Raw genomic sequence first — 142688 nt, 5'->3', positions numbered from 1 at the left:
CACATGTAGAAATTGCATCTTGATAGCTGTTTGAAGTTGCCATGTCATTTGTTTAAGTGCTAATGTTGCCCCCAACAGAAGAAATCGAATAACTTGGTGCTTAGCACTTTCTAGCATAAATTTTTATAGCCACTTGATAATTAGGTATAACTCGACCTCCATATCCATCCATTCCCCTCCCTCCCAGGTGGTGCCACTATCAAGCTGTTGCAGTGCTCACTTTCAATCTGGAAGGGGCATTTGGAAATAAATGGGGTGAAATGAACGCCACACAGTATGACACACCTCTGTGACAGCCCAGCGGCCCAGCCCCGTGTGTGTAAGTAGGTCAGTACGTGTGGTTTTGGCCTGTAGAGAATAGCATAATGTTGTTCCGGACAACTTTGGGTAACTTTTGAGATCCTTGATCCAGTTGCATCCATCTCATATGTTCTTGTATCTATGGTGCAATTTACTACAATAAAAACTATAAGTTCTTTGACCTCCACCTCCACACAACCATAAGATTGATTTTCCTCATCAATTATGGAAACATAAAAGGATAGCCATTTCTATGCTCTTAATCTTTCATGCCTACGACCCTTTAGCGTTTTAGTAGCATCTAGTTCCTATACTAACAGAAAAAATAACTCCAGAATAGCAGAATGAGAATGTGATATAAACAAGGGGGAGTAAAGTAAACCCGCGTGTGGAGGGAAATGCATTAATAATAAAAAGAATTGACCTGAAATTCCTTGATGAGATCCATATTCAGCATATCCATCATTGCAAGATGGCCTTTCCGTCCTCCTACTAGCATGTAGCGGCCATTTGATGTGTATTCTATAGTATAAGGACCAAGTACTGCACAACACAAGAGCCAGTCAGACCCCATAATCCTCAGTTATCATAATCAGAAAAGTTAATATCAAGGAAGGCAGCCAACATATAATATGCAGATTTCTGGATCAAGCAAAATTGACACTGGATATGCATGTAGTATTTGGTACAGTATCATGTCCAAGTATCAGCAAACTGAAAGACAATTTTACAAGATTTTTTTTTACTCTATGGGATCATATAGGGTCAACAAGGTGATCTGGTCAAACAGTTAGCAAACTAGTTTTGATAAGAGCAGCAGACAAGTTATGTTGACAGAAGTACATAGAACACTAAAATTGGTTAATAGATTTACCAGGTAAGATCATATCAAATGGTTTTCTTGAACTCAAAAGATCCACCTCCTTCAGAATCAATTCTTGTTGAACTCTATATGTCTTCTCCAAGTCTTCATCAGGCTCTAAGAAACCCTCCTCGGTAGGCATAAGCCACTGCCAAAGGAGTAACACAAATCAGAAAGGACAAATCTTCAAAATTAACAACGGCTAATTAGTATAACCATCAAGAATGAAGATTACAAGCATAGCAATCCAAACAAAGGAATTCAAAATAAAGTGCTTTATAATAAACATATTTTAAGTTATGCAAGAGAGTCCCTAAGAATGACTTCAAAAAGGGAGGCCATTGCCATGTTGCAATCGGTTAAGAGTTAGGAGGTGATCTAAGACAACAAAAATTCTGCTCCAAAGCAAGTATGTTTAAACTTAGCAACAGTACTTTCAGCAAGCCAATGCACAAAACACTACAGATCTTCCGGAGGCTTTGTCCTTTTTGCCAGTACTGTTTCAGCTACTCAAATAATACTTAGAATGCTAACCCTATATGTGCAACTACTCACTTCATCAGTTCATCCAAACTGGATTCCCTCGAAGCCTTGAAACAGCTAAACTTTGGGTGGTACAAAAACAAACTATAACAAGTCACATGTTTTCAATATGATATTCAATTGTCTCATCTACTAATATCATATTCAATTGTCTCATCCACCTAATGTTCATAATTACTCGTAGCAACTTGCATATTTTGCAATCCAAGTACAATGTGGACATTTTGCAGAAAATCCACAAGAATGCAATGGAAGAAAAAGGGGGACCTGTTCAGCCTTTGCAGCAGCTTTCGCAGACTGGCCATAGAGCTTCTCTTTTACAGCGAGCTGGCCTTTCAACTTCTTGTCCCTCAACGCCTACAGAGCCATTCCAATATCAGAACAAGTCAATCCGCAGTTTCAAGAGGAAGAACAGCAGCATAGCTGGCCAGCAAATTCATGCTAAAGTAGCATGATTAGCACTTGTAACTTGAGCATAATAACGGATTACCTTCAAGTCAGCACCCTTCCCCCGCGAATACTTCTCCACCTTCATCTCCAGCTCGTCCTCAGCGTCCTGCTAGCGCCATCGATGCCGCCGATGATAGAGAAGTATAATAAGATGACCGGAGAAAAAACAAGCGAATCCCTGGACAGGTTAAGAAAGAGGAAGCGAATATCTTAGAACAAGCGAAATTACCTTGTCGGCATTCACCCGCGCCGGCGCCATGGCGAGGCCGCAGTGCAGAGGACGGCGGCAGGGCGACAGGGGGTGGAGCGAACGCGCCCCGGCGTGGCAAGGGCCTAGGGGCCGGGAGACGAAGGCGGAAGGGAATGGGGACTGCCGGACTGGGTCTCACAGGAGAGGCGGGACGGGGGCGGCGGCCGGACTCGCAGCGACGGCCGACGTGGGGAGGGAGGGAGCCGCCAAGCGTGGCGACGGCGGGCCTTCGGGGTTCTTACTTAACGGGCTGCCCAGGTTGGGCTTGCTGTTTGGATGCTAGAGCCCAGCCTGCCCAGACGACGGAGCGTAAGGAGTTGGGCTGTTACTGTGGACTGGTGACCGTGGGCTCGCCGACTTGGACGTTGGAGCGCCAAATATAGCTTCCGGTAAGCCCGTCAGGGTTTCCAATATGGCTTCAATTATTTAAGATTCGTGCATACAATACGATTCGTTGGATGCATCTCATGCTCTCTCAACCCTAGCTTCCTCCTAACCTCCTGCATGCCGCCGCCGCTCCTGTTGGTGTGGCCGCCGCACCGCGCTGCGCCCACCGGCTACGCCACGTGTGCTACCCCGCCGCTGCGGCAGCCACGGCTGCTGCCGGTCCCATCGTGCCCGCTGTCGATCCGCCATCATCAAAGAAGATGAAATAGTGGACATATTTTTTTTAGAAAAAATATTGATGTAGGTTTAGAAAAAATGTTGAACATGTTGATGTTGAATCCAAGTTTTCAAAATGTTGAAATGGAATGTGAAAAAATGTTGAAAATGGTATACATTTTTCATTGAATGAAATCTCCACATAATATTAAATTGTGGTTATTTCTTCCAACCGTCGTGGTTGTTTTGCAAAAAGTCCCTCAATTTTTTCGTAATCAACACGCAGTCCTTAGAATAGTTCTTGATGATTTTGCAAAAAGTCCCCAAACTTTACTGCAATTGACCCGAGGTCCAGTCTTTCCTTCACGAGTTCTACCCTTTAATTCTTTGGTTTTTGGTTCGTCCGTCTGTTTTTCTATTTCCTCTTTTTCTGACCATCGTCTCTGTCCGAGTTCATCACGATTCCGCTCGATAGGTCTCCGTCTCAGCTTCTACGTGCTATTGCCATCCTTGATCCTCCATTTGACCAAGCCGGCAAAGGTCGGCGTTGCCTAATGCCTATAGCCTAGCGGCTCCTGCCAAGCGTCTCTACTCTGCCATGACGAGCCTGCTGAGCCGCCTAGCTGCACCGCTCGCCTCCTCCACTGTCATTGTTTCTCTCCACGAAAGCATGGCTCCATCGATCTCCTTCTCAAAGCACCAATCAATCAAGGTTAGGCCCTAGCAAGCTTCTCCTCCACCAACTCCCTCTTCCCAGCCACTTCATCTTTCCTCTACACTACGCCATGTCCTCACGAGCTTGAGAACAACAACAATCATGGTCATTCTTGGTCGGCTTTCCTCTACACTTTAATAGTCATCGTCCGAAACCACCAAAATGAAATCCACATAATCTCCTCTCTCCAGCAAGGAACCACCGCAATGCGTTGCCCAGCTGGTGAGGTCAAGTTACCGGTCTTGTTTATTTTCTCTTTGGATTGGATCCGTATATGCAACTAAATTTGGGCTTTAGGGTTTAACAACCCAAATAACAAATAGACCACGTCTGTTCCCTGATGCTATATAGCAAGGCATGTAATATATATATATATCCTCATGCTATATAGCAAGGCATGTAATATATATATTTTTCATTTATGCTAATCACATGAATTTTAGATCAATATATTTTTTACATCGGAACAAATTCTCCCGTTGCAACGCACGGGTATAATTGCTAGTATTTCTAAATGTTGATCTATTCCTCAAGAAATGTTGAATGTAATCTTCCGAAATGTTGAATTTTTACATATATATATATATAAGTTGGACCTAATGAGCTTTAAAGCCATGTTACTTATCCAACACACGGACGCTACATAGGAGCCCCCAGAGTGGGTGGGTTTTTTTTCTGATTAGAAGTGACTTAATCTGAGCCATCTCCTTTTAACTTAATTCTGACTTTCATCACAAATGTGTAGGTAACTAGGTACAGTAACTGGAAAATGACATGCTTAGGTATAATAACTGGCAAAATAATTTTGTTTTGGAAAAGTAAAGTCTACAAGATGTTTGGAGGCAACAAACTTATGAGCGTCAAAAGCATGGTGTAGTCATTTTGGAGTTATATATAGAAACTCCACTTCAGACTTTTTTGGTTTTGCGCGTAGTTCCTAAAACTATAGGTTCTTGAAACCACAGTTTCTCAAACACGACGACGTCCAAACAGGCTCTACCGTATTTTGCATAGTTACTTTTTTTTTTCTTTTTTTTTCAACTCTCTCCGTTCCAAATTATAGATCGTTTTGATTTTTTAGATACTCCCTCCATTCTAAATTGTGGGTCGCAATTATGGGTTGTTTTAGTTTTTCTATGTTTAGATATGTATGTAGGCTCATAAGTATGGACAAGGAGCCGGTGCAGTCCACTGCAACTTAAGCAGTCGTTGGCGTGAGACGAATCACTGTGGAGCACTGTGCAGCACAGTAGATACCCTGTTCACCATCTACTGTTTGCCTACTGTAGCAATGAATCTCATTCGCTCATCGGGCAAATGGACGCTCCATGTTGCGTGGAGTCCTTCCAGTGCAGTCGTAGTTACGACAGCGCCGGATCTCCGTTGCCTATAAATTTAGAAAAGTCAAAATAACCTACAATTTGGAATGGAGGGAATACATATGTTTTGCTATGTCTGTACATGTAGGTTAACAAAATATGTATATTTAGAAAAGCCAAAACGACTTAATTTGAAACGGGTGGAGCAGTGGGGGTCACATGATTTGCGGCACTCCTAGATATGGGAAAATCCAGTGATTATTGTTTACTCCATCCCTTCATCCCTTCCAAATTATAGTTTGTTTTGATTTTATCCTAATTCAAATTTGTCTACTTTGTTTAAATTTATAGAAAAATATAACATTCACCATACCAATAAAATGCACTATCAATTTAGTGGTGAATTTCAAGGAAACTAATTTGATATTGTAGATGTTGATACTTTTATTATAAACTTAGTTACGGTTAGATAAATTTGAGTTGGTCCAGTATGCATATCGACTGGATAGACTGCCCAAACATACATGAGACGATCATCCTCACCAGGCAAGCCCAAGACCTAAGTCTTTTCATGGAAATTTTCATAATGGCCTCCCAGGAATTATGGAAAATGAGAAACACTATAATCTTTGATATGGCTCGGTCCAACCATGGACTTTGGATCTTGAGATTCAAGAGCAGGCACTCCTCCAGACAAATCGCTTTAGGGAGGATCGCAAACTTCTTTTTGTTCAGTGGCTAGATAGTGTGTTGTACTGTAATCTCCCTCCTCCCCCTTCCCTTCTAACCCCCTCTATATAAGTATACCTCTGTACATAACCCATACCGCCTGTACATCTTTATTTTTATGAAAATGGAGTGCTGTGACCCCACAGTTTTGCCTTCAAAAAATAATAGATAAATTTAACTTAGGATAAACTTAAAATAAACTATAGTTTAGAATGAATGGAGGAGCCATATTTTGCTAAATGGAATGTTTTCACCCACTTTTATTTCTGGTCTTGAAAAATGAGATGCATGACGTGTCAGTTCTTTATTACAAAAAAAATTGCCTGAGCATGAGATAAAATTACTCGGTTGTTTAGTGGACACTTCCATCTATAGAACCTATAGATAAAGAAGGTTTATCATATAACCTAGGGATTTGTAAATTCATAGCCATTTTTGGATTGTCGATCCATCATTTTTTTTCTGCTTTTATAAGGCTCGCTTTTGAAATACATACACTCTCTGTAGGTATTCATGATTTCAGTAAGTTGGTTTTTAGATCTTTGCTCTATATGGACAGCTTTTTCTCCTTTTGAACTCTGTTATTAATTGCAGTGTTTTGTACTGAAAGATAAATAATCGTTCTGAAAATCCTGAATATTGACACTTCGTCTTCATCACATCCTTCCCCACAAGCACAAGTTCAACCACTCGATGCTATGGCACGCTGGCAACCTTCTTGAAAGTATATTGCTCATACAAATTATCAGCTACACATTATCATTTAACTCAAACAGCTCGTTACTGCGTTACAGATACTACAACTCGAGACTCCTTTCTGGGGTCCTAACACTTGTCAGATTGTTTGTCAGACCTCACTCCACCCCCTGCCCTCCCTACATTGATCAAATCCTCAATCCTCCCAGCAAAAGTAATAACTGAACCAGGACAAGTTTCAGGACAGACGTATCAACCTACATAAACATATACCCTGCACAAGGGCTTCTTTTCTTGTATGCAGATCACTACATCAGTAATACATTAGATAATTCAAGATAGACATCTGGAAGGAAGGCATTATTGGACAAGCTCAGGGATAAGCCTCAGCAGGAATGAGATCTCGCGTTGCGAGAAATTTGGTGTTGCAGTGCCTTTAGCAGCCTGGTTGTTGCTCAAGCTCTCCACTTCCGGGTCAGGCTCCGGCAGGGCGATGAGCTCGGAGACGGCCTCAGTGATCTCTGGCACCAGGTCGACGATCACCCCGTTCACCCCCATCAGGTGCTGCATGTACACCGCTTCTGGCACGTTACTACAAAAAGGATGATAAATTTTAGCATAGACATTCGATGGTATGTTAGTACGACGATGCTACAAAATTTATATGTGAACTGCCTTACTTCAATGTTCCGTAGGTCAGCAGGGAGAGGTTAGCCTCTTTGATCTTTGGTATGGCAGCAGGGTGCCTGAATATTCCACGGGCCTCAGAAACTATCCCTTGCAGGCCACTGCTAAGGCATAGCTTGATGGCCTCCTCCAACGAGTTCCTCCTCACGTCAATGTAAATCTCTGTCCCTCCGTTCGTCAAAAAGTAGACCTGATTGAAGAGCATAAAAGAGATGATCAGTGCTGTACTACTGTTCATAAACATGAAAACGAATGCTTGCGCTGTGTTCAGCATACTTACAGGGTATTTGCTCTGCAATTTTCGCATGAGCAGCGCAGCATCGGGCTGGAAGCTAGAGAAAAGTATAGGCCTATCTTTGGCGTGCTCAAAGATCACCTGCACACCAAATGTGTGGCACTGTTAGACAGGAACTTCTCAACAAACTTTTAGAAAGAAGCATAAACAGTTTGTTGTGTTACACATGCCTTCAGGATGGCCTGGAGGATGCGAGTTAGCTCTTCCTCCTGGTATTCAAGATTGTCATCGAATTTCAGCTCAACGTTGAAGCCCAATCTAGTGTTGACCTTCTCGAATGCTTCTTGAAGCGTGCAAAGAGCATCCTCTGACTGCACATTCCAGTTGATGATTCTACCGTCCTTCATTTTGCGAAGCAGGGGCTTCCCAATCTGCATTCATAAGCAAGAAAGATATAATCAGATGCTACTTAATCCAAATTGCTTATATCACCTAAGGTCGAGATGGTGCTCTGCTTTTACCTTCCCCTTCTCATTTTGTGGTCCATACTGGACGAAGTCTTCCAACTGAAGATCAGTGACACGCTTCTGTGAAATTTTACCCTGGAAAAAGATGGGTGTAAGACCTACATTTAGTGCATAGTTGGCCGATAAACAATGTGACATGTACGGTAGCAAGAAGCATGAGCTTACATCTTCTTCAGTGTAGATGAAGTTGTCATGGAAGATGATTGGGCACCCATCCTTGGTGACCTGCAAAACCGATATTCACGGTTCTCTTCTCAACATCTATGCACACCGAATTATTGAAGAGACGAGGAGGGAAGGATAAGAAGCAGAGTAAAACGAATCAGTATGTTTCTTGCAACATTTAAGCTTAAGCAGACTACAAGTGGAAGGAAACATTAATTCACTTTCAGCACTCAAGTACCAGAGACACGGCAGAAAGGAAAAAGATAGCAAACACACTCGGCTACATGACTTGGCTTCTGTCAGTGATATGGTTTCGAGCAAACGGGACCCCTACCATCGATCTATCTATTGTCTCCCACAAGTTTGGCCACCATGTCCTTGGTCCATATTCACGTTACAGCTCAAAGATTGGACGACCTTTTGGCTCTAGCACAATGCAAGGTGGGGTGTAAACGACGAAAGCCCCCGATCTAGATGTCACGGTGACTAGGATCAATCAGATTGGGGAACAGATTCCGCCTCACAAATATATCAAGCTAGTACGTTAAACCCTCGAATGTACAGCATCGTCAATTTAGCACTGAATCATGAGGCAAAGGTAGACATGGTGGGCCCAGCAATCCATAATAGAGGATCGCTACTTATGGGCATGCGTGCGCTCAAAGGATACAAACAGGGATTCGCAAACAAAAAGAAAATTCATAGTCATAGGTTAGGTCGCAACAATACTAATTCCTTTTATTCCAAGACGAAATGGAGATTTCTTGCCTAAAGAGACGGGATCCACTCCACCAACTATAGGTTGTTGAGAATCCACCGAAGAAAGTCCCTCCTGCTGTGCGCCAACAATCTATCAATTGGGCCAAATTAAACCGATTTTTTCTTAGAAAAAATTAATAGACAAAGAGGGTCCATGTCCATTTAGTTTTTTTTTTGCGGGTAGTCCATGTCCATTTAGTTGAATTTGTGGAATTTTAACTAGTACAATACCTCGTACGCAGAAGAGTAATCGCGAGTGACCTCGCCATCTATTTCTTTGTTTTGACCGTGTGTTGGCTAATCTTTGGCCACACAACCCCGGGCGCGTTCGCTTGCGAGCTGACACGAGCAGCAACTACGGCACACGGGGGCGATAACATGGTGCAGCTGGCGACGGCTCATTGCCGGGACGCGGCACATGGAGCGAGTGGAGCCGACCAGGCGACCACCCGCCCGGGACCACAGCTAGCGTGATCGATGGGGTTCGGATCAGGATTCAGAGTCAGAGCTGAGGCGGGCAAAGCTGTTCGATTTCGATCTCGTTCGCACCACGCTCTCCGTCACCGTCACCCTTCTCCTTTCAGTTTTCACCTGTCGGCAGCGCGTCACGGGCGGGCCCCCACATCGGCGGATCTGCCGTCCCCGTCACGCAGGAGCAGGCCGGAACCAGCCCGCCGCCGCGGCGCCTGCAAACAACACCAGCAGCGTCGCGAGTTCCTAGCGCCCAGTAATGCTATTCCGACCGCTGATTGCCTCGATAATCGCGACCCCTAAAACTAATTAACGTGACGGACTGACGGGAGGGCAATCCGCATCCGCAAGTGCTTCTCTCTCTCGTTTTGGGTGTGCGAGGAAGAAAAGCAATTCAATGGGGGAAGCGGGCGTCTTTACCTGGACGTCGAACTCGACGTAGTCGACGGGGAAGCGCGCGGCGTCGTTGAAGGAGCGGACGGTGTTCTCGCGGACCTCCTGCAGCCGCCGGTCCGCGGACGCCAGCGCGTTCATCCCCTTCCCGCGGTGCCCGATCACGGAGAACCGGCCGCCGCCGCCGCCCGCCGGGCCGCGCTTCCCCGCCGCCGCGATCGCGGCGGCGTCCGACTCGCCGGCCGCGACCACCAGGCCGGGGGCCACCACGTCCAGGTTGGGCACGTCGGCGACGCGCGCGGCCTTGAGCTGGGCCATTGTATTCTGTTCGATCGGCGGGGTTGGTAGGAGGGGGATTTGGGCGGCTGCGCTGCCTGGATCGGCGAGCGAGCGAGGAGGCGTTGAATCGAATTGAATTGGGTGGCGAGGTCCCGACGGGGAAGGAAACGGGAAGGTGTCTTTTATAAGGCAGGCGACGGTGGAAATCGAAGCAGCCGCGGAATGGCGGGAATATTCCGGGTGCCATCTTGGTCTCCCATGGGTTTATCCTCCAGGATATTCGGATAGGTTTCCGTTTCCCTGTCCTTTTTATTACCAAACTCCACCTCAAATATTTTTTTACATTTTTTCCTCTCTAATAACGGTGGTAAAAACAGCACTTCTTCAGTTTCCACTTTCAATGGTTAGCCTTTGTCCTGCAGCCTCCTCTAAGCCGGAAATCAAATAAATTTCATTTAAGGCAACCCTTTGTGCCTCTAGTCCGTTAACTTATATGGAGATTAAGGAGTTAACTATTTTAGATACAAATTCAGAGGTTTATTTTAGATTTTTCATAATAGAATATATGGGTAACTTTTTTTTTCAAAATACGCACTAGGGCAACTATACCTCTAACTTAAAAGGAAAACATGAACCAATAAAGTATAGACCATGCTGAAAAACTGAAATTACAATCAAATTCAAAAATGTTGCCCTCTATGTGGTGTCCCTATCACTAGAGAAGTTTCCTATCACCAGGGACAAGTATAGAACCAAACAAAGCAAATCCTAGTTGTACAATGTCGTATAGTAATTTTTTCCTGGGGTTAGGGTTTACTTGATCCTATTTTTAATAATGGCATAGGTAACTTAGATATAAATTCAATGAAATAATTTAGACTAAGTTTTCATAGTGGTAGAGGTAGATATTTTTTCGAAATCAAAATAAATCTAACACTATTACTGAGGAGCAAATCTCGGCGGCGTGGATCCGAACAAGCCCCTTGGAGATTCGGAGGGGAAAAACCTTTGAGCGATTTACCGCAACGAAAGTGGATGGTACGGAGATTTAGATAGGTTCAAGATGCCCGGGAATGTAAGACCCTACACCCTATGTGGTGGTGTTTTACCTTAGGCCCAAGAGGGCAAGAACATGGATATAGAGATCTTCTTTCTAGGTAAGGCTATGAATTTCGTGCATGTGTCCATGTTTGAAAGCGGTATCTTGCTCCGGCTTTAGGCTTCCCCTTTTATATCCGAGGGGTCACCACACCGGTCGAAGGGAAAAGCGTGAGCTACACGTGATAGATCTACAATACAGGGATATCCGCAGCGTCGATTGAACACCCCCCTCCCCCCCGCGCGCTCTATCCTAACGCATCCTCTGGTCATATAGGTAGATGTTGTGTCGTCCCTTCGTGGTGTGCGGCACACGATGAGCACCTACAACGTGTCGTCCCAGACTCACCCTTCTGGAGTGGGCGAAATCACGGCTATGGCCTTACCCTGGCGTGGGCCATCTCTTGGCCCCATCTAATAGTACTTGAAGAATGGGGGTCGCCCTGGGTCTCACGAGTAGGCAGGTCACCACACGTTTCTCCACCTGATAGGTGACGTGATAGGGTTATACCCCATCATGATAGGGTAATGATGTAGAAACACGTGCGGAATAGAGACACGCCTCCCTTCCCTGGCTAGGCACCCTGAGCCCTTCATGGCTCGAAGAAGGAGGGATCGGGATGACAAGGCTCACCCATGTCGTGCCCTAGGGGTACCACATATGAGGGTTGTGAGGGCACCCCAAGCCCCTCTTGGTCAGGTAAGTGCGTGGGTCGGTTGGGGGACACACTCTTCTCAATGGGTGTGTCCACATCGTAATTCCCTTATCGTGATACTGCCCCACATGGCTCAACAGGCGGCGGGGAAACCCCTGTTCCTATGCCATCAGTAGCTATTATTGTTAATAATGATTAGAATATATCAATTAATGGTGGGATGTTTCTGATGTTACGAGAATTTCTAGAATTTATATATTTCTCTTTTCTAGGGTCTTGTGAGGATTAATGCGAAGAATCCAAAAGAAGCTTCTTGTTAGTAGTAATAAGATAAAATATACTGCAAAATATATGCTATAATAGATGATCTACAGATGAGAATCGTAAATAATCTCTTGCATTAGCAAACAAAGTTTTAGACGTGAACTATCTGCACTCTTGAACCACATCTGAAGTAAATGGTGAAAGGTAGTAGGCAAATTGTACATCCACTAAAACATGTCGGAGATCTTCAGAAAGAGAACATAGCTGCCATTTTGTGAGGTGACTCGGATGCTCAAACAAAGTTTTATTTTCTGTAGAGTCGTCTCCTTGCTGCTAGTGGGAATCGATTCCGGTGCACTTACTCAAAGGAACAACTCATAGCACATAATGTACAAAATAACAGGCTATAGTGGCACTATAGCGGTTGATGCTAGCTGCCGCTAATTAGTGGGCTGTAGCAAAGTTGTAGCGATTGAGCACAGCTCTACGCTGAATCTGATAGCCTGCTATTTTATATAGCACATGTACAATACCTCTTTATTGTACTGTACTAGCTAAAGACAAACCCTTGTGGGATCCCATGAGATTTTTCAGTGTGCGCCCATCGCAAATTGCAAAACCAGATCTCTCTCGCACCGTCTGCAAATTCCAAACTGAGATGGAAAAGTACGCAGACAAATGTCCATCTTGCGTAGCATGCACTTTCCAGCTCCTGTTTGGAATAAAGGGTGTACTATACATACTTCTAGCTAGACGCTGCTCTGTCACCACTTCACGCGAGCTTCACATGATTCTCTCTCTGTGTTTCTCTCCAGATTGTCGCGGACAGAGCAGGAACGATGCTCTTTCTGCGGTAGAGGTCGATCGGTTCCAACAGTGGCATCGAGTTCCCGGCCAGTGGCGGCGACATCTAGCCCGCCAAGCGGGCGGGTATCTCACCATCTCCTCTCGTCCTGGCTCCACTCCAGATGCGTCCGAGGCCGACCGGCGACCGCCCAGCCTCCCGCGGGCTCTTACGCATCACTGATCGCAGGGCCATTGGCCGCGTGTGTCATCGACGTCACTTTGGTTGTTCGGATTTTGTCAGCTCGCGTTGGGGAGGGATGGCAGATTCGTTGCTGGAGAGTGGAGACGCACAAGGTTCACGAGCAGGAAGGGGCTACATGAGTGATAGGTGGCTAGTCCTCGTACGCGTACAGCTCCAGCCGTCCAGGTTATTAGGCTGGCTCATCCTAGACTTCTAGGCATATTGATTAACATTGCCGTAGTATTTCACAATCTTTTTTGGTTGCTGGATCGTTTTCTTTTCTGGAAAAGAGATTATCAGAAGCTTATTTCCTCCTCCTCCCTTTTATCTTTCTCTTCTTCTTTCTTCTCCTTTTTTTTTTCTTTCTCCTCTCTTCAACCATAACTGTTTTTTTTTTTTGCTCCTATATCAGGTAACTGGGTTGTTGGGTGTTGAAAGACTTGCTATGCAATACAAACCATTTGTTGCACCGTCTAGGGAAAAAAGTTAGTGCAACTTAAATTGTATAGCGCCGGTGTTGATGCCATATGCAACTTAAGTTGCTAAGGGAATTCCCCTTTATCTTTGCAATCAAATAACGCAAACTGTGCCTTTGAAAAAACTTCCTCCATTCTAAATTAATGGTTACTTCAACTTTGTCCTAAATCAATCATGTTTTTATTTTAATCAAATTTGTAGAAAACTATGTAATTTCCACAACACCAAAAAATACACTATCAATACATATTGCGTGGTGGATTAAATGAAACTAATTTGGTGTTGTAGACGTAGGTACTCTTTTCCTATAATTTTAGACAAAGTTAAGCAGGTGTAGTTTAGAATAAAACTAAAGTGATCAATAATTTGGAACGGAGCAAGTATTGCATAGTGCTAATTGCTTCATTGTAACTTCAAAGACATCTGGGTTGCTTGGTCTTTGAGAGACCTGCTATGCGTCAGTGCAACTTGGACTATATAACTCAGTTGTTGATGCTATATGTCGTGTCAAGCATAGCAAGTCACGAAACGAAACCAAGAAAGACGCGAGCAAGTTGCTAAGGACATTCCCTTTCTGTTTGGAAACCGCACAGCGTTAATTACTGCAAGTTGATGTGGTGGTACCATTGATTGATTTTGCCACTAGATACGTTGCTCTAGTTGTGTCTGAATATATGCTAGCGAAATGTCATCGAGAAATAAACCATGTCCAATCATTGTGTAGCTAGCTAAAGTTACTTTCAAAAAAAAAAGAAAAGAGAGAGGTTGAGCGGTAGAGTTTTTCCTGAAACTTATTGTAGGACTTGGTAATAAGAGGAAAAGATAAAGAGTAACATAATTTTGTTTGATGGTTCTAATGAAGTCGTAGAAGCCGCGAAAAGATATAGAGTCTAGTAAATTGGTGTTTACCAACCGGTTGAAAAGCATGGGAAGGGTAAAGACTAATAATTCAAGCGTTAAGCTGGAAATATTCTTGGATAAAACGCACAAAACGTGAATATTCTTGGAGATAGCTACTTCTAGCTCTCTGCAAAACAAGGACCAAAGCAGTAGGACGACGGCTACCAAAAGCACAGGCCACCAAACGTCATTTCTCTCGATGCTTTCCAATTCCAAGTCCCACTGGGCCTTTGATTTCTCCCTTGGCTAGCAAATGTAATCGAGGACGTATCGAATTCCATGATTGAGCCACTGACCACGCGGTTTTTGGGGTGTTTGATACTAGATGCTAAACTTTAGCCGTGTCACATCGGATGTTCGGATGCTAATTAGGAGGACTAAATATGAGCTAATTATAAAACTAATTGCAAAACCCTAGGCTAATTCGCAAGACGAATCTATTAAGGCTAATTAATCCATCAAGCAAATGGTTATTGTAGCACCACATTGTCAAATTATGGACTAATTAGGCTTAATAGATTTGTCTCGTGAATTAGACTCCATCTGTGCAGTTAGTTTTATAATTAGCCTATATTTAATACTTCTAATTAGTATTCAAACATCTGATAGGTGCTAAACACGTTGGAGTCAAACAGAACCTTAGTTTGTTTAATCGATCCCGTGCATGATTGCTAGCTGGGGCGATCAGATGATATCAGCGTCTGAGCAAGTGGAGTCACATGGCAAGGTCCATGTAGACCGCGATGCAAGGAAACACAAGTCAGGCTGAGGTGCACGCCTTATCCTTGCTTTGGTTTGGTAGCTTGTTTAGCCTCTGATGATGCACTGACTCAGCAACCATGAATAATGGACCTGCAGATATTTCAGCCGTACGTGCAGGCTTGGTGCTTTCCTTGACGCTGCGCCAGCCGCCAGGTCCGTCTGATGCGATCATGGCGTGGCTGTGTCGCCCCACGGGTCTCACCTGGTGGTCGTGGCGTGAGACGTCCGGTACTCTGGCTGCAGGCGTTTGACTGGACAAGGGATACGAGGAAATGATGTAGCGTCGTGTGCTTTTCTAAAAGAGAAGCTAATTGAAAACACATAACCACAGACATTAATTTGAGCAGGTTTGCTGCTCGATCGCATTGGCACGTATTGGATGGGAACCTCACGGTGGACAGGTATGTCTGTCTTCTTTGTACAAAAATGAGATAAAATTTTTTTTCTATGACATTCTTTCCTAGTCCTACTAACCATGACTTAAACACTTTAGATCACTAATAAAAGGTTCTAAGTCAAAAAAAAATCTGCAGTATTTTTCAAATAAAATTAGTAAAATTACAATAAAAGCAAGTATTGCAAGCATATATAGTCATGTTGTATGCTGTTTTAGACCTAATTATGGGAGGGATTTCCTATCCATCTTCCACAAAGAGGGTTAAGCTGTCATCTCTAAGCTAGCCCACTAGATCCATATAACTTAACTAAACTTGTCAACCTCTCACTGTGGATTTCTTTTAACATTTGATTCAACAATATGCAAACTCTGTGTTAATATTTTATTAGGGATCAAATCGTGTGCATCATCTTACCAAGGTTACTCCCTGGCTCATACATACTTTTAATATTTTCTTACAATCAATTCAACAATAAGTCAATCCTGAGATAGGCTAATTCAATATTTTATAGGGAGTGTCAAAAAAATATGCATGTTTGCTCCTACTCTAAATGACCCAGGATGAGCCCCCCACCCCACCACCACCACCACCAAACTGATTGAACAATCAGCGAAACGTAACTTATAACATCTTAGGTAGACTAATTTAATATTTTATACAAGGATCATGTAGTAGTTATGGTTGGCTTGCCCATCCCCGACTCCCAAATCTCACCTTAGCCATCTATACTATGCTCATCTGAAACAAATAGAGTGTGTCTAAGCTAACTTCTAATAGAAGATAAAAGATGAATACGAAATTCGATCGAAAATGTGTCACTCGACTAACCCGATTGGACCTGGTCAAAAACGGAATTCCTAAATAACATTCGAGTGTTTTTTTACCCTGCCATCAGTCGATTTTTGTTGTCCGTCAGTTATACATTTTGGGTTGTATTTTTGTTATTGTTTCTGTTTGTATAGAGCACGACCCATCATCAACTGCTTTTTGTCTTATCTCTGTCACTCGAATGTGTTTGTTATTGTTTTGTATGTGGGCTGTATTTGTTGATTGTTTTTTTTCTGTTGCAGCCTGGACCATCATCGGACGATTCTTTACACACCTGCATTTGAACCGGCCAATCCGTCTCATCCATCACCGACCTGACCTTGGGCTCGACCGACACCTGAACACCTCAACCGCCAAACTCGTGATCATCGTTTTCTAAAAAAAAAAAGAACTCGAGATCATCATCGTTCATGTCATGTCCGGCGTCGGCTCGAGCGATTCCCATCCAAGTTAGTCGTCCATGTCCTGCTCTCTCCTGCTGCTCGGGCGCCCCGTGAGTTGCTGCTCCTCACCCAGGCATGCTCCAACCACTGCCGTGCGCTCAGCCAAGCAACACCGGCCACCGCTGCCGCGCTGCCGTCCACCATGCGCCACCACGTCTCGGTCCACCTTCGTGAATCTGCTAATCTTGCGCACCGCCTAGCAAGCAAGTCCACTTTCTAGTCGGTTTTTACGCATCTCACATTTTCTATTCAAAATCGACTGGAATTTGGTTTGGTTGGCACTCGAATTTTCCCCTCCTAACACAGCTACGTGGCATCATTCGACTGGTTGAAAAAATCGATTGATATGTAGTCACTCCCGGTCAAAAATAACCCAGCAGCCTGGTTGGGGTTGGCCGGCACGCCGGACGAGCTTGGGCTGCAAATTTTGACCCGGTGCAAATTTCGACCTAATTTTTTGGCTGGTGACCCAGCCCAACATAAACAAGAAGCTATCCCTGTGCGGCCCAGGCATCTAGCCAACCCAGCAAGGAAGATTCCGGATGGAGATATCTCATCGCATGAAATTTGGACCTTCCGTCCTGCCAAAAGCCCAAAACAGACACAGGCTCGGTCAAACTTAGAGCCACATGCTTCGCAGGAAGGAGAGTTGCCAAAATTAGGAGTGCCAAAATTACTGTGTGGCACTGTAGCACACTGTAGTATTTCGTTTGTACTTGTGAATTATTATCCAAACATTGACTAATTAGGCTTAAAAGATTCGTCTCGCAGAGTACAACAAAACTGTGCAATTAGTTTTTAATTTCATCTACATTTAGTACTCCAGGCATGTACCGCAAGTTTGATATGATGGTGAATCTTCTTTTTGCATAGTGTCAAAGTTAGGAGTTGGGAGTGAAGTAAACAAGGGCCAATTTGATATGTACCAGTTGACCGTTTACAGTTATTAGACTACTCTTTATCATTTTGATCCTCAAAGTTTCATTAACTGTATACTTTATCAATCCTTGACTTCCTTCCTTGTCCAAAGCAGTCCTCGTGATAACATGGAGACTGCGTAGCATACTATCACTAACCAAGTAACCAGTGACCGGGGGGGTTTGTGATATCCGTATCCTGTAGTCGGAGGGAAAACAAAGACACAATTTTTCGTCTAGGGCCCAGTGAGCCACACGCAGTATATCAATCATGTCCGAGCCAATTTTTAGCATGCTTAGGGCAGTCCCAATGGAACATTGATGATAGTTTCTATCCCTCTTAATTATCATGCCAACTAAACAATTTGCTGATGTGGCAGTAGATTTATTATGGAGAGAGAAACCATTTCTTAGAGAGGAAACTAAATCCTCACGCGCACCAATGAGCCAAGAAACCAGCGAATCTGCATTGGGGAGACCCAAGTAGTTTCTTCTTACTTACTGCTGGATCCTTTGCGCTTGCACCGCTGCTATCCATCACTCGAGCTCCTTTACATGATGCACAGAGGATCTGGTACTAGAAGGGAGAATGATTGGTTGGATTTTTGTTTAGACTCTAGATAAAAAAGTTGCATTGTGAAGGATGATTTCTTGATACAATATCCTAAACTATGGAAACTAGGTTGGTTTTTCCCATTGGGACAGCTCTTGCATAATGAGTAAACTGCACAGTCTCGCGAGCCGAATAGGGCGATGCTAGAAAACTGGTGCGGCCTTTGCCGCGCGCCGTGGAGCGGCCAGCCAAATTAGCGGAGCTTATTAGACCAATTGAAATGAAATCTCATGGGTGCGCCACGTGTATGCATCGATTATGTGTAGACTTAAAAGTAAGTGGTTATTTAAAGTGTTGAATGAAGATAGCACGTGGCATCTAAGTGCGAAGTGATTTTCGCATGTAAAAATTAAACCTACACACTCGCATTTTCTAGAAAGACATGTTATCTAAGTTCGAAGTGATTTTTGCATGTAAAAATTAAACCTACAGACTCGCATTTTCTAGAAAGACCTGTTAATGGTCAGGAAGATTTATTGGGTAGTGGGACTTTCAAAATAAAGGACCGGTTGTAAATCAGATTTTGGAAGTACACTTGGGGTAGGCGCTCTAAACAAGAAAAGAGCAATTCCCTAACCTGCTGCTATTGCCGGGTCGTTGCACACGATCTTTGGCCCATTTCACGAAGCTGCTGCCAGTAGAATTGATTTGTGCATGGGCTATTGCCACAGTAGAGTTGATTGTGGCCTATGTTTACACAAAAGACCCAAATTACTGCATGGGCTATTGGGCTTAGTGTTCGTTGTCTGGGCCGTACCACTCAAATTTTATTGGCGGCCCACTTTTTGGTTGCACGCTAGGACTTGCTAGCACAGTGATGATGATGTGTGCAGATGGCAATGTTCTGGGTTTTTTTTTTCGCCAACAAATCAATCTACGCTTATAGCTCGAAGTAAACACCATGGTAGCCACCAAGGGATGATGAGCGGAGCGCACGAGGCCACCTGGCAAAATCTAATTCCAAGGTGAGCACAACCGCCTAGTCGGCGGGAAAGATCTGGTCCGGGACGTGGCATAGGGGCACCCGTCGTCGAACTGCGCAAATCATTTGCCATTTATGAGCCCTTGTGTTCCAAATCATGCGCTGCGTATTTAGTGTAGGAGGATACTGCCGGATCGATCGGCAGGTACGTGTTTTTGCTGCTCGCAATAAAACAGTGGGCCGGGCTCGCGCTCGCTCGGCCGATGGATCGTGCGTGCGGGCGCGCGTGTCTTCGCCGGCGGGCGTCCACGTAACTGGCCGGGCATGCGTGCTAGCTACCAGCCCAGCACGCACATCGTCGTCGATCATCGGTCGACGGTTGCGTGGACGCTGTCATGTGCAATCAATTTTGGGCCGACCGGACGGAGCGCCCTCCGCCGTTGGTTCGCACTCGTTCCAAGGAACCGGGAGGACCAGCGTGCGGCCACACACGCACCCACCCACACACACACATGGGGATCGATCCACCACTGCCGAGCCTGCAGCTGCAGTGCAGCGAACGTGCCCCTAGGCCTAGTTTATGATTGTGATAATTAATACGATAATACGGTCATTAAGACTAATAAAGCGTTGAGATGAAGTATTCTAGATCCTAAGGAAGTAACCACAACCAAAGACAAGAAAAGAAACGGAAAAATCACGCACCAACGCATGGAACTGACACATTCTGTGAGGTCCCACCAAATCAGCCGATGCCTGCAGTGGCTTATGGTCACCGACACATTCGATGAAGCCTAAGACCAAGCCATTGAATCAATCGGTGCAGAGAAGAATGGGACCATCAGATGTTCCGATGGTCAAGTTAAAGGCGTCGGAGGAAGTATCAGAGCATTTGGTACACTGCTATGAAGACCAAGTCAACTGGAACCATCGGATGATCCGATGGCCAAATTTCTAGAAGCATCAGATGAATTGCTGGGAAGTAAGAGAAGAAGAAGTTGGCACTGGAGGTTCCGATGCTATGCGTCGGTGAGGCATCGGAGCAAGAATATTTACTTCAAAGAGCTCCAAAGAGGTTTTGGACGCAAAATCATCAGCACCGGATGGTCCAACGTCGCATCGGAGGAACCATCGGATGAAGTGGTGCCTCAGCGATTTGGTCGGTGCATTACGTCGGTGAAGAATCTTGACGCGGGGAGGCAACAGGCTAGTAGCACCGGATGTTCCGATGCTACCCAAAAGCAACGGCTCTTTGATGCCTTGCGCTATTTATACCCCCTCCACTCGCCTATTTGGAGTTGCTAGATGAAGTTGAATTGTGCAGAAGTCTATTGAAGAGCAAGACACATCAAGAACACATCCAAGCCACCAAAAGTGCTTAAGTGATCCCCAAAGGCTTAGCACAAGTTTAGGAGAGTGATTAGTACTATGATAGGCCTAGAGAAAAGAGAGTGCAAGGTGTGCCTACCTTGTGATCAAGTTCTAGAGTGAACCACCGTTGTACAAGGTGTGCCGGCGCCTTCGAGCCTTAGTGGCTCGTCGGCAAGTTTTCGACTCTTGGAGCGGCGTCGACAACCGTGCGGGGGCCGTGGAGATCCCTTTCCTTCGTGGAAAAGCTCCTTAGTGGAGACGGCATCAAGGTGATTGGGAACTTTGCGTGAGCCTTAGTGGCAAGTCAAGGGGTGTCCTAGAAGAGACTTGGTGACCGAGAAGCAATATTCTTGCGTGAGTACTTCAACAACGTGGACTAGTGGTGGTTTAGTGCCTACCGATACCACGAGATAAATCTTCATGTCAAGAGTTTGCTTCCCCTCATCCTCACTTCTTACGTTTCCACACTTCATACTTGCAACTTGTGTGCCTTTACTTTCTTAGTATAGTATCTTGCTAGGATTGGCTCTAGGTTGCAAAACTTGTTTTGGGATGAGAGTTTCACACTAGATCAACCTTTGTTGCACATCTTGATAGCATGATCTAATTTATGTTTTATGCAAAACTAGTGGAAGCCATAGATTAAGGTTTTAAGTTTGCCTAATTCACCGTTCCTTCTCTTATGCTACGAGCACCGATTCCTTTCATGCAGCTAGGTCGTCCTCTGCGACGTGCAATATATGGTAGCTTGCACTACTCCATCCGATTCGGGTCCCGTCACTGCCTCTTCTTTTTCACGAGAGAGAATGCTACGCGCTACGATACCCAGCATTATATATACTCCCTCTGATCCGGGGTCCGGTCACGGTGCGCCTCTATTCTAACCACTCACTATCATCTATACATCTATAGGCCCACCAGAAGGTTTGGACAGTCCTACATACATAGCTATACACCGAGACGTATCAAACATGGAGGCTACAATGTAGGATGGCGTGGTATGTGTGGAGGACAAGTACTAGTCGAAAATTAGGAAACTACTTGTAGCAATTAGAGTAGGACTCTCTAGTCAAATCCGACAAATATTCTTGTAAACACCCAACATATAACCCTGCCCTGTCAATATAAGGCGAGGCAGAGACCCCCTCCAAACAAGTTTAATAAATACAACACAACCAACACACATGACGTAGGGTATTACACGACAAGCGGTCCGAACCTGTCTCAATCGTGTTTTCGAGTTCCTGATCTCGACGAGATTCACGCATAAAACACTACCTCAGGTATCCCCTCGGCAGGTTGTCAAGCCTAAACACCACCGACACTCACCTATAGCGAGCTGAACTTGCACGGAGCAACTCGGGTACGTGTGCCGTGTGCGCACTTTCAAACGGAGTAATGTTGCAGGGCACCGGCGCCCGACACGTTACCGAGCCAAAAAGCCCCAGGCACCCCGTACTGCCTTGATCGGCTTGGCACTATTCCGGTTTGGCCTCAGGTCACAGACAAAACGCTGCCCTATAAACGACATTGACGTGGCTTCCAGCTCGGTAGTTGTGAATTTTGTAAGTTAGAATAGATTAATCTTATTAGATTTTAAGAATCTATAGGGCAGATGGTTACAATCCAACAGTTTGCTTTTTCTCGAAATCTCAATGCAGTTTGTAAGATCTCAAGTCTAATCAAATTGTAAAGGTCGGTCGGAATTAGCAAGTGATGCGAAGAGGAGGAGGAGGAGGATAGGAGCTCGTGCGAGTGGAAAATATAATATATCTGTTTTAGTTCTATTTTAGCTATGGCTTTAATTAAAGCGAAATTTTAGATAACGTTTCTTGAGTACCCTGAAATAAAGTTTCATTCTTTCCTGAATGCCAAATAGGAGAATGCGACTGAGCGTTCGAGTCAAAAAAAGAAAAAGACAATTTTAGAGTTTTATCAACAGTTTGCTTGCGTAGAGGAGGAGAAATCGTGGTCGTGGAGTCGTATGGACGAAGTCTTATCCACGATTTGTTTAAAAAGAAAGGAACGACAGTAGACCTTTTCCGTGAACCGGAGATTGATGCACATCTAACCAGGGAAGCATTTGTTATCACGTCGGCACACAACGCATACGGAGCAGCAAGCCAGCAACACGACCCGGGTACCTTGACGAGAGCTCCTCTCGCCTCCTCGCGCGGGTCCCGATCAAGCAAACACGCACAGGGACGGGCAACAAATCGCGGTGCGCGCATTCATTCCCTCGGGCATGCATCGCTCGTCGTCGTCGTCCGGCCCCAAAAAACACGACGCGACGTGCCACTGCCCCGTGCGCGGGTACGCTATGCGCGCGCCTGCTGGCACGTGTCCACGCTTAGGCCAAAAGCTAGTAGCTATGCTTGGACATATGCATATGCAGGGGACTGCCCCTTTTTAAGAGCCTTTTTCCCGCTGAGGGGACCGGAAAATTAAAGCAGCTCGTACGAAGGTTGGCCACCTCCATTTGTTAATTTGATACTACTACGATCCGTTCCCTCCAAAAATATATGCCGCTTAAACATGCTCTCGGTTTACCAAACAACTTTTAGGAAAGTATGTAATTGATGGCTAAAATGGGAACAAAATTGACTCTGAAATGACGTGTTGTCTACATTGAATTTCGGGGATTAGATAGATCTTTCGTGATTCTTCAAGCCATGCAACGGTGTTTAAAGGTTTTGATTTTTTTAATTTACTTTGCTTGGAGATGATGAATTCGCACCAACCATTTGTTAAATTAAGGTTGTAGTGAATGAAATGCACGCCATTTCAAACATTGGCATGGGGTGGTTTCCGAAAAGCAAACTCCAGACTCCAGCAGTTCCCGTTTGTGTACTCCCTCAAATTAAAGTTTTTTTTTAAAAAGCAACATTAAAGATTAAGGTTGGAGCAATAATATGCTTGAGGAAAATACGCTTCACGCCCTGAAATAAACGTAAGTAGCAGAATTTCAGTAAACTGCATCTCAGAATAGCCGCATTGTATAATTTGTGGGATTTTCTCATTTGCACACCTCTTGTTTTTCCTGAATTATGGTTACCTCTGCTGGTGCATTGAACCATGCATGGAAACATCTTTTTCACATACGTCCACCGATATCTGATGAGTTTCACACTAGAAATAACTAGTTAACACGAAGATAGTAACAAGTTGGGAGCGATAAGGTCACTCCTGGCCTAAGAATCTGTTAGGTTTTCCCTCCAACAAGTCAAGAACAGCAGCTAGCCTATTCCTACTAGCTAAGCCCTGACTGTGAGGCTGTGATGCGAACCACCAATGCAACCTTATCAGCAGTTGTTACTTTCACAAGTATCTGTGGTGTACCAGAAAAGCCTGTCAGTACAGTACTGACTACAGTCCATGAGAGAGCAAACCTTTCAGCGCATCTGGTGACTCAAGGGTTAAACCAGAGAGCAGCGCGTGGCGATGCGTTGGTGGCGGCCGCAGCATCAACACGGAAAAGGGTTGTTGATCAATAAATGGACGGTGCGCGATCGATCTATCGACTGACCTGGTCCGGTATACACAATCATCAATGAGTGATGATACGATACCTAATAAGGTTGGCGAAATTGATTTTTCCAGTTCTCCCGCTCGATCGATCGATCGACGCGGACTGTTCATCCGCCGCATCCCCGTTTGCGTGATTTCCTGATTTGTGATCGATCGATGCCATCGCGTGTGCTTGGATCGATCGATCGAGCCTCTTCTCTAGCTACCAGTAGATGTAGATCCTCTTTTCCTTGAGAGATCTAGCAGCAGCTATAGTAGTTGTGACTTGTGACGCGTGACAAGAACTGAATATCAAATTGCATCCGGTCGAAAGTAACAGGCACAGCTACTTCAATCCGGTCACTGTGAAAAAACCATCCCGTCAAGTGACGCTGATGCATATCCATATGAACCTGACACGGCCCGGCCGGGCCTCGATCATGTGCTGTCAGAATCCTAGCAGAGATTGTTGTCCGCGCTCACCCCTGGTGCTTTTCACCGCCCGGCCGCTCCGGAACACACCGTCGTGGGATGGGCGTGCCCGTGCCATGCCGACGAGGAACACCGGGTGAGTTCGCCAGATTTCCTCCCGACCTCTCGATCGGCTTGGAAAATCGAAGCTCCGAGGCGGACGGATCGGACAACCACTACTCGCTCGTCGTCCACCTGTAGCCACGCTGATGATCTTGACAGTAGCGGCGCGATCGCGCGCGGGCAATATATAATACAAAAGTTAACCGTCAGATGACCCTTCATGAGTATCTTGTTTACTGTATCTGGTCTTTCCCTGACGGCGACTAGTGAATCATGTCACCACGTACGATTTATTGACAGTAGCGGTTTAACATGGCATGCAGATTCATTTGTTCTATATGATGATCTCTTTGATAATAAACACGTTCGGGACTGCTACTACATGTATGAAGGAGGTAACATGCATATGTACTCTCTTCGTTTTTATTTATAAGGCGTACACGCATACCAAGATTCAAACTTTACAATTTTTTTATAAACAATTTGATTATTAATTTTTATTTTTATAATGTAGACTTTATATAGTTGGATTCGTAATGAAATATACTCTACTATGATATGATTATAAGTTTATAACCATAAACAATATACTATAAGATAAATGAGTAGTCAAAATGTTATTTGGAAGAACGTGTCAAATCATACCATGCCTTATAAAAATAGATGGAGGGAGTATATTGAACCAATTATTGCAGGGGGATTGCTAAATTCGTTGTGGTCAACCTGTACAATACAGCTAGATTGAATCCTGAGATACGGTTCATTGTTATTTGTTTTGCTCATGGGCATGTCATTGTGTGCGAGACATGACTCTGGAGATATAGGATCATACCAGCCGTATGCACGTACGTACGTAAAACTATTATTCCTCTTCATTGCGCTTTCGGCCGTTCGAAGAAGACCGTTTGCACTGTGCTGGACGAGGAAGCCAGCATATGGACCTCGCTCTAATATATCATAATTATGTGTTGCATATCAGATTGATCGACCGGCACATGGACGAAATCTTGGAACCAGTACGATCCCAGAAAGCTAAGCTAGCCAACAACAATGCAGCAACAAAACATGCCATGCTGACTGCTTTTCCTCCTTTCTGCGCGCGATGTGTCATTTGAGTGAAGTGATGATGAGCCAGCTTAACCAGACGCATGCAGTCACAACTCACACCGGCCGGCCGGATGAGCTAGGCACCTAGCTTTCAGTGTACATGCGCCACGTTCGAGCCCGGGACGTGGTCTCACATGCCGTGTCCTTGACTGATATCCAATTCCCAGTTGGCCGGCGTGTGCCTGCCCCCCCGAGCACCGCCTTTAAGCCCCCGCCCCCAGCCCGGCCGGAGCCCCGTTGCTGTCTCCCAGGTGACGCACCCTACTACGCGTGCTGTGTTGTGGTGCCAGCGTCTATCGCGCCGAACCTGGATCGGGTTCGATCGAGATGGACGTCGAATCTATCGCCGCCTCGCGCTGTGCGGCGAGAGGCCGCTCGACTCGGCGGGTCAGGCGCTCCTATGATCGTGTCGCCGGCGCCGGCCCTCGGTCCATCTAGTGCACCGACTTGAAAGGCCCCCCCGCTCGCATCAACCAGATCTGATATGATCTAATGACGACGGAGCTGACCGTGGCCATGATACTCGGATCGATCGGATTGTTCCACTCACGCAGCCTGTTCGCTTCAGCTTATTCAACCGGCTTATCAGCCACCCAACAGTGTTTTCCTCTCACAACAAATCAGCCGTTTCAGCTTTTCAGCCGGCTTATAAGCTGAAGCGAACAGGCCCACGGTCACGGCCCCACGGGGATCGGGAAATGCATGCGCGCTACACCGCTACGGACGTAGCACAGGTGTCGTGCATAGGTACCAACGGCCACCTGGCCTGAACGCGCAGTGGTGGTATTCATTCATTATTAGGCGCGCAATGCAGCTGCACGTACGTACAAGTTCACATGCACGCATGCAACGAGCCGGCCAGGTGTGCACTGTTCGCCGCAGCGTGTGTACTGTGCCCGCATGCGTACGTCCACCCCGCTTTTGCGCTTTTGCAGGCTCCCAGCACGTACTTTTGCAGTAGTTGGTCAGGCCAGGATATCCAAGGCCGTGTTTAGTTGGGGAATTTGGGAGGTGCCAAATTACTGTTACAGCACTGTAGCACACTGTAGTGTTTCGTTTGTATTTGTGAATTATTGTCCAAATATTGACTAATTAGGCTCAAAAGATTCGTCTCGCAAAGTACAACAAAACTGTGCAATTAGTTTTTAATTTTATCTACATTTAGTACTCCATGCATGTACCGCAAGTTTGATGTGATGGGGAATCTTCTTTTTGCATAGTGTCAAAGTTGGGAGTTGGGAGTAACTAAACATGGCCCAAGTGTAGTAGGCTGCATGTTTCGCCCCGCCGACCTGTCCTCCGGAGAGACGGGAGAGAAGAGAGAGAGGGGGCGCGACGACGGACGGAGCTGCGGCTGGACACGTATAGGCGGTGCTGCAGCTCTGTCAGCCTCGATCACACTAGCTCATCACTACAGCAAGCTGGCTTGGGGCTGTCCGCTTTCTGCTTTCTCGCAACGGCAACCGCGGGTAACCGTCCGTGAGTAGGAGCGCGCCCCTAGGGTTTCGGGGGCGTCTGCGCCGTCCGCTCCTAACTTTTGCAGCTACAAATAGCTATTTATAGAAACGGGTAAAAAGCTCATCCCTGTAAAGCCATTTCCAGGAAGGGTGACGCTATCATCCATTCCTAGAAATGTCATTCCCGTTAAAAAAATCAGCGATTGAAATTTGAATATGCCGAAACTATTGCCCGCCAGTTTTTAAAACTTTTGGTTCCCGCTAATTTCACTCTAACAGTCTAGTATGCGACCGAATTGAAGAAGCTATAGTGATCGACATAAAATATATGTTACATAAATTCAATTTAAGCATATGAAATAATAATAAGGAAATAGAACTATATATATACATCATTAGAGTGTGCATTGACAATATGTTTTTCTGCCACTAACGAAGGCTAACCTTGGCGGTACTCTTGATTCTCCTACTCACAAAGGCTAATGTATTTATCTTCTTGTGCTAATTCGTGTTCTGGGTGATAATAGGTACCCATCGGGTTTATCACTTCACGCAAAATGAAACGACATAAATCAGCGCCTATATTTAGAAGTTGTTGGTCATGGAGACGCGAATTGTGTAGTTGAGGCCTAATCTGCAATTAAAATCCACGGAAAAATTAAGTAAGTGTTAGATAGGTGGAAAAGAATACAATGTACATATATATACATCCCTGTATATATGAAAGGTAGCCCCTTACACGTTCGGGATCAGTGATGTGCTCACACACGTAATACCCGTAGTATACAGAACCAGATGGTTGCTTGTGGCATGGAAAGTTTGTACGTACAACCATTTCTTTCGGTCTCTCGGGGTTATGAATCCCTCCATTGGTAATGTAGTGCTGGTAAGCTCTATTTTGAAAAAAAAATGAGAAGTTAGTTTATATGTAATCTTTTGGGGAACAATTTGCACAATGTAAGTGTACACAACAAGAAATTCACTAACTTTTGTAGGGTGAATATGAATTCTTTTTAGGTGCTCTGGTCATAATCCAATGAGTCAAATACGATCACAACTCCGTATTTGGTTGTATCATAAAAGTAATCCAGTGACTCCTGCAAAAATATTATATAAGGTTTTTTCAGGCATGAAGAAGCAAGTGTATATATTATAACAAATGGTAGAAATTTAGACTCACTAGAAGTTGTAGGGTGCCCATATGTAATGCCTATCTTGCCACTTAAGCATCATATACGCTATGTAGGCTGAAACCCTCCTCATAGCTTTTTTATATTATCGTACTCGTTTCGCCCTTTTGTCCTTCTTTGTTTTGTACTTAGCTAGCTCGTCATGGTTGTCTCCCCACTGGCTCGGGAAGTTAGGCACCCACTGGCTCGGGAAGTTGTGCCTAACTTGGCACTAGATATCTGGCCTTCTCCTTTACAACATGCACGTCATTTTCTTGCATCTCGTACAATGTATCATAATTAATTAGTTATGCATAGTACATGTGTAGGCTATAGCATATATACAAGATATTAGCATCGATGAAGCACTTACATGCACCACAATCAGACGAGTTGTAACTCTAGCTCTGAGAGGCGGAACACATCATGGATGTCTCAAAAATCGAAGAAGATTTTGCTGGAATCCTCATTGAATGGAGGTCCGAACACATCCGGTGAGTACCGTGTCCATATGGTTCTAAGCCCAAGTCTACATGCCTTCGTGTACCAACTGTGCATCCTTTGCATTTCACCTGTAATCCCAGCGATTGCCCAGTCAGGTAGTAACGGTTTTCCATACTTAAATTTTTGAGGACAATCTTGTAAATCTGGTATGTCATCAACTCCAACGACCAAGTTGTACTCTATGTCAGTGTGGGCCTTCGAATATCCCGGTCGTCGGATGTCCTGCGTCTTGTCTGCCGTTTTGGCTGCCGTCTTGTCCGCTGTCTTGGCTGCTTTGTTGCTCGCGTGCCATCTTGCTGCAATGTCTGATCCTTCCTTCTCGTAAGTCTGTATGACTCGAGGCACTAATTGCGGGTCCACCTATTGTTGTTGTGGCTCCTCTGGCAGGTCTACCTGTTGTTGTTGTGGCTCCTCAGGCAGGTCCACCTGTTGTTGTTGTGGCTCCTCTGTGGTGATGCTTAAGCAGGTGGTGGATGGTCTTCCAGCCAGTCCACCGACTTTGATGCTGCAGCTGGGGATGCTGGTGGTGTGGCCACCTGTTGTTCTTCTGATGCTGCATCTGGTGGTGCTGGACCCGGCAGTGTCGAGTTCACAAGTGCATGCTTAGAAAGAACCGAAGATAGTATGATATCTCGTTTATGCCATAGTATGGTATTGCCGATGCTGTGTCCAAGGCAATGGATACCTTCCGCAGTGGGAATGTCTATCTCGTAATCACCATAGTTTGAATTAATTTCAAGCATAATGGTGCGGGATAGGTTTTCCCTCAAACAAACCGCCAACTGGAATCGTAAGGTCCTTGGCAACCTCCTTTATCTTGCTAGCTCTGCCAACCGGAATGTGCAACGAGCAAGGAGTACCGATGCATATAGAATTTATTGGATATGGTTGTGCTATCATAGAGCCGACGCTTCTCGGAGCATAAATTGGTGTATTCGCTTGGCCCAATAGCGGATGTGCCATCATGACCATCGGCATTTGTATATTGGCCTCACCACTTTGTTGCTGCTCCACAAGTGTTTCTAGAAAAAAGTCATTAAACCTAGATTCTAGTGCTTTCTCTACCGCCTCTCTTAGATCGTCCTTGTAACGGGAGTGGCTCTTGTAGCTAGCTCTATCCCTCTCGAACCCATCCTTGATGGTCAACTTCGAGGAAACTCCTCTGACGCGGCCTCCATGCTCTTTCATCCCAAGGGCCGAACTAAGCACATATTTATCCCTATTTGGTACGAACTTTCCTTTCCTCTAATGCTCGAAAAGATCGTATATCTTTTCTGTCACCTGATTGGTTTTGGATGTTGAAAACGTAGGTTTACTATCTGCTATTGTAGGCTTCCTTGCTGCAAACCACTGCCAGCCACGCTCATCCAAGCCTTCAAAAGTGTTAGGTTGCCCTGCGGCTATTACCGCCTCCCTATCCTGCCGCCACTTGTCAATCTTCCATCGGTACCCACCCGGCCCAAGGTGAACTTTATGTATGTTGCTCAGCGCAAGTTCTCTATTCCTCTAGCTTAGGGCTAAAGCTTCCGAAGAGGTCTTTTGCCTTACAAACTCATCCCATTGGGTTGGTGTGATGCTCCCGTATTCATTAAAGGGGGTTAGGTCCTTTTTGACATACTTGTCATTCAACTCACCCCTCCACCAGCGGAAACTTTCACCTAGCTGCTTCCTGGCATAATGCTTTATGCGTTTCCTGAGTTCTTCTGATCTAGGCAAAATAAATGTTTGTTTCAAAAGCTTCCACATTGCTTCTTTCCTCCCCTTAGGAACCAATAGCCAATCAGAGATCAAGGGATCCAAAATCTCCTTATTGCTCCTACTGCGTTCCGAAACTTTGAATGCACCATCAGAGGCTCTATGGGCTCTCCTGCTGGGCTGACAACATCGACTCTCCATTTGCCTTCAGGTTATTGGTTTCTTCCTCGCTTACCTAGTCTTTTTTTTTTACTTTGACTCCTAGAGGTTGTAGTTTCAGCTTCGGGAGCCGAGCTGCCACTGTCTTCAAGTTCTTTTTGGGAGGGGGGGTACGGGGTCGACGGCGGCGTTTACTCCTTCTGGTGGGAACCATCTACATGAATCATAAGGTTAATCAAATCAAAGTCATTGCACTTAGTACATGAAAATGTTCATTAAATATTGGATGGCAATTATGTTCGCATTACCTCACTTGGATTTGGACTGTAATACGGATCAAAATCCACCATTGAACGGCCTTCTCTCGGAGGCAAAGGGTGTGGGTCTAGAGCATCTTGCCACATGCCCTCTACCCACACCCCTGCTCCTATCTCTGGTCCGTCATTATCTTCATCCCAGATCCTACACCAATGTTTGCTTCATCCTCCCGTGACGGCATCTGGGATGCAATTTGGTCCATTTCATTTTGGGACACATCACCTTCATTCGATGCATCCCTTTGGTGTATAAATGGTGAGGAATCCATTTACAAGTTCTACATATACATTAAAAGGCGATAAATATATAAAGAATTCCATATGGAGTTTGTATTTACTATTTCTCATGCAATATAGAATTTACCATTTCACAATTTGCCACACAATTCACATGCATACATCCCTATTGAGAATTCACATTTCAAAATTTAAAATTGAATTGACATTCACAATGAAAAAAATAAATTCAAAGGAAAAATTCACTATTTAACAATTTATCAATTTCACTAAGTACAATTTCACAATGCAGTAAGTACAATTTCACAAATTCACATTTTAATAATTCACTAAGTACGATTTCACAATTCACTAAGTGCAATTTCAAAATTTTCCAATTTCATAATTCGTAGGTCCACTAAGTACAAAATGAAAAAAATGAAAAGAAAAGAAAATTAAAGAAAAGTGATGGTGTACCGGATGGAGGTGGCGCGCGTGGAGAGGAGGGCCCGGCCGGGGGTGGAGCAGCACGGGGAGGGGAGGCGCTGCGGGGGGGGGGGGGCCTCCCGGATCCGTCCCCGGGAAAGGGACGGGAAACCCCCCATGCCGGGAGGGGAGGCCCCCTGGGGGCCACCCACGGAAGGGGACCCCCCCTGACCGGAGGGGGCCGGCATGGGGAGGGGAGGCCCCGGGGAAGGCCCCCTGGCAACGGCCCCCCAAAAGAGGTGCCCCCGGAAGAAGGGTGGAAGCCTGGTGCTTCACCCTGGTGGTGGAAGGCGCTTCCGAAGCCGAACAACCGGGGAAGGGGGAGGGGGTTAAGGAAGGAAGGTTCCGGAAATTTTGGCGAGCCTAACAGCCTTCCCGTGGGACTTCTTCCAAAATTTTGCTTAATCCTCTTGCCGGGTGCCACCATATTTAGCAGGAGCAGTGAAAGGATTTTCAGTGTGAGTGATGGCGTCACGCACCCCTAGAACTGTTGTTTCCAGGGCCCGAGATGACGCCATCACCCGCACTTGGAAATCCTTTCTCCATTTTTATTTTTCTTCTAAATATATTTTGGAGCTATTAAATGATCTCAAATGCAAAAGTTGTCAACTACAAAATTTAATGTCTCGTTGAGCTCTACAATTTTGATATTAAGTTTGTATCCATCCGATATGAAGTGAAAATGTTTATATTAAAAAAATACATCCACTAAGCACATTGACATGAATTCACACATATACTTATACATTAACATTTAGTCACGCACCAACATATACTCATACATTCACATTTAATTATTCATTCATCACATTTACTCCCTCTGTCTCGAAAAGAATGATTTCCTGGGATTTTTCATATATATTAGGGGTGAATGAAAAAAGACACATGTATCCTTAGTTGGTTCAGTTTGCATATAAAAAATAGAGAAAATATGTTTCCATTTAATCATGCATGCAGGAGATAAGCGGGCTAAATTATGCATGCATAAGATTTAAATCTTGTAACGTCATTCTTTTTGACAAACTTTGAATGTCAAAACATCATTCTTTTTGGATGGAGGGCACCGAGGTCGAAACAGTACATTAGTTTTCTCTCGATCGAGAGGGAGATCGAGGAAACTGTTAATCGCGACCTGGCCGCTAGACGCCACACCCTTAAATCATATTTTGTGGCATGCATGAAGCGTAAGCACACAAGGAACAAGGGCGTGGCTTCCGCGTGGCTCTAGTAAGCTCCAGCGCGACGCCTGCTAATCATGCGCGGTCAATATAATCGATGGCCTAGCCCCAGCCGGTGCATCGTCGTCCATCCAGCGATGGATCTATGGCCATGTTTAGTTACTCCCAACTCCCAACTTTGACACTATGCAAAAAGAAGATTCCCCATCACATCAAACTTGCGGTACATGCATGGAGTACTAAATGTAGATGAAATTAAAAACTAATTGCACAGTTTTGTTGTACTTTGCGAGACGAATCTTTTGAGCCTAATTAGTCAATATTTGGACAATAATTCACAAATACAAACGAAACGCTACAGTGTGCTACAGTGCTGTAACAGTAATTTAGCACCCCAAATTCGCCAAACTAAACACGGCCTATATCTGGCTTCCTCGCCTCGCCCGATGGTCATCGTAGGCAAGCGGAACTCGGCGACGGATGGAGCCAGTAGCCAGCAGGGGATCTGAGGCGGCCTCGGGGCGTCACGTCACGTCCGCCTCCCGGCCGGCCGGACGGAAATAATTTGTAGTTTCTCCATGATTGGAAAGGGTCGATTGGCGTGTGACACGAGGGCTTAGATCGACGCCGGCCACAAACTTGGCAAACCGTGTAGCGTTGCGTTCGCGCGAGGGGAAGCCAAGCCAAGCCAGGCTAGCTCGCAATCGCATATCCAAAATGTGGCGGAGTTCAGTTTGGAAACCGCTAGAAAATACTCCTTATGGAAGGCTTAGGCGAACCCCGGAGCTAGCTGGCCCTGCTGCGTTTTGGAAGCTAATAATAAGCTACTGCTACTACCGTTTTGTAATAGTAGTGTAGCTCTGCAATTATTGCCCGAGCGCATTGGCGCGTGACACGCTTGCGTCCGCGCGATCGTTTTACATACACACATGTGGGTGTTTACCTTAAAAGCCTCGAAACGCTTAGCTTGCGTGCGTCCAGCGAGGCTCGGCTTGCTAGCATCTCGGCCCCGTCGCGTACGTTACCTTCGACCCTTGCGCGTTTTCATGTCCACAAATGCACCAAAGCGTCCAGAAATACCAGATGCCAACTGCCTGTACGCTTGTACCGTCTCCCCTTTGCATTGCCGGATCTGTGCATTGCGGACGGACGCTACCGGTCCGGCGATAGATAGATCTGAGCGAGCGAGCGGTAACGTGGCGCCGCGAACTTTGCAGCAGGGGAGGGAGAGGGCGCACACGCGAGAGGAGCTTGCGCCGGCTTGCAGTTGGCGCAGAGGCCCCGGAACGTAACACGTAAAGAGCACTTTACCCCGTCTGGTAGGGAGGAGCCACCAGGAATTCAGCCGGGCGCCATCCGTCCGTCTGTTGCCGAGCCGAACCGATCGAACCGACGGCGGCGCGCCCGCGACAGGCGCCCGGGCCGAGCAAGCCACCACCACCACGCACCTGCCTTGCTGCGGTGCGAGAGCAGAGCAGAACGGGACCGGGCCCTTGCGCCGTTGCGCGTGTCACATCACATGAGCACCCGCCACCCCGCGCCGCGCGCGGCCGCTGCGGGTTCGGTTGCGGCGGCCGGATCGGAGCACAAGGCGCGCCGCGCCGCGTGTTCTTTTTTTTTTTTTTTGGCCTCCCGTGCGTCACGCATCCGTCGCTCGACGGGTGGTTGGATCGGCGGCGGGCTGAAATGGCTCGATCGACCGATCGGTCGAGCTGTCTCGCTTCCCTCCTCGATCTGTTGTCGACGTGGGCAAACAAATATCGGGCCGTCTCCGTTACGCTCCCGGCTGCTTCTAGACGTTTCACCTGGCCCGGTTCGGCCGGGGCCGCGTTCGCGTTTCGCGCATGAGTAACTTACGACGCGGAATGTGCCATATCTTTTTTGTAGAAAGCGTGAGGGGGCCGTTACGAAAGGCGCGAGGCGATGACAACTAGTCTTGTGTGCGTGACCGCCTCTGCTAGCTGCGTGCATGTCAACCAGCTTAGCTCTAGCTGGGGAGAGCCGGGCGCACGTCACCGCCTCACCGGACGGACGGACGCGCGTCTCGGTACATGCCCGCTCTTTTCTCTCCCGGCGGCACAACAAAATAAACGGCCAGGAATGGCTTGGGCCTCACGCCGCGCGCGCGCCAGCGCTCTGGTGCATGTTTTGACATGTCACGCGGGCGTTACGAGATGAATCGCAAGAAACCAGGGCTTTTGTTGCAAGCTGCATGCCTCAAGCCCTGAGGCCGCTGAACCGACCGACGTGTACACGCAATCACACAGCTGCATGCCGCAGCAGCAGGGGGTGCGCGCGGGCGCGGCGGTGTACTCCACGAGCTACCGTGTATGTGTTGTGCGCTGGTTTGCATGCCCAGCTTACCCACCCCTGCCCGCTCTCGTTCTCTCGGCGCCAAAAGCAAGCACGGCGCGACAAGTCAGTGTGTAATGATAGATCCAACGGGCCCACACCCTAATAACTCCCCTCCTCTCCCCTTCTCCCCCTGAGCCCTGAGCTCTCTCTCCGCTCCGCTCCATCTCTCCCTATATATAGGAGGCCTGCTGGTGCTGAGGTTCTCCAAGAGCCAAGGCAGCTGGGAGCCTCCTCCTCTGATAGCGAGCGAGCTCCTCTGCCCTTCTGCTACCTTCTCTTCTCTTCTCCTCTCCTCTCCAGCACAACCGCCGCCGCCGCTTCTCCACTGACTGCTCGGTGCACTAGATCTCTCCACCGAGCAAGAGGGGAAGGGGTCGTACGTATCTTGTGAGGAGAAGAGAAAGATCGAGATGGCTTTCCTGAACATGGAGCAGCAGACCTGGGCCTTCACCTTTGGTATCCTAGGTAACCACTAACCGCATCCATCAACCGCATGCTGCATTCATCCTGTGTTCTTCTTCCTGCATCACCTCCGCATTGTTTCTCCCATATCCCTTGAAACGCATGCAGACATGCCAACCATCTTCTTACTAGCAGAGAGCACCGTACCGTTCCCAAGTCCTTCCCCAGGTTGATGAGAACCTAACCAAAGCAACAATCACCCTTTCCCTGAGCTAAAGTTTCAGTTATTTAGTTTCCATCAGCCTTTCATGTGGCCACCTCCTAATTAGCAGCGCAAAACATATGCGTGTCCTCGTCAAGTGATCTCTTTCCAAGCCACAGTAGGTAGCTATAGCTAGCTAGCGTTACTGTCTCGAATAAATGGAACTGCCAAGGCCAAACTTTTAGCGCCTAATGAGGTGGTTAGCCCAAACAAAGAAAGCAATCCCATCATACATGTTACATGTACCTTCACGAGAACCGTACCGCGCGCGACACGATGAGTTTCTTCTACCTCCAGGAAACCTGGATTGCTTTCTTCACGTTTCGTTTCCTCTCCGCCAGATCATTGTTTGATATATGCAGCGATAACTGACTGCGCTAGCTGTTGTCTGATAGATCTTGGTACGTTCTGCTTTGCTTTTCAGGTAACATAATCTCACTGATGGTCTTTCTGTCACCGCTGTAAGTCACTCTGCTATGCCTTTTTACCTACCTGCGGTTAATTCTTTTCAGATGGACCCACGCATACATCATATTTTATACCAGTACGAGTATTTTAAGGAGCATTGGTTATTCAGTTGGAAAAAAATATAAAAATAATACCGTACAAATGCGTATACATCTCACTGAACGTTTGAGGGGTCGCCATCGTCGTCCATTCTCTTCTAGAATTATGCTTATACCTGAAGAGAACATAGGAAACTTGCTGAGAATTCTCGCATCAATAATCATTAATCAGGAGTTGAGAGGGGGGAAAAAAAATCCTGCACGTCGCTTTTAGTTGCGAGTGTCATTGTTGGGTCGGTACTATTATTGAGCAACAACACATGGTAAATTAAAATCAATGAAAAAATTAGTCAGTCAATAAGCATTGCCTCCAAAAGGAGAGAAATGACCGATCCGATCCCGTACTATACATGTTGCAGGCCGACGTTCTACCGCGTGTACCGCAAGAAGTCGACGGAGGGGTTCCAGTCGACGCCGTACGTGGTGACGCTCTTCAGCTGCATGCTGTGGATCTTCTACGCGCTGCTCAAGACCGGCGCCGTGCTGCTCGTCACCATCAACGGCGTCGGCTGCGTCATCGAGACGGTGTACATCGCCATGTACCTCGTGTACGCGCCCAGGGCCGCCCGGGTGCTGACGGCGAAGATGCTGCTGGGCCTCAACGTCGGCGTCTTCGGCCTCGTCTCGCTCGTGACCATGGTGCTCTCCAATGGCAACCTCCGCGTGCACGTGCTCGGATGGATCTGCGTCAGCGTCGCGCTCAGCGTCTTCGCCGCGCCGCTCAGCATCATGGTACGTATAACTCAAGTGCAAGGTCTTTATTTCCTTTATAATAAATATTTCGTGCTGATCGATCGAATTGTTTCGTGATCTGAATCTGATTGGTTTCAATTCAATTCATTGTTGCAGCGCCAGGTGATCCGGACCAAGAGCGTGGAGTTCATGCCCTTCTCGCTGTCCTTCTTCCTGGTGCTGAGCGCGGTGATCTGGTTCGCGTACGGCGCGCTCAAGAAGGACGTGTTCGTGGCGTTCCCCAACGTGCTGGGCTTCGTGTTCGGCCTCGCGCAGATGGCGCTGTACATGGCGTACCGGAACAGGAAGCCCGCGGCTGCGGTGGTGATGGTGGAGGAGGTGAAGCTGCCGGAGCACGTCAAGGAGGTCGCCGCGGCGCCGGTGGCTCACGAGGGCAGGGCCAGCTGCGGCGCCGAGGTGCACCCCATCGACATCCTGCCGGTCGAGCCACCCGCGGCGGCGGTGGCGGCACAAGACCCGCAGGTCGCGGTGGCCATCGACGTGGAGCCCGTCACTTGCGCGGCAGCGGCCGGCAGGGTCGATGGCGACGGCCTCGTGGCGCCGGAGCTGGCGATGATCAAGCCTGACACGGCCATTGCCGTGGAGGTGTAGGTTAGCCAATAGCCATATGGCAGAAGGCAGCAGAAGTCTCTAGCTAGTATCAATCAGTACTCAGTAGTAATTCTCATGTGAAGAAGAACGGCCGGGCCTGCTACGCTACAGCCTACAGCAGCAGCGGTCAGATGTATCGGCCACATGCATGCATGCGTGACTTGTCTCTCCGCAGTCTGCATGCATGCAAGCCCGTTGACCGGTCGAGGTGGTGGAGTGGGAGGTAGCCGGGCCCGTAGGCGAGTAGCGCCTTGGCACCCACGGGGCCAGCCATACTGAGCCCCGTGTGATGAGCCGACGAGAGATGAGGAGGAGGAGGTAGATAATGCGAGCGAGCGTGTTGGTTCATCAGATTCAGACGGCCAGGCTGCAGCTAGCGGCTGAGCCCGTGTGCGTGTGTGTGTAATCGATTCGATCGGCTTGTCGATCGCCTTTGTGTGTGTCCTATTCTGATTGTTTCATTCCATTTCATGCCTGCCGTCTCAGCAATAAACTCGGAATGGACGATTCACTACGTGCTCCTGCATTTCCGCTTCATTCGTTTGATCTAGTCTATGCATGGCTTTGTGCAGCGACACCAAGCCGGTCGCTCCCGTGCTCCGCTAGCTAGCTACCTCAGCCGCGACGGCACCCGCGGCCGGCTGGCTCCGACCCAACCACCGTGCCGTGCGCCTGGGCAGCCGGCAGATTTACCGCGCCTGCCCCGCCGAGCATTTCTTCCATTTCCACGGTAACCATGCTAGGCGCGCCCAGCAGACTAGCAGCAGAGGCAGGTGGTCACGCGCAGAGGAGTACTAGTACGGCGCGGGACAAGTGTGCGGCGCTGCGCGACTCGGCAGGCAGCGGCATATGCAGCGCAGGTGCACGCGGGCGGAAGCGAACAAGGGCCTGCGCCCCGCCCCGGGAAAGCTGGAGCGAGGCGGGCAAGCGACGGCCAGGGGGCGCTGCGGACAGACGTGCGCATTCAAGGCTGTCTTTGTCCCGTTGCACACGAGTACTCCTCCCCCTATTTGCTCACGTCGCGGGGACGAACGGGTTCCGATTGGGAACGCGCGCCCGGGGAAGGGAGAATTGGAGAAAGTGGTGAGCGCTTTCCGTTGCTCGGCGGCTGGTCTGGGCGTGCTGGGGGGTGACGGAACCAAAATGACCCGGCATTTGCATGGCAAATGGCAGCGGCCGGCGGCGGCGGGCATGAGGTGTGCGGCGCCGAGGCCGGCCCGGCCGGACACCCGGGGAAGGCAGGATCCAGCGCGCGACAAGTCGCGGCCGGATGCACCGTTCGCGGGCAGCGCATAAGAAAGGCCATGGAAACGCCTTGACACACATCTGTTAGCCGCCGCCGTTCCAGCAGCTTTCAGTTCCAGAGAATTTTTTTTTGCTTTACAAGCCGAATAAAGTGGATATCGAACCAACAACATCTTGTAGCATCTCACAACAAATTAACTGGACCTCAGTATGGCGGAACTAGTTGTGTATGAGAAAGTTGGAGCCACCAAATGACCGAGATGGGAAATGGGAAATAGGAGAGCGCGGCGCGGCCGGCACCATCCCAATGCAAGTCACTGTCAGGCGTCGACAGGGCTCGCCGAGGCCACATATTTGATGCTGCCGTTAGTTAGATCCGGCTGATTGTGGTCAGTTGATGTCGCTGGTCCTCGATGATGCTTGGCCGCAGCTTGCTGTGGCCTGGCGCCCTGGCCTCCGCGGATTCGGGCTGTCGCCGGCTCGCCGCTGTGATCTACCCCTGCACGACCGTGGTCGATCCGCGCCACCTAGGCTAGGCCCCTAAGTCTCAACTCCATCAAGGGTCATTTTTCAAGAAAAACTCCATCAAGGGTCTGTGGCCTGTGGGTCAGTGACGGGAGCTGAGCGTAGTTTCCTTTTTCCTCATTCTGAAATGCACTTAATATTAGCAAAAAAAAAAGTAGCACAGTGTTGAATGATGCTATTTCCTCTCAGTATAAAGTGTCGCTAACACCTGCGCAACAGAGAAATAATTTGGTGGGAAGAGGCGATGGATGAAAGAGATAGGACGACAAAGAACATGGCACGAACAGGCCAGCCTTATCTCTAGATTGGATACTATGTCATAAAAAATCTGTGCTGGTAGGTAAAACACATTTGCGTTGGCGGGTTGCCTAACCGCCAGCAACCTTGAGTCAGCAGAAATAGGCATCTGTACTAGCGGGTGAGCGCCTGCCAGCAGAAAATGAATTTGTGTTGGCGGGCTTCTTATGCACCCGCCAGCAGAGATGCCAATTTGTGTTGGCGGGCACTTAAGATGCCCGCCAGCATAGATATTTTTCCCTTTTGAATTTTTATTTTTCCCACCATTTTTTCTAATTCTATTTCTTGGCAATTCTAAAATTATTATTTCCCGCCAATTTAAAATACGTATCTCCAACCACGAAGTAATTAAAACATGAACAATATATAAATTTTCATACCATTACACATTCCACAGCAATATTACATAAATCTGAAATATTCATATTCACTACTACATAAAAAACAAAAGAAAATATATAAAATATGAAAAGAAAAAGAAAAAAAGGCCGGCGCGTCCCGCCGCTCGCCTGGTGCTGGCCCCGCCCGCCGCTGCCGCCGCCAGGCCTGCTCACCACCCGCGCCGCCCGGGTGCCCGCGCCGCTCGTCTGGTGCCGGCCCCGCCTGCCACCCACCGCCGTTTGCCTGCCGCTCGCACCCCACATCTAGGGCCGGCCTTCACGCCGGCCATCCACTCCTGAGGCTGGCAGCTGCCGCCGTGCGCGCCCCTGCGCCGCTCGCTTGGGGTCGGCCGCCGCCGGGCACGCTCGCTGCCCGCACCAGCCAGGGTTGAGCCGACTACCTGCCCGCGCCGCTCGCCTGGTGCCAGCCCCGCCACTCGCCGTGCTGAGGTTGCTGCCGCCTGCACCTCGCGTCTGGGGCCGGCCGCCGCGCCTGCCGCCCGCGCTGTCGACTGCTTGTGCCGGCTAGGGCTGTGCCGGCTACCTGTGTGCCGGCTAGGGCCAGGGAGAGAGTGAGAGGATGAGCGTGGGAGGGATTGAGAGAGATGAGTTTGAGAGAGATAAGGCCTAAGCGTGTGGGTGGGAGAGAGAGAGACAAGGTGCTGAGCCGGCTAACCTCGTTCAGCCAATGGGAGATTATCATTTCACATGTTACTATAGTACTAAGTTAGTTCACAAACTTAAAGCCTCACTTGAGTTATTTTGAAATGTTGTAGATGAAGATACATTTATGAACAATAATATTCCAATTTTCTTATAACATACTGAAACTTTTATGTCAAGATTGTGAACTCATAAAATGATTCCATACCAATTTATATAGTTTTTGGACCACGTTTAGATTTTATTAGAATTTATTTTCACTAAAAGTTGTAATAGAAGTGAGAAATGTACCTAAAACTTTGTGAATCTTTTATGCACTTTCATGGTTTGAGTTAAAATGAAACATATCTTTAACATCATTTTTCTAAATTTTTTTGATCTTATTCATGAAAATTTAAGTTCAAATACATGTTAGTTCCAATAAACATGCTTATAATCATTTAAACCTTAGAAAATAATAAATCACTTATAATTTTTTTGCAATGCCTACACAGCAACATATACGTAGTCTTATATATGTTAAAAATATATCATGATATGTAAAATAAAATTTTTAACTAGTTTAATTTTTTCCTTCCCATCCATATAAATTGAAGAGCATTTGTGCTGGCGGGTGACGTAAGGACACGTCATGATGGTTATAGGTTATTTGTGCTGGCGGGTTCTGGCAGGTTTTGACGGAGTGGGCCCATACACTTTTGTGTTGGTAGGTGCCAATATCGCCTGCCAGTACTGAAAATCCCGTGAGTCAGTACAAATCTTTTGGGATTAACTAAAATTCATGGACTAGTGAAGAAATAATAGCCACATTCAGAGCTAAACCCTTTTAGCTTGCATGCAAGAAAAGCTTGCCTTTTTGTACGCATGGGCGGTATAGGACACACTCCTCCGAAGCAGGCTACCCTTTGCTTGCACAGGGGGTGCACCCACTGTCGCAGCATCTTCGCCGGATGGGGCAGACCGGGGACGGGACGTTACCGAGCGAGGAGGCGCCTGTGAGTCGTGAACCCGGTCCCCGGGGGTGTGCCGGTCCGGCCCCAGCGCCTCGCAACTGCCAGGGCAGACGGGCGGTGCGAGTCCGCCACGTTGGTGCGCGCGAGTACACCGTACCTTTCACGGGCGAGCAGATCTTGCTGCTGCAGGGCGCGCGGGACGACGTGTGGTGTGGAGCCCCTCGAGCCCCTCTGCCCCCACGGTAAAAACCTGTCCTCCGCTTGCAGGTCGCGTCGCGCGGGCGCAGTACGATGAGAATCAGCGGGGCGCGGCGACAATCCACCGTCGGACGTCGGTAGCCGCCAGCCGGTAAAAGTCGGGCGGCTCTTCCCGCCTGCACGTCCCCGCCGACTCCCCCGACGACCCATGAGCAGAGCACATGCGATGCGAAGCAGGGGGCCCGTCGCTGTCGTTGCAGGCCGCGCAGCACATGCCCACATACCATCATCGACCACCCAGCGCCGCAGCGCGGTTATAGGCCCATCACGACGAGGGCCGCGACGCTACGCGCGGATGCTCGATTTTGGCCCACTCGCAGATCACCTGTGGCTGTGCATCATGCGCATAGTGTAAATTTCAGCCCCATCCTTGCATGAAAGCTCGGGTCTTCAGACATCAAAGTGGGTGGGGTTGGGAGTGTCTATACAAATCTTAAAACAAATCTAACGCACCACTCGTGCCTTTGAATTACGAAAAAAACTCGGAGTGCGACTCAACTTTTCCCAAAACGTCTGCGCGCTAGGCATTGTTCATCAGTTCATCAAGTATCATGTGTCGTGACGGGCTGGTAGTGACCTCACGCAAGAGGGACGGGGAGGCAGGACAGCATGACGAGCCCGACGGCAACGTTGTCGCGTCAGAAAAGTAGCCACGTATTTCTCCATCGGACGGCTCCATTGGTGGACGGCTTCTCCTCCCGGGCGCCACGCCACAAATGGCACGACCAGGCGGCGCGAGGAGGACTCGCGGCCGTATCTCGCGCGCGTAGCAAGCCAGCCAGCCAGCTGACAGCAGCATGATTGCAGCGCAGTTACGCCGGCGCGCGGGCCGTTCAAGTGTTGAACGATCTCAGGACGACGAAGAAGCGTCAACGAAGCGAGCGCCGGCGCGCGCGTCATCGGTGGGGCTTTTCTGACGGCCGCATGATTGCAGGCACGGCGGCTGCTGAGCGATTTCAGGGGGAACGTCTAGACAAAGGCGGCTTTGATTGAACAAACACGCACGCACTTCCGGTCGCGCACGCAAAGACCCTCCATCATGCACAGCACTTTCCTAGGCTCCTAGAGTCCTAGTGCTGCGGCGGTACATGCGTGCGTGCGTGCGGTACGCGGTGTGCCCCTATAATTGAGCAACACGCTGATTGTTTTGGCCAACCAAGTGGCGACGGCAGGGAGGCAGCAACGCGACACGGCTGAAAATTTTCCGGCCTGCGTCTGTGCCACCTGTGCCGGACAACAAGCCCGGCCGGCTGGAGGCACACGCCAGCAGCGGGCACAGGCCGCCCACAAAGGTCACAAGTGCCGCACATCGCCCAACAGAGCGCCGCGTACGCGCGTCGCGTCGCTCTCCGTCCGGCTCGCAAGGCCGAAATTTGTTGTATCCACCCAACAAACCGTGGACTCTCTGTCTACGTGGATCAGGAGGCTTCTCGCCATACCACCAGATCGAGCCGTCTGAACGTACGGTCGCACCATCCATGTATGCGTGCTTCTCCTTTTCGGCCTGCACTGCCCGACACGCCGATTGCCTCCATGCCCAACCGACCAAACCAACAAACATGTGTGCGTGCGACCGTGCGTGCACTCTCATGTAACACCTTTCGTGGTCGCCGATCGATCACACCACCACCGTCACCGTCACCGTCGCGCGGCCCCAAACGAGCTCCACCTCGCAACTTGCTCGGCGTGCATCCGTCGGGGCGCGCCGCAGACACGGCAACCCTCGGAGGCTGCAGCGCGCGGAGCCGGCACCGAGCACCCCCGCGGTTGCAGTTTCCGGACAAGCCAACCCAAGCGATCCCGAGCGTCGGCAGCCGCGCGGGACGTCCCCATCGAATCGGCCTCGCCCGGCCCGACCGAGCACCCGTCTGGACACGGCCTCCCTCTGCTTCCTCGTGCAGGCAAGGCGAGCCGACAGCAATAGGATCCCGGTCACGAGGCGCTCGCCGCTCCGGTAGCATAGCAACAAGGGTGCCCTTTCAGGCCAGACGAACTCGTCGTCGTCACAGCGAGCCGCACAGCACCACGCCGGACAGGTGTTCGCGTGATGTCCGGCGCGCCTGAAATCGATGGCGCGTCGCAAGATATTTTCTCCGCGCTCGCTCAGTTGCTGATATCGGCTGCTCCGTCTCCGGGTCACTAGCGCATTGACTATCACGAGAATCAGATGACCTCACGGTTCACGCGCTGAGAACCGGCTGGCCTGACCTTCAGATACCCACTGGGCCACTGGTGCACGAAGCTAGCCGTCCACAAGATGAGCAGCAAAGGCTGCGTGCGCCAGACCGATGTCACGACAGACAAGCATCAACCACAGCAGCCAGACGCGAAACATTTTACAGCTGGAACTCAAAATGTCCTTTCATTCTCACAAAATTTTCTGAGAATTTACAAGTACAACCACATGCATCCACTATCCAGAACAACGCTGCCGTTTTTTCCCCCTCGTTCCCGCCCTAGGAATGTACATCTAACCCTCCCTGCCCTCCCACTCCGCCACCGGAACGCGAATCGACCTGGAAACAAACGGAACAATGCATGGGTGGATGGACGAAGACCTCCTCGTCTTTTCTTTTCTCTTCCAATCTTACACCCCTTCCTAGATGTTCCCGGTCGGCGAATCCAGGCTCCCCTGGCCATTCTCCGTGCGCCGCTTGTCACGCCAATTCTCGCCCCACATCTTAGCCTCGGCCACCATGCGCTCACGGTCGCCCCACATCTTGGCTTCCGCTACCATGCGCTCGCGGTCGCCCCACATCTTGGCCTCCGCCACCATGCGCTCGCGGTCGCCCCACATCTTGGCCTCCGCCACCATGCGCTCCCGGTCAAAGTCCTTGTTCAGGATGCCTGGGAGGTCTCGGGGCGAGTCCTCCCTGTCCTTGCCTGGGGACTTGTGGCCGGAGCTGCTTGTCTCGTCGTTCCTGGAAACCACCCTGCCGTTCTCGCTGGGCTTGCTTCGTGGGTCGCCGCCTGGCTTCCTTGAAGCAAGGGCCGCATTGGGATCATATGACTGGGACGCCAAGTAGGATAGAGCAGTCACGACATCTGCAATCAGCGGGCGGGAAGCAGCCTCCGACTGAATGCACATGGATGCCACCGCAAGGGCTTGGTAAAGCCCACGCATGGGATATCGCCCTTCCAGCCTCGGGTCAGCCATTTTAGGGAGCTTTCTTCTGTCATTAAAAAGAGGCCGTGCCTGCCAATCGACAAGGAACAGTGTGAGTGGTACTAATTTATCCTTCTGATCCACAACATACAATCTGTTCTAACTAATCAGGCAAGTCAGTATAAGAATGGAGGTTAGTGAAATGACAAACTTAGTTGCTCAGTTCACAATGTCTCACATTGTCATGTATATCCTTTACAACATATGCTAGCCCTTTCAGTTCTTCTACCCGAGCCTTAAGTGACCAAGAAACAGTTGTTCTAAGTTAAAAATCATCTTCTTTTCAACATTATTTGATGCAAAACCACAACAACTTGCTTGTATTACCTATGGTCTTTGTTTTTGTTAGAAGTAGAGTAGAGGATGCTAGGTCTCAACCCTGATTACTTGTGGAATCTATTTAAAATCAATAAACATTTTAACAACTAACAATCCAATGTTTCTAGAAACAAACTGATGCCATCCAGACAGCGGTTAGTATTCGATATGTTAGCAGTTATACTGAGACGTGAAGATATAAGAAAATAGGGATAAAAATGTGCATTTACAGCTAAACAGATCATCACTTACCCATGAGACAAGATTTTGTTCTCCATGTGGTCTGGTGCTGTCGATAGCCCTACGACCAGTAATCAACTCAAGCAAGACGACTCCAAAGCTATACACATCGGACTTTACTGTCAGTTGTCCAGTCATAGCATATTCCGGTGCACAATAACCATATGTACCCATCACACGTGTTGATACATGAGATTTGTCACCAACAGGACCCAACTTAGCAAGGCCAAAGTCAGATAGCTTCGGGTGGAAGCCTTCATCCAACAGAATGTTTGATGACTTGAAATCCCGATAAATAACTGGAGGATTAGCTTTGTCATGAAGGTACTCCAGTCCTTTGGCAGCACCTGCTGCAATTTTCATCCTGGTGTTCCAGTCCAAGGCCTCCTTATCAAGAGGGAGATCTACATCAAAAGAACCATTCAGGTGAAATGAGAAACTCAACTGAATTAAATGAGGTGGACTCACTGTTTGTAGGAATATCTTAATGCATATGCCCTTGAAGGAAGAAGGCTAACGATATACACAAGAACAATCATACAGACATGTAAAGCTCATAAAGAACCACTGGTTCAAATTCTAAATTCTGATGCATCAGTTGATGAAGCTAAGGAGAACTAGTTCAAAAGACTGCAAAACAAGTGCATAGTCACATGATAAACTTTAAAAAGGATTGATAGTATACTTTCAAAATATAAAAAAGAAGGCCTTAGGAGTATGGTTATACAGTAGGAACTGAGCCTAGATCAGTAAGAGGTGTGGGCGTACACCACACCCCCACCACCCTGGTTCGTGTCCTTTTCAACTCAAATTTGGGTGTCTAATTCTTTTTATTTACAATGCCACATCCTAAGTTGTCGAGTTTTTTTTAGTATGTTTAAACATGCTCACCGACCACAAAATAAGAGATCCCAATCGGATCATTTCACTCAACATGTTGCAAAACTTTAAAGGTAAACTTTGATAGAATGCATACAAACATATCTTCTGTGCAATACTGCTTCTACCTCACGCCATAAGACAAAGGAAAAAAGCCTAGATGTCATAAACAATGTCCTAATGACAGCAACCATTGTGTTGGATGAACAATGTCCTAATGACACCAAATGAACAAGGCCTTTGTGTTGACTGACAGCAGCCAAAGATAAAGTGTGCTGTGATACAAACATGGCACACTGGCAATGGGTGCATAGTATGCTGTCCTGCATCACCCATGGGCCTTGAATAACTTTTAATAGCAAAACAGTTATGTTATTGGCAGTGTATGAAGGGCTAAGGAATAAGCTAAACTACAATAAACATTTTCCAGTATAAAAGGGCACAACAAGGGAGATGGATGCATACAATAAAGAGCAGAAGACAGGAGAACAAATATAGAACTGCAGATTGGCAATCGTGGACAAGCAAGCATGTGACAGGCAGGCAGACAGACACTAGGCCAGGCATGCAGCTAGTCACACAGAGAACATTGATTGAAGTATTGACAGGTGGAGGTCATATGCAAACAGTTTCAATACAGGAAAGAACAGCATCTGTACCGTGTAAATGGTCTTCCAATGATCCGAAGGGCATATACTCATAAACAAGAAGTCGCTGATCTCCATCAGCGCAATAGCCAATCAAACTAACCAGGTTTTGATGATGCAGCAAACTGAGCATGAGGACCTCTACTAGAAATTCTCTGTTTCCTTGAAGCCCATCCCTATTAAGCTGCTTTATAGCAACAACCTGCAGCAAACGACCACACTTAAATTATCTGCTTTTTTTTTAGTCTCACCTAGCCACCTTATTGCTCTATTTGTGTCTACTGTACATCATATTCTTTCAGAAAACTAGCAAAAGAAAAGAACATAAGGTCTGCAGTCTAAGTAAGAAAGCTCCATTGAACAGCTGCTATTTCACAGCATGAACTATTTTAAACATCTGGACTAAAATGAACAGGGCCAATTCTTCTAGTCTACTGCAAAGGACAAGAATTAAGCAAGTCAACTCTCTGCTGAACAGCTTCTGATTCACAACATGGACTATCTCAACATCTGGACTCAATGAACAGTGCCAATTCTTCTAGTGTACTGACAAAAGATAAGAATTAAGCAAATCAGCTCTCCACTAAGCAGCTACTATTCACACATGGTCCACATGGACTATATGAAATCTGTGGGTTCAAACAAACAGTGCCAATTTACAACAGTGCAATTTGCTACTAGCTTGTTTTTTTATAGAAGATAGCAAGAAAAGAGCTAGCTCGAACTTGCAGAACTCAAAGTTACCTGTCCTGTGCTCTCAAGACGGCCCCTGTAAACACGTCCAAACCCTCCCTCACCCAGGAAGCACTCAGGCCTGAAGTTCCTGGTGGCAGTGGCAAGTTCACGGAAGGTGAAAGTCTGTGCGGAGATAATATTGCCATTGGCATCCTTTGGCGCGGAGGCCTCTCGCGCGAGTGCATTGCTCTTGACCCTTGCTTTCTCAGCCGCTGCACACATATACCAGCACAAGGGGTGGAAACAGTAAGCTAATCAGCAGTCTGACTCAGACAAAGAGAATTACTATTTAAACTAGTATATGCTGATCCCATCAGTCCTCGAGTCCATTTGTCCATGACCTTTACATCTGTCCAAGATCCAAAGGCCAACCTAATTACTAACAACCAAAGAGATGATTCTTGCCCCTTCTCCGCTTTTTCTATGGAGAATTTTCGCACCTGCCGCCGCTAATTGAAACACGCAAGATGGCCATAAGCTACGCGGGGCGGTACTAAATCAGATCAAGAAGGCGCATGGTAGCTGTTGAACCACCACGCGGGAAAAATCAACCACCGCGCCCCCGATCCGATCCCACCCACCAACCACGGCGCGCCCGGGATCCAGTCCGCCCGCCCACCCACCCACCGAGCCCACGGAACACGTAGCGCAGCGCCAGAGCGCGGGTCACGCACCTGTGCAGAGCTTCTCGACGCGCGGCGCCACCATGGGCGCCTGCTGCAGGTCCGGGTACCCCCTGTCCCCGTGCCGGCCACCGCCGGAGCCGGCGCCGTACGCCGCTGCGGCCGAGGACGAGCCGCCGTACCCGCCGGCGCCGCCGAGCTTGGGGTTGAGCTGCTCATCGGCGGGTGAGTCGAAGCACGAGAAGCAGCCCATCGCCGCCGGCCAGGAAAACCACCACCGGGTCGCCGCCGCGTCGATCAGAGGCGCAACATTCCTTCCGCCTCCGCCTCGCTCTGCTGCTCCGCCGACGCCGGCGCCGAGGGGGGACTCTGATGATTGAGCCGGGAGGTGGACGTGGATGTGGATGGGATCGGATCTTCCCGGCGAGGGGATCGAGGGAGGGAGGTGGGGGGAAAGCGAGGCGAAGGAGGGGAGGGGAAGGAAAGGTGCGTTTTTTATTGGGTTTTTGGAGGGGAAGCGAAGGGGGGAGGGAGCGAGCAAGCAGCAAGGAGTCTGCAGTGGTGGTGGACTCGGCTGGTTCGCTCTTGCTTGCCGAGTCTATCGCGGCGCGGCAGGGGCAGCCGCCCAGCTAATACGCGGTTTTGCCCGCGTTCAGATTGCTCCCACTACGGCTGGTTCGTTTAGCCCGTTCCCGGCCGGGAACGCGGTCCGATCCCAGGGGTCACCCTGGCCTGGTTTGGATCTAGCCCACAAAAAATTCAGCATTTGTTTAACCCTGAGGGTAAGTTTGGAAACTCGAATCCCACCGGGATCCCGCCATTTTCCAGGGGCTGGAAGCCCACACGGGCAACTCATCACGAGCCGAATCGCCTCGTCGTTTGGGAGCTCATGAGATGGGGACGCCTGACCGCATCCATGAGTTTTCCCCGGGGTGAGCCCTCCTCACCTCGAGGGTCCTAGCGGCGCATCCCCGAGTGCCGTCGCTGCCGAAGCAACGCAAGGAAGCTAGTGCCAACTCGCCAAGCCCCCGCCGCTCCGTCCAAGCACCGCCGTCCGTCAGCCTTCCCATCTGGCGCCGCTGCCCCTACGCCTTCCTGTCCACTGCCGCCGCTCCGCCTCCCTATCAACGGCAACGCCGCCACTCACTCGCCGTCTCCGGTGCTCTCCGTGACGAATTTCTCGATCTACACCGACACCACCTCGACCAGCGACCAAGCGCTGCCGCCCCTCCGCGTCCCTGTCCAGGCGCTGTCGCCCCCCTCCGCGTCCTCGTCCCTGTCCAGGAGCAGCTCCGCCATCTCGATCTGTTTCGACAAGATCCTCTTCCTCCTCGGCCAGCATATGTGAGTTTTCCCCCTCACTCTCCTCCCGTGTAGATCTTGGTGTATTAGCTCCAAGATCCACTCCTTTCCTGTCAACAGCCTCTGCACCCGAGATGTGCGAACCTGCTGAACGAAATTGTGATGCTATATGGCTATTCATAGTAGCATTTTCTTGTAGTTTGTATTTAGTCACTGAAATTGTGATGCTGAACGAAATTGTGATGCTATGCTGAAGCTTTATGTGTCCTTTGGTTCAATGATTACTAAAAACAACTTTGTAAATAGTAATAATGTTTTTGTTCTATCAAACACAATCAAGGTTTGTGAGCTTGCTTGCTGCTGCTTAGATCAATATTGGCTTCTCACGTCAACTATGCTAATGTTGAGGTGATAATCAGTCCTTCACTAGCATCAGGATGTATATGCAGACTAATTTTTATCTCTCCTGATTCCTAGTTAGCATCAAGATATTGTACAGCTTGTAATTAATGTGCCTTTTTTTTCTTAAACAGCACCTTCCTGAATAATGTGGCCAAATAAAAATATTAAGAATGATGCCTACTGCTAGTCCTGATATTTGTTTTATGTTGGTGGAAAGACCGCTATGTAGTACTCCAGCCATAGATTGCTATGCTGGCTATGTCTTATGTTAGGTACTGTTGTCGAATGAATCAGTCTTGTTATTTTGGTTGTCTATTCAGATAGCTTGCTTTGGTTAGTTGTAATTATTTCATTCACAACAGCAGATTGGCAGATTGCTTTGGTTACTTATAATTATTTTCAGATTGGCAGCAGCAGTGCAGGTTCTTGTTTAGTTCAGAACGTAAGCAGTGGCAGTAGCTTTTTTTAGTTCAGTTGCTCGGCTGGTTTGTTTCTCTGAATTTCTATCAGTTCGGTTCAGGACCAATAAGAAGCTAAGCATCCTTGCTAACTGACCCGATACTAGATGAAATTAATTGAAAGAGAGCACTCAACGTGGATAAATCATTTTAGCTCCCAAAATACTAAAATTCTTTATGAATATGGATGGCAGATATAGGCAGAGCATAGCAGGTGATATTGTGTTAGGCGAGGAAGCATGTTAGCCTGTTGGAAGTCATGCAATTAGGAAGTCATGCAATTAGGTTTCAGTTTTCTAAAAGACTACTAGTATGACTAAGATAGCTGTAATCTAAAGCTCTTCTTGTCCTAGTTTTCATCTGCAGTATGTCTTTTTTATAACCTGTGAGCTTTTTCTTTTTTTTTTCTAGACCATGTGCATTTGAGTAACATAGTTTACTTGCATTACTATATACATACGTATAGATAATGGAATCTTGGGAGGACGAAGTTAAGAGATTCATGCTAGAGGAGGAAGAAGAGGATGACGAGCTATTCCTAGTTATGGTCCCCGCTCTTCAGTAGTGTTTATATAAGGAGAAAAGGCCGGAGCACACCTCAACTCTGCCTAGTTCTGAAAATGTCATACAAATCTTGGAAGGCCACGCGAATTGATGCAAAGTGGAGTTCAGGATGGAGCTTGAGATATTTAGAGTTATAGCAAATTATCTTAGAGTGGAGAACTTATTACGTGACACCCATGGTGTTAGAGTTGAGGAGCAGATGGGAATATTTATGTTTATGCTCTCTCATAATACAAACACTGATAGGCTAAAAAAGGAATTCCAAAATAGTGGTGAGACAAGTCATAGGAAAATAATAGAGTTCTTCGATATAATTTCGGCACTGACTCATAGATTCTTGAAGCTCCCAAATGTGAACCAGACACATGTGAAGATTGTAGTATTTCATAATCTCGTTAGAGGGCTAAATGTGGATGAAGGGTGGCTGGATCACCAACCAAATAATATCAACCCATCTGATTATGTTGAGTTGCCAGAGGGGAATAACAACTACCCAAATGAACTGCAATCAAATGAAGGAAGCACCCTACGAGACCAAATTGCTCTTCAGATGTGGGCTGCCCATAATAATTAGGTGAAGCATAAATGTTTTCATGATAACCTGTATTGTTTATTTCTAATCTTGTTTATCTAATCTTGTTTATTTCTTGCAGCCATGTCAACGGAAAGGGCTACGTGGAGCTACATGTATGAGAAGGGACTTGGGGATATTCTGAAAGAGCTTGCCAACGTTCCAATGTTTAAGGGATAAAATGGGTGGACTGCTGAAGGTTGGAGGAATATCACAAACAAATTCAATGATATGTTTCCAACGTCACATTTCACGAAGCAGCAAGTGAAAGAAAAGGAGAAAGAGCTAAAAGCAAACTATAAGATAATAAAAGAAGCAAGGAAAAGTGGTGTTGGCTGGAATGACACTTTGGGTATGATCATTGCAGAACCAAAAGGTTGGGAAAAGTTGATTAAGGTTAGGTCTCTTAAATGGAGAATCCACTTTATATAACAACCCTTTATATAACAGCTAACCTTTATACAAACCATCTAATCATTGTTTTTATTCTACTTCAATAGAATAACCACAAAGTTGCTAAGTTCCGCAAGAAGCCATTTCCTTTAGATAATAGCTTGGAATTATTGTACGAATGTAATGCTTTCATCTTGCTATTCATTGCCTCTGTTCTTATTTTAGTGCTATGGTGTGGATGGTGCTTTAGAGAGTCACTTCATTGTAGATCATGTTCCTAGTTTGAACTCTCGCTATTGTAGATGCTAAGATGTTGATATTGTTACCTTAATTTTTTATTTAATAGGAAGTATGGTCACAGGGGATTTAAATTTTATATCAATTTAGCCACCACCACAAAGAACCGAGTTGCGACTTGAACCCGCTCCCCAAAGTAGTGAACTGCCAGCTGAATCCAAGTAGTGAGCTGCCAGCTGAACCTAATCCCCAAACAAGTATCTCAGAGTAAAGCAATCATAGCATGGCTTCTATTGATAGAAATCCACTCAATTTTGATCTTGGTGGTGTAGAAAGCACAGAAGTTCAATCTGCTCTAGCTAGTCGTAATTCAGAGGACCAAGATGTTACCGGTGGAAAGAAACGCAAACAAAGTCATATGGCTGCAAAACTTGGGGATTACATTGACTTTAGAAAGGATCAGATTGAAAAAACTCTAGAAAAGTTAGAAGAGAAGAAAAATGTGAAGAAAACTACTCAATCGATAAATGTATTGACATTGTGGATGCGATGGAAGGGCTATCGGATGAACAAAAAGTTGATGCAAATGAAGTTTTCCAAAGTGAAACAAACAGAAAGATATTGGTGGGCACAAAAAACTCAAGTTTCCGGTTGATTTTGTTGAAGAAAAAGATTGCTCAGGTATGTTCAAATCAAACCAATAGCTTGAGCATTAAATTTTCAGTAACTTGTATCTTACCATGTTTGGTTTGTTGCTTCATTAATAGTAGATTCAGAACCTTTTTGTTTTGCTACTTGTGTAGTCCAGGAGATAAGTAGGTCTGTCTTGCAGAGACTTATTTTTTAATCAAGCATTCTCAGATTTATATATTGACGAAATAGAGCTAGAATGTCTATATGTACCACATATAGAGTAATCAAGTAGAATGTTGTAGTTTACTTGCCTTACACATAACTGGTCAACTATATATTCATGTCAGATTAGCATAGTTAGCTACCTATGTCTCTTTGTTGCTTGATCTTTTGCTTCCATTGTTCATGAGACAAAATGTTTACAATCTAGTGTTCCAACTAATATTGCAAACATGTGGCATTATGAGGCAGCATATTGCATATGACTTGGCAGAAGCTACACATGATCAGAAAAAAGTGAAGTGGTCTTCATCATTAGCATCTGAGAAATGTTCAAGATCATAGCTAGATTTTGCTCCTCTTGTCTGTCAATTTTTATATACATGCACCTATGATTTGTTACCCAGGGGTGTTGTTACATGAATCATAGCTAGATTTTACAACCTCCTGTCTGATTTGTTCAAGATCATAGCTGTTCTGACAAAAGCTACTAAATTTTTGTTGATTCATGTGGTAGTCTGAAATTTTTTGTGTCCCAAACTGAAAATTGAAACTGCTCAGTTTATCAGTTCTAGACTTCTATTGTTCGTTGATATTTTCTTGGATCTCTAATCAGTAATTAATCCTACTACTCCTGGCCTGCTGCTTACTTGCTTAATTTTGATTCACTTTCTCCTTGCATTAGTTCTCTGCTACTGCTAGTCAATGTGTTTGAGTGGTTGGCATGTTGGTCTTATATTATTTGGCTGGAAGTGGTCTGATCTGGAAGTATCAAACAATTAGAGCACTAACTGGCTTAGGATTGTTGAGTGTTGGCGTCTTCCTTTCACTTGTTGACAATTGTGTCTTGAGGCATCGGATTTACTCTGTCATCTTCAGTTTGGACATAGGAAGTTCGATATTATGCTAATATTCTTACATTACGATTCAAACAAGAACATGTTTTAGAAATAAGTCATCAACTATACACTCTGTGCTTACTGTTTTAAGATCAACTGTGTTTGTTTTAAGAGGTAAAATTGGCATATAACTGAGTACCTGCAACTTTAGTGATGCAACATTGAAGCAATTCACTTAGTGAATCTGTTTAAGTTGGAAGCCTGTAGTGAAGAGTTTTGAACTTCACACTGGTCAATCATATATCTTGTTAGTGTCTTGTTGGAAGCGTGAAACCTGAAACACTACTGTTGAGGTTCTAAAATATTATTAACATCATTCAGAGCTTCTCCTGCAAGCTATCTATTGTTCTGTTAAAACTAATCATGCTATGATTTGTATGTGGCTGGCTTTTCATCAAATGCATGTCCCTGTTAAAATTGTATGCCTGGCTTTTGATCAAATGCAATATCTTGAGTTCAGCACATGGTTGCCTAGGTTATATGTTCTTATCATAGCACATGTTATGCCTAGGAATTAGGAGTGTTTGTAATTTAGTAGTCAGCTGGAATTTTGTAGGAACACATAAGGCCTTCATGTTTGTCATGAGTACAATTACACTTGCAAGTTTGTGCATCATCTTATCTACCTGTGTACGGTCTTTACAAGGTGTGGTACAATTTATTTGTCTAAGTGCCAAATCATTATTTCCACTTTACATATTTAGCTGATCATGATATCAACATATATGAAACCTGTGCCTTATCTTAAGTGACTGTTGCTGAAAATTATCAGCCATACTGCCTTGTCATTGTAGATTTGCAAACCATGATTTGTAATGGTTGAACTGAACTGAATGTGGATTGTATCTGTATAGTTTGGATAAATACTTTTGTTATTATTTGATTTCTCTGTCATGATGAGATTCTATCTTTGGTGATCTATATTGATCATCTGGCTATTTTCTAGGATACTTTCCCCGAACAATGTAGGACAAGGAGGTGGTGCCGGTGGTGCTGCTAGCCTGGTGCTAGTGAAGAGGAGGAGCACAAACTCCCATTGCACAAGCAGAAGCTGCTTTTAAACAAGATATTTAAATTATGTGTAAACTGAAATCAAAGTTACAACGCTCATATGCTTGTACTTGAACCAGAGCTATTGTACTACACGCTCATATGCTTGTCCTTCACTTTGTGCGTATGTTATGACTATTGGGTTGCATTCTCTTTGCAAGCTGCATGTTTTATTTTGAACCAGAGATGACGAATCCATGATGCCCTACCGCAAACACTAACCAGGTTGATAAACAGTAACACTTGGCAGGTTGTCAGGTTGTGAAACTTTAGGTAGATTTACTTTTGTATCTCTTCTTATCTTAGCTTTGCTTGCTTTTCATCCCTGCATCGATCCCTGGGGCTAACCGAACAAGAAAAAGGTGGCGGGGATTAGTGCCAACAGGCAACTACAAGGATTGGGTGGCTGAACAGGGATCCATCCAATCCCGGTAGGGAATAAATTAGCCGATGGAACCATTCCACTCCTGCCGAACAAGGCCTACGAGGTTGGTAGTCCTCCTACGCTAGTGTGGTGCTGCTTGGGTCTTGCCTACGCAAACCCTACCGTGGGGATCCGTTGTGACAAACCGCATTTTAATGGTTTTGGAAAGCTTAACAATGGAGGTTTTAGTTCTATTATATGCTAGGACTTAGATCAAATTTATAGAAAAATCCAATATAACTAATAGTTGATTGGACTAATATTTATCCTTTTCAGATTGGACTCTATTTTTTCCTTATATACCAGTTTACGTTCCAACGACACTATTAGAGTGCGGATTTTACTGCTAGGATTTTGACTTCTTCGGTGTTTCCACTCCCCTATGATAATGCGGTACTGTTGACGCCGGATTTTGACACGTGTTTTGAATCGGCGTCAAGGAAGGAAAAGATTGGCCGATGCAGCAAGCTAAAAGCTACAGTTGGGAATCGGCCGATTGGCAAAAGGAGTCAGCAAGGATTGGCCGATTGGGAATTGGAGCGGCTTGGCCAGTATGGGCCTAAAGTGGGCTGGAGAAAAGATTAGCTAAAGAAGAAGGTTGGCCCGTGGGATATGATAACCAACTCCGATACGAGTTGTATTTGTAAATATTTATTATTATTTAAAATTAGAGATAGATCCTAGTCAGGTAGGAAATCAGTTGTAATAGGCTATAAATAGCCACCTCTAGAGATTTGTGAAACAACACATCAATCAATACAACCAATATACTTTCAGTGGAACACAAAGTCCCTTCCATATTTCAATCTAAGCAGGGGAACAAGTTTATTGACGGTTGATGTAAAAAAAAGAGAGGTTTTCTCCACCTTAGGTGTAAGCTGATTTAGTGAAAACCAGAGTACATTCAGGACATTGTTTTATAGCAGCTAACAAATTGTCGGGATTAATTGTAAAAAAGTTAATTAATCCGAAAAATGTCAGTCAGTGTGAGTGGGGCTACTTCAACCGTAGCTAGCTAGTACGGAGTATCAGTCAGAAGATAGATTATTAGTAGTACTACTGAACCAACTTGGCTGTGTTAAGATGTTTTAGTCCCGTGGAAGATAGATACTTCTGTCAGTGGGTCCTTTGGGAATGAAATCGAAAAGTTGGACCTAGCCCGGTCCACTCTCTAGTCGAAGAAAGGGAAGGTTTGAAGCAAGGCAGGGTGGAGATCTAGCGCATATTCCTCGGACGCATGCATACGCAACTAGTGCCAGTGGAAGCTAGCCATCTGATTGGCCGTGATGCACCACAGCCATCCAGATATTTTTTTGTTTTCCCGATCGACCTCTACGAAGATAAAAAAAGTGCACCATATGGTTTCTGACGTACTAAAAGCTTGTCCTGCTGCTCGATAAGATATTTTCGCATAGTACAGGAGACTCATGGCTAGGGATGGGGGATGGTTTCAGATTCGGATAGCACTATTTACTGTATTTTAATTCGAATTCGGATACGAATATAAATCATATCGGATAAGAATCCAAAACGAATAGTTCGAATTCGGATTTGCATTCGGATACTTACTCGACTTTGAACATAGCATCATATCGAGTATCAATTTGCTTTATCGATGGTTTTATAGTAGATAAAAAAATCATGCTATAAGTAGGGAGTAAATTATGAGGACATCACACGATAGATAGCTTATTGAAAATAATGTATTTATTAATAAATATTTCAATAATTAAATATATATCCAATATATATCATTTAAATAAATAATTTCATAAATATATAAATTATTTAATAAGAAAATAAGTACATTAATACATATAAATATAATTTATTCATTAAATAAAATAGGTTAATGTATTTAAAATTAATATGATTAGCCACATTAAATTAATTAAACATTGTCATTATTCACTATATGTCCTAGTAATATTAGACTAACATAATTAGTCATTTGTCAAATAGATAACTTTTTAATACTTAGAAATGGTGTACACAATTACTTTATTAGTAATATTAAAGTTAACATCATTTATCATTAGGAATTAGTCATTGAAATAAGTTTTAGATGATTTCATGGGGTACTTTACTCTTTGTGGATACGGATAGTATCGGATATTTCACATTTTTATTGAATACGAATCTTTAATCAGATAAAGAAAAATATTAAAATCGAATTAGGATATATCCATATGACATTCATATTAAAATCGAATACGAATACGGATATCCACATTAACATTTCAGGTGGATACGAATATGGATAATTCAGATTTTCAGACATCCATATCCATCCCCGGCATGCAGTCGGCAACGGATCGAGCTGGTCATCGCAGCACAATAGACAAATAAATACTCCTAAATAACCAGAAGGTTCCGCTCTGATTGATTGGCAAATTGCGCGTACCATACCATGTACAGCAGTATGCATGCATGGATCAGCTGGAAAGAAGAAACGCTAACGATCTGCAGCAACATGCTAGTAATCTTCAGCCAAAACGTTGCTGTTTCTGTAGTCAACATGCGCACGAGCTGATTGAGGCCACTAATCAAGCCTTAATTCGGTGCTCGCGTTACTTATCGATCAGCGGGCTAGCTGACGACGACCATTCGACCAACAGTGGTAACCGCAGCCAATCAATCAGGCGAGAGCAACTTGGCGAGCTATCAACCATATACTAATACTGTAACACTCAGGGGGAGGGGATTAGCATGTCGATCGATCGATCGATCGATCGCAACTGCAACCAGTCTGGCTTCGCATTATCCACACGCTATGTTCTACATCCAACCTGTTGGCCGTCAGATGTTTCGCATGGCGCTTCCGAGAAGAAACCAATTCGCATCGGCAATGTACAAGTTTTATAGCCATTCTTTTATCCAAGTCTCCTATGGTGATCATGCTGCACCATGTCCTGTCGTGGACAACCCTTTTCGACGAGACAAAGTCCATTCTCTCTCTACTTGTGGATGACACTGAGCTGATTTGCCAACATGACAAAATAGAGAATTTCTTCCAGAAGCACCGAATTTGTTTAGCGCTGGCTAGGATCACTTGCGAAACAACTCAAAATTTAACCTACCTGTGGGAAAAAAGAACTCATATGGCTATTGAGGTGATTTCAAAACGACATCTTCGAGTAGGGCCGTTAAAAATTTATAGAGATTGTTGACAGATACTCTCTTTGTTCAAAAAATGCAAGTAATTTTAGTTTTGTCCTAAAAGTTAAACTTCTGTAACTTTGAGAAAGTTTAATGCAAAATGCACCAACATCTACAATATCAAATCAGTTTAAGGTACCATGAAATATGTCTTGTTTTTATTTGGTTGCAGTAAAGAGGGATTGATGTTTCTTGGCCACGAGGAAAAGAACAGTTTTTGCTTAATATAGGGAAAAAACTGATGGAAATAAAAAGGGAGATAGGAAGGATGACGAGGAGGAGCATCAGGAACAGCTAAAAAGTAGAGGAGGAAAGCTATGTCCTTGTGGTTGTTGCATGTGTTTGGCCCCCTCTTACAAGGGGGATATGATTGGGAAAGCAAGAAATTATGAAGAAAAAGCCAAGGGAATATTCCAACTAATTACTTGACTCGTGCAGTCATGTGGCCTGTTTGGAGTTTTATCAGTTGAATGACACTGGTACCATTTACACGAAACACGTTGCCCGTAAAACACTGTGCTTTGGCTTCTAGAATTGGATCAAAGAATGCAATGGATCTACGCGCCTCGAAATAAGCAATTTAAAAGACTAGCTAGAGCAAGTCATTTGTATCTAAAGAAATATTGTGCGAGTCAAAAGTTGTGGCATTTCTCCGGGACCTCGATCAGTTCACATTTGAGAATCGCGTCAATTTCTTTACAGGGGTAGTTTAGGCATATGCGCTATCAAGGCAACAAAGAAATGTAAAAGTATGCTCTTTACCCAAAAGCAAGAGCTCCGTTGTTTTGCACACTGTTGAATCTACCTACCTACCGCGAGTCACGTTGGATGCAACAGTGAAATCTTGTAAGAAAGTGTATCAACAATTTATTAATATTCACCGACAACGTTGTTCATGCAAGGTTTCCTCTCAATTTCTTGTGTATACCATATTGGAAGGCCTTTTCTGAAAAAAAGGGAACTTGTTCGTCACACTGAACATTAGGTCAAAAGCCTTTTGTTGTTGGTTCGATGACTTGTTAGGTTCACTGACCATTCTAACTCTGAAACTGGAGCGACTTGCTTGGTTCAGGAAACAAATAGGTCCATTGTATAATACCTTGGTCGTCCTCCTATGTATGTATTTGGTTCCTTGTATCATTTGGTTAATATATGTGATGGTTCAAAATAATAATAATCTTTTTGTTTGGTTGGGTAAATTTACTAATCTATCCAGGATGAAGTCATCTTACTTAATACATTATTCTACTAATAGGAGTGAACCATATGGTACAAATAAATTGATTAAACCTTACTATCCAGAATCATCGATCCATATCCAGAATCATCCATGCATACATCAAGTGGTGCATGCAACCAAACACATCTTAAAGTCTAAATTTTCAGCATTGCCCAATCTGACATACGACATCATACTAAGTCTTCTCCAGGGCCTTTTGAAGTTATTAACAGAGATACACACGTACCCTAAACGAATCATCGATCAGCAGCATTCAGATTAGTGACGACCGACGGTTCGATAGATCAACGATTCGTAGAATAGATTTGACATTTCCATGTTGCAATTTGTACTGGACGACGTCCACCGTGCTGGTAGGCGCAACTGTGGCATCATCCAAGTCAATTTTGTGAGAACATATAAGAGCCACACCAAACAAATAAGCGACATGCCAACCGAAAGATAGATGCATATATCGTCGACGAGAAAGCCTTGGTTGGACAAATACCAAAAAAACAAATTTTAATTGCATGTGGTCAAACGCAGCGCAAGTCATAAAAAGAAAATATGTGGAAGTCAACTGGGTATCTTGAACATGTCACATGTTAGCTTGACCAAATTGTAATTCAAAGGCTCGCATGGGTTCACACATGATTCTGAAACCATGTTCTAACCCAGGGCCAGATTCCCGGTTCCATTAAGACCAGGTATTATTCATTTATTCTCCGCAAAATCTTTTTTTTCCGAAGTGTCGGTGTTTTAGACCGGCAACCCGCCTAGGGGTACCCTAGGTGGTCTTTTATGCGGTAAGGGTCGTCGAGAATCAAGGAATCAATGGTGACGCAAGGAACACGATTTAGACAGGTTCGGGCCGCTAGATCGCGTAATACCCTACGTCCTGTGTGTTGGTTTGTATTTGATGAACTGGAGTCGTCTTGAGGGAGGTCCCTGCCCGGCCTTATATACACGGAGGGCAGGGTTACAAGTCTGAGTCCTAGTCGGGTACTTTTACAGAGTACTACTCGGCATCTGGCCCGAGTAGTTTTCCATAAACATACAAGACTAGTCCGAGAAGGATATGCCTATCCCTGTTCTGATCTTGTCCGATTACGTCCCTTAGTGGGCCATCCAGGGCCTACTCGTGGGCCTGGGGAGTACGCCCGACAAGCCCCCGAGTACTTTGTAGTCGTGCACCATAGTCGGGCACTGCAGGCACTACCCGAGTAGTTTTGCAGACTGAAGTGCTCGAGTACTGTCGCGTGACTGGAAGGTACTCTTTTCTGCAGCTTCGAGTTGTTTTTGTTCCCAAGCAGTTTTATATGGTGGTGCGATGTCAATCGCACTCCATATGGAGTAGCCCCCGAGCCTTAGGTTGAGTCGAAGAGTCAGGCTTAGGGTCAAACTAGCTTTTTGTCCATTTTACCCTTGGAGATCCTGAAAAGAAAAAATTGACCAACGAGTACGGTACCCGTAGCCCCCGAGCACTTAGGCGATTTCTGTTGTTGAAGTGGTCAGCAGTCCGTTGAATAGAGTAGCCGTTGGGTGTTTAAGGCGATTGATATGCGATTGATCTGTCTGTGACACTTGTTTGGTGTAGAGATGCAGAGGAAACTATCCCTGTAGAAAACAGGGGTAGCACCGGACGAGGGGCTACAACATCTGTTCCTTTGGAGGTCTTGACTATTGAAGAGGTACCCGAAGTTGATGCTGGCCGTCGTGATTCGCTCGGTGGAGATTCCTGCTGCTGTATCGGGTTCGGAGAGCGCTATTTTATCGTCATCTACTGGTGGAGCGCTGGCCGTAGTAGATGTTGAGAAAGCCAAGCAAACGACTACTCCAGGTAAGTGCCTGTAGTCTGTTTATTGTAGTCATAGTCGATAGCTGACGCTGTAGGTGCTACTCTGGGTACGGCTCCTCATCTTGTGGAGAGTACCCAAAGATCAGTACTTAGCCTGCCTTCTGATTGGGAGTTCCAGAGAGCCATCGATGTTTTCCGGAGCTTCCAGGTACATTTCCTTTTTGATTTTGTTTGTAAGACCCGAGTAGTCGTGAGCCTTTTGAAGCTTATCATACCATACTTGGATGCTTTCAGGAGAGAAGCCATCAGTTGGAGCAGGAATGTTCCCGACTGACAGAAGCTCTTCGGGTTCATGAAGTTGGGGCAAAGTCCTTTGCCGTGGAACACGCAAATCACGCGGTTCTGCAGGAAAAACTGGAGAGCCGCTACAAGTCCTTGAACAAGAAGTATCAAGGTAAGCATGTCAACTACTCTGAGTGTGCTCAACTGTAGTTGGCTGTGTCCTGAGTTCTTTCTTGTGGAGAACTCAAGAAGCAGGAAGCAGCTGCAAGGAGCCAAGTCATCGACTAGAGAAATGCTCACGACCGGGTGGTAGATGAAGCCGAACATCTTTGGGCGGCGCTGACGGAAGCATAGGCTGCTTGCGAACATCAGCAGGATCGAAAGATGCAAAATGGTGTGATGCTTGTCATGGGCATGGTGGCATGTAGAGATCATGCCCAGACCTTGGGAAGACTTCGGGGCGAACTCCAAGAGTTGTCTGGGGCAGCTGAAGACTTGGTGAATGCCATAGCCCCCATGGAGGAAGGCGCAGGGCCGCAATCGCTGGTAGAGCGACTAAGAGCTGCCCCGAGTAAAGTGGCGGGACTCTGCAAGACTTGTTTGCAAATAGGTTGTTGCAGCTGTGAAGTCCTACTACCCGAGGGTAGATTTGGCGGCAGTTGGAGATGGCGTGGCTCGCGACTGCACAGAGGAAGCATATGCGCAGTACCTCGAGGAGGCGGAGCCTATTGCAACCAAGATGTCGGAGTTTATCTCCCTAGAGGAGCTTTGAGCTTTTGTGTGTACTCGTGTTCTTGTATTGAATACTTTGATACTTTTGAAATATCAAGCCTTTGGATTTGGAAGCTCGTTGTCTTGCGAAGAGTAGTTCTACTCTGTTTTGTCCAATCCAGAGTACTGGAGTAGGCTGGGCCTGACACTCTAGGGGGGAAGATTCATCCTGCCTGACCTTGAGTTCTTTGGGGACAGAGTAGTCGAAGCCCCCGAGATGTAGGTCTTGCTTGGCTTGTACTAGTCCCGAGTACCGAGTAGTCGTAATGCTGTTTGAGTACTCATTTCTTTGAGGGACACAGGTGTACTGTACTCTTCTGTCCTTTGTGGATGCACGGGTGTACTGTGCTCTTTTGTCCTTCGTGGATGCACGGGTGTACTGTACTCTTTTGTCCGTTGTGGCATGAGTGCGGTCACATGGGCATCGTCAGGAGTTGTCAGACTTATTGATCACGGGTGCATAGTAACTCTTGAGCAGGTGGTAGTTGGGGCTTTCAGCTATAAATAGGGCCATCTGGTGGGCGAACCAACTCAAGCTCCTGAGTAGCGATGGATTGCTTGCGGTTGCTTCTGTCTGAGTGTAGAGAGCCATCAAAGAGTGCACCGGTGCTAGAAGATTCCTCGTAGGTTGAGGCCACCTTTGCTCCACAGACTCCTGCCCACGTAGGGATAGCCGCGATGTTAGAAGAATCCTCGTAGGAGGTTTCGTCGCACGCCTCATCTTGCAGCTCGTGATCCAGTGGAGTACACGCTGGAACTCGCGAGTGATGGGTGACGAGTGCCACGGTCTTTATCCCGCTCTAAAAGAGGTGGAGGTGCGGCCGTAGAGTAGATGGGCTTCGCAAGGCTAGCAGAAGAGCAGCCTTGGTTCCCTCTAGGCGCGTCTTGCCGGATTTGGCGTTGCCGCTGTCAAGGCGGTGGCGGTGATGGAGTACCTGGCGTTGCCTTGGGTAGAGTACCTGGGCGTGGCTGCGTTTTGCGCAGCTTCCTTGCGTGCGGGCCCTTCCTGCGGTCGGCAGACCCGAGTGGCCTTGTGATATAGTAAAAGCCTGAGGCTTAAATGCAGCCCGCCAGTAGGCAGTTGCTTGTAGTCTTCGTGTAATCCGAGTCATTATACTCGTATGTAACATGACGTACTCTTGTTTTAGTAGAGATTAATACGAGGAGTTTTGTACCGGGGCAATGATCCTTGTGGTAGAGAACTCATGTCGAAGCTTTCTTGAAGTTAGTAGTCGGGCAGTTGGCCCGAGTAGCGGCCTTGAAGCGACTACACGGGTGCTGCTATGGGTAGTAGCGATAGAGATGTTCGATATTCTAAGAATTTGGCACTTGTTCTCATGAGAGCTCCTGGAGCCTGTAAGATCCGGGTCCTGTAACCCTTGATACGATATAAGGACCTTCCCATGGTGAATTGAGTTTATGTAATCCTGACGTGTCTTGAATACGTTTAAGGACCATATCGCCCGAGTTGAAAGATCTTTCCTTGACATTGCGGTCGTGATAACGCCTTAAACCGTCAAGGTATCTGGCAGATTGCACTAGTGCGGCGCATCTTGTTTCTTTCAAACTGTCTATATCCGTTCTCCGTGTTTCTATTGCAAGCTCTTCATCGTAGTGCTCAACAGATGGTGATTGCCACATTATGTCGGCGGGTAATATGGCTTCCGAGCCATATATCAGAAAATAGGGTGATAGTCCCGTAGTCTTGCATGGTTGGGTACGTAGGCCCCACAAGGCATTGGGTAACTCTTTGAGCCATCAGCCACCTTTGGTGTTGCTGATGTCATGTAGTCGTTTCTTCAGAGCATCGAGTATCATGCCGTTAGCACGCTCGACTTGTCCGTTGGCTCGCGGGTGAGCAACCGAGACATAGCGGACGTCGATGCCGCTGTTCTCGCAATATTCCCAAAAGTCGTGATTATTGAAGTTTGACCTGCGGTTTGTGATAATCCTGTTAGGAAAACTATAGCGGTGTACGATTTCATCCAAGAAGTCGAGGACTCGGTCTACCTTGGGGCAAGTGACCGGTTTGACCTCGATCCATTTGGTGAACTTGTCGATTGCCACGAGTACTCTGTTGAATCCTCCTAGCGCAGTTGGTAATGGGCCAATCATGTCGAGCCCCCAGCAGGCAAATGGCCATGTTGGAGGTATTGTGACTAGCTTGTAAGCCGGCACATGTTGCTGTTTTGTGAAGAATTGACAACCTTTGCATTTCTGAACTAGTTGTTTGGCGTCGGCGAAAGCCATTGGACAGTAGAAGCCCGCTCTGAAAGCCTTGCCAACTAGTATCCTTGAAGATGCGTGGTTGCCGCAGATTTCTCTATGAATTTCTTCTAGGATTTCTTGGCCATCTTCTCTGGTGACGCACTTCATGAGTTCTCCAGATGAGGCACCTTTCCTGTAGAGCTTGTCTCTGACTAGAACGTAATTTTTTACGCGTCAGGAGATTTGCTCAGCTTTATTCCTGTGGGATGGTAGCTGGTGATCTTTGATGTAGTCGATGAAGGGTGTCTTCCAGTCGACTTCTATCATCATAATTTCTCAGGAGACGTCAGTAGTCGGGACTACTGGTGGTGTGACCTGCTCAGGTATGGACGGCTTGCATAGTTCGTGTACAAAAATTCCTGCTAGAACTTCTGCACGAGTTGAGCCCATTTTGGATAAAACGTCGGCGGCAACGTTGTTGTCGCAAACAATGTGATGAAACTCCAAGCCGGAGAATTTGTTTTCCAGTTTACGGACTTCTGTGCAATAAGCGTCCATGTTGTCCTTATTTCGGTCCCACTCGTCATTGACGTGGTTTATGACGACTAGGGAGTCGCCGTACACCAATAGTCGTTTGATGCCGAGGGAGATTGCGAGGCGAAGGCCGTGTAGCAGTGCTTCGTACTCGACTTCGTTATTAGATGCTTCCCAAAATATCTGCAGCACGTACTTGAGCTGGTCTCCCTTGGGGGAGATGAGTAAGACACCTGCGCCGGCCCCTTCAAGTTTGAGGGATCCGTCGAAGTACATTAACCAATGTTCTGGTCATTCAACTGGAGTTGGAACTTGATTTTCGGTCCACTCAGCTATGAAGTCGACCAAAGCCTGAGACTTGATGGTTGTCCTTGGCTTGAAGTTCAAAGTGAGAGCTCCAAGTTCGACTGCCCATTTGGAGATTCGACCCGTGGCATCTCTGTTATGGAGAATTTCGCCGAGCGGGAAATCGGAGATGACGGTGATGTTGTGCTCTTGGAAGTAATGGCGCAGCTTCCGGGAGGTGAGCAGAATAGCATATAAGAGTTTTTGTATTGGTGGATACCGAGTTTTGGAGTCCGAGAGTACTTCGCTGACGAAGTAGACAGGTCGTTGGACCTTGTAAGCGTGGCCCGGTTTAGACCGTTCGACTACTATAGCCGTACTGACGACATGAGTAGTAGCGGAGATGTATAGGAGGAAGTCTTCATTCGGCGAGGGAGCAGTGAGTACAGGAGGCTTTGACAGAAAGTCTTTGAGTTGTGTAAATGCCCACTCTGCCTCTTCCGTCCATTTGAACTTGTCCTGGCGTTTGAGAAGCTTGAAGAAGGGTAGTCCCCGTTCTCCAAATCTCGAGATGAACCGGTTGAGAGCGGCCATGCAGCCTGTGAGTTTCTGCACATCCTTAATGCTGGCTGGTGCCTGCATGTTTGTGATGGCAGATATCTTTTCCGGGTTGGCCTCAATGCCGTGATGGCTAATGATGAACCCGAGTAATTTGCCGGAAGGTACTCCAAAGACGCACTTAGTAGGATTGAGTTTCCATCGGAAAGCGCGGAGACTGGAGAAAGTTTCCTCCAAGTCAGCAATGAGTTCCTCCTGGTGTCTTGTTTTGACGACGACGTCGTCAACATAGGCTTCGACATTGCGATGAAGTTGCTTTTCGAAGCACATCTGTATGGCCCTTTGGTAAGTTGCTCCTGCGTTTTTGAGTCCGAAGGACATTGTTTTGTAGCAGAAGGCTCCAAAGGGCGTGATGAACGCCGTTTTGTCTTGATCTTCCTCTTTGAGGCTTATCTGATGATAGCCGGAGTAGCAATCGAGGAAGCATAGCAAGGCGCACCCAGCGGTGGAGTCGACCACTTGATCGATCCTGGGTAGCCCAAAAGGATCTTTCGGGCAGTGTTTGTTAAGGTCGGTGTAGTTGACACACATTCTCCATTCGTTGTTTTTCTTTCGAACAAGCACAGGATTGGCGAGCCAGTCAGGATGAAAGACTTCTTTGATGAATCCTGCTGCGAGTAGCTTGGCTAACTCTTTCTTGATTGCTTCTCGTCTGTCCTGAGCGAACCGGCGTAGTCGCTGCCGTTTTGGAGTAGCTTTGGGATCGACGTTGAGAGAATGCTCGATCAGTTCCTTGGGCACACCTGGCATGTCAGCCGGTTTCCAAGCGAAGATATCATGGTTAGCCCGAAGGAAACTGACGAGCGCGAATTCCTATTTAGGATCTAGCCCTGTTCCGATCAGGGCTGTCTTGGAAGGATCACCGGTCTGGAGGTCGACTGTTTTGAAGTCTTGCTCACTGGCGGGTTTCACCTTTGTAGAGCCCGACTTGTTTTCCGGGATTTCTAGTTTAGTTGGCTGGAGCTTCTTGGAAGCTGTGAAGACTTGCTGCATGGGATTATGAGATTGAGTAGTCGCAGCAATTTCCACAGCTTCGGTGTCACACTCGTAGGATCTCCGGAGATCTCCTTGTAGCGTGAGCTCCCCTTTGGGGCCTGGCATTTTGAGTACCAGGTATACATAATGTGGTATGGCCATGAACTTGGCAAGTGCTGGCCATCCAAGTATGGCATGGTAAGATGTCTCGAAGTCGGCGACCTTGAATCTGATGTACTCAATGCGGTAATGTTCCTTAGTTCCGAAGGTGACTGGAAGGACAACTTGTTCGAGTGGTATGGCCGCGTTTCCGGGTACAATGCCGTAGAAAGGTGAATCCGTTGGGGTGAGCATTTCAGTGACATGGAGGCACATTTTCCTTAATGTCTTGGCGAAAATGACGTTGAGGCCGTTTCCGTCATCGATAAGTACTTTAGTTAACTTTGAACCTGCCACGACTGGATCCAGGACTAGTGGGAAACGGCCTGGTTCTGAAAATCTTGTCCATTGGTCTTTTCTGCTGAAAGAAATTGGAACTTCCGACCATTTTAGCGGTGTGGGGTCCGTAGGCTCGATGGCCATGATCTCCCTGAGTACGAGTTTGTTAGCTCGCTTGGATGCGGTTCCTGGAATGCCACCGAAAATGACATTGACGGTTTTCGCAGCTGTCTGGAAGTCGCCGTCTTCATCTTCGTTATCGCGGGCTTTATTTTTGGCCTTATCTCTGTTTTTGATGTACTCTTCGGGAGTTGGTGGTGCGGGTAAGTCTTGCATGACTCGGCGCATGCTGTAAAAATCTAGTGCGGAGTGTTTGCTAGTCGGGTGCCATGGGCACTGCTTTTTGAGTAGCTCTGTGAAGGTCGGCCCTTCGTCATTGCTGCGATATCCTTTTTTGCCGGAGCTGGTCATGGCGGCAACGGTGTTGTCGGGCTTCCTTTTGCGGTTGTGGTTACTCGGATAGGAGTTTCGAGCATCGTTATGCTGAGTTCTTTCTGTTTCATTGTTGTGGTTGTTGTCGCGTCCACGGTTACGGTGGGAACCGAACCGTTCTCGCTCTTTGTCCTCTTCATCAACCCATTGTTGCGCCATGACTTTGAGTTCTTTGACATCAGCTGGTCGTCGGTGATCGAAGTCTTGGTATGTTCGTCGATCATAGAGTCCATTTTGGAAGCACTCGATGACGTCTGCTTCAGAGATGTCTACTATGGTAGCCTTCTTTTCGAAGAACCGTTGCAGATAGTCGCGTAAGGTCTCACCCTCTTTCTGCTTGATTTGTCTTAAGTCAATGTTGTTGCCCGGTCTAGCCATGGAGCCTGCGAAGTTGTTGGTGAAAGCCTTTGTCAAGTCTGCCCAGGAATCAATGGACTTGGGTTTGAGTGACTCGTGCTAGGTCAGTGGCGCGGGTTCCATGCATATGGGGAAATGAATGACTTTGGTGTCGTTGTTGCCTCCGGCTACTTGGATGGCTAGTGAGTAACATCGTAGCCATTGGACAGGGTCCTGCTTGCCGTCGTACTTGGTAATTCCTGTTGGCTTGAACTTTTTGGGTAATTTGGTTTTCATTACCCGGTTTGTGAAAGCGGGAAAATGGTTGTAGCCGTCGACTTCTCGTTCGCGCCGACTGTTGAGAATTTCTCGCAGATCGCTGAAGTTAGACATCTCGCGGGTCTTCGGAGTAGGGCGGATACTTTTAACCGAGTTAGTGCAGCTGACCTCTCCAGCGTCCTTCTGTCGTGTAGGAGCTTTATGCTTTCTTGGACCTTGGCTGTGTTGCCGGGGTTGGTTGACTACCTCATTGTTTCGTGGGGCGGCATTTTTGTCTGCAGCTCCCCTGCTACCTTCTTGATGAGAAGTGATACGAGGTACGGACGGGATTGGCGATTCTTTGTCGAGTAGCTTGTAAGCTTGCTCCGTGAGTTGTGCAATTAGTCCGTTGCCGCGCTGTACGAGTTGAGCTGTGGCTGCATTGTCCTTATCCTGAGGCATCAATGTCGTCAAAAGGTTGATTGAAGCGATAGCCGCGAGTGGAGTATTGTGCTCCTGAGCCCGGACTGTGTTGAAAGCCCTTTCAAGATTTGTAATAGGAATATTTGCAGCCATCGACTGTCGTCACTCAGCTCGAGTGGCATTGCGCGCCCTTCGTTGGTTGCACTGCTCGGAAGTTTCGACGGGAGGGGCGTCAGCTGTAGATTCTTCTTCGGAGATGTAGTCGATTTGAGCCAGTTGCTTGAGGGTTCTGTTCTGGCTAGTACCCGGGTTGTTGTTCTGAGTGATAACAAGTATCTCCCTGTCCGGGTAGTAGGTTCCAAAGCTTGATGTTGCAATCTCTGTGTAACTTTCTTCATGATTGGAAGTGAGTGGAACGCCTTCTTGATATGGTAGGTTGTCTATATGGGCGACAAAGCGCGAGTCGTAGTCATGGTCGGGAAGAGAGGGTCGCAATCCCAGCCAGTGGACGAATCTGCCTTGAGATGTCGAAGTGATTACCAACCCTTGGGCTGGGCCAGACAATGGTATCTCTGGTGAGTAGAATGATTCGGAGTCGAAATCCACGCTATGCCCGAGTTCGACTCGGGGTTGAGCCAGAGAACCTTGGTAGACTTTAGTTGCGTTGCGGAGTCCGTATGGGAACCGCGCTGAAATCGAAACCGATTTGGATGCTGACCGTTGCCGTCGAGTTCGAGATGAGTTCGACCCTGAGTCCCGGGATCGGCTGAGCCCGACCCTTTTGAGGAGTAGCTCCGCCTCACCCGACCCTGAGTCCAGGGGTCAGGAAGTTGGAGTAGTCCGAGGCGAAGTCGAATCCGATGCGCAGTCGAACTCGAACTCGTTGACTTTGAAATCTGGATTGTTTCCGGTCAAATCCTCTAGTTTCTTCTCCTGAACGTCGATGATCTGGCGTCGGAACGATCCCGAACCTTCAGCGACGCAAAGCCAGGATCCAAAAACGAAGGTGGTGCCGGCTTCGATGAAGAAGGCGGGCCTGATGATGATCTTTGCCATTGAGTTCGTGCTGAGAAACTTGACGAGCTCCCCTACCTGGCGTGCCAGCTGTCGGTGTTTTAGACCAGCAACCCGCCTAGGGGGTACCCTAGGTGGTCTTTTATGCGGTAAGGGTCGTCGAGAATCAAGGAATCAATGGTGACGCAAGGAACACGATTTAGACAGGTTCGGGCCGCTAGATCGCGTAATACCCTACGTCCTGTGTGTTGGTTTGTATTTGATGAACTGGAGTCGTCTTGAGGGAAGTCCCTGCCCGACCTTATATACACGGGAGGGCAGGGTTACAAGTCTGAGTCCTAGTCGGGTACTTTTACAGAGTACTACTCGGCATCTGGCCCGAGTAGTTTTCCATAAACATACAAGACTAGTTCGAGAAGGATATGCCTATCCCTGTTTTGATCTTGTCCGAGTACGTCCCTTAGTGGGCCGTCCAGGGCCTACTCGTGGGCCTGGGGAGTACGCCCGACACGAAGGGATATTCTCCACCAAATCTGTTTCTGAAAACTGGAGCAACCTTTAAACCAGGATTACATTTCTTTTATTTATCTTAGTTTTTCTTCTTGAAAAGTTGAGAGATACTCCCCTTCCGATCCTAAATCCTAAAATATAAGTTCAATAGGAACATGGCTAGGTAATAAATTCCCCTTCGTCGATCTGCAAATATATAAAGGATGTTTGGATTCCGTGGGCTAAACTTTAGTTCTCTTTTTTATGCCAATAGAAAAGTTAAACATGGATTAATTGCTAATCTAATTGCACATATAAGGGTCAATTGATGTTTAGAGCCTATTAGCCCTAACTAGCTTTGATTAGCCCATGTTTAGCCCATCAACACATATAAGGGCTAAACTTTCACTTCAAGACTCTACATCTTTTCCTACAGTTTTCTACAAATGGCATACAATATTAATATCCATTATTGTTTTTTTTCTAATGGCCAACAGTTTTCTAAGTATGGTTCTTAGATTTCCCTACAGTTTTTTCAAATTGCCAACAATATAATCCCCCACAACATCATTGCCCACAGTTTTGTAATTAGTTATCAAATATACAAAAACTGTTGGCCACTTGTGAGAAGAAACTGTTGGGAAAAATAACAACTCTTGTAGTGTTTAGCCCTCCTACTTTAGCCAATTCAAACACCCCCAGTCTATCCGGATTTGTACCAAGTTAAACTTTTTTATATAAATTTTTATAAAGATAGGAACAGTTAGATTTATTATGAAAAATACTTTCACAACATATATTTGTACCAAGTTAAACAGTCTATTTAAGAAAAAATAATTTTACAAATGTTGCATGTCAAAGTATCGTTTAGAGATGTTGTTGATATCCTCATGAACTTATATTTGTCATGAGAGAATAAACTCATATTTGTGATGAGAGTTTGTGTAGTCAATTTTTTTCTCGAAACATACTACAAATGTAGATGCTCACATATACGTACACACAATTATTAATCACCCCTATGAATCCCGGCCCATATGAGCACCTCCGAAAGACTGGACCGACTAGTTTCGGGATTGACGAAGTCATCACAGGCGCCTCGACAGATATTGAAAGAATATAGAGCTGGTTAAATCTTTTTTTAAGACGTTGTTGACGCCAGATTTTGACACGTATGAAATCGGCGTCAAGAAGGGAAGGAATCAGCTGATACGGCGAAACACGGAGGTCACGATTGGGAATCGGCCGATTGGTGCTACAATTGAGGATCGACCGATTGGTGCTGCAGTGTTTCGGCGAATGGAGTTGGTGGAAATCGGCCAATTGGGAGGCCGGAACAGTTAGGCCAATATGGACCTAAAGTGAACTATGAAGATAAACAGGAGATCGGCCCATGGGAGCGCGATGACCAACTCTGATACGAATTATGCTTGTAAATAGTCGTTTTCGTTTAAAATTAGAGATAGAGTCCTAGTCGGTTAAGAGATTGGTTGTAACAGGCTATAAATAGTTGCCTTCATAGATCTGTAATCATCATCAAATCAATACAACAACCTACTATTTCCTCGCACTTTACTTTCGAGCAGGCGACTTCGCCAATACTTTTCTTCTTTTCACGAGTTCGTACGGGTTGGCGGGGCTGCATCAACTTGATCTCCGGCCGATTCTGTAAGTTCCGCTTATCGAGTAATATCTAAGCTTTAAGTTCGGGCGCATCGCTGTTGTTTCATTTAGATTTATTCACCAGTTATCGATATTCACTAGAATTCTAGGTTTTACCTGTTGTTCTAGTTTTATCACCAGTTATCCAGCTTAGGATTAGAACTTTCGACTTTCTTATATCTTATTACTTAATTTACCACTTTCCACATAGCCGATTCAGATCTATTCCCAGTATTACTACTGTAGCGTTGTCTAGATTGCTCTAGTAGTTTTCTTTATCAACGTTGCCTGGTAATCGGCTGTATTATAGCCGATTTCTTTATTACAGCAAATCGGCCGATTCGCTGATAAGCTTTCTCGAGATCGGAACCTTAGCTGATCGCAACCTCTGGGATCTGACACGTTTCTTTCCTTGCCAATCAACAGGTCAGATTGGCTGGCATGCCGCGCGAACCGCACCAGGGCGATCACCCGAACAGGAGTTAAGTAGAGGCTCAATCGGTTGATTTCTAGTGCCAATACACTTTTGGCACGCCCGGTGGGACCAATACAACCGCCACTATGTCGAAAGCTGCCAAAATCTCGGAAGACAACATCATCGAGGTAACGGAAGCAGACCTCAAGGACGACCAGAAGGAAGAGTTGGAAAAGCAGATGGCATACTACCGGAAAACATGCTTACAATCCTTCAGTTGTACCTGGAGCGGGGAAACTGTCAAGAAAGGTCCGTTTCCAACTCCCCGCCAGATCACAATCGCCGAGGACTCGGGCAAGATGTCCGAGATGGTTCAACAATCCGTCTACCAAGCTTTCATCGATCAATCCCCAGTGATTTCTAATACGGTATACAATGCCGTCATCAGCTCCTTGGCCAACGGCGTGTCCCAAGGATACCAGGGCCCTGCATACTCCCCATCTATCACGGCCCCAGCCAGGAGTTCTCCAAGTATACCCTACTCGGCTCCTCAGCCGATCCAAGCTCAGACTGGAGGATCTAACACCCCTTCATCGTCAATGGATCTGGGCCCCAACGGCGCACCATAGCTCCAGCCGCATGCACCGTCCCAATCCATTCAGTTATCCTCCGTACAGTCGTCTCCTATGAATTCAGTGCCTTGGGGGGAATCATCGGTGATGGCCGTTGAAGATCAATCGGCCGGTTATGGAAGCTTTCCGATCCAGGCACCTTTTCAATCGGCCGTGCGGCCGATGATGCCACAGTATCAGCCAGTCGCGCCGGAGATGGGCAGGGGGGCAGAATCAACGGAAGTACTTCGGGGCACTGCACCGATTGTACTATATGACGAAATGGCCGGTTCACTAAGACAACCGATGCCAACTGCACAGCCGGCCGTGTCGCAACAGGCGCCGCACGCTTTCGTCCACCACCCGGTCATCCCGCCGCCGATCTACCAACACGTGCCAGTTGCCCAGCCGATAGTTCATCAACAACAACCAGACTGGACGACACACATAGCGGAGGTGATTCAAGAACAATTCGGTTTAAAGTCGAAGGTGCAAACCTACACGTACTGAACACCATACCCGCCTACTTATAACTTACTGCCGTTTCCCCATCGGTACAAAGTTCCCGATTTCACCAAGTTTTCGGGGCTCGATGATACCTCAACTATGGAACACGTGAACAGATTCATCATCGAATGTGGGGAGGCAGCTGCACAAGATGCTCTACGGGTATGCCTCTTCTTGTCATCCCTGTCCGGGTCGGCCTTCCAATGGTTTACTCCATAATTACATGGGCCGACTTGGAGAAGAAGTTCCACAAATATTTCTACACGGGGGTACACGAGTTGAAGCTTTCAGACTTAACCAGCCTCAGACAGAGGGGTGATGAGCTGGTATCCACGTACATGCAAAGGTTCAGGGAGATCAGGAACAAATGCTACACCCTAGTCCTAACCGACGCACAATTGGCCGATATAGCCTTCCAGGGTCTCCTCCCCCACATCAAAGAGAAATACGCTTCACAGGAGTTCGAGAGCCTGAGCCAAATCGTGCATCGATTGTCTGGTCAGGAAGTACGTCCCTTCGACCCACGGAGGAATTTTCAGAAAAAGGTGGCGTACTGGGAAGGGGCTGAGTCCGAAGAAGAAACAGAAATCGGCCTGGCAGAGTGGGTTAAAGGGAAAAAGCCGATATCATGTCCGTTCAGGAAAAAGGAGCCGGAAGCGTTCGGTTTTGACACATCAAAGGCCGATAAAATCTTCGATCTCCTCCTTCAAGAAGGACAAATCAAGCTCTCACCATACCATACAATCCCATCGGCCGAGCAGCTAAAGAAGATGAAATATTGCAAGTGGCATAATGCCACCTCCCATGATACGAACGAATGCAAAATCTTCCGAAAGCAAATTCAATCAGCCATCGAGCAGGGCAGGCTCAAGTTCGAAGCCCCGACAAAGCCAACAAAGCCGATGAAGATCGATCAACATCCCTTCCCCACCAACATGGTTGATACAGGAAGGAACTCACTCCAGACCAAGGTGCTAACATCTGAATCGGCTAAAAAGAGCGGCGCCGTAGACCCCAGAAATCAAGTAGCGCCCGAAGACATCAAGGGGAAATGACGGATGGAGGATGAAGGCGAGGGATCAGGAGAACCACGTAGGCCCATCACCTCCCAATTTCTGCTCAGCAAGTATCAATGGCAACAGGAAAATTCAAGATTCCGGGAAGAGATGATGCGACGACATGAAGATCACTGGCGATGCCCGTTCTTCATCCACTACTGGGAGAGTAACCTTAGGTTGCCGTCGGCCGATAATTGCCCTGAGTGCAACGGCCCATATCGCAACAATCGGCCGTTCAGAAGGTCTCGCTCCAGAGATGGAAGACCAGAGCCGATCAGCAGAAACTAGCGCGAGCAAGAGGACCGGCGCCCTTCAGTGCGTGATCGGCTGGGGGGCAGAAGTGACCGATATGACCGGTCGGAAGACAGGCGTGAGCGAAACGATAGGCTATGGGGCAGATTCGATCGGCGCGGCCGACTAGAAGATAGGACCAATTGGTACAACCAACCAGAAGACAGAGTCAGCGCTCACGATCGGTTGGAGGAGATGGCCGATGCTCGGGTATCAGACGAGAACCCCTTGGGACGCGAACCAGAATGGGAACGTGCCAAACCTTCGACTAAACCTGTAAACCCTAGGTGGTGCCCTGACGGATTAACTAAATCTCAAAAACGAAGAATCCAACGTCTCTGCCAATGGGAACAACAGGAAGAAGAGCAACAACAGATGATGGACAAGAAAAACGACAGGCCTCGTGTTTGGCGCCCCAAAAGAAACGATAGGGAGGACGACGAGAACCAAGAATTGGCAGCCGATGTCAGCATGGTTTTCATTCTGCCGATGGAATTCATGACTCCCGCCGACCAACATAACATGTCGGCAATAGAAGAACAGATGGCACAATTGGCTTTGGAGCCAATGACAGCCACATTCGAGAAACCCGAGGACGACAAACGGCAACACCTCAAGGCATTATTCCTCAAGGGACATGTCAACGGCCGACCCATCACCAGATTACTAGTAGACGGAGGAGCTGCTGTCAACATCATGCCGTACGCCATGTTCCGGAAGCTAGGAAAAAGTGATGATGATCTAACCAAGACGGACATGATGCTCAAAGACTTCGAAGGCAACGTGTCTCCTGCCCGCGGCGCGCTCTGCGTCGACCTCACCATTGGCAGTAAGACTCTTCCCACTAATTTCTTTATTATTAATAGCAAAGGGTCCTACAACATGCTACTCGGCCGAGACTGGATACATGCAAATTGTTGCATCCCGTCTACAATGCACCAATGCCTCGTGCAATGGGTCGGCGACAACATCGAAGTGGTCACCGCCAATTCCGCATACAGCATCGCAGCGGCCGATACACAGCAATGGAGCTGCGAGAATGTCAAATGCATATCCGGGAGGATGTGGGACACTGATTTCCTGAAGGTGTCCGATTTTGGTCTACATCCGATCCGAGCAGTCGGCTCTGAAGATCCAGATTAAATGGATCAATTCGTCCGGGAAGATGGGAAGCTAGGGCACGGGTTCACGTCGGCCAATTCATTAGAGATGATAGACTTAGGCGATGGCACCAAGCCAAGGCCGACGTACATTAGTGCTAATTTGGATCCGGAATACAAATGTAAATTGACAGATTTATTGAAAGAGTTCAAAGATTGCTTTGCCTGGGAATACCATGAAATGCCCGGATTAGACCGATCCATTATCGAACACCGGTTGCCCACAAAGCCGGGATATCGGCCATACTAGCAACCCGCACGGCGATGTAATCCTAAAATCCTACCCGATATAAAGGCCGAAATCACGAGACTAATTGAAGCAAAATTTATTCGGCAATGCCGTTATGCTGAGTGGATCTCCAACATCGTGCCCGTGTACAAGAAGAACGGGAAGCTGCGCGTGTGCGTCGATTTCAGGAACCTCAATCAGGCCACGCCGATGGACGGATACCCAATGCCGACGGCCGATGTACTAATAGATGCTGCCGCGGGTCATAAAGTCATTAGTTTCATGGATGGAAACGCCGGATATAATCAAATACTAATGGCCGAGGAGGACATATCAAAAACAGCTTTCAGGTGCCCGGGTCACCTCGGTTTGTTCGAGTGGGTGGTAATGACTTTCGGTTTGAAGAACGCCGGCGCTACGTATCAACGAGCCATGAATTACATATTTCACAAACTTATCGGCATTCTGGTGGAAATTTACATCGACGATGTCGTGGTTAAATCAAAAGGACACCAGGAACATCTGGCCGATTTGCGGCAGGTATTGGAATGCACGAGAAAGCATGGGCTGAAGATGAACCCAAACAAGTGTGCTTTCGGCGTATCCACCGGACAATTCTTGGGATTCATGGTTCACGAGCGTGGGATAGAGATCAACCGAAAGACTATAGCGGCCATCAATAAAGTCGTGGCCCTACAGAATAAAACTGAATTGCAATCCTTGATCGGCAAGGTCAATTTCATCAGAAGATTCATATCCACTCTATCCGGACGTATCTAGGCCTTCACACCGTTATTAAAATTGAAACCCGACCAAGAGTCTGTATGGGGAGAAGAGCAACGCAAGGCACTAGAAGACATCAAGCAGTACTTGGTCTCGCCACCAGTATTGGTCCCACCACAAACTGGTAAGCCATTCAAGCTGTATTTGTTGGCCGATGAGCGGGCTATCAGCTCGGCACTGGTCCAGGAGTTTAAAGGAAAGGAACGGGTAATATATTATGTTAGTAGAAGACTTCTGGACGCCGAAACAAGATATCCCCCAGTAGAGCGGCTATGCCTATGCCTTTACTTCTCATGCACCAAACTCAGACACTACTTATTATCGGCAGAATGTGTAGTCGTATGCAAAGACGACATAGTAAAATACATGCTGTCATTGCCGATTCTGAAAGGACGGATCGGAAAGTGGATTTTGGCTTTATCAGAGTTTGATCTGCGATACGAATCGGCAAAAGCCGTCAAAGGTCAGGTTATGGCCAATTTCGTCGCCCAACACTGTGGACCAGAAATCGCCGTTGTAGAACCAGTACCGTGGACCTTATATTTTGATGGTTCATCATGTGGGGCCGGATCGGGAATCGGCATCGTTCTCATATCGCCCCGGGGGGCAAGTTATGATTTCTCTCTGCCGATAGAAGCATCTGCCACCAATAACCAGGCGGAGTACCGAGCCATTTTAAAAGGGTTACAATTGCTAAGAGAGATTAAAGCTGACGCCGTCGAGATTTTTGGAGATTCCATGCTCATCGTGGACCAATTAACAGGAAGATCCGAGTGCAAAGATGACATATTAAGGATTTATTACGAAGATTGCCTCCAGCTTCTGAAGGAATTCAAATCCGCGGTTATTGAGCATATCCCCAGGGATTATAATGAAGAGGCCAACAGGCTTGCCCAGCACGCGTCCGGGTATCGACCGATTCAGGGGGCCATGGTTCTGGAGCTCGCGGCCGACGACTGGTGAAAAGAAATCGCCGATTATTTAAAAGACCTGCCTAAGAAAGTGGATCGGCGGATACGATTTCAGGCCACAAAATATGTGTTACTGGAAAATGACTTGTTCTACCGGACGATTGATGGTGTTCTATTCAAATGTCTAGGGACAGAGGAGGCAAAGACCCTGATGGGAGAAATCCACGAAGGGGTGTGTGGAGCCCACCAATCGGCGCATAAGATGAAATGGATGATTAGGAATAATGGATATTACTGGCCGACAATCCTTGAGGACTGTTTCAAGTATTATAAAGGATGCCAAGATTGTCAGAAATATGGGAACGTGCAACGCGCGCCCGCATCAGCTATGAATCCAATTATCAAGCCGTGGCCGTTCAGAGGTTGGGGTATAGACCTCATCGGACAAATTTATCCTCCGTCAAGTAAAGGACATGAATTCATTTTGGTAGCCACAGATTATTTCACCAAATGGGTGGAGGCAATTCCATTAAAGGCCGTAACATCGGCCGCTATGGTCGGTTTCGTGAGAGACCATATTGTCTATCGTTTCGACATCCCTCAGACTATCACGACTGATCAAGGGACGATGTTCACGTCTCGAGGAGTTCACGGCCGATATGGAGATCAAGCTGCTAAATTCCTCCCCATATTATGCTCAGGCTAACGGCCAGGCCGAATCTTCCAATAAAGGGATAATTAAGTTGATCAAGAGGAAGATCGAAGAACAACCCAAAAAATGGCACTTATGTCTGACCGAAGCTCTATGGGCATACAGGATGGCCTGCCACGGGGCTACCAAGGTGTCTCCTTATCAATTGGTATACGGTCATGAGGCGGTATTGCCATGGGAGTTGAGAACAGGATCGAGACGTACGTCACTTCAAGATCAGCTGACGACCGAAGATTACTCTTCGCTCATGAAAAGGGAACTCGACGATTTGGCGGGTCAACGTTTGAGAGCCTTGATTAGTATCGAGGAAAACAAAAAGAAAGTGGCCAGATGGTATGATAAGAAGGTCAAAGTCAAGCAGTTCTCCCAAGGGGATTTGGTATGGAAGTTAGTGTTGCCGATTGGATCAAAAGATCCTAAGTTTGGTAAATGGTCTCCCACTTGGGAAGGGCTGTATAGAATCGGCCGATGTGCCCCGGGAAACGCTTACATTCTGGAAACGATCGAAGGAGAAGAATTTACTAGGGCCTTAAATGGGAGGTACTTGAAAAGGTATTACCCCAGTATATGGGTCGGATCATAAGAATCGATCGCAGAGCATGACAAGACAAAGAGATCGCTCCCTAAACAAACACACAGCCATATGGGAGAAGAAATCGCCTAAAGGAGAAAATAATAGTTCAAATCAGCCGATTTGTCATTCAGTACGGATGATGAATTACAACGGCCGACACCAGTACAAGTTGCCCTTTAGAACAAAAAATACTCAACTGCGTTTTTTCTTGAGTTCCCTCTCAATCCGACCTAATTCTATCAGAAGGCGGATGCTTCGTTCTTCCACATCTTTCATCGCGGCCTCCGCCTCAACTTGGCGAGGAAGAGGATGGCTCTGATCCATCTCCGGGCGCGATGTCCCTGCCGTGGCGTTTTCAAGTGCAACCGGATGAGGAAGTGGGTGGCTCCTGTCAACTTGAGGTCACCCGTGATCATTGCCGTCGATGAAGTCCCAGATCCGTTGGACGTCGGCAGGAACGTGATCTCTGAGTTCTTCACGGTGTGCCTTGATCAGGTCCTTGTCTTCTTGCGACAATGGCTCGTCAGAGTGCACAAGTTTGATTGCTCGTTCGAGTTCGGGGCTAAGGCGCCTTGGCTGAAAAAAGTTAACATATAACCGCCTAAAAGTTGGGATGATTTAAAGGAATCAAACTGAAAAAAGGCGGAGACGGATCTCATACCTGATTGACAGAAGGAGAGGAGAAAGAAGAAGACAAAGAAGACATGACTACAAATGCTCCGATGGAAACGTTGATCGGGGAAAAGGAATCAAGTGGAGCGGGTATTCTCAAGAGCGAAACCAGGGCCGGTATTTATAAGTAGAGAAAGCGCGGAGGTTTGGTAAGACACGTCCCGTCAGAGTAAAAAGGGTAATAAATAAGAAGGCACCGCGAAGGATGGTCAAAAGGCATTAATGTTCTTACAAAACGGCCAGTACTTTTACAGATCACCCAGAAGGGCGTTAATGGCCGCAATCGCTCAACGTCTGATCTGATCGGCCGAGTCCAAGACCCATTGGTCATCCTCTGCCAACCCTGGAACTTCTTTCATATGGCGATGGAGTCTAAGGGCCTCGTGGGCTAGGTGCTGCCTCTCCTGCTTTAAATTGGTGATAACGAAGGGGAGTTCCTGAAGCTTCTTCTCTTCAATAGCTATTTCTTTGGTTACCTGCTCCATCTCCTTGGCAAGTTCCGCCCTTCGGCGCTTGAGGCGATCTATCGTGCCGACAAGTCCGGGTCGGGAATTCTCGAAGAAGTGAATCCAATGGTGTACCTCTTGGGCCCGCTACTTGTACGAGTCCTCTTCCTCATGAGTCTTGGACAGCTTGGCGCGATCGGCCATGTGACGCAGAGCCCTAAAGACCGGGATCCGCATCGACTCAATATAAGCGGCCGATGCCAAGGCTTCTTCTGCTTCCTCTGGGACCCGCTCGCGAACGTCACCAAAGAGCTGCCGAATCGGCGAGGTGTCCTCCACCAATTGGCCGATTTCCTCTTGAAGAAGGGACCGTATACTTTCGAGCTTAGCACGGACGTCATCGGGGACGGAGCTCAAAGTAACTTGACAAGAAGCAACTTCCTCATCATCAGAGAGCGCGACCGCAAATGAGAAAAGGCTGTTATTTGGAGTATCCTGTTCCTGCAAAATGATAAATAGAAAGAAGATAAGTCAGCCGATGGTGGTAGCAAATCGGCCGATAAGGATTGGGTGACTTCTTAATTCTTTAAAGCGGATTTCTTCCATCTGCATTTGCGGGACCGCCACTCTCAACTCGGGAACTGGCGCCCTTGGCTCGTCGGAAGAAGAGGACTCGACAACAATTGGCGTTCTGCTCGGGCCAGCTTCTTGAGGGGTTTCTTTGACAGATGGCTGGTGGGATAGCGTAGTTAACGTGCCGGTGACCTACATCAAAATTGGTGAGATCATCATTCAAATATTAAGGAAATGAGTTGGGAGATCATGTACCTCAACGGGAGAAGGCACTGGCATTTCAACATCTGCTTGGGGCGCCGCCGATTACTGAGGATTTACTGGGGCAATCTGTGCGGCCTAATATAGGAAAGGTCAGTATTGAAATGACGACCAGGAAAATCGGATGGTGAGTTTACCTGTATAGCTTCCACCAATAATGACGCGGCGGCTGCTCCAGCTTCTGTAGCGGCTTGGAGGTCAACTTCTTCAGCAATCGGAAGGGTCAGCGCAATCGAGATTTCCGCCGATGCAATCGCGGGTGGATCGGCCGATCCTGTGCGGGCGCGCACTCGGCGACTTGTCTTCCTGATAACCTTCTTCTGCGCTTGCTTTGCTCGGCCAGCTATGTCATCGACGGAGGGGGCATGATAGTCGATGAGGGGGAATTCCGTGTATGGGTAACGGTCCTATATTGGCCGGCCGCTCCGACTACGTTTTGGGGGAGCACGACTCTCAGACTGGAAAAAATAACAAGAATCAGTATATAAAAAGAGGGATTTGAAAATCGGCTGAAGAGAGAGCGATACCTCGGCATTCGGGTTGATGTTGTTGAGATCCAGGAGATTGCAATATATCGCCGCAGAAGCACAGAACAGGTACTGTTTCCATTCGGCCCACCATAGCTTGAACTGTTGAACGGCGAAAGGGGCCACTATCCAATCGGTCAGATCTATGGTGCTGGAATCTGGGATCCGATCATACAGCCGACTGTAGTCAAGACCCTTGGTGAGCTCGTGTCTGAATTTTGCTCGGCCGGTGAAGTATGCGTAAATCGGCAGTTGACCTAAGCTGAATTGCCGTGCTACAACAGAGGGGTTGTAGAACTCATAAGTGGGGGCGTCCTTCCCCGAGAAGAAATTCGCCGGCAGGATTCCCGGCTTGATCAACTCATCTGTGATGTCTTCATCGAATTTGCTGGTGGCTGATTCAATGCAGGAAGGGAGTTCGAAGAGTGGTTCCTCTCTTTGATAAGGGAACCAGCTGGTTGCGTCTTCACTGAAGCCATTGTAGAAGCATCTGAAGTATTCGGCCACCTTAGTAGCAGAATATGAGCAACCGGAGAAGGCCGATGCTGCTTCACCAAAGGAAGTGCACCGGCGCCGTACAGTGGGATTCTCTGCCGATTCGATATTGGGGAACATCATATACTCCACTCGCTGCTAAGAGATCTTGCTCATGTACAGATTAAGCCACAAGTTGATGAACCACTAGGGTCCACCTGGGTTTCCGATCGGCTCTCCTTTGGATAGTTTGACACCGATCTGGTGTAGCATATGGTAAACTGATCCCAGTAGGTGCTTTTTAAGAGGAACAGAAGCCCCTATCGATAGCGCTTCAGCCAGAGCCTGTGTGTTAGTAGATGGACAACCTGCCCTCCCGCAAAAAAGGTGTTTCTCTAGCCACATCATCAAGAAGGCCGCATGCTCTCTTTCTTGGACTGTCCCGGCCCTTCTGTTGCACCTGATGAATCCTTTCCATCCGTCGATTCCTTTCGTATCCAGCCGATGAGACGTTTTGGCCAGATAACGAAAAGGGGTATTAGGGGAGGAAATGTCAAGGCCGGTCAACATGACTACATCGGCCAAGGTGGGAGTCATAGGCCCATGTCCAAAGAGGAATACACTGAGAGCATTGGATCAAAAATAGGAGGCTGCTATCACTAAGGGCTCATTCCTTCCATGTGGGATAAAGACAGATCAATGCACTGGCCGATTTTGTGCTTGTCCCATTGGACTCTCTTGGAGGCGGCTATCCCTTGGTACCATTCCCTCCAGCCGGGGGTTTCATTTGGCCATGATCTGAAGGTACCTGACCAGTGATCTAGGTCCATGGTTGATTGCTTGAAAGGGATCCTATGGGTTTCCAAATTGATTAGGTCGGTTGGATCTGGGTTTCCCATGGGACCAAGACAGATAAGGCCGGGAGTTTCGGTGAGGCGAATGGTAATTTGATGCCTAACTGCCTAAAAAAGGAAAAAGGGGACGGAAGTAAGAACGGATCTAAGGTAAATGCATTGATATTAAAGAAAGAGAGGTTTTGGTAACAACCTCCGGGATGAAGCTCATTGTGGTTGGCAGGATCGCCGGCGGAGCTACGGGTGCTGAAGCCACTGATGGGACCTCAGTCGAAGCTCCAACTCCTGCCGATGGAGCTCCCGTTCCCACCGATGGAGCCGCCGCCATTGCCGCTGGAGCTGCTACTGGTGAAGCCATCTCTGGGGCTTCGGATGTTGGCGAAGTGCTTGAGGGTGTCGCCATTGGAAAAGTGCGATGGAATGTAGGTGGAAGGAGGTGCGGGGGGAAAGATTGCAGGCTAAGGAAGACGCCAGAGGAAGAAGAAGATCAGTGTGCCAAAGAAGGAAGACGTGAGCTTGTACGGGATGTCCTGATATTTAAGGGCGGTCTGAGAAGGGGTAAAAGCGGGATTTTTACCACGCCGGTGTTTCGATTTTTTCGGGAGGAGTGGTTGTCGTGGGCGCCCGTTTCGAAAAGATTGCAATCATCAGGCTGAAGACCGCGAAACGGAAGGATATTTTCAATGCGTTTGTTTCGGAAGGGAAGTTGAAAGGAATTTCGAAGTAAAGATTATGTTTTAGTCCGAAACTGGGGGGCATGTGTTGATGCCAGATTTTGACACGTATGAAATCAGCGTCAAGAAGGGAAGGAATCAGCTAATACGGCGAAACACGGAGGTCACGATTGGGAATTGGCCGATTGGTGCTACAGTTGAGGATCGGCCGATTGGTGCTGCAGTGTTTCGGCGAATGGAGTTGGTGGAAATCGGCCGATTGGGAGGCCGGAACAGTTGGGCCAATATGGACCTAAAGTGAACTATAAAGATAAAAAGGAGATCGGCCCATGGGAGCGCGATGACCAACTCCGATACGAATTATGCTTGTAAATATTCGTTTTCGTTTAAAATTAGAGATAGAGTCCTAGTCGGTTAAGAGATTGGTTGTAACAGGCTATAAATAGTCGCCTTCGTAGATCTGTAATCATCATCAAATCAATACAACAACCTACTATTTCCTCGCACTTTACTTTCGAGCAGGCGACTTCGCCAATACTTTTCTTCTTTTCACGAGTTCGTACGGGTTGGCGGGGCTGCATCAACTTGATCTCCGACCGATTCTGTAAGTTCCGCTTATCGAGTAATATCTAAGCTTTAACTTCGGGCGCATCGCTATTGTTTCGTTTAGATTTATTCACCAGTTATCGATATTCACTAGAATTCTAGGTTTTACCTATTGTTCTAGTTTTATCACCAGTTATCCAGCTTGGAATTAGAACTTTCGGCTTTCTTATATCTTGTTACTTAATTTACCACTTTCCACATAGCCGATTCAGATCTATTCCCAGTATTGCTACTGTAGCGTTGTCTAGATTGCTCTAGTAGTTTTCTTTATCAACGTTGCCTGGTAATCGGCTGTATTATAGCCGATTTCTTTATTACAGCAAATCGGTCGATTCGCTGATAAGCTTTCTCGAGATCGGAACCTTAGCCGATCGCAACCTCTGGGATCTGACACGTTTCTTTCCTTGCCAATCAAGAGGTCAAATTGGCTGGCGCGCCGCGCGAACCGCACCAGGGCGATCACCCGAACAGGAGTTAAGCAGATTCTCCCGGGTCGTGTGTCCGATGCTAGAGGCTCAATCGGCTGATTTCTAGCGCCAACAGACGTGCATAGCACGTTTTTCATTAAGAAGAAGAGAGATTTGAACATATACAATAGCACTCCACCACCACAAAAAGAAATTCGAAGAAACATAAAGATACAACACGGAAAAGGAAGGAAACAATAACCTAAGCTAGAGGTGGCAACTTAAGGCAACTAAGGAGTAATAGGGAACGAAGACCTTCAAATCTAACCTGACCCTAGAGCCTCGCCTCTTCCAACACCACAGGCGCCATAGCCATCGGTTGTACAGCCAAGCGACCAACCAGACCCACTTGTGCACTCTATGGTTCCACTCCTTCCAAAGCAACCAAGCGACCAACCAGACCAGGGAAAACAAAACCTTTTCGCTGAAATTTAGCAACTCTCTTTCTGGCTTGAACCCATCATTCGGCATCAGCCAGACCAAAGAACCTGAGAGACATGAAACCATATCTCTCGACTATGCACACATCCCGTGAGCAGGTGGTCCATCATTTCGACTTTCTATGCACACAAAGCATAGTTGTCTTTGTCACGTAAACCATGACGACTTAGTCGGTTAAAAGTCTAGCAATGACCATTGAGTACAAGCCAACCAAAGAAACGACATTTCCCTGATGCCTGCACTTTCCATAACTGCCGAGCTCCCATCAAAGGCGTCCGACCCAAGAAGAGAGCAAGATATGCCAAAGCAGAAGAGAAGCGACCTGCGCTCGACCACTTCCAAACGAACTTGCTCGGAACTTGATTCAAACACTGATTCCTTAGCAAGTCTCAAATCCAGGGATATTGGACCACGACCTGGACCGTCCATGCTCGAGAAATATCATGCACCCAACGTCGACCTTGAATGCCATAGTACGAGAGTTCCTCACGCGTGCCGGGACCGCCGCCTAGAGATTAGGAGCTAGCATTTTAATAGAGCAACCATTAATCCACCTATCCATCCAGAAGAGGGCACTTGATCCATCACCCACTTGAACAGTTACCGAAGCATTGAAGAATGTCTTGGCAGTCATTTTCTTCTTCAAGTTGAAACCCGACCAAGTTTTATTTCTGTCCGTGCGCGCCAGCCACAACCAGCTTATCCAAAGGGCCAAACGCATGAGCTGCAGATTGGGAACGCCTAAGTCCCTCGTCCCCTTGGGGCTCTTGAATAAAGTTAGAAAAATACAAGGATCCATGCTGAGTCGTGAACTCGAAACCAGAAATTTATAGTCAAATCTAGAATGCAATTCTAGTGAACTTGTTGGCGCTAGAAATCGGCCGATCGAATCTCTAGCATCGGACACACGACCCGGGAGAATCTGCTTAACTCCTGTTCGGGTGATCACCCTAGTGCGGTTCGCGTGGCGTGCCAGCCAATCTGACCTGTTGATTGGCAAGGAAAGAAACGTGTCAGTTCCCAGAGGTTGCGATCGGCTAAATTTCCGATCTCGAGAGAGCTTATCAGCGAATCGACCGATTTGCCGTAATAAAGAAATCAGCTATAATGCAGCCGATTACAGGGCAACGTTGGTGGAGAAAACTACTAGAGTAATCTAAACAACACTACAGTAACAACACTAGGAATAGATCTGAATCGGCTATGGTAAATTAAGCAAAGAAGTACAAGAAAGCCGAAAGTTCCACTTCCAAGCTGGATAACTGGTGATAAAACTAGAACAAAAAGGTAAAACCTAGAATTCTAGTGAATATCAATAACTAGTGAATAAATCTAAACGAAATGACAGTGATGCGCCCGAAGTTAAAACTTAGATATTACTCGATAAGCGGAACTTACAGAATTGGCCGGAGATCAAGTTGATACAGCCCCGCCAACCCGTACGAACTCGTGAAAAGAGAAAAAGTATTGGCGAAGTTGCCTGCTCGAAAGTAAGTGCGAGGAAATAGTAGTTTGTTGTATTGATTTGGTGATGATTACAGATCTATGAAGGTGGCTATTTATAGCCTGTTACAACCAATTTCTTAACCGACTAGGACTCTATCTCTAATTTTAAACGAAAACAAATATTTACAAGTGTGATTCGTACTGGAGTTGATCATCGCACTCCCATGGGCTGACTCCCTCTTTATCTTCATAGTTCACTTTAAGCCCATACCGGCCCAAATCGGCCGATCCTCAACTGTAGCACCAATCGGCCAATTTCCAATCGTGACCTTTGTGTCTTGCCGCATCTCCTGATTTGTTCCTTTCTTGATGCCAATTTCACACGTGTCAAAATCTGGCGTCAATACATGCCCCCCAGTTTCGGAGTAAAACATAGTCTTTACTTCGAAATTCTTTTCAACTTCCCTTCCGAAACAAAAGCATTGAAAATATCCTTCCATTTCGCGGTCTCCAGCCTGATGATTGCAATCTTTTCGAAACGGGTGCCCATGACAACCACTCCTCTCGAAAAAATCGAAACGCCGGCGCGGTAAAAATTCCGCTTTTACCCCTTCTCAGACCACCTTTAAATGTCAGCACGTCCCGTACTCCTCCTCACGAGCTCACGTCTTCTTTCTTTAGCGCACTGACCTTCTTCTTCCTCCGGCGCCTTCTTTAGCCTCCAGTTTTTCCCCGGCATCTCCTTCCATCTACACTCCACCCTACTTCTCCAATAGCGGCACCCTCAGGCACCTCACCAACACCCGAAGCTCCGGAGATGGCTCCACCAGCTGGAGTTCCAGTGGCAACAGCGGCGGCTCCATTGGCGGGAGAAGGAGCTCCATCGGCGGGAGTTGGGGCTTCGACCGAAGTCCCATCAGCGGCTTCAGCATCCGCAGCTCTACCGGCGATCCCGCCAACCACGATGAGCTTCATCCCGGAGGTCATTACCGAAACTCTCCTTTCTTTAATAATAATGCATTTACTTTAGATCCGTTCTTACTTCCGCACCCTTTTTTTTTCCTTTTTTAGGCGGTTAGGCATCAGATTACCATTCGTCTCACAGAAACTCCCGGCCTTATCTATCTCGGTCCCATGGGAAACCCAGATCCAACTAACCTAATCAATTTGGAAACCCATAGGATCCCTTTCAAGCAATCAACCATGGACCTAGATCACTAGTCAGGTACCTTCAGGTCATGGCCGAATGAAACCCCCGGCTGGAGAGAATGGTACCAACGGATAGCCGCCTCCAAGAGAGTCCAATGGGACGAGCACAAAATCGGCCAGTGCATTGATCTATCTTTATCCCAAATGGAAAGAAACGAGCCCTTAGTGATAGCAGCCTCCTATTTCTGGTCCGATGCCCTCAACGCATTCCTCTTCGGACACTGGCCTATGACTCCCACCCTGGACGATGTGGTCATGTTGACCGGCCTTGACATCTCCTCTCCAGATACCCCTTTTCATCTTCTAGCCAAGACGTCTCATCGGCTGGATGCAAAAGGAATCGGCGGATGGAAAGGATTCATCAGATGCAACAGAAGGGCCGGAACAGTCGAAAATAGAGAGCATGCGGCCTTCCTGATGATGTGGCTAGAGAAATATTTTTTCTGTGGGAGAGCAGCCGGTCCATCTACCAACACGCAGGCTTTGGCTGAGGCACTATCGATAGGGGCCTCTGTTCCCCTTGGAAAGCACTTATTGGGATCATCCTACCATATGTTGCATCAGATCGGCGTCAAACTGTCCCAAGGAGAGCCGATTGGAAACCCAGCTGGACCCTGGTGGTTCATCAATTTGTGGCTTAATCTGTACATGAGCAAGATCTCCCAGCAACGAGTGGAGCACATGACGTTCCCCAACATTGAATCGGCAGAAAATCCTACTGTTCGATGCCGATGTACGTCCTTCGGCGAAGCAGCATCGGCCTTTTCTGGTTGTTCATATTCTGCTACCAAGGTGGCCGAATATTTTAGATGCTTCTATAATGGCTTCAGCGAAGATGCAACCAGCTGGTTCCTTTATCAGAGGGAGGATCCAATCTTCGAACTCCCTTCTTGTTTCGACTTAGCCACTGGCAAATTTGATGAAGACCTCATAGATGAATTAATCAAGCCGGGGATCTTACCGGCAAACTTCTTCTCGAGGAAAGACGCCCCTACTTATGAGTTTTACAACCCCTCCGTCGCAGCACGGCAATTCGGCCTGGGTCAACTGCCGATTTACGCATACTTCACCGGCCGAGCAAAGTTCAAAGACGAACTTACCAAGGGTCTTGACTACAGCCGACTGCATGATCGGATCCCAGATTCCAGCACCATAGATCTGACCGGTTGGATAGTAGCTCCTTTCGCCATTCAGCAGTTCAAGCTATGGTGGGCCGAGTGGAAGTAGTACCTGTTTTGCGCTTCTGCGGCGGTATACTGCAATCTCCTGGATCCAGCTAACATCGACCCGAATGCCGAGGTACCTCTCTTTTTCTGGCCGATTTTCATCTCCCTTCATCTTTTTGTATATATATACTGACTCTTGCTGTTGCTTCAGTCTGACAGCCGTGCTCCCCCAAAACGCAGCAGGAGTGGTCGGCCGATAGAGGACCGCTATCCGTACACAGCATTCCCCCTCATCGGCTATCACGCCCCTTCTGTCGATGACATCGCCGGTCGAGTGAAACAGGCGCAGAAGAAGGTCATTAAGAAAACCAGTCGCCGAGTGCGTGCTCGTACAGAATCGGCCGATCCACCCATGATTGCATCGGCGGAAACTTCGGCTGCGCCAACCCTTCCGGTTGCTGAAGAAGTCGACCTTCAAGCCGCTACAGAAGCCGGAGCAGCCGCCGCGTCATTATTGGTGGAAGCTATACAGGTAAACTCACCGTCTGATTTTTTTGATCGCCATTTCAATACTGACCCTTCCTATATTAGGCTGCACAGACTGCCCTAGTAAATCCTCAGCAATCGGCGGCGTCCCAAGAAGCTGTTGAAATGCCAGCGCCCCCTCCCGTTGAGGTATATGATCTTTCAATCCAGTCCTCTAATATTTGAATGATGATCTTACTAGCATCGACACAGGTTACTGGTACGCTAACCACGCTATCCGATCAGCCATCGGTTACCCTTCAAGAGACCGACCCGAGCAGAGCACCGATTGTCGTTGAGTCCTCCTCTTCCGATGAGCCAATGGTGCCAGTTCCAGAGTCGAGAGTGTCGGTCTCGCAAATGCTGACGGAAGAAATCCGCTTTAAAGAAGTAAGAAATTTCCCAACCTTTATCGGCCGATTTGCTACCACCATCGGCTAACTTGTTTTTCTTTTCATCTATCATTTTGCAGGAATAGGACACTCCCAATAACAGCCTCTTCTCGTTTGCAGTCGCGCTTTCTGATGACGAGGAAGTTGCTTCCCGTCAGGTTACTTTGAGCTCCGTCCCTGATGACGTCCGCGCCAAGCTCGAAAGCATACGATCCCTTCTTCAAGAGGACATCGGCCGATTGGTAGAGGACGCTTCGCCTATTCGGCAACTCTTCGGTGACATCAGCGGGCGGGTCCCAGAGGAAGCAGAAGAAGCCTTGGCGCCAGCCGCTTACATTGAGTCAATGCAGATCTCGGTCTTCAGGGCTCTGCGTCACATGGCCGATCGCGCCAAACTGACCAAGAATCGTGAAGAAGAAGACTCGTACAAGCATCGGGCCCAGGAGGTACACCAACGAATTCACTTTCTCAAGGACTCCCGCCTTGGACTCGTCGGCACGATAGACCGCCTCAAACGCTGAAGTGCAGAACTCGCCAAGGAAATGGAGCAAGTAACCAAGGAAATAGCCATTGAAGAGAAGAGACTCCAGGAACTCCCCTCCGTTATTGCTAATTTAAAGCGGGAGAGGCAGCATCTGGCCCATGAAGCCCTTAGACTCCATCGCCATATGTCAGAAGTTCCAGGGGAGGCAGAGGATGACCAACGGGTTTTGGACTCGGCCGATCAGATCCGGCGTCGAGCGATTGCGGCCATTAATGTCCTTCTGGGTGATCTGTAAAAGTACTGGTCGTTTTGTAAGAACATTAATTCCCTTTTAACCGTCCTTCGCGGCGCCCTCTTATTTATTGCCCTTTTTACTTCTGACGGGACGCGCCTTACCAAACATCCACGCTTTCTCTACTTATAAATGCCAGCCTCGGTTTCGCTCTTGAGAACACCCGCTCCACTTGATTCCTTTTTCCCTGATTTGTTTCCGCCGGAGCGTTTGCAGTCATGTCTTCTTCATCTTCCTCTTTCTCCTCTGTTAATCAGGTAAGGGATCCGCCTCCGCCTTCTTTCAGTTCGATTCCCCTAAACCACTCCAACTTAGGCGGTTATATGTTGTTTCTTTTTCCAGCCACAGCGCCTTAGTCCTGAACTCGAACGGGCAATCGGGCTCGTGTACTCTGACGAACTGTTATCGCAAGAAGACAAGGACCTGATTAGGGCTCACCGTGAAGAACTCAGAGATCACGTCCCCGCCGACGTCCAACGGATCTGGGACTTCATCGACGGCAATGACTACGGGCGACCTCAAGTTGATAGGAGCCACCCACTCCCTCGTCCGGTTGCCCTTGAAGATGCCACGGCGGGGACATCGTGCCCGGCGATGGATCGGAGTCATCCTCTTCCTCGTCAAGTCGAAGCGGAGGCCGCGATGAAAGACATGGAAGAACGAAGCATCCGTCTTCTGATAGAACTAGGCCGGATTGAGAGAGAACTCAAGAAGAAACGTGGTTGATTATTTTTTGTTCTAAGGGCGACTTGTACTGCGTCGGCCGTGTAATCTATCGACCGTACCGAATGATAAATCAGCCGATTTGAATGATTATATTCTTCCTTTAGGCGATTTTTCTTTCGTATCGGCTGTGTGTTTGTTCGTCATACTCTGCGATTGATTCTTATGCTCCGACCCATATACTGGGGTAATACCTTTTCAAGTATCTCCCGTTCAAAGCCCTAGTAAACTCTTCTCCTTCGACCGTTTCCAAAATGTAAGCATTTCCTGGGGCACATCGACCAATTTTATACGGCCCTTCCCAAGTGGGAGACCACTTACCGAATTTAGGATCCTTTGACCCAATCGGTAGAACTAACTTCCATACCAGGTCCCCCGGGGAGAACTGCTTAATTTTGACCTTCTTGTCATACCATCTGGCCACTTTCTTCTTGTTTTCTTCGATGCTGATCAAAGCTCTCAATCGTTGACCTGCCAAATTGTCAAGTTCCCTTTTCATGAGCGAGGAGTAATCATCGGCCGCCAGCTGATCTTGGAGCGACGTGCGTCTCGATCCTGTTCTCAACTCCCATGGCAGTACTGCCTCATGACCGTACACCAACTGATAAGGAGACACCTTGGTGGCCCCGTGGCAGACCATCCTGTATGCCCATAGAGCTTCGGTCAGACATAAATGCCATTTTTTGGGTTGTGCTTCTATCTTCCTCTTGATCAACTTAATTATCCCTTTATTGGAAGACTCGGCCTGACCATTAGCTTGAGCATAGTACGGAGAGGAGTTTAGCAGCTTGATCCCCATATCGGCCGTGAACTCTTCGAATTCTCCCGATGTAAACATCGTTCCTTGATCGGTTGTGATAGTCTGAGGGATGCTGAAGCGATAGACGATATGATCCCTTACGAAGTCGACCATGGCAGCCGATGTTACAGCCTTTAATGGGATCGCCTCCACCCATTTGGTGAAATAATCTGTGGCTAGTAGAATGAATTTATGTCCTTTGCTTGACGGAGGATAAATTTGTCCGATGAGGTCTATTCCCCAACCTCTGAACGGCCATGGCTTGATAATGGGATTCATAGCCGATGCGGGCGCACGCTGCACATTCCCGTATTTCTGACAATCTTGGCATCCTTTATAATATTTGAAACAGTCCTCGAGGATTGTTGGCCAGTAGTATCCATTATTCCTAATCATCCATTTCATCTTATGTGCCGATTGGTGGGCTCCACATACTCCTTCGTGGATTTCTCCCATCAGAGTCTTTGCCTCCTCTATTCCTAGACATTTGAGTAGAACACCATCGATCGTCCGGTAGAACAAGTCATCTTCTAGTAACACATATTTTGTGGCCTGAAATCGTACTCGCCGATCCACTTTCTTAGACGGATCTTTTAAATAATCGATGATCTCTTTTCGCCAGTCATCGGCCGTGAGCTCCAGAACCATGGCGCCCTGAATCGGCCGATATCCGGACGCGTGCTGGGCAAGCCTGTTGGCCTCTTCGTTATGATCCCTGGGGATATGCTCAATAACCGCGGACTTGAATTCCTTTAGAAGCTGGAGGCAATCTTCATAATAAATCCTTAATATGTCATCCTTGCACTCGGATCTCCCTGTTAATTGATCCACGATGAGCATGGAATCTCCAAAAATCTCGACGGCGTCGGCCTTAATCTCTCTCAGCAATTGTAACCCCTTTAATATGGCTCAGTACTCTGCTTGGTTATTAGTGGCAGATGCTTCTATCGGTAGAGAGAAATCATAACTTGCCCCCCGAGGTGATATGAGAACGATGCCGATTCCTGATCCGGCCCCACATGACGAACCATCAAAATATAAGGCCCACGATATTGGCTCCACAACGGTGATTTCTAGTCCGCAATGCTGGGTGACGAAATCGGCCATAACCTGACCCTTGATGGCTTTTACCGATTTGTATCGTAGATCGAACTCTGATAAAGCTAAGATCCGTTTCCCGATCCGTCCTTTCAAAATCGGTAATGACAGCATGTATTTTACTACGTCGTCTTTGCATACGACTACACATTCTGCCGATAACAAGTAGTGTCTGAGTTTGGTGCATGAGAAGTAAAGGCATAGGCATAGCCGCTCTACTGGGGGATATCTTGTTTCGGCGTCCAGAAGTCTTCTGCTGACATAATATATTACCCGTTCCTTTCCTTCAAACTCCTGGACCAGAGCCGACCCGATAGCTCGTTCATCGGCCGATAAATACAGCTTAAATGGCTTACCAGTTTGAGGTGGGACCAATACTGGTGGCGAGATCAAGTATTGCTTAATGTCTTCTAGTGCCTTGCGTTGCTCTTTTCCCCATACGAACTCTTGGTCGGGTTTTAGCTTTAACAATGGTGTGAAGGCCTGGATACGCCCGGATAGGTTGGATATGAATCTTCTGATGAAATTGACCTTGCCGATCAAGGATTGCAACTCAGTTTTATTTTGTGGGGCCACAACCTTATTGATGGCCGCTATGGTCTTCCGGTTGATCTCTATCCCACGCTCGTGAACCATGAATCCTAAGAATTGTCCGACGGATACGCCGAAAGCACACTTGTTCGGGTTCATCTTCATTCCGTGCTTTCTCGTGCATTCCAGTACCTGCCGCAAATCAGCCAGATGTTCCTGGTGCCCTTTTGATTTGACTACGACGTCGTCGATGTAAATTTCCACCAGATTGCTGATAAGTTTGTGAAATATGTAATTCATGGCTCGTTGATATGTACCGCCGGCATTTTTCAAACCGAAAGTCATTACTACCCACTCGAATAAACCAAGGTGACCCGGGCACCTGAAAGCCGTTTTTGATATGTCCTCCTCGGCAATTAGTATCTGATTATATCCAGTGTTTCCATCCATGAAACTAATAACTTTGTGACCCACGGCGGCGTCTATTAGTACATCGGCCGTCGGCATCGGGTACCCGTCCATCGGTGTGGCCTGATTGAGGTTCCTGAAATCGATGCACACGCGCAGCTTCCCATTCTTTTTGTACACGGGTACAATGTTGGAGATCCATTCGGCATAACGGCATTGCCGAATAAATTTTGCTTCAATTAGCCTCGTGATTTCAGCCTTTATATCGGGTAGGATTTTAGGATTGCATCGCCGTGCGGGTTGCTGATATGGCTGATATCCCAGCTTTATGGGCAACCGGTGTTCGACAATAGACCGGTCTAATCCGGGCATCTCATGGTATTCCCAAGCAAAGCAATCTTTAAACTCTTTTAATAAACTTGTCAAATTACATTTGTATTCTGGATCCAAATTAGCACTGATGTACGGCGGCCTTGGCTTGGTGCCATCGCCTAAATCTATCATCTCTAATGAATCGGCCGACGTGAACCCGTGCCCTAGCTTCCCGTCTTCCCGGACGAACTGATCCATTTAATCTGAATCTTCGGAGCCGACTGCTCGGATCGACTGTAGACCAAAATCGGACACCTTCAGGAAATCAGTGTCCCATATCCTCCCGGATATGCACTTGACATTCTCGCAGCTCCATTGCTGTGTATTGGCCGCCGCGACGCTGTATGTGGAATCGGCGGTGACCACTTCGATGTTGTTGCCGACCCACTGCACGAGGCATTGGTGCATTGTAGACGGGATGCAGCAATTTGCATGTATCCAGTCTCGGCCGAGTAGCATGTTGTAGGACCCTTTGCCATTAATAATAAAGAAAGTAGTGGGAAGAGTCTTACTGCCGATGGTGAGATCGACGCAGAGCGCGCCGCGGGCGGGAGACACGTTGCCTTCGAAGTCCTTGAGCATCATGTCCGTCTTGGTCAGGTCGTCATCACTCTTTCCTAGCTTATGGAACATGGCGTACGACATGATGTTAACAGCAGCTCCTCTGTCTACTAGTAATCTGGTGATGGGTCGGCCATTAACATGTCCCTTGAGGAACAATGCCTTGAGGTGTTGCCGTTTGTCGTCCTCGGGTTTCTCGAACGTGACTGTCATTGGCTCTAAAGCCAATTGCGCCATCTGTTCTTCTATTGCCGACATGTTCTGTCGGTCGGCAGGGGTCATGAATTCCATCGGCAGAATAAAAACCATGCTGACGTCGGCTGCCGATTCCTGGTTGTCGTCGTCTTCCCTGTCGTTTCTTTTGGGGCGCCAAATCCGAGGCCTGTTGCTCTTCTTATCCATCATATGTTGTTGCTCTTCTTCCTATTGTTCCCATTGGCGGAGATGTTGGATTCTTCATTTTTGAGACTTAGTCAATCCGTCAGGGCACCACCTAGGGTTTACAGGTTTAGTCAATGGTTTGGCGTGTTCCCATTCTGGTTCGCGTCCCAAGGGGTTCTCATCTGATACCCGAGCGTCGGCCATCTCTTCTAGCCGATCATGAGCGCTGACTCTGTCTTCTGGTTGGTTGCGCCGATCGAATCTGCCCCGCGGCCTATCGTTTCGCTCACGTCTGTCTTCCGACCGGTCATATCGGTCACTTCTGCCCCCCAGCCGATCACGCACTGAAGGGCGCCGATCTTCTTGTTCGCACCAATTCCTGCTGATCGGCTCTGGCCTTCCATTTCTAGAACGAGACCTCCTGAATGGCTGATTGTTACGATATGGGCCGTTGGACTCAGGGCAATTATCGGCCGATGGCAACCTAAGGTTGCTCTCCCAGCAATGGATGAAGAATGGGCATCGCCAGTGATCTTCATGTCGCCGCATCACCTCCTCCCGAAATCTTAAACTTTCTTGTTGCCGTTGATACTTGTTGAGCAGAAATTGGGAGGTGACGGGCCTGCGTGGTTCTCCCGATCCTTCGCCTTCATCCTCCACCCGTCGTTTCCCCTTGATGTCTTCGGGCGCCGCTTGATTTCTGGGGTCTATGGCGCCGCTCTTTTTAGCTGATTCAGATGTTAGCACCTTGGTCTGGAGCGAATTCTTTCCCGTGTCAACCATGTTGGTGGGGAAGGGGTGATGATCAATCTTCATCGGCTTGGCCGGCTTTGTTGGGACTTCAAATTTGAGCCTGCCTTGTTCGATGGCTGATTGTATCTGCTGTCGGAAGATTTTGCATTCGTTTGTATCGTGGGAGGTGGCATTATGCCACTTGCAATATTTCATCTTCTTTAGCTGCTCGGCCGACGGGATCGTATGGTATGGCGAGAGCTTGATTTGTCCTTCTTGGAGGAGGAGATCGAAAATTTTATCGGCCTTTGATGTGTTGAAACCGAATGCTTCCGGCTCCTTTTTCCCGAACGGACATGATATCAGCTTTTTTCCTTTAACCCATTCCGCCAGGCCGATTTCTGTTTCTTCTTCGGATTCAGCCTCTTCTAAGTACGCCACCTTCTTCTAGAAATTCCTTCGCGGGTCAAAGGGGCGTACTTCCTGACCAGACAATCGATGCACGATTTGGCTCAGGCTCTCAAACTCTTGTGAAGCATATTTCTCTTTGATATGAGGTAGGAGACCCTAGAAGGCTATGTCGGCCAATTGTGCATCGGTCAGGGCTAGGGTGTAGCATTTGTTCCTGATCTCCCTGAACCTCTGCACGTACGAGGACACCGGCTCGTCACTTCTCTGTCTGAGGCTGGTTAGATCTGAAAGCTTCATCTCGTGTACCCCTGCGTAGAAGTATTTGTGAAACTGCCTCTCTAGGTCGGCCCATGTAATTATTGAGTTGGGTGGTAGTGTAGTAAACCATTGGAAGGCCGACCCGGACAGGGATGACGAGAAAAGGCGCACCCGTAGGGCATCTTGTGCAGTTGCCTCCCCACATTGGATGATGAATCTGTTCATGTGTTCCACAGTTGAGGTATCATCCAGCCCCGAAAACTTGGTGAAATCAGGAACTTTGTACCGATGGGGAAATGGCAGTAAGTCATAGGTAGGTGGGTATGGCATCCTGTACGTGTAGGTTTGCACCTTCGGTTTTAAACCGAATTGCTCTTGAATCACCTCTGCTATGCGTGCCGTCCAGTCTGGTTGTTGTTGATGGACTATCGGCTGGGGAACCGGCACATGTTGGTAGACCGGTGGCGGGATGACCGGGTGGTGGATGAAAGCATGTGGCGCCTGATGCGACGCGGCTGGCTGCGTAGTTGGCATCGGTTGTCTCCGTGAACCGGCCGTTTCATCATATAGCACGATCGGTGCAGCGCTTCGAAGCGCTTCCGTTGCTTCTGCCCCCTGCTCATCTCCGGCGTAACTGGCTGATACTGTGGCATCATCGGCTGCGTGGCCGATTGGAAAGGTGCCTGGATCGGAGAGCTTCCATGGCTGGCCGATTGATCCTGTACGGCCGTTGCTGATGGTGCCCCCCAAGGCACTGAATTCAAAGGAGACAACTGCGTGTGTGATAACTGAATGGATTGCGGCTGGAGATATGGCGCGCCGTTAGGCCCCAGAGAGATTGACGATGAAGGGGCGCTGGAACGTCCAGTCGAAGCTTGGATCGGCTGAGGAGCTGAATAGGGTATACTTGGATAACTCCTGTCGGGGCCGTGATAGGTGGGGCGTACGCCGGCCCCTAGTATCCCTAGGACACACCGTTGGCCAAGGAGCTGATGACGACATTATATACCGTATTAGAAATCACCGGGGATTGATCAATGAAAGCTTGGTAGACGGACTGTTGAACCATCTCGGACATCTTGTCCGAGTCCTCGGCGATTGTGATCTAGCGGGGAGTTGGAAACGGAGCCTTTTTGACAGTTTCCCTGCTCCTGGTGCGACTGAAGGATTGTAGACACGTCTTCCGGTAGTATGCCATCTGCTTTTCTAACTCTTCCTTCTGGTCGTCCTTGAGGTTTGCTTTCGTCACCTCGATGACGTTGTCTCCTGAGATTTCGGCAGCTTTCGACATAGTGACCGGTTGTAGAGCCAAGCGACCAACCAAACCCACTTGTGCACTCTATGGTAACACTCCTTCCAAAGCAACCAAGCGACCAACCAGACCAGGGAAAACAAAACCTTTTCGCTTAAATTTAGCAACTCTCTTTCTGGCTTGAACCCATCATTCGGCATCAGCCAGACCAAAGAACCTGAGAGACATGAAACCATATCTCTCGACTATGCACACATCCCGTGAGCAGGTGGTCCATCATTTCGACTTTCTATGCACACAAAGCACAGTTGTCCTTGTCACGTAAACCATGACGACTTAGTTGGTTAAAAGTCTAGCAACAACCATTAAGTACAAGCCAACCAAAGAAACAACATTTCCCTGATGCCTGCACTTTCCATAACTGCTGAGCTCCCATCAAAGGCGTCCGACCCAAGAAGAGAGCAAGATATGCCAAAGCAGAAGAGAAGCGACCTGTGCGCGACCACTTCCAAACGAACTTGCTCGGAACTTGATTCAAACACTGATTCCTTAGCAAGTCTCAAATCCAGGGATATTGGACCACGACCTGGACCATCCATGCTCGAGAAATATCATGCACCCAGCGTCGACCTTGAATGCCATGGTGCGAGAGTTCCTCACGCGTGCCGGGACCGCCGCCTAGAGATTAGGAGCTAGCATTTTAATAGAGCAACCATTAATCCACCTATCCATCCAGAAGAGGGCACTTGATCCATCACCCACTTGAACAGTTACCGAAGCATTGAAGAATGTCTTGGCAGTCATTTTCTTCTTCAAGTTGAAACCTGACCAAGTTTTATTTCTGTCCGTTCGCGCCAGCCACAACCAGCTTATCCAAAGGGCCAAACGCATGAGCTGCAGATTGGGAACGCCTAAGTCCCTCGGCTCCTTGGGGCTCTTGAATAAAGTTAGAAAAATACAAGGATCCGTGCCGAGTCGTGAACTCGAAACCAGAAATTTATAGTCAAATCTAGAATGCAATTCTAATGAACTTGTTGGCGCTAGAAATCGGCCGATCGAATCTCTAGCGTCGGACACACGACCCGGGAGAATCTGCTTAACTCCTGTTCGGGTTATCGCCCTGGTGCGGTTCGCATGGCGTGCCAGCCAATCTGACCTGTTGATTGGCAAGGAAAGAAACGTGTCAGATCCCAGAGGTCGCGATCGGCTAAATTTCCGATCTCGAGAGAGCTTATCAGCGAATCGGCCGCTTTGCCGTAATAAAGAAATCGGCTATAATGCAGCCGATTTCAGGGCAACGTTGCTGGAGAAAACTACTAGAGTAATCTAAACAACGCTACAGTAACAACACTAGGAATAGATCTGAATCGGCTATGGTAAATTAAGCAAAGAAGTACAAGAAAGCCGAAAGTTCCAATTCCAAGCTGGATAACTGGTGATAAAACTAGAACAAAAAGGTAAAACCTAGAATTCTAATAAATATAGATAACTAGTGAATAAATCTAAATGAAACGACAGTGATGCGCCCCCGAAGTTAAAGCTTAGATATTACTCGATAAGCGGAACTTACAGAATCGGCTGGAGATCAAGTTGATACAGCCCCGCCAACCCGTACGAACTCGTGAAAAGAGAAAAAGTATTGGCGAAGTCGCCTGCTCGAAAGTAAGTGCGAGGAAATAGTAGTTTGTTGTATTGATTTGGTGATGATTACAGATCTATGAAGGTGGCTATTTATAGCCCGTTACAACCAATTTCTTAACCGACTAGGACTCTATCTCTAATTTTAAACGAAAACAAATATTTACAAGTGTGATTCGTACTGGAGTTGATCATCGCACTCCCATGGGCTAACTCCCTGTAACGACCGACCCCAAATCTCATGAGTTAATCTTAATCCGAGTCCCTAATCCCCTGTCTCAGCTTTTCCGAGTTGAGTGCTCACTCTCAGTTCTGGTCCTGACCCTGAGATCCGACCCCTCTCCGCTGGCCCCCAGTCCCGACCCCGCCGACCCCAACTTACCCGTCGAATCCTTCTAAGTCTTTCCACAGCATCTCTCTCACTCAATCTGAGCAGTGGACCAACCGAGACCGACCGGTGGACCCACAAAGATCTTTCCCCCCAGATCTCCCGCGATAGACGCACTCGAGTTGCATGCCCGCTTCAGAGTTTCTCCGCTGCGTGGCTCGTTTCCTCCGACACCCGCCGCTCCGCCTCGTCGCCGGCCACGACCGGATGGATATCCGTGCCCCCTTCCCCAATCACAGCGGAAGCTCCCCTGCAACATTTCTGCAGCGCCTCACCGCTCGCACCCATCATCACCTCGCCGGACCCCGGCTGCGGAGCCCGATGCCGCCCGTCTTTTCCGTCGCCCCTCCACCGTTGCACTGCCCCGGTCCGCGCTACGCGACGATGCCTCCTCCGCCAACCCAGACCACGACCGCGACAGCTCCTTTTCTGCCCTGTTAGAGCTACGCCCCCGACAATCCGTTGCTCCGCGCTCGCCCACGCGAGCGCAGCCCGCCTGTCTTCTCACCTGTGCGCCCTCGCTTCTAGCGCCATTTCCCCGGTCACTTCCATCAGATCCACCGCACGACGACACCCGCCTCTGCCAAACCTCAACCACCGGCAAAACCGCGCCTGTGCCGCCCTGTCGCTGGTGCCCAATGACCGCTGGTGTCATCCCCGAAGTCCTGCTCCACCGCTCTCGTTGCTCAATCGCCGCCCCGGCAGCGCACTCCATCGTTTCTTCCCCAGTCTTTGCGCCCCTCCAACCTTCTCTCTCTTCCGCGCAGCTATAAAAGGGAATGCCAGAGCTCCGTCGGAGTTCCCCTTCGCCATCGCTGCCCTCCCGCCTTTGCTCCCTGTTCGAGCTCAAAGCGCCACCGCCTAAGTCCCTGAGGAACTCTCCTCTCCGCTCCACACCGCTTTCCCCAATCCGCCCAGCCACGTGCTCCTCCGCATTGCACGAGAGCTTGCTTGTAGTCTACAAGAAGCCCCACCGCCGCCGGAGCACCGCCGGACATCATCGCCACTGCCCAAGCCTTAGTCTTTCTGCCCAAGTCTGCTCTTTCCCGACCCCAAGCTTCACCTGTAAGACGAAGGTAAGCTGCCGACCCTTTGTCCGTCTCGTCCGACCCCTTCTGTTCGTCCGACCCTTTTTCCACCTCGTCCGACCCCTTCTGTCCGCCCGACCCCTGTTCTGTCTCGCCCGACCCTGTCTGTTTCGCCGACCCTTTCTCCGCCTCGCCCGAGGGCTCGGCTGTATCTTTTTCCTTGAACCGAGGGTATATGTGTAAAACTCGGAGACTTCTCTGCGTTAAGTCTGAGGACCCCCAGCACATCTACTCCTCTAAGTTTAAGGGTCTGATCACAAGTTCCTTCCCATCCGACCCTTGTATCTTGATCTCCACCCACCCAAGTATACTTTCCCCACCTTTTTCCGTAGCTTTGCTACGAGATCCTTGGGCTAACACCTTACGAGTGTTGCTGTTGAAATAACCGTCTAAATGCTAATCCTTGCATTGCATTTCGTGTAGAGCTGCGTCTCGCCGACGGTGTCTACGAGTTGTACCCGGCGTCAGAAGACGAAGCTGCAGCAGAGCTCCTGCCTCCAGAAGCCGAAGCCGAAGCCGCCCCAGCAGAAGACCCCTTCCCTTCCTTCTCGCTTGAAGGCAAGCCCCGGATGCATGAACCCCCTATGTTTTACCAAACTTGCGCATGCCTTCTTTATCATGCTTGTGCATTTACGTATGGGAGTTGTTTGGAACCGTAGATGCATGACTTAGCCCCCTGATCTGAACACTAGCTGTTGGACCGAGTAGTTGCTGTGCTTAAATAGGAAGCGGTAAAAGTCGAGTGATTTCCTGTCACTCGCGAGTTGTAGGAGTTGGTTGTTTCTCCTTCTGTTACAACTATAAGGACGATGGACGGGGCCGGGTTCTGGTTAACTTTTTGGTGGTCGGCTGATCGCCCCGCCTATCTATGGAACTTGCTAAGGCCCGACAGTGGTGGTGTTCGTGATCAAGTGTTTGAAAGTACTAACGTCATACTTATTATGGGATGAGGAAGCCGAGTACCGGATTGAACCTAGACGTGAGCGGTCGCCCCATTGTCCTTGGAACGGAGTTTCTCCTGCTGGTCGCACGTGGTGGCAAGCGTGGTCACAAAACGGCAGAGGCCGGGTCTGTGGAACCTTGCACCAAAGGAAATGGGCCCGACACGGGTTAGGGGATTGATGGGGAAGGCCGACACAGGAAGCGACCCTCGGTGGTGCGCGGATGTCGTGAGGTTAGGTTCACCATGCATGGTTAAAGAACTCGAATCGATTCATCTGCCTCTCACAGTTTGAGACTGCTTGATCGCTATGCTACACTGAGTAATAAAGAAATCTGATGATGACATGGTCTTGATGATGATATATATATATATATATACCTTTTGGTTGGTTCTATGTTTGCTTAGATTAAGTTGCTAACTTAGACCGGATAATGAACTTAGAACCGGAGCTAAAACTTTGAAATTAAGGATATACATAGTGCTTTTGGCAAACAAACCCCTCAGCCAAAGAGCCTTGCATGTCTAGAGTGGTGGAGTAGGTTTACTCCTGACGGTTAAGTCTTCTTGAGCTTAGTAGCTCAGCCTTGTTGTGGCTTTTCTTTTCAGGTGAAGTTGCTTCTCCCGAGCCTTCTTCTGTTGGCACTTGGCCGCCCCAACTCCCTCCGGGTTGGACGGTTGAGTGGGATCCCTCCTCGGACGGTGAGGAGAGGGGTCACTGACGTCCTGGCTGGCCTCACCAGGGATGTCCGATCCCGACGAAGTAGCTTCCGCTTGTTGTTTTACCTTCTGTTGTTTTCTTGGCACCTTGTAAAACTCTGTTTTCGTTTTGTTGATGAACTAAATGGCCAAATCTGTTTAACTCAGTGGACTTGTTGTATTCTCTGGAACCGCTCACCTTCGTGTGAGTTTGCTAATTCGGTCATGTTCAAGTGGTTAAATCGGATGAAATCCGACGGCACTTTGTGTTAACTTGGCTAAGGCATGGGTGTCGCGTGTTAGGCGACTTAACCATGTTTAATCAAGCTAATCCGAAGTGGATCCGCCACAGCTGGTATTAGAGCCGAGTTTAGCAAGACAGAGAACACAATAGGCCCTAATCACTTCTTTTAATTAAAAGTTGAAAAGAAACCTTTTTGAAAAATCTCGTACGATCGTTAAGGATGACCCTAGTATGAGAGGCCCTAGGGGATTTTGGGGTTGTTTTTAGGTGGCTAATACCTATTGGTTATCTTGCTAACCTTCCAGCACTTCGCCATGTGTATCATACGTGTGCCGAGTTCCGCATCGCGAGTATGCGAGGGTTGATAGGGAGTCTATTCAAAGGACCCTATCATCGCGGTTGTTTCGCCCACGTTTATCATACGTGCGCAGGTTCCGTGTGTTGATTCATACGAAGGGTGGTATGGTTCGATTCCAACGAGCCTATCATCACGGTTGTTCGCCACGTCTATTATACGTGCGCTGATTCCGCATCACGAGTATGCGAAGGGTTATACGGTTCCATTCAAAGGGAACCTATTTCCACGGTTGTGTGTTGTCCATGCAGCCTTGAACGCATGGGTGCTGTTCCTATAGAGAACGGTAATGTTTGGGGATGCTTTCGTGGGTGCTGGCACGAAAGGTTCATGTGGTTGTGTTTTTCTGCAGGTACACTAACCGCATTCGCTTAAGAGACGCTACTAGAACCGACTAGCTACTATAGGGAGAGACATAATTGTTGCCTTGCCACCGGCACTGACTGCTGTCGGTGTTTTAGACCGGCAACCCACCTATGGGGTACCCTAGGTGGTCTTTTATGCGGTAAGGATCGTCGAGAATCAAGGAATCAATGGTGACGCAAGGAACACGATTTAGACAGGTTCGGGCCACTAGATCGCGTAATACCCTACGTCCTGTGTGTTGGTTTGTATTGATCTTGGGAATTGATGATCTAGAGTTGTTCTCGGGTGTCCTGGGCTTGGGTGTTGAGGTATGACCGTGAGGTCTGACCTTGCCGAGCTAGGTACCCCTGCCCTCCTTTATATACTCCAGGGGGTAGAGTACTAGTCGGATTACAAGGAGGAGTCCTAGTAGGAGTACACGGGACTAGTCCTAGTAGGAGTCTTCCTTCCTTGCGGGTACTGGGGATGTATCCTCGACAAGCCCCCGAGCGCTTCATAGTCGAATGCAGCAGTCTTCGAGTAGTCTTGAGATATTCGCCGAGTAGTCTTGGTGCTCTTCGAGTACTTTGTCAGGCTGAATCTTTCAATGCTTCTCAAAGCTGCCATGAGGCTATGGTGTGCTCAAAGTCTTGATCAACATGATATTGTAGTCTTCATGTATGGAGGGCGGCGAAAGTCGCACTCCATATGGAGTAGCCCCCGAGCCTTAGGTTGAATCGTAGAATCAGGCTGAGGGTCAAAATCTTGAATCTTCCTCTTCGACTTGAAAAAATCGATTGTTGAGTGTAGCTTATCAGCCCCCGAGCATTGGATTGATTGAATAATCAACCCGAGGGTCTTGAATCTTCACTCAGGTCATCGTTCGAGTAGTCTTGCGGCGTCCAGCCCCCGTGCTTAGGCGCCAGGTAAGTCGTTGGAGCCACGTCGAGTGGTTTTGCGGCGTCCAGCCCCCGAGCCTGGGAGCTAGCTGAGCCACTGGAGATATTAGGACTACTGATTGGTGCTTAGCCCCCGAGTTCAGGAACTAGCCTGTGCCATTTGGAGGCATGCTTAGTGGGCGTTGCGACAAGCGTCATCGCCAAAGCTTGACCTGAAAGAAGAAATGCGTACATTATGTAGCATATTTGTAGGATTTTGAAACTGCTGAAATTTTATCCAGTGATTTGTATGAAAGTTGTGTCATGCTCTTATTCCGATCATACTCTTCCCCGAGTAGTTAGCCTGTTACGCTTAGGCTCTCAGTCTCTGGGTAGCCGTTGCCGCTGCGTGTGTGAGATCGGCCTCGTATACGCGTATGGGCTTAGGCGTGACAGATGCGCCTGAGGCTTTCACAAGTTAAGGCGTGTACTACTCGAGAAGAGTAGTGACCTTAAGAGAAGACAAAAATGAGAGGAGTCGCTGCTGCGACAAGAAAGAGACTGCATGATTGCGAGTCAAGCTCTTGTTTCAGTCATACTCTTCCCGAGTAGTTAGCCTGTTACGCTTAGGCTCTCAGTCTCTGGGTAGCCGTTGCCGCTGCGTGTGTGAGATCGGCCTCGTATACGCGTATGGGCTTAGGCGTGACAGATGCGCCTGAGGCTTTCACGAGTTAAGGTGTGTACTACTCGAGAAGAGTAGTGACCTCAAGATAAGGAAAATTCGCTGTTGCGATAAAAAGAGAGCGCGGTAGCGCGAAAGAGTTTGCTGCCCTCCAGCGAATAGAGCGCGCGTTGCGCGCAAGAGTTTCCGGCAAGTAGAGCGCGTGTTGCGCGCAAACGGAAAATAATTTAGAAAAGTGACTTAGCTTGATTTGTGGATGATTGTTGACGAAGCCGTGACGGTCGTTGATGAAGTCGACTAGTCGGAGGCGATTCTGACTAGTTGGTGGTGATGCAAAGTTTGCCCCGACTAATTTTAGTCGAGACGAGTTGCAGTCGTCGACGAGCTTCCCGTAGCTGATGGAGTGGTCGGCAAGCTGATCGTGAATGTCTTGACGTGGGCGAGGAGTAGTTCATTCCGCCTTGCCCGACCCTTGGTCCCGGGGTCGGATGCGCCCGACCCCTTGAGGGTGGAACTCCGCCCCGCCCGACCCTTGGTCCCGGGGTCGGATGCGCCCGACCCCTTGAGGGTGGAACTCCGCCTCGCCCGACCCTTGGTCCTGGGGTCGGATGCACCCGACCCCTTGCCGCAAGGCTTCGAATCGCCCGACCCCCGGCTTAGAGGGTCGGACTAATCCAAGACCTCGAGACAAGGATGCGTTTTGAGCGTAGACCATGCTTGGCTAGAGTAGTCGGCATGCTTACGACATAGTCGATGAGATCATCGGCGAGCCGCCCGTAGTCGTCGGCGAGCTTGCGATGTAGTCGGACTTTCGAGTTGTAGTCAAACTCAGAGTCGCTGTCGAACTTCGAGACGTAGTCGGACCCAGAGTCGCCGTCGGGCTCCGAGTTGTAGTCGGACCCGGAGTCACCATTGGAGTTCGAGTTCGAATCGCGGTGGAACCCGAGGTCGCCGTCGGAGTTGATGATCTGGCACCGGAACGATCCGGCGTCGTCGGCAATGCAGAGCCAGGATCCAAAAATGAAGGTTGCGCCGGCTTCGACGAAGAAGACGGGCTTGATGATGACTTTCGCCATTGAGTTCTCGCTGAGAAACTCGATGAGTACCCCTACCTGGCGCGCCAGCTGTCGGTGTTTTAGACCGGCAACCCGCCTAGGGGTACCCTAGGTGGTCTTTTATGCGGTAAGGGACGTCGAGAATCAAGGAATCAATGGTGACGCAAGGAACACGATTTAGACAGGTTTGGGCCGCTAGATCGCGTAATACCCTACGTCCTGTGTGTTGGTTTGTATTGATCTTGGGAATTGATGATCTAGAGTTGTTCTCGGGTGTCCTGGGCTTGGGTGTTGAGGTATGACCGTGAGGTCTGACCTTGCCGAGCTAGGTACCCCTGCCCTCCTTTATATACTCCAGGGGGTAGAGTACTAGTTGGATTACAAGGAGGAGTCCTAGTAGGAGTACACGGGACTAGTCCTAGTAGGAGTCTTCCTTCCTTGCGGGTACTGGGGATGTATCCCCGACAACTGCGTAAGACCAAGTTTTGGCAGTTGTTTTGGTTGAGAACGAGGTAGGCCGTGCATGCATCATAAACTAAAATCTGTAAAACCACCCTCCCCAGAAGCAACCTTGCTCGGAAAAGCTCTTCTTCGGTTCTAAGGACTTCTAGTTTCTTCCAGCTTGTTCTCGGTTAAATCCGGGTACTTTCCTGTCCGACCCCTTTCTTCTTAGAGTTCTATCTCATGTTGTTTTGGTTCTTGGTTCCAGATGGCCGCCCCTGGACACGTTCTGTACGGCGCCCATGGCATCTCCCATTCGACGTGCTTGCACTTCGAAGGTTTTCCCGCTATTTTGTGGGACACCTTGAAGTGGGTCGGTTATCAGTCTCCACCTTTGTATGCGGGACGGATGTACCTGGAGCACGGCGTCCAGAGGTGCAACGTGCAGGCAGTGGTACCTTCCCCTCCTGTACGGCCCGAGTGGCCCCAGCTTGGAATCTCAACATACGGACACGCCCTGGAAGATACGTGGGAGTCAGCTGCTCTACAACTCCTCACTCAGTTCTGTCAACTGCACCCGCTAGAGATCACCCTGGACCCGATCGGCCTGTTCCCTGCCAGGAATCGACTAGACCCGGTGTGGCTCGACCGCGTCAACAACCTCGAGGTGTTGGCCACATCCCACTCGATGGTCACCATCTCCACCAACATCAGATGTATGTCGGCCCTATACCGGCTGATCGAGCTTCAAGGCTGAGCCATGGCTGTCTTCGCTCGGATCGCCGTGGATACTCAGGGACACCTCAATGCCGCCAAAAGAGACATGGTGGGCCAAACATATCAACTCATCCAAAGAGGCATCCAAATCCACGACATGCAAGACCGAATCTCCGAACTTGAGGGAGAAGTGGCCGATTTGGTGGATGGCATGATTGAGCTTTCCGAAGAGAAGATGGAAGTAGAGATGGAGCTAGCAGTGGCTAATGCCCATCTGGACGAGCATCACGCCGAGCTCGACGACATGGATGCCCTCCAGATGCAGTTGGAAGAGCAGGAAGACCCTGAGGAGGTTGAGGAAGCGTCCAGCATGGACATTGAGGAGGACGACGCCCCTTCTCCAACTCACAGTGTTTCCTCGTAAATGGAAAGATGTAGGAAGCTAATCTTGTTGTACTCCTCGGCAACCTAAGTTTTGGATAGTCCTGTAAATAGGTTAGCCTTGAGTTGAGTACTTCCTCTTGTACTGTAAGACCTGCAAAGTAAAGATCTCAGTTGAAATCAAATCTTGGCTTGACCTTTGGCCCTTTTTGCAACACGTTTGGGATGCCAGACGGTGTGAGTTGGTGCTGTGACCACACACCCATTTTCTGTGGGTCTGTCCAAAGTTGGCCGACCCCGGGTCGCGAGGTCGGATGCGCCCGACCCCTAGAGGCGCTTCTCCGTCTCGCCCGATCCCTTTTTGTGTGGTTCGTTTTGCCGACCCGTTTTCTTGTGCTGTTTCGCCTAGCCGACCCCTTGGCTTAAGATTAGATGTAATGGAACTCTTGGAATCTGGTTAGGGTTCGCCCAAAGTCGTGTGCAGAGCTACGATGGCTGCTAACTAGGATGGCAAGAGGAAATGTGTGTCTCCTTTATAAAGCTGTGTTGTGTTGCACTGTGGCCAGAGTCGCATTTGAGGATTTGACATGTGCCTTCCCATCTGATTGGAGTACTTCTGAGGTGATGGAATTAATGGAACGTTGGCTCTTGCAGATGGCGCATTGCACCAGATCTGGCTCTGTGCCCAGTAGCAGCGAGCAAAGACAGGATCTTCCCCCGCCCCCACCCCCGTCTCCGCTGGAGGCGATCTTAGCGGCTCAAACCGAGCTACTGAGGCATCTTGTACAAGGACAACAGCAGCAGCCCCATGGGGGAAGGGCTCAGCAGCAGCCTCATGTTGCTCGCTATGAGGACTTCTTGGGGATGCAGCCCCCTTTGTTCCAGAAGACACGAGATCCGCTCGACGCAGACGCCTGGGTTCGCACAATCGAATCCAAGTTCGAGCTTCTCACCGTCCAGTGCCCCGACCATAGCAAAGCCCGGTTTGCGGCTCAGCAGCTACGTGGTTCTGCCTGGCTCTGGTGGGATCAATACCATGCTATGTTGCCGGCCAACCATGTTGTCAGCTGGAACGAGTTCAAAACAGCGTTCAGAGGACACCACATTCTGGAAGGTCTCCTGGAGCGCAAGCTCAACGTGTTCCTGGCTCTTACCCAGGGAAACCGAGATGTCCTGCACTACGCCCAAGCCTTCAATGATCTGTGCCGTTATGCCGGCTATCATGCGGACACAGACGAGAAGAAGCGGGACAGATTCCGCCGAGGACTAAGTTTGGAGCTCAGAGAGAGGTTGAACCCCATCAAGGTGGATACCTACAACGAGTTGGTCAACTTGGCCATCTCGCAAGAGGATTGCATGTAGGCTCTCAAAGCCGACCAGAAGAGGAAGGCCTCCGTGGCATTTCCGAGCCAGCCAACTCGAAGGTTCAGGATGGTTCCTCCACCGGCACCCAGCAGACCCCCGCAATCGGGAAGATGGGTTGCCCGACCCCCGCCAGCGGCAGCACCTCGTTTTTCTGGCTTCCAACCACAGGCGCCCCGGCTGACCTTACCTCCACCACCCCGACCTGCAACTGGTAACCGCTGCTTCACCTGCGGCAATGAAGGGCATTTCGCTAAGGACTGCCACAGGAACAAGAATCAGCAGCCTGGCCAGAACCCCATGGCGAACAGAGGAAGAAGGCCCAAGGTGCAAGTTGCCAAGGACGGCTCAACTACACCAGCTTGACCGAACTCCCCGAAGGTGCGCCAGTGATGACGGGTACTTTCCTTGTCTTAAATCAAGCTGTTGTTGTTTTGATTCGGGAGCCTCCCATAGCTTCATCGAGAGTAAGACTAGAGAAAGATGTGAGCTAAGTGTCGGTCACACTAAAGGATCATATGTGATCTCCACTCCGGGAAGAACGATAGCCTTAGACTAGATCGTTACCCTTGTACCTATCCAGCTAGGCCAGACTCTTTTTAAGGAAAATTTTATCATCCTTGACCTGGAAGGAATAGATATCATCCTTGGGATGGATTGGATGACCAGACACCAAGTGGTCCTAGATGCAGCTGCCCGAACTCTCCACATCAACTCACCCTTTCATGGCGGTTCTACCCTACCCTTGAAACACCCTAAGTCCGCACTTCCTTGTGCGTACCCTCTATCGGAAGCCCGGCTAGAAAGCCTTCTAGTTGTCTGTGAGTACCCGGATGTGTTCCCAGAGGACTTACCCGGCATGCCACCCGATAGAGATGTGGAGTTTTCCATAGAGTTGATCCCCGGCACCGCTCCGATATCCAAGAGACCCTATCGGATGCCACCTGCTGAGCTGGCCGAGTTGAAGACCCAGTTGCATGATCTGTTGGAAAAAGGCTTCATCCGACCCAGTACATCACCTTGGGGTTGCCCAGCCCTGTTTGTGAAGAAGAAGGACGGGAGTCTACGCATGTGTGTGGACTACCGACCCCTCAATGCGGTGACTGTCAAGAACAAGTACCTACTTCCACACATCGATATCTTGTTTGATCAGTTAGCTGGAGCAAAAGTATTCTCCAAGATCGACCTTCGTTCCGGTTATCACCAAATCAAGATCCGACCATGTGACATCCCCAAAACAACCTTCTCCACAAGATATGGACTATATGAGTATCTGGTCATGTCTTTTGGACTCACCAATGCCCCCGCTTACTTCATGTATCTCATGAATTCGGTGTTTATGCCCGAGTTGGACAAGTTTGTGGTGGTGTTCATTGATAATATCCTAGTGTACTCGAAGAACGAAGAAGAACATGCCGCTCATCTTCATGTAGTTCTCCAACGGTTGAGAGATCATCAGCTCTATGCCAAGTTCTCCAAGTGTGAATTTTGGTTAGATAGTGTCAAGTTCTTGGGACACACTATCTCCCAGAATGGCATAGCCGTCGACCCCAGCAAGGTACAGGAAGTCATGGACTGGAAGCTCCAGCCTCAGTGCACCAGATCCGCAGTTTCCTTGGACTAGCAGGCTACTATCAGCGCTTCATACCGGGATTTCTCTAAGATAGCTAAGCCGATGACTGAGTTGCTGAAGAAAGAAGTCAGATTTGTGTGGAACGATCAGTGTGAAGAAGTCTTCAAGACCCTGAAGCACTTGCTGACCACAGCCCCAGTTTTGGCCCAACCCAACCCCTCTATGTCGTTTGACGTGTACTGTGACGCCTCTGGCACTGGACTTGGATGTGTTCTTACGCAAGACAACCGAGCCATTGCCTATGCCTCGCGGGCGTTACGACCTCATGAGCTGAACTACCCGACCCATGATCTTGAGTTAGCAGCAGTGATTCATGCCTTAAAGATATGGAGACACTATCTGATGGGCACCCACTGCAACATCTACACCGACCACAAGAGCCTCAAGTACATCTTCACCCAAGCCGACCTCAACATGCGCCAAAGAAGATGGTTGGAGTTGATAAAGGACTATGATTTGGAAGTGCACTATCATCCCGGCAAAGCCAATGTGGTGGCCGATGCTCTTAGTCGCAAGAACTGTTGCAATTGCTTGTCGGCAACAACCTTCACCGAGACTTTGTGTCATGAGATGGGGAAACTCAGTTTGGAAATTGTTTCCCATGGAACCCTCGGCCACATAGCTCTTGAGTCTATTTTGGAAGACCAAATAAGGTCAGCACAGTTAGAGGATGAGGAAGTAAGGCGGATCACAAGGAAGATTTCCTTGAAGGATGAAGGGTATAAGCAGTTTCGACAGGATGAGACTGGGAAAGTGTATTATGGAAACCGACTGGTTGTACCAGCCGACCCCAATTTGAGGAAGCAGATCCTAGATGAAGCTCATCTCTCCAAGTTCTCAATCCATCCTGGCAGTAATAAGATGTATCATGATATCCGTCAGATCTTCTGGTAGAGTGGAATGAAACCAGAAATTGCCCGGTATGTTTCAGAGTGTGACACCTGCCAACGTGTTAAAGCCAGTCATCTAAAGGTAGCAGGTACCCTGCAGCCCCTACCTATTCCCTCTTGGAAATGGGAAGACATCAGCATGGACTTCATAGTTGTACTACCCCTTACATCACAGCGACATGACTCCATCTGGGTTATAGTGGACCGTCTGACCAAATCTGCCCACTTCCTTCCTGTCCACACCACTTACACGGCCAAGAAGTATGCAGAGTTGTACCTTGACCGCATTGTCTCCCTACACGTTGTGCCTAGGACGATCATCTCTGATCGAGGAGTTCAGTTTGTAGCACGCTTTTGGGAACAGCTACAAGCATCCATGGGCACCAAGCTCGTCCGCAGCTCAACTTATCATCCCCAAACCGATGGTCAAATCGAAAGAGTCAATCAGATCCTTGAAGACATGTTGAGAGCTTGTGTCATCCATTATGACAAAAATTGGGACAAGTGCTTACCATTGGCATAGTTCTCCTACAACAATAGTTACCAAGTTAGCTTGAAGATGGCACCGTTTGAAGCATTGTATGGCCGGAGATGTCGGACACCCTTGAATTGGTCCCAAGCTGGACAAAGACAAACCTATGGTCCTAACTTAGTGGTAGAAGCCGAAGAGCAAGTGAAGGTAATTCAAGCGAATCTCAAGGCTGCCCAATCTCGATAGAAGAGTTACTCCGACAGGAGAAGAAGACCCCTACAGTTTGACCTTGGTGATTGTGTGTATCTTCGAGTCTCCCCGACCAAAGGAGTGCAACGGTTTGGAGTAAAAGGGAAATTGGCTCCCCGTTACATTGGCCCATATGAGATTATGGAGATTTGTGAACCAGTTGCCTATCGGATCCAACTCCCAGAACAGCTCTCGGCCATACATGATGTTTTCCATGTATCTCAATTGAAGAAATGTGTCCACGTCCCAGCCGAGATCTTAGAGCAAGAGCAACTTCAAATCGAGCCCGACCTAACCTATGCCGAGTACCCGGCTAAAGTTCTTGACCATAAGGAGAGGCGCACCCGACGCCAAGTGGTAAAAATGTACAAGATCTTATGGAACAACCACACAGAAGACGAAGCAACATGGGAAACAGAAGAATATTTGAACAAGCATTTCCTAGTTTTCCTTCCCAACCAAGGAGGTAAGGACTGTACACCCCACTGGTTACCCTAACACCTGAATCTCGGGACGAGATTCTTTTTAAGGAGGGTAGGCTGTAACGACCGACCCCAAATCTCGTGAGTTAATCTTAATCTGAGTCCCTAATCCCCTGTCTCAGCTTTCCCGAGTTGAGTGCTCACTCTCAGTTCTGGTCCCGACCCTGAGATCCGACCCCTCTCCGCTAGCCCCCAGTCCCGACCCCGCCGACCCCAACTCACCAGCCGAATCCTTCTAAGTCTTTCCACAGCGTCTCTCTCTCAATCTGAGCAGTGGACCAACCTAGACCGACCGGTGGACCCACAAAGATCTTTCCCCCAGATCTCCCGCGACAGACGCACTCAAGTTGCATGCCCGCTTTAGAGTTTCTCCGCCGCGTGGCTCGTTTCCTCCGACACCCGCCGCTCCGCCTCGTCACCGGCCATGACCGGATGGATATTCGTGCCCCCTTCCCCAATCGCAGCGGAAGCTCCCCTGCAACATTTCTGTAGCGCCTCGCGGCTCACGCCCATCATCACCTCGCCGGACCCCGGCTGCGGAGCCCGATGCCGTCCGTCTTTTCCGTCGCCCCTCCACCGTCGCACCGCCCCGGTCCGTGCTACGCAATGATTCCTCCTCCGCCAACCCAGACCACGGCCGCGACAGCTCCTTTTCCGCCCTGTCAGAGCTACGCCCCCGACAATCTGTTGCTCCGCGCTTGCCCACGCGACCGCAGCCCGCCTGTCTTCTCACCTGTGCGCCCTCGCTTCTAGCGCCGTTTCCCCGGTCACTTCCATCAGATCCACCGCACGACGACGCCCGCCTCCGCCAAATCTCAACCACCGGCAAAACCGCGCCTGCGCCGCCCTGTTGCTGGTGCCCAATGACCGCCGGTGTCATCCCTGAAGTCCTGCTCCACCGCCCTCGTTGCTCAATCACCGTCCCGGCAGCGCACTCCATCGTTTCTTCCCCAGTCTTTGCGCCGCTCCAACCTTCTCTCTCTTCCGCGCAGCTATAAAAGGGAATGCCAGAGCTCCGCCGGAGTTCCCCTTCGCCATCGCTGCCCTCCCACCTTTGCTCCCTATTCGTGCTCAAAGCGCCACCGCCTAAGTCCCTGAGGAACTCTCCTCTCCGCTCCACACCGCTTTCCCCAATCCTACCAGCCGCTTGCTCCTCCACACTGCGCGAGAGCTTGCTTGTAGTCCACAAGAAGCCCCGCCACCGCCGGAGCACCGCCGGACATCATCGCCGCTGCCCAAGTCTTAGTCTTTCCGCCCAAGTCTGCTCTTTCCCGACCCCAAGCTTCATCTGTAGGACGAAGGTAAGCTGCCGACCCTTTGTCTGTCTCGTCCGACCCCTTCTGTTCGTCCGACCCTTTTTCCGCCTCGTCCGACCCCTTCTGTCCGCCCAACCCCTGTTCCGTCTCGCCCGACCCTGTCTGTTTCGCCGACCCTTTCTCTGCCTCGCCCGAGGGCTCGGCTATATCTTTTTCCTTGAACCGAGGGTATATGTGTAAAACTCGGGGACTTCTCTGCATTAAGTCTGAGGACCCCCAGCACATCTACTCCTCTAAGTTTAAGGGTCTGATCACAAGTTCCTTCCCATCCGACCCTTGTATCTTGATCTCCACCCACCCAAGCATACTTTCCCCACCTTTTTCCGTAGCTTTGCTACGAGATCCTTGGGCTAATACCTTGCGAGTGTTGCTGTTGAAATAACCATCTAAATGCTAATCCTTGCATTGCATTTCGTGTAGAGCTACATCTCGCCGACGGTGTCTACGAGTTGTACCCGGCACCAGAAGATGAAGCTGCAGCAGAGCTCCTGCCTCCAGAAGCCGAAGCCGAAGCCGCCCCAGCAGAAGACCCCTTCCCTTCTGTTGGGGGGAAATATTAATGATCCCCTAACACACCGCTTAAAGAAGCAAACATGAAGGCCCAGGCCCACCTAAGCGTGATCAAAACTCCACCTCGCCCGATCCAGACGCCAGGATCAGAAGCAACCGACCCCCCTCCGCAAGGTTTCCGCCTCGCCCGACCGCGATCCCAGGGTCGAGGGCGCCCGACCTCTCGCCACGGAGTTTTTCGCCTCGACCGACCCCAAGCGGAGGGGTCGGGCGCACTAGGGCCCACGAGGCCAGGAACCCCCTCGGATGCGGTCCACATGGGCAAGACGGACAAACCCTGTGGGTCCCCCCGTCGGCCTCGCCATAAATGCGCCACAGAGTTGGCAGAAGGCTGGGCGACCGCGCCCCTCACGCAACCTGGCGCGAGTACCCGTGCACGACCGTCCTGTGCAGGCTACAGCGCCGGCGGCCAGCTCCCATTCACCGCAGGGCACTCATGGCCTGCGCCGACCGGAGCAAAGGAGAGAGCGGCTTGTCCTCGGGTCCCGCACACCCTCGGGTCCCGCGTGCCCAGCAGCGCGGATGTGACGCTCTCCCTCTCGGCGGCCATCACCTGAGCAGCGGCATCCACCGTCCTCCCTAACGGACGCTGGGATAATGATGGAGCACCCTCATCATGGCCTGATACCTACGAGCATCGAAGTAGCTATATGCAGGGGGCAACAACACTTGGCAAACGGCGACCTCCTCCTCAGGCATGCACGCCAACACTCGTCAAGGGTGGGCAGAAGCAATGGACGCCTAGGATCTTGCTCCTCCTTCCTGCCGTACCTTTTACCATTCTACGCCTTACTCTTTACAGTCCCTTTTACCCGATCCCTATTGTAACTCCGGCCATCCCCTTGCGATATAAAAGGAGGAACCCAGGACCGGAGAGGGGGGGATCGGAGGATCGCTCGATCAGCTTCTTCTCCCACACACCATAGTACACTACAACTCTCCCTAAGAGCGCTGAAACAAAAGAGACCTGGGACCAGTCCCTCTCTCGCCAATCTGTAACCCCCTACTACAGAACCCCCGCGTGGGCAACACGAGCATCCTCGATACTAGACGTAGGGCTTCCTTTGCCCGAACCAGTCTAAATCTGTGTCTCCCACGCCACCATCTGAGGCTCACGCGCATAAAAGAAATTTACTAGTCTAAGTCTTGATCCGTTGATCCTGACAACGACAGTTGGCGCACCAGGTAGGGGACCTTTCCGCGTGCATCTCGAAGTCTCAGATGGCCAATCGCGATAGCAGCTTTGCTCCGGGCTCCCTGATCCGTTTCGGGAGCCTAGACTTCCTGGCCACCGGGAAAGGGATTGAGCTGATCCCTGTCCACGTCCTGCCCGCTCGTCCCGCTGCCCTCGGCCCCGCCGCCAGGACGGCGGCGAGCGGCCGGACGCCTGCCAGAAGGACCTCACCAGAAGGATGGCTCTTCGGGCTACGCAACGCCACGGGGGCTCACGGTCGCCTCCTAGCGTGGTCCTTGACCACGTCGCCTGCAAGCAACGAGCTCGTGGGCATGGCAAGGACAATCTCCGACACTGGCTCCAGTAACGAGAGCCCCCGCCCCTCGCGCGAGTGCCTTATGGTTGACGCGCACTCCGAGGGGTCCAACGGCGATGGTGCCGAGGGGAGGCAACGGGCTCCCCCCTCGCGCGCCGCAGCTACAACTGGGGCCTTACCCAAGGCCCCAGAGTGCTCTCAGCAACCGGAAGTGCACGTGGGCGCTCGGCAAGAAGTAGAGCACCCCCACCACGAGGGGGGAGCGCGACAACAGGCGCGCGACATCCAGGAACGCATCTGTGCGGATGGAGAACGCCCGCCACTCTTTGCCCGCGCTAGCCAGAACGTCGCCGCCGTGGCGGTGTTACTCCGACAGCTCCCCGAGCCAACGATGCCCGAGGAGCGACGGGCACGCCAAGAGATGCGCAACCTGCTCGAGTGCACCGCCGTCCAGCAGGCGGAAAGTTCAGCGTCTCGACGACACGGCCAGAACGCCAGTCGGGCGACGCAGGACGCGCCCCCGGAACGGCGGGGGGAATCTGTCCATCAACCCCCTCCGGGGGCGAATCCGGCTGCAACCGCCCGACGAACACCGCCACCCGCGGTAGGCGAGGCTCGATCCGTCCACCAACGTGTCGGTCTCGTCCGCGACGCCCGCGACACCCTGAACGCGCGGAGACGCTCCCGCGCGGACAGGGGGGACGGGGCAGATCGAGGCTACCACGTCCACCGTGGTGGGCGCTACGACAGCGGGGAAGACCGCAGCCCGAGCCCCGGAGCGGCCGGACCTTGGGCCTTCTCCACGCACATCCTAAATGCGCCCTTTCCGCCGCGCTTCAGGCAACCCACGAGCGTGGCCAAATACTCGGGGGAGACCAATCCTGGAGAATGGCTTAGCGATTACCGGCTTGCATGTCAAGCCGGCGGGGCGGACGACGACCTGTTCATCATCCGCAACTTACCCCTGTTTCTGGCAGACTCCACGTGAGCCTGGCTAGAACATATCCCTTCAGGACGCATTCGCAACTGGAATGACCTGAAGGAGGTTTTCGTAGGAAACTTCCAAGGGACGTACACACACCCTGGCAACTCCTGGGATCTCTGGAGCTGCCGCCAGGGGGTGGACGAGTCCCTCCGGGATTACATCCGGCGCTTCTCCAGAAAGCGCACCGAGCTCTCCAACATCGCCGACGCCGACGTCATAGGAGCCTTCCTAGCAGGGACCTCTTGCCAGCCCCTCGTCCACGAGCTAGGGCGCCGAGGCCCGCGAACCATGGAAGAGCTCCTCAACATCGCCACTAGCTACGCCTCTGGCAAAGAGGCAGTCGGAGCGATCTTCGATCGTTCCAAGGGCAAGGCGAAACGGGAGGAGGACGCCGACGAAGGCACCTCCGATCGCCAGCAGCAGAAGAAGAAGGGCAAGCAGCGACGCGAGGCCCCACTCGTGGCCGCAGTCGAGCGCAAGCGGGGGCAGCCGGCCCCCGACGGCGCTCCCGGCTTCTTCGACAAGTTGCTCGAGGGACTGTGCCCGAACCACGAGTTCCCCGTCAAGCACGCCTACAAAGACTGTAACCTCATGAAGAGGTTCTTTGTGGGCAATCCAGTGAAAGGTGACCGGAAGCGGAAGCCCGACGAGGAAAAGAAGGGCGACGAAGAGAAGGAAGACGGCTTCCCTAAAGTTGACGGCTGCTTCATGATCTTCGGGGGCTCCACAGCGTATGACACCAAGCGCCAGCAAAAGCTTGAGCGTCGGGAGGTCTACGCGGCCGAGCCTACAACCCCGGCTTTCCTCGATTGGTCCGGACCGGCCATCACCTTCGATAGGACCGACCACCCGGGACGCGTCCGGCATCCAGGGCGTTACCCTCTCGTCGTCGACCCCATCGTCGGTACGACGCGCCTCACCAAGGTGCTCATGGATGGGGGCAACGGCCTCAACCTCCTCTACGCCGAGACCCTCGACGCCATGGGGATCGATCGCTCCCGTCTCCGTCCTAGCAAGGCTCCCTTCCATGGCGTCGTGCCAGGGAAGCAGGCAACGCCTCTTGGGCAGATCGACCTGCCCGTCACGTTTGGGACCCCTTCCAACTATAGGAAGGAGGTCCTCACCTTCGAGGTGGTAGGGTTTCGCGGAACCTACCATGCCATCTTGGGACGGCCATGCTACGCGAAGTTCATGGCAATCCCCAACTACACCTACCTCAAGCTCAAGCTGCCAGGGCCCAACGGGGTCATCACCGTCGGCACAACCTTCCAGAAGGCATACGAGTGCGACGTCGAGTGTTGCGAGTACGCCGCGGCCATCACCGTCTCGAGCGACGTGGCGGTCCAGCTGGCGGAGGTGATCGAGGACCAGCCCGATGCCAGGCAGTCAGGTACCTCCTTTGAGCCCACCGAAGGCATCAAAGAAGTCCCTCTCGATCCCGGTTGTTCCAATGGAGGGGTCGTGCGCATCAGCGCGGCCCTATTCCCCAAATAGGAAAGCGCGCTCGTCGACTTCCTCCGCGCGAACAGCGACGTCTTCGCGTGGAAGCCCTCGGATATGCAAGGCATCCCGAGGGAAGTCGCCGAGCATTCCTTGAACATCAGGGTTTGCTCTAAACCAGTGAAGCAAGGCTTGCGCCGTTTCGACGAAGAAAGGCGCAGAGCCATTGGTGAAGAGCTCCAGAAGCTCCTGGCGGCCGGGTTCATCAAGGAAGTGCACCACCCTGAGTGGTTGGCCAATCCTGTTCTTGTACCGAAAAAGAACGGGAAATGGAGGATGTGTGTCGATTATACCGGTCTCAACAAAGCGTGTCCAAAGGATCCGTTTCCTTTGCCGCGCATAGATCAAATAGTTGACTCAACCGCCGGGAGCAAAACTCTCAGTTTCCTCGACGCATACTCCGGCTATCACCAGATCGCGATGAAAGAGGCCGACCAGCTCGCTACCTCCTTCATCACCCCCTTTGGCCCCAACTGCTACGTTAAGATGCCATTCGGCCTCAAAAACGCGGGGGCTACCTTCCAGCGATGTAGGCTTAAGTGCTTCGGAGATCTCATCGGGCGGACCGTTGAGGCCTACGTCGACGACATCGTTGTCAAATCCAGGAAGGGCGATCAGCTCGTTCCCGACGTGGAGCTAGCCTTCGAAAGGCTAAGGGATAAGCGTATCAAGCTTAACCCTGAGAAATGCGTGTTCGGTGTCCCAAGGGGCATGCTGCTAGGCTTCATCGTCTCCGTGCGCGGCATCGAGGCGAACCCGGAGAAGATAGCGGCCATCAGCGACATAGGGCCGATCCAAGACATAAAGGGAGTACAGCGCGTCATGGGGTGCTTAGCATCCCTAAGCCGCTTCATCTCGCGCCTCGGCGAGCGAGGACTTCCTCTCTATCGACTCCTGAAAAAATCCGACCGCTTTGAGTGGACCAGCGAGGCACAGGAGGCACTTGACCGGCTCAAGGACCTCCTGACGAAGGTCCAATTCTAGTTCCGCCGGCCGACGGCGAGACCCTTCTACTCTACATCGCGGCGACCACCCAGGTGGTCAGCGCAGCCCTAGTAGTGGAGCGGGAGGAGGAGGGGCACGCTCTTAAGGTGCAACGCCCGGTGTACTTCATCAGCAAAGTATTGTCCGAGTCCAAGTCACGATATCCGCAGATCCAGAAGCTCGTCTACGCCGTCCTCATCACGAAGAGGAAGCTGTGTCACTACTTCACCTCCCATCCGGTAACGGTCGTCTCTTCATTCCCGCTTGGTGAAGTAGTCCGGAACCCAAATGCAACAGGAAGGATAGCGAAGTGGGCGCTTGAGCTTATGGATCAGGGTATCACCTACGTCCCCCGCACCGCCATCAAGTCCCAGGTACTTGCCGATTTCGTGGCCGAGTGGACAGAGGTACAAGCACCATCGGCGACAGAGGAGCAGGAGTACTGGACGATGTACTTCGACGGGTCACTGATGAGGGCCCGCGCCGGAGCAGGCCTCGTCTTCGTCTCTCCGTTGGGCGTACGCATCAGGTACATGATCCGCCTCCATTTTCCTGCATCCAATAATGTTGCTGAGTATGAAGCCCTGCTCAACGGGCTCCACATCGCCATCGAGCTTGGCATCCGTCGGCTAGACGTCCGAGGCGATTCCAAGTTGGTCGTCGAGCAAGTCATGAAGGAATGGAGCTGCCATGACCCTAAAATGGCCGCCTACTGCAACGAGGTCCGTAAGCTCGAGGACAAGTTCGACGGGTTGGAGCTCAACCACGTCGCAAGGCGCTTCAACGAAGCCGCTGACAAGCTAGCGAAGGCGGCGTCCGGCCGGATGCCCGTCCCCAACGGCGTTTTCGTTAGCGACCAGCTGAAGCCTTCGATCCGTTATCTGGAGCCAGCAGGGGTCGGCGAGGCATGCCCAGCTCTGGGGTCGGGACCCAAGCCGGGGGAGGTCGGCAGCGCGCCACCTGTCCTGGACCCGAGCACCGACCCCAAGGGAATCAACGCTGCCCCACCCGACCCGGCCCTGGAAGCCAAACCATCCGACCCCGTGGTTTTGGAAATCGAGGCGGGCCCCGCGGCGGGGGCCGACCCCCCGACCGACTGGAGAGCCCCGTACCTCGACTACCTTGTCCACGACGCGCTCCCGGCAGACAAAACCGAAGCCCGCAGGATCGCGCGCCGTGCGAAATCCTTCACCATCATCAACCGGGAGCTCTACAAGCGAAGTCACACGGGGATCCTCCAGCGCTGCATCACGATCGAGCAGGGAAAGGCGCTGATCCAGGATATCCATGCCGGAGCTTGTGGTCACCACGCTGCGCCAAGGACACTTGTTGGCAACGCCTTCCGACAGGGTTTCTACTGGCCAACCGCGGTCGCGGATGCTACCCAGGTAGTCCGCACCTGCGAGGGATGCCAGTTCTTTGCCCGTCAAACTCACCTACCCGCGCAGGCGTTACAAACCATCCCCATCACGTGGCCGTTCGCGGTCTGGGGGCTGGATCTTGTCGGACCCTTCAAAAGGGCGCCCGGGGGCTTCACCCATCTACTCGTCGCTGTCGACAAGTTTTCCAAATGGATCGAAGCAAGGCCTGTGGCGCAAATCAGGTCCGAGCAAGCGGTACAGTTCTTCACCGACATCATCCACCGCTTCGGGATCCCAAACTCCATCATCACCGACAACGGTACACAGTTCACCGGGAAGAGATTCCTCCAGTTCTGCGACGACCACCACATTCGAGTGGATTGGGCGGCAGTGGCGCACCCCCGCACGAACGGGCAAGTCGAACGAGCCAATGGCATGATACTTCAGGGTCTCAAGCCACAGATCTTCGACCGCCTTAAAAAGTTCGGCGGACGATGGGTGGCGGAGCTCCTAGCAGTCCTCTGGAGCTTAAGGACGACCCCCAGCCGGGCGACAGGGTTCACCCCATTCTTCATGGTTTACGGGTCAGAGGCCATCTTGCCCACCGACCTAGAGTATGGGTCGCCGAGGGTCAAAGCATACGACGAACAGGGAAACCAGACGTCACTCCAGGACGCACAAGACCAACTCGACGAGGCGCGAGATGTAGCCCTGCTACACTCAGCTAAGTACCAGCAGGCCCTACGGCGTTACCACAGCCGCAAGATACAAGGCCGCGCCTTCAACGTCGGAGATCTAGTGCTCCGCCTCGTCCAAGATAACAGGGGTCGGCACAAGTTGACTCCCCCATGGGAAGGCCCGTTCATCGTCTCACAAGCGCTACGGCTAGGCACCTACAAGCTGGCAACTCCCGACGGGAAAATCTTCAGCAACGCTTGGAACATAGAACAGCTAAGGCGCTTCTACCCATAGCTTTCATTTCCAAGTTATGCATAGTCTTGCCGTCTCTTCCGTTCTTTCGTTTAAGCTCAGGGGCATCCGACCCTGGCCTCGTTCCAGGATCGCATACCCCTCGGGGGCTACCAGTTTTGTTCTTCTGCAAAAAAAGAAACCCTGAGTCACCTTGGCTCAGGTCTTTTCGTTTAAGCTCAGGGGCATCCGACCCTGGCCTCGTTCCAGGATCGCATACCCCTCGGGGGCTACCAGTTTTGTTCTTCTGCGAAAAAAGGAACCCTGAGCCACCTTGGCTCAGGTCTTTTCGTTTAAGCTCAGGGGCATCCAACCCTGGCCTCGTTCCAGGATCGCATACCCCTCGGGGGCTACCAGTTTTGTTCTTCTGCGAAAAAAGAAACCCTGAGTCACCTTGGCTCAGGTCCTTTCGTTTAAGCTCAGGGGTATCCGACCCTGGCCTCGTTCCAGGGTCGCATACCCCTCGGGGGCTACCAGTTTTGTTCTTCTACGAAAAAAGAAGGCCTTTTCTTTTAAACTCAGGGGTATCCGACCCTGGCCTGGCTCCAGGATCGCACACCCCCTCGGGGGCTATCAGGTGGCCCGACCCCAGCCGCTGGGCACCGCCTAAAAAGAAAACGTTTTTTCTTTTTTCAAAACCGAACACTCCCTTTCGAAAACCTTTGGATGCAAAAAGATAAAGGATGCGTGAACGGTACTCAGGCAAGTTGCGATCGGACTGCGAAAAAGCCTACGCCCCAGCGGCTACGGTACCTTCGCTCATCAAAAAACTTACTGACGCACCCGGCAACGCATCCTAAAGCTTTCAAGACCGAAGGAATAACAAAGGGAATCGGTTTCTTTCATGCAAACGAAGAGTCATAAGAACAGGCCCGTACGGCCAAACACGAAACAAGTTCAAAAGACTAACATAAGTACAAACTTTTTTCGGGCGCAAGCCCGGTACAACTAATTCGCAGGAGGGTCGGCTGAAGCAGCGGCTTCGGGGTCGGCAGGAGCGGCGGCCTCAGGGTCGGCAGCAGCGGCGGCCTCAGAGTCGGCAGGAGCGGCCTCAGGGTCGGCAGGGGGGACGGCTGCATCCTCCAGGAGCTTCGCGAGGGCCTCCGCCGGCGCGGCCACCCCGGCGTCGATCTCGTCCAGCTCGGCTTCGGTGTAGCCGGCGCAGTACCCTTCACTCATTCCAACAAAATTAATGTCGGCATAGTGAGAGCCGAAGACCCCGAAGGCGCGCCGCACACCAAGGCGAAGCGCATCCACGGCGATCTCGCGATGGCGACGGCGCACCTCGAGGACACGAGCCGGCAGAGAGCTCGACCCCTCCTCCGGAGCTACACCGAAGTCCTCGCAGACGACGCGGACCGTATCTCGCAGGGCGCCGTGCTCGCCGCGCTCCTCATCGAGCAGGACCAGCAAATTGGCAATCTCACCTGCAGAAGCCACTCCAAAAAATCCCACCGAGTCAAAGGAAGCAAAACACAAATGACACAAAAACGCAGGAGCGGAAAAAGCCTCACCGTCGGCCTGGACCTTCATCTCGTGCTCCCGGTCGGCGCTGCGGGACAAGGCGGACTGGAGCCCCTGCACCTGCAAACGGAGTTGATCGTTCTCCGCGCGAAGGGCTCCACCCTCCCCCCTCAGCCGCGCCAGCTCCTCGGCGTCGCGGCGGGCCCTCTCAGCAGCAGCGGCTTTGAGCCCCTCGGCATCGCGGCGGGCCCTGTCCATGGCAGCCTGGAACTCCTCGAGGTCGAGGCGGGCCTTCTCGGCGACGGCCTGGAGCCTGGCCTCGGCACGCCGCGCCCCCTCTAACGCCGCCTGCTCACGCCCCTCCAGGTCACGGACGGCCCCCTGGGCGGCGCCAAGCTGCAGGGTCAGATCCCTGGTGCGCTCCCTCTCAGTGTTGAAGTGCTCCCAGAGGTTCCGCTGCCACCGGAGGAAATCAGATTTCTCCCGGCTGCCCTCTTGGAGAGCCTGCAAAGCAACATGCCGTTAAAGCAAAAAAGCAAGGAGGAGGTGCTCATCGCCAAACGGCAGGAATAACATACCTGGCTGCCAGGGACCACGGCGTTGGCCAAAACTCCCAGCGCCGAGGTCAGAGCCGCCTGAACTTGGGCGACGCCGCCGTGCATCGCCTGCCACCTATGCCACTCGGCGGCGTCATCCAGCGCGTAGAGGCGCCTCGGCGGGTCGTCGCGGGATGTCCAGCGGAGGACGGGCCCTCTCCACGCCCCCGGGACGGAGGAAGCCGAGGGTGGGACAGAGGCCGACTCTGACGTCGCCGTCGAGGCCGGCATCAAGACGCCGGAAACCACTGGATCCGCCGACGGCCCCGGCGACTGCACGCTCGTCGCCGCCGAGGCCGCCAACGGCACCCCTGTGGGCACCTCCGTCTCGGCCGCCAGAGTCACTCCCGCGGGAGCGACCGGGGCGGAGACCTCGGCCTCCGGCACCGCTGCCTCTGCCGCCGCCGCGTCCTCGGGAGCAAGCGCTCCCTCTGCCTCTGATCCCGCCATGGCAGCGGGGGCATCCGCCCTGCCTCCTGTCATCACCGCCTCCTCCGCCTCGTCGGCGTCGAGGTCGATCACCTCCCCGACCTGCGGGCCCGGGGGGATCACGCCCTGGGCCAAGGGGGCGATCGGCGGGGCCGCGGGCGGAGTGGAGTCCGCCCCCCCTCCTGCGGCTGACGCCGCCGCCGCTCCGACAGCTGACTCCGCAGGGGCCACCCCCGTGGGGGGATCTGCGGCCACACCAGGAACCCCGCCACTCGCCGCTGGCGAGGCCGCAGCCCGCCCCCCGGAGGAGGACGACGTCAGCAGCGCCTTCTTGGGCGCCAGCCGCAGGGAGATGCCACGGGGAGAAGTACTGCACGTCAACAGCCAGGCGTCAGCAGAAACAAACGGAAAAAGAAAGGAAGGATAACACGTAGGGAAAGGCAACGAGCCCTCAAACCCGGTCGAACGGGTCCGGGAACTATATGAACTGACCGGCGGGAAATTGGAGTACGCCACCAGCTTGGCCCGAGCCGGACCCCCCCGAACGGGGACCGGGACTCCACTCAAACTTACCCGTTTGCAGCTCAAACGAGCACCACGGTTCGTCCAACGCGGATAACGTGGCCCGGCTCAACCCCTCTGTCCTAGCGAACGGACGCTTGAGGGGCAACGATCAAAAAGTCGACCTAGCCTCCCGATCGGTTTCCTGCAACGAGCGGGAGCTCGGGGGCTAGCCTCGCAACCAACTACCACGCGTGTGGTCACAACTTGCAGGTTCTCTCGAGCATGGCTGAGATAAAACAAGTGTGCCATAACACAGAACCCGCGGCAAACAGCGAAAGGAGCCTCCGGAGGAGCACTCCTGCTCCACCACAGGCTCGGGGGCTACTGTTGGGGGGAAATATTAACGATCCCCTAACACACCGCTTAAAGAAGCAAACATGAAGGCCCAGGCCCACCTAAGCGTGATCAAAACTCTGCCTCGCCCGACCCAGACGCCAGGATCAGAAGCACCCGACCCCCCTCCGCAAGGTTTCCGCCTCGCCCGACCGCGATCCCAGGGTCGGGGGCGCCCGACCTCTCGCCACGGAGTTTTCCGCCTCGACCGACCCCAAGCGGAGGGGTCGGGCGCACTAGGGCCCACGAGGCCAGGAACCCCCTCGGATGCGGTCCACATGGGCAAGACGGACAAACCCTGTGGGTCCCCCCGTCGGCCTCGCCATAAATGCGCCACAGAGTTGGCAGAAGGCAGGGCGACCGCACTCCTCACGCAACCTGGCGCGAGTACCCGTGCACGACCGTCTTGTGCAGGCTACAGCGCCGGCGGCCGGCTCCCATTCGCCGCAGGGCACTCATGGCCTGCGCCGACCGGAGCAAAGGAGAGAGCGGCCTGTCCTCGGGTCCCGCACACCCTCGGGTCCCGCGCGCCCAGCAGCGCGGATGTGACGCTCTCCCTCTCGGCGGCCATCGCCTGAGCAGCGGCATCCGCCATCCTCCCTAACGGATGCTGGGATAACGACGGAGCACCCTCATCATGGCCTGATACCTACGAGCATCTAAGTAGCTATATGCAGGGGGCAACAACACTTGGCAAACGGCGACCTCCTCCTCAGGCATGCACGCCAACACTCGTCAAGGGTGGGCAGAAGCAACGGACGCCTAGGATCTTGCTCCTCCTTCCTGCCGTACCTTTTACCATTCTACGCCTTACTCTTTACAGTCCCTTTTACCCGATCCCTATTGTAACTCCGGCCATCCCCTTGCGATATAAAAGGAGGAACCCAGGACCGGAGAGGAGGGGATCAGAGGATCGCTCGATCAGCTTCTTCTCCCACACACCATAGTACACTACAACTCTCCCTAAGAGCGCTGAAACAAAAGAGACCTGGGACCAGTCCCTCTCTCGCCAATCTGTAACCCCCTACTATAGAACCCCTGCGTGGGCAACACGAGCATCCTCGATACTGAACGTAGGGCTTCCTTTGCCCGAACCAGTCTAAATCTGTGTCTCCCACGCCACCATCTGAGGCTCACGCGCATAAAAGAAATTTACTAGTCTAAGTCTTGATCCGCTGATCCTGACAACGACACCTTCCTTCTCGCTTGAAGGCAAGCCCCGGATGCATAAACCCCCTATGTTTTACCAAACTTGCGCATGCCTTCTTTATCATGCTTGTGCATTTACGTATAGGAGTTGTTTGGAACCGTAGATGCATGACTTAGCTCCCTGATCTGAACACTAGCTGTTGGACCGAGTAGTTGCTGTGCTTAAATAGGAAGCGGTCAAAGTTGAGTGATTTCCTGTCACTCGCGAGTTGTAGGAGTTGGTTGTTTCTCCTTCTGTTACAACTATAAGGACGATGGACGGGGCCGGGTTCTGGTTAACTTTTTGGTGGTCGGCTGATCATCCTGTCTGTCTATGGAACTTGCTAAGGCCCGACAGTGGTGGTGTTCGTGATCAAGTGTTTGAAAGTACTAACGTCATACTTATTATGGGATGAGGAAGCCGAGTACCGGATTGAACCTAGACGTGAGCGGTCGCCCCATTGTCCTTGGAACGGAGTTTCCCCTGCTGGTCGCACGTGGTGGCAAGCGTGGTCACAGAACGGCAGAGGCCGGGTCTGTGGAACCTTGCACCAAAGGAAATGGGCCCGACACGGGTTAGGGGATTGATGGGGAAGGCCGACACAGGAAGTGACCCTCGGTGGTGCGCGGATGTCGTGAGGTTAGGTTCACCATGCATGGTTAAAGAACTCGAATCGATTCGTCTGCCTCTCACAGTTTGAGACTGTTTGATCGCTATGCTACACTGAGTAATAAAGGAATCTGATGATGACATGGTCTTGATGATGATATATATATATACCTTTTGGTTGGTTCTATATTTGCTTAGAGTAAGGTCCTAACTTAGACCGGATAATGAACTTAGAATCGGAGCTAAAACTTTGAAATTAAGGATATACATAGTGCTTTTGGCAAACAAATCCCTCAGCCAAAGAGCCTTGCATGTCTAGAGTGGTGGAGTAGCTTTACTTCTGACGGTTAAGTCTTGTTGAGCTTAGTAGCTCAGCCTTGTTGTGGCTTTTCTTTTCAGGTGAAGTTGCTGCTCCCGAGCCTTCTTCTGTTGGCACTTGGCCGCCCCAACTCCCTTCGGGTTGGACGGTTGAGTGGGATCCCTCCTCGGACGGCGAGGAGAGGGATCACTGACGTCCTGGCTGGCCTCACCAGGGATGTCCGACCCCGACGAAGTAGCTTCCGCTTGTTGTTTTACCTTCTGTTGTTTTCTTGGCACCTTGTAAAACTCTATTTTCGTTTTGTTGATGAACTAAATGGCCAAATCTGTTTAACTCAGTGGACTTGTTGTATTCTCTGGAACCGCTCACCTTTGTGTGAGTTTGCTAATTCGGTCATGTTCAAGTGGTTAAATCGGATGAAATCCGACGACACTTCGTGTTAACTTGGCTAAGGCATGGGTGTCGTGTGTTAGGCGACTTAACCATGTTTAATCAAACTAATCCGAAGTGGATCCGCCACACTCCCTCTTTATCTTCATAGTTCACTTTAAGCCCATACCGGCCTAATTGCTCCAGCCCCCCAATCGGCCGATTTCCACCAACTCCATCCGCGGAAACACTGCAGCACCAATCGGCCGATCCTCAACTGTAGCATCAATCGGCCGATTTCCAGTCGTGACCTCTGTGTCTTGCCGTATCTCCTGATTTCTTAATTTCTTGACGCTGATTTCACACGTGTCAAAATCTGGCGTCAACAGAACTTTATATTTGTGATGAGAGCTTGTATAGTCAAATTTAAAATTGTCTTCCTCGCAAAAAAATAAAATAAAATTGCCACGCAACGGCTGATGACGAGCATGAACATCCATCCATGCAACGTAGTCGGCCCGCTTGATTTGGTCCATCGTTCATGAGCCCTGACGTGTCTCTCGATTGACAAGGACAAGTGCCAAACGTCATCAAGTTCTTGATTCATCTATTTAACTTTTTCTGCGTGCTATACACAATGGCTTTGAGATATTGACAACTAAGATCAGTGGGTTTGACCAAAATAAGATTTTATATGATCTTAGAGTGAGGTCATTAAGAAAAATCTTGAAGTGATTGCCTCTATACACATGTACTTGGTGACGGAATAGTACCAGGACAAGGTCAATTGGTCACATCTGAACGTGATGCGCGAGTCTGATGTGTCGAGCGCGACAGTATTCTTTGATCTAGTAGATCATTAACGCTACTTATCTTTTTGTTTTTTTAACCAAACTATAGGAATCTCACAATAAATACTTCAGTTTATGTAGGAATTGCAAAATATTTCGCTATTTTTTTCTCAAATACGCGGGAGGGACTGCACATCTCTCTGTATTAATAAGAAGAATAAATATGATGTGATTACAAGAATTAGAGCGCAGTCATAACTTTTGATTTTTATAGTATTAAATAACTTTCGATTTTCATAGTATTAAATAAATTGCCATATAAATAAAGGTGGTGACAGGTGAACGTGGCACAATAATTAACGGGGAAAGAGGAGAAAAGAGGAGGAAAAGCGTTTCACGTGCGAAACGATGTCGACGCTCCGTCCAATGCGCGGAGAAACCGATAATTCTGCGTTGGGGGCGAGAGAGTTTCCTGCCCACGCATTTTGGTGGTCCCCACCCCTACTATTGCCGTGCCCTGTTCGTCGTTCTCGCCGTGCCCGTCGCTACGCGGCCTCGCCGGTTGCCGCCGCAGCCACACCTCTTGAGGTCACTACCGCCGGACTTCGTCACCGGACCTCACCGCGACGCCGCAAGACTCCGCCATGCTGTCTGGATCTCCTCCGCTGACGGATCAGCCTCAACAGGACGGGCAGAGGAGGCGTGGTGATGGAGCCGGCGACGGGCAAGGCCGGTCCTCCGTACCTCTCGCCTCGGCGCTGCCGCCGCGCGTGGCCGGTCAGCGATGCCCTCGCCGATGCTGAACCGTGGCCCCGCCGCAGCATTGGTCCGGCTGGCCGAGGTCCGGCCGCCACTCATGCCCGGCTCGCCGTCCCGCGGTGCCCCGACTGCGCCCTCGCCGAGGCACGGCCCTACTCGCCCAACGACATTGTCCCCGAATCCAAGCGCGAAGAACAAGTTGTGTCCCATACCATGACCCAGAGACGCCCAAATCCATCCCCGTAGGACATCCCGATCTTTGCATCAACATCCCAATCTCTGGAGTCTGACGCATGAATCGATAGGGTAAAGGATGCACAGCAACACAAAAGATCAAGGAAGCCGTACTTGCTCCGGCAGCTGCCTTCATGCGTGCGTTCACCGCCACCACTGCCTTCGCACAAGAGCACTGAAGCTGCCGATGTGCCCTCGGCCACCCGCGCGGAGGGCTGCCGCGCCTTGCCCGGCCCAGCAGCACCCACGTGTGCGCAGCTCGCATGCCCTGCCACCGCCAGAGCGCGTCGTCGCAGTGCCGCTTGAGGCCCCGTCCGGCGAAGGAGACGGCAGGAGAGAGAAGGAGATGATAGAGGTAATAAAAAAAATTAACAACGGCCCACGGAAAGAAACTGTGGATTGGGACTTTAGTTTCTAGTCGTAACGTCTTGCCGACGTGTCATTATAAAAATTGATCATAGACATCATGGGTTGTGACTGTTCTTACATCACGAGCTCAGCCCACTTCTCTTTCTCACGGTGCTATCACTCAACGCTTCAACAAGCTAGGTATGTTCCTTTCAGATTATAAGCCGGCTGAAAAGCTGAAACGGCTGATTTGTTGTGAGAGGAAAATACTATTTGGTGGCTGATAAACCGGCTGAATAAGCTAAAGCGAACAGGCCTAAACTATTATAAAAAAAAACTTACTTCTTAGCTCCAGCAGCTACCCAAAGCAAGCTTCCTGTCGGATGAGAAGGACTAGCTGCAAGCCTGCGACGCCGGGGAGGATTGCTGCCGAAACCGCCTTGCGTTGTGGTGTCTCCACAGGTGCCAGGCCGTCAATACGAAGGTTGTGTGTAGAACTTTCCGCTTCGTTGTTGCTTGCAGCCTGCTTAGGTTCGCCCACCAATCCTGTGTGGAAGTCATTTTCGCTATAAGCATGCAGGTGCAGTTCAACCAGGAGAGGACTCTCCACCAGTCCTCCTTTGCGAAAGAACAATTGTGCAAGAGTGCGGTCAGCTGTGTCTCCGGTTCTTGATCGAAAGAACAGTTGTCGTGCGTTTAAGTCCGTGTCGTCACCGACGATCAGCCGTCCACATGCGACCTCGTGATGCCAACCAGACGAAGAACTTTAGCTCTCGGTGGTTTCCACCGTTTCCAGGTTCTGTCCGCTCCCTGAAACCATATGTGGACCTATACTGTCTGGGCGCCCCTGATGGCTCTTATCCATTGCCTGACATGTAGAGCTTGCGCCACTGCTCTTCTGCGTTTGCTTCGCGTTGGCATGAGCAACGAGAGGGCAGGTTCAGTCGCCTGTATCGATTTTACCTCCAACTAAATGAAGAGAAACCGATGGCCATCACTGATCCTCACCGTCACCGAAGCCTGGAACAATGCCTGCACCTCCGGTTGGACCTCCAGTTGGGACGGCAGAGTCTCAGAAATTGATGCGAAGTTACCACCGGAGAGCCAGCAGATCGTTGATTTTCGAGATTGATGAAGTTACCACTAGTGGTTCTATCGACGAGCACGTCGCCTACCACTGAAAGAACAATCGCATCGGTTAAATGAAATAAATGAACAATCGCATCAGTTAAATGAAATAAATTAAAAAATACGAGCACTAGTGCTGAGTCGAGAACTTGAACCGAGCAGATTTAAAAAAAACTTAGCCTATGCTGTTTAATAGGCACTGGGCCGATTCGATGATTATACCTTGTCTTGAACAACGAACGCAAAATTGCTGATGAATCAGCTGCCTCTGCATGTTTGATTGTTACTGACCAACTACCAATCAAGTTCCACTTTGACTGCAACTAACTATGCCGCAACATGCAGTGTCAACTTATGTTTTAGCAATTCTATATTTTGGCGACACAGTTCAAGTTGATAGCAAGCATCCAGGTAAGGTAGGAAGGTGCAAAGCTGCTGTGCATATATTGCATTCACAGAGATAACATTTTTTAAGGGGCGAAACTACCTTTTCTTACCTGTAACATTTCATTTTTTTTACACCGACTCTCAAGCCCTATGGATCTTTTTTTGAACACAGGCACGATCCCGGTTCGTCGACCCGGCCTTCTTTGAGCGACCAGCGTCGCCGCTCCTGCCGCAGCTGAGGCCATCCCCAGTCAGCTGACCCGTTCCCGTTCCGAAGCGGCGATCCTCTCGGTGCATGGAGCCCAAGTAGCTGCCGGCGACCGTGGCTCGACGTTTCATCATCGCCGGCATGTTCACGTGTCCGCTCGGCACTGAATCTCGGCTCCTTGGTCCTTGCCGTCCCTGCGCATCGAGCCCTTCAGGGTGTCGTGCCGCTGCAGGGCCTGCTCCAGCGAGATCTCTCACTCCAGCGCGGCAGCGCCTGGATCCTGAACCTGGCATTCTCCTAGTCCGACGCCAACAAAATCATGCGAAGCAAATCCAACACAAGTATCACAACGTGACAAAAAATTGTGATGGGCAAAAGAAGCTTCTATCCTCTCAAAACAGGCCCTAAAAACAGAATAGGCCTGATAAGCCGTGCTCCCTGGATTTGTTTTTCTTTTCTTTACATACAAGGAAAAAAAGTTGGGGCACTGGCGGGGAAAAACAAGTTGTACCCAAAAAAGAGAGAAAATTATAGATTGTTTTTCCCCTTGGCCGGTGGACCTCTGTGCCTATTTAAAGAGCCGCTATATTTTTGTTTACTCGCTCCGTCCTCTGAAATATAAGACATTCTAGAATTTTTAGAACAGACTAAGGAGGTGGGCAAATATCTCATATACCTTTAGCTAATGGTAATACAAGATAAGTTTTCCGGTTAACAAGGAAAATATTTAGTAAATTTTTAATTAAGTTGATTGATTACTTGTCAAAAACTTATAGGACGTCTTATATTTAGGGATAAATTTAGAACTCTTGGATACCTTGTATTTCAGGACGGAAAGAGTGCAACACAAGCAACTCCTCACCCAAGAGAAAACGCATATGATTTCTCCCGTTAGAAAAAGGGAGTTGGAGGAGAACATCACCAAAAAGCAAAAAGCAAGAAGGCAGAGGTTGGAGGCAATCTGAGCAGGGCAGCAGGGTACCGATCACCTAGCACGTGCTGGTGCATGTCGGTTTTGATCGGCCCTCCCCGCTTCCCTCCCCTGATGTTTGACTGATTTTGCCTGTGAGATCCATTCCCTCCCAGCTTCCCCGTTGAAAAAAAGAACAGATGTAGAAATAGGCCTGCTAACGGGGTTATACCCGCCCCTAACCCACCCCCACCCACATCTAATAGGGAAATTCCACCAACCCGCCCCCACCCATAAATATACTATTTCTACCCACCCCGCCCCACCCCGCTAGTGTGGGTTACCCATCCATTGCATGCATAGATTCACTGCAAGCTATTTTTATACAGTCCCATCCTTTGTCGGTGTGGGTCCCATATCTAGATAAGGTTCGAAAGCCCCTCCTCTGCTCCGACCAAATGCGCGATTAGCGTCGCGCGGCCGCGAGATCGACGGAGCCACGGAGGGATGGCGCCGGCCACCACCATGCCATTGGCGCAGGGGGAGCTGGTGCCCCTTCCTTCCTCTTCCGCCCCCTCCCAATCTCGCCGCCAACCAACGCCTCGTCGTGGCCCCCACTCCTTCCTTCCTCTTCCTCCTCCCCCTTCCCCTCTGACCAGATCTCGCCGTCGTTGCACCTCACCATTGCCGGTCTCCACGACCACCCCGCGGCCAGCGGCAACCTCCACCAGCGGTTGTCCACCACTGCCCTGCCGGCGACGCCATCGCCACCCATGGCCATCACTCTAAGGTGTCGGCCATGGAAGCTCCCCCAAAAACCCCAAATCCCGAACCCGAACCCCTCTACCCACGCCGCCGCCGGTCTCCACCGCCGGCCCAGCGGCGACCCGCCGCCGACCGTTCTACCCACCACCCGTTGGAGACGAAGGAGATCACCGAAGGAGATCACTGAAGGAGACCTCCAAAGGACCGGTTCCAACCCCCCCCCCCACCCCTAACCCGCACTTTCACCAGACCCACCCCGTCCCAACCCGTTAGCCGCTAATCCCCATTCCCACCCATTCTAACGAGCCCCGCGTGAGAACCCGCCCCAAAATACCCATTTCATCCTGCCCCACTAGCAGGCCTATGTAGAAAAGGAGTTTGTTTTGTGGGAAAATATGCAAAGCTTGATTATGTGAAAATAAAAAAAAATATGCCTGAACGAAAGAGCATCTAGGCTCCTAGTGGATTTTAGTGTATTGAATGACAACATGATTAAAGGTCTAATGAACTTATTAAGTTTATGAGCAGGTTATTTATAATGAACAATCTTTGTGGGAAGAATAGTATTAAAAGGCTCATACAATGAAAAGAACAAAGTGGAAAACTTATGTGAATCCCATGATGGTTATATGAGATAGACGACAAGCAAATTAAAGAAAACATGGAGGCATGAGGGCATTGACATGTTGGTTTGTCTCTAAATAAAATGAGAAGCTTGTTGTAAATAATTGGGATATAAAAGTCAAAAGAAGATATGATCTCCAGTAAGTTTCGCTCATGATGTCAAAGCATAGCTAGACTCAAATACGACAGCGATTGGATGAAGAAATCAAGCAAGTGATTAGTACCGAGGGACTAGATAAAGTATGGTCAAGTGGTGACTTGGACCATGAGCTTTGCTAAGGTGAAGGGGCTAATACTTGGAAGATTTTGAGGTATCAAGTCAAGCCTTGCCGAGTATAGAAATGGGATGCATCAAACGTTTATTGAGTCATATGAAGAAGTGACTTATGATCTAAAATTGGTTTTTCACTCATATATGATTGAATATTGATCCAAGTCACTAGCTCAAGGTTGAAGTGCTCAAACAAAAGAGACAAAGGTTGATGCAGCTCTCAAGAAGACATGATTATCAAGTATGGCATGGTTAAAGGAAATGAAGCTCAAGAAGATGAACATGGTATATTTATTTTAATCTTGAGTTTAGGTGTGCCGTACTATCAAGAGGGATGCATCACATGATCATTTGACATAGTCTCAGTGCTCAAGTATCCTATGTGAGGAAAGAGTCACAAAAGCCACACGTACACACTAACGGTCAGAAAGTTCCGGAAGTTTCCGAAAATAGTTTCGGAAAAATCCGGAACTCAACTTGCAATGGCTAGTTGGTTTGAAAACCGGAGGTTCCGATTTTGGGAAACCGAAAGTTTCGGTTTTGGTCTGACATGTCTAACAGCTAGTTTTTAGGGAGTGGAGTATTTATACCCCACGACCCCGTCAATGACTGGTTGCTATTTTTGCAGTTGCTGGTGTGCTTCTTGCCTGTTCTAACCTAAGCAAAAGCCAAATAGCTCTCCCCAACCCCTCTTTGTGAGGTAGTGTGATCTTTGTTAAGATCTTGTGAGTTGGGTAGTAGAGAGGAGTAATTTGAGAGCACTAGAAGAGCACTCATTCGCTTGAGCACTGATTTGCCATGTCAAGTTACAAGTGAAGCATTTGTTATTCTTAGAGGTGTTCCTCCTAGACGGCTAGGTGTTGCCCAAGAGCTACCAAGGTGTGGTGAGCCACGGGATAGTTTGTGCAGGTCAAGCTTCACCTCCGAAAGGGAAGAAGCTAACTAGTGAAGTGGGGAAATGGTTGAGTGCAACCCGACTTCCTTGGAAGCACCCAACGGAGATGTAGGATTCGCCCGGTGGTGAATCTAAATTTCGGTGAAACAAAATGTGTCTCCTCACTGGTTTGCATACATTTGCCCTGCACTTCTACTTAATTGTTATTCTTCTTACATTGGTTGATCTACTCCTGTGTTAGTGTTTGTGAAGTGCAGGAACTTTGTGTTTCTACTAAAGATACATCATCTGAGCATACTCTTTGAGACTGGTTTGATCTTTACATCTCTTGCTCAACATAAGGTTTAAGGGGTTGTCACTGTCAGGGACAAAATCGGAGGTTCCGGTTTTCAGGTAGTGAGATATTCTTCCGCTGTTTAAGACGTGTGTTTCATATCTTCGAAAAATTCCAGAGAGTTTTTCGGATATTCCGAAAGTTTTGAAATTCTCCGAAAGTACTGATTAATTTGGTTTAAGTGGTGATGATTTCAGATTACGCCTATTCAACCCCCTCTAGGCGACATCAAGATCTTTTACCGAAACAAAGTGTCTGAACAATTGTTTGAAAAAAATATAGAGGTTTAGTTTTTGAACTGGTATTTAGATCTAGCATACGTGCTTGTGAAAAACATGTATATGAAAAAAAAATGCGTGCAGATCGAATATCTTTGGTCATTTCAGCTTCTAAAACAAATGATTATCTCATCTTACTCAGACATGGTTATTATAAAACACACTGAAAAGTAGAGATCTTTAGTAGAGATCTTTAGGCCAGTTTAGCCAGGCTCCTTGAGGCTCCAGCTCCTGCTACTGTAGCGTGGCAGGGTAGCAGAGGAGCCACAATTGTGGCTCCTTCGACAGCTGTAAGAGGAAGGGAGAGAAGAGAGAAAAATAGCTCATGTAAATAGTAGCGTTATAGCGATGAACAGTGATGTGCCACTGCTGTGAGAGGGAGGGGGAGAAGAGAGAAAAATGACTCATGTAAATAGTAGCGTTATAGTAGATCAACAGTGATGCGCCAGAAGGAGCCGGAGTTGGGAGGAGCTGTGCCAAGCTGACCCTTAATCATCTTGAAAAATTACAGATCTTACATTCTTTTACATTCTTTTTCTTTGTGCAGCGTGTGTTTGCAAAACTTCGTCTTCTCTTTTTTTCTCAAATCGGTAGGACAGCTGCGTATCATTGTATCTTATGCGAATCATTGTATTAAGAGAGGAGAAAAAGAACAAAATGGCCATACAAACGCACACCACAACCTCGCCGCCGCCGGGATCCTAATCCTCGGCCACCCACGCAACACGAGTACTACCTTCGCAGCGCTACGGGCTCCAACACATACAAGTCTAACATGGACAATAATGGAACATTACAGTAAAGACGGATCTACAAAGACAACAAGAGGAAATTAAGAATCCAGCAATTTGCTTAGTAGTCTGTAATAGATTTTACCTTTCGTACATTCTACTTCTGTAGTGCTTGTACATAAACTCTTTATTTTATAAAATAAAATAGTGCAGTTGCAGGGGCCTTGGTTAATTGTTCTAAAAAAAAGTTTACAAAAGAAAATACTACACAACAATAAAAACAGTAAGACTATGTCAGTCTTTGGAGCACAAAAACACTGGAGAAGCATAGACATGCACAACACAAAACAGATAACAAGTTCAGACAAATCAACAGTGATGACTTGTATGGACTCTACAAGCAATTTATATTTTAAATTTTACTTACCATGGAATTATTTCCTCAGGAGACACTAGACTCTTTTAAAGCTGCTAAAGAACCAGAAAAAATAGTAAGCATACCCTGAGATCCTAAGATCACAAAAATCATCATATATATGATCATTAAACAAATAAAATCACATGACACTTGAAGGGAGTCCGATTTTATATGGTAGCACACATAGCTGGAAGGTGTCCAACAAGCCTAACACTTGAGGGCAGGAAATCCAACAATTTGATGCAGACCCTGCAGAAAAGCAGATGGAATTACTGCTCTGTGATGTACTGGGAGTATACAATAATCATAGCTGAGAAAATGCAAATTGAATCAGAAAAGGCCCAAATGGACAATCCTTTCCTGCCCAAAGAAATACATAAGGATTCAAAGATATACACCAGGATAGCTATGAACACTTCATCTAGGAACAGAGTTCACAAGTGATGATTCACATTGCAATATATGCTTGTTGAAATTCAGTTTTGAACTAGTTCGAGAAAAGAAAATTCTAAAGTTTCTTTTGAACAACAGGTACAAATATAAACATGACAGCAACTAGGTAGCTAGCTAGATGCCTTTTGTGAAAATTCATTGAAAAGCAGCAGAAAACCATATGTGTTTGAGCTATTTATACTTGAAGCTGCAACATTTACAATGGAGTGTATTGTTCTTAAGCTTGCTAAGGTTTTAATTAAGGCAGTGATATGTCATGGGCATGATTTATTGGGGGAGGGAGGAGAAGGTGGTGGCCTGGCAGGTGGTTCAAACTATTATTTATGTCAAGTATCCTTCACAACTGTAGATTATAAGTTAGCGAAGAAACTAAACTTAGCCAACAAGATGCTATAATTTGATTACTCTCAATTCTAAACTGAAGTTCCCACATGAGCAGGTAGATACAAGGAGCAATGATAAATAACCATGAAAGATAAGGGATGTTCATTGCAGCTGAGCAGAAGGGCAACAAATTTTCGCTGCAAAAAAATTTCTGCAGATTCAAATACTCACCATCAGCTCCACTAAACCACATATGAATTATGTGGGTGATTATATCTGATACATGACGCAATGAGACTATAAGAGGTGATCTGCACTAACAACTTATCACTATAAGAGTAACCAAAACCAAATAACAGCATGGTCGCACGAGACTGCTAGTATGTGGCAGGTAAAAAAAAAATAGCAGTCATCATTTTAGGTTGTGCACCTACTGCGTAGTTCGAACACCTTTTCCTGAAATGCAATTACGAATCACCATCTAGTGAGTTCATCTGTCTGCCAAGCTCTTCATCAGCCTTCTTCAGCAAAACATCCCAGCCACTCCCCTCCCCCCAATCAAGCATATCATACGGCACTGCTGTCATCAATCCCGGCCTCACTGCACCCTGCTGCATGACCACTCGAAATTCAAGCTCATGTCCTCTTCCTTCCTCTTCAAGCTCCTCCCAAGTAAACAGCAGTGGCAAGGTATAACCACCCCATGGATTGAAATCTATCAACTTGACCCGCCCATCAGCTCTCACATACACATCAAATGTATAATTGTTTGAACCAAACTGCGGCTCAATTACTTCCTCAAAGAAAGCCTTAATCTTCGGTTGAACCTCAGAACTCCATCCAGGCAGTGATGGGTAGTAAGCTGATGCATCTCTCTGGGACACAGCGACCAGCTTCCGCTCCCGTACAAAGCATCTGAACTCTGACTCTGGGCGGAGGCCTGGGTACCACTTGCGGAGGGCAAGGTAGTATTGGAAGCCATCATCCACCCAAGTATCCCCATCACTTTCTTCCTCATGTGAATCTACCAAATCACCAACCGCACCATTTGTCTTGCCTCCCTCCTCGCCTATCTCCCTTGAATCACTCGGAGCATCATTGATGCCTCTGCTACCATCAGCCTCATTGGCATTTGATCGAGCACCTTCCTCGGCACCAGCACTAACCTTCCGGGCATTCCGTCGAGCACCCTCAGGGCGCACAAAATCCTCGCACGATTGGCGCGCGGAGGCAAGGTCGTGGGCCACACAGTCGGAGGCGCGGAGCAGCATGGCAACCTCGGCGAAGCACGTGCACCGGGTCGTGCCATCCGCGGACATGAAGGTGGCGTCCTTGGGCGAGCTCCAGTTGAGCTTGGGGAGCGCGGCGCCGCCTAGCTCCGCAATGGCGGCGTCGATGACCGCCTCCAGCTCCGGGGATTCCGGCCGGTGAGGGTGGTCGGCGTCGGGGTCGTGGACGTCCTCGTTGCTGGAGCCGAAGAAGAGCTCGGAGTTGAGGAGGGAAACCGGGTCGGGGTGGTGCGCGTGGATGGGCGCGAAGGGCTGGCGGCCGGAGGTTATCACGGGGAGGAGGAACGGAAGCGTCTCCTCATCGGAGTCGGCGTCGGGGTCGGGATAGGCTGCTTGGCCGGCGAGGTAGCGGAGGAAGGCGGCTGGGAGCGGGATGATGACGGTGGGGATGGAGTGGCGACGGAAGGCCGGGTACCACTCATGGATCTGGCAGCGGAGCAGCTCCTCGAGAAGCATCTCCTCCGCCGCTTCTCTGGGATTCGCGCGGTGGCTGTGGGTGTGTCTCTCCGGTATCCTCGTCGGCGGCTTCGTCTTGGGTTTGCCGTGGTCTGACGAGATTCATTGGGAGAAGAGGCGAGGAGCGAGCCGATCTGGAGACTGGGACTCGGGGGCAGCGGCGCCGGCGAGGGGCCAAGCAGCCGAGGGGGAGGAGGGGGCGAGCGGGCGACGGCGCCGAGCGAGCTGGATTCAGATTCTTCGGCGACTTTAGACTTTAGAGTGCAGTCAGGAGCATCCGGCCGTCCGCTGTGAACCAACGGCCATACAATCCCAGGCAGGCCTCCACTCTCCACGTGCTGGGCCTTGGCCCAACAAGAGGATGCACTGCCGAGGCCGGAGGAGATTTCTGCAGTCGAGGTTGCGGAGACTACGCCGCGGGGCCATAGATCAAGCGCCCCTGACGAGAGCTCCGGCGTGGCATCTGGCATCGGCACGCACCGACAGGCGACAGGGGCAGCTCCGGCGGACCTAGGTGCACTGCTCTCAGAGCGGGCTGGTCATGGGCTAGGAAAGGATCGCTCATTCCGTCAGTTGTTCTGAGATTCAGAGATCCCAAACAAGCATGAGCATTTGCACAGACGCATGTACTAAGCTTCGTTGTAATTGCAGAGAGCAGTAGCCATTGTAAAAGAATATGTCTATAGTCTACAGAGGACATATACGAGGTTCAGTTGAATAACTATGAAATTGCAAAAAAAAAACTGCATACATGTTTAATTCTACACATTTGCAGTCTGCATTGGCTTTCAGAGATTGAGTAATCACACTTCACAAAGCTTCAGTGATTCACATTCGCTATTTAGCAAAAATCCCAATTTACAATCTTAATTTCCATCAGACTATTACAATCTGACAACAGCAAAAGGCAAGCCAAGCAGTAGAGTAGCCGTCCTTGCCATCCGAGAAGGGTGGCGCTGGATTCGCGGCCACGACAGCTCGTCGGCGTCGTAGCCTCCGCGACGAAGGTTCTGCAGCCTCGATAGCTCGGCAGTGTCGCGGCCTCGACGGCGCTGGCTCGGCAGCGTCACGGCGTCATCGGCTTGGTGGTATCGCAACCATGACAGTCCTCTTAACATCGGTTTTTAACCAGGGTCAACTGTTGAGGATAAGATTTCAAGAGTTGGTGAGAGAAGAGGCAGCCAAAACAAGTTAGACGCATCTCAATGACGGAAGGATCAGAGCCATGTAGCCGATAGAATCTAAAAGAGCAAGAGGTCTTTGGTTCAATACACGATCATGATATTGATTAGAAATTGTTACCTTAATAGACTTGTAAGCGATAAGCAAGAGGTCTTTGGTGATTGTGTTTTAGTCTTTTCTATTATAAGATCGAGGTTAATGCTCTCTTATTCGTGTTACCTTGTCTAAGTTTAATACACTTATCAAGATATTAATTAAGATCTATTAATGTATCTGGCTTGCGTACAGTTAGCATCGGCTGGTCCTTATTGCTATGTTCTAATCTTTTAAACTAGTAGATTGATGCTAATGCCCTCTCATTCATATTACCTTGTCCGAGTTCAATACACTAATCAAGACATTGTCTAGATCTGTTAGCTTATCTGGCAAGTCCGTGGTTAACAAGGGCTCCCTTTTATAGCTGTTGTGATTAATGCTTTATCTTAGGCCGTCGGTTTATATTGCTGAAGGTACTTGCCATTAATATTTTATTTATTTACACTGCCATTATATTGAGCATATTTTAACAGTGTTTATACAAAGAATGCCTACCTATGAGCTCAAAGGTTTCGCCGCCTATCGGCTCATGAATTTTACGTTTCGCTTGTCAATTGCAGGTCAAATTGACTGGCA

The 142688-nt window shown here is 49.1% G+C and overlaps 6 protein-coding genes across 10 annotated transcripts in view; 1 reads left to right on the top strand and 5 right to left on the bottom strand.

The window, feature by feature from the left end:
* LOC101785410 (probable U3 small nucleolar RNA-associated protein 7) overlaps window positions 1-2605 on the bottom strand; it is a 5434-nt gene extending 2829 nt beyond the window's left edge. The window contains exons 1-5 of one of the 2 annotated variants that reach the window (XM_004952518.3): window positions 2385-2605; window positions 2196-2264; window positions 1973-2062; window positions 1175-1310; window positions 725-843 (exon numbers count right to left, since the gene is read on the bottom strand). In XM_004952518.3, coding sequence (XP_004952575.1) covers window positions 725-843; window positions 1175-1310; window positions 1973-2062; window positions 2196-2264; window positions 2385-2414 — 444 coding nt within the window. In that variant the 5' untranslated portion in view covers window positions 2415-2605. The remainder of the gene's footprint in view (window positions 1-724; window positions 844-1174; window positions 1311-1972; window positions 2063-2195; window positions 2265-2384) is intronic. The other variant, XM_004952519.3, reaches the window with a different exon arrangement.
* A 3863-nt stretch (window positions 2606-6468) lies between these two features.
* Window positions 6469-10149, bottom strand: LOC101785008 (glycerophosphodiester phosphodiesterase GDPD1, chloroplastic). Its single transcript, XM_004952517.4, has 7 exons — window positions 9732-10149; window positions 8082-8141; window positions 7911-7991; window positions 7620-7820; window positions 7435-7530; window positions 7148-7344; window positions 6469-7059 (listed from the first exon to the last, which is right to left on the bottom strand). Exons 1-7 carry the CDS (start codon window positions 10020-10022, stop codon window positions 6828-6830), a joined length of 1158 nt encoding a protein of 385 aa, XP_004952574.1. The 5' UTR covers window positions 10023-10149; the 3' UTR covers window positions 6469-6827.
* Window positions 10150-35555: 25406 nt separating this feature from the next.
* LOC101784612 (bidirectional sugar transporter SWEET15) lies at window positions 35556-38431 on the top strand. Its single transcript, XM_004952516.2, has 4 exons — window positions 35556-35808; window positions 36432-36468; window positions 36933-37305; window positions 37423-38431. The coding sequence occupies exons 1-4, from the start codon at window positions 35754-35756 to the stop codon at window positions 37915-37917; spliced, it is 960 nt and encodes a 319-aa protein (XP_004952573.1). The 5' UTR covers window positions 35556-35753; the 3' UTR covers window positions 37918-38431.
* Window positions 38432-44560: 6129 nt separating this feature from the next.
* Window positions 44561-49436, bottom strand: LOC101784216 (serine/threonine-protein kinase PBS1). 2 transcript variants are annotated; one of them, XM_022827338.1, is made up of 6 exons: window positions 48898-49099; window positions 48233-48435; window positions 47501-47690; window positions 45975-46366; window positions 45051-45434; window positions 44561-45011 (listed from the first exon to the last, which is right to left on the bottom strand). In XM_022827338.1, the coding sequence occupies exons 1-6, from the start codon at window positions 49097-49099 to the stop codon at window positions 44838-44840; spliced, it is 1545 nt and encodes a 514-aa protein (XP_022683073.1). In that variant the 3' UTR covers window positions 44561-44837. The 2 variants fall into 2 exon arrangements, with proteins under 2 accessions (XP_022683073.1, XP_004952572.1); XM_004952515.4 differs by having other exon boundaries at window positions 44561-45434; window positions 48898-49436.
* Window positions 49437-50031: 595 nt separating this feature from the next.
* Window positions 50032-127316, bottom strand: LOC111257929 (Holliday junction resolvase MOC1, chloroplastic-like). Its single transcript, XM_022828377.1, has 4 exons — window positions 127258-127316; window positions 125402-126218; window positions 125142-125327; window positions 50032-50292 (listed from the first exon to the last, which is right to left on the bottom strand). The coding sequence occupies exons 1-4, from the start codon at window positions 127314-127316 to the stop codon at window positions 50032-50034; spliced, it is 1323 nt and encodes a 440-aa protein (XP_022684112.1).
* A 10896-nt stretch (window positions 127317-138212) lies between these two features.
* Window positions 138213-141077, bottom strand: LOC101783669 (cell division cycle protein 123 homolog). Of its 3 annotated transcripts, none has more exons than XR_214497.3 (2): window positions 139321-141077; window positions 138213-138561 (listed from the first exon to the last, which is right to left on the bottom strand). XR_214497.3 is itself a non-coding variant. In XM_022824778.1 (2 exons), exon 1 carries the CDS (start codon window positions 140832-140834, stop codon window positions 139557-139559), a length of 1278 nt encoding a protein of 425 aa, XP_022680513.1. In that variant the 5' UTR covers window positions 140835-141077; the 3' UTR covers window positions 138213-138561; window positions 139520-139556. The 3 variants fall into 3 exon arrangements, 2 of the variants coding, with proteins under 2 accessions (XP_022680513.1, XP_004952571.1); XM_022824778.1 differs by having other exon boundaries at window positions 139520-141077; XM_004952514.3 differs by having other exon boundaries at window positions 139524-141077.
* Window positions 141078-142688: the final 1611 nt, after the last annotated feature.

Source organism: Setaria italica, chromosome I (assembly GCF_000263155.2).
Source record: "Setaria italica strain Yugu1 chromosome I, Setaria_italica_v2.0, whole genome shotgun sequence".
NCBI classification, from domain to species: Eukaryota; Viridiplantae; Streptophyta; class Magnoliopsida; order Poales; family Poaceae; genus Setaria; species Setaria italica.
The sequence above is the reverse complement of the archived record's forward strand: the minus strand, read 5'-3'. Positions and strand labels throughout refer to the sequence as shown.

Coding starts and splice junctions, on each gene's coding strand:
- LOC101785008 (XM_004952517.4), bottom strand. CDS start 10,022: ATGGCCCAGCTCAAGGCCGCGCGCGTCGCCGACGTGCCCAACCTGGAC. Junction 7,992..8,081: donor TCATCTACACTGAAGAAGAT/GTAAGCTCATGC, acceptor ATCTTTTTCCAG/GGTAAAATTTCACAGAAGCG. Junction 7,060..7,147: donor CTGACCTACGGAACATTGAA/GTAAGGCAGTTC, acceptor TCCTTTTTGTAG/TAACGTGCCAGAAGCGGTGT.
- LOC101784612 (XM_004952516.2), top strand. CDS start 35,754: ATGGCTTTCCTGAACATGGAGCAGCAGACCTGGGCCTTCACCTTTGGT. Junction 36,469..36,932: donor ATGGTCTTTCTGTCACCGCT/GTAAGTCACTCT, acceptor TACATGTTGCAG/GCCGACGTTCTACCGCGTGT. Junction 37,306..37,422: donor CCGCGCCGCTCAGCATCATG/GTACGTATAACT, acceptor TCATTGTTGCAG/CGCCAGGTGATCCGGACCAA.
- LOC101784216 (XM_004952515.4), bottom strand. CDS start 49,099: ATGGGCTGCTTCTCGTGCTTCGACTCACCCGCCGATGAGCAGCTCAAC. Junction 46,367..47,500: donor ATTGGAAGACCATTTACACG/GTACAGATGCTG, acceptor CTTTTGATGTAG/ATCTCCCTCTTGATAAGGAG. Junction 45,435..45,974: donor AACAAAATCTTGTCTCATGG/GTAAGTGATGAT, acceptor GTCGATTGGCAG/GCACGGCCTCTTTTTAATGA.
- LOC111257929 (XM_022828377.1), bottom strand. CDS start 127,316: ATGGCCGCCGAGAGGGAGAGCGTCACATCCGCGCTGCTGGGCGCGCGG. Junction 126,219..127,257: donor GGCGCGCGGGACCCGAGGGT/GTGCGGGACCCG, acceptor GTTGACGTGCAG/TACTTCTCCCCGTGGCATCT. Junction 125,328..125,401: donor CCGTGGTCCCTGGCAGCCAG/GTATGTTATTCC, acceptor GTTGCTTTGCAG/GCTCTCCAAGAGGGCAGCCG.
- LOC101783669 (XM_022824778.1), bottom strand. CDS start 140,834: ATGCTTCTCGAGGAGCTGCTCCGCTGCCAGATCCATGAGTGGTACCCG.